We start from the raw sequence: 144179 nt of genomic DNA on the forward strand, positions 1-144179 counted from the left end.
GATGGGCACCACTGAGCAGAGCCTGCTCCATCCTCTGGCTCCTTCCTTCAGACCTCATGGGCCCTCAACTGCTCTCCTGTTGCACTGTCCCTGTCCTAGCAAAGCTGGTGGATCCCTGAGATCCCAGTGATGCTCTCCCCACACAGTGGCTGCTGTCAGAAACCCACTGAATGAGCCTGTGTTTGGTGGTCTAGAAAAAGGAGACAAGTTCACTGGTATCCTCAGCCCCAGCTTATTTAACTCTGGGAATTATGGGTTTATTTTTAAGAAGTTGTGGCTCTGAGGATGTGCTCCAAAGCTCTTTGGTAAACTGGTGCCATCTGTGTGAAACCCTGTCCTGAAACTGGAGAGATGCACTGCACTGGAGAAGGCTGAGCAGGGCTTTCTGTGTAGTTTTAAGCACCTCTTCTCCAGGCTCAAGAGGAAAAGGGATTTACATGTCAGGTCTATGCCACACCTCTCTAGTCTGTGTCTCTCAGCATGTGCAAAAGTACTCAGGCACACACTGTAGGCAGCAATGCAATCATTAGTTCAAAAATTTTTCAATTTTAGTAGCTTTTATTACTTCAGCAAAACAGAAGCCAGAACATCAGCACAAACTGGTGTGGGACAAAAACACCAAAAGAAAAAACAAATAATGTTGTAAATAATTCAAAGGCTGTTTGTTGATTGCAATTCCTTTGATTGGACCTCCAGGGAGAAGGATGACATTACTTTTACATTTTTCACCATCAGCATCCATTATATAATCTGCTCAGAGTTTGCCAGGATCCTGAGACATGACAGTGAAGCTGCTTGAAGATGATGAACTTGCTTGGAGTCCTCTAATTTCTCTTGATTTTCCCCAGCTGGCCCTATCTAACCAGAAAAGGCTGAGATGGGAAAGGAGCCAGGGTCTGGCAGGTAGGAGGAGCCCTGTGGCAGATGTGGAGGCACCAGGGGGTTCTGCAATATTGCCAGGAGCCCAACTTTGTTTTTAGGCAGCAGTACTGCAAACTGTGCCCTGCTTGTCACAACAGTGGCTTGCAGGGATTACAAAGTGACACCACCACAAACATTTGGGCAGCAAGAGGAGATTTGCCAGCATGGCCTCAGTATCTGAGTCCGAGGACAAAGGGCTGCCATACTGCCAGGAGACAGCCCCCATGTGCTCCACAGCAGCAATATTTACTGACCTGTGACTTGTGATGGTGCCTCTAATCAGAGCATGTCATTCCCTGGGTGCAAAGGCTGGCAGATGATCTTCTTTGTTTTACTCTTTTGAATGAGAGAAAACAAGAAGAACACCAAGAAGAAAAGAATGACCAGTGAAGGTGATAACCTACTTGAAATATTTTATATAGCATAGGATTTTTGCATGGTGCCATACCATGGTCTATGAACCAGCTACATCTGCTTGTGTAAGGGGTTCAAGCACAAGCAATGGTGGGACACCAGTGGCAAGGGCCATGGCAGTTACCAGCTTGGATTAACTACATAAATGAATAATCCTGCTCACTTTCCCTGAAAGAAGACCATTTGCTATAAACTACACTACTGGCACACTGTGGTTTCACTTGTGAACAATCACTCCTTCAGCAATAATAGATTCCCTTTCAAAGAAAGCAATTGAAAAAGGCAAATCCCAACAGATGCCAATATTCTGCTTGTTCCACGCAGCTCTGGAGTGTATGCAGTGTGGCAGGTGCTTCTGGATTTATCTTGTTCAAAAATCAGTTCTGCCCACTGCCTTACAGTGGCACACAGCTCAGGCTTGGGGTAGGACTGTCACCTTGGGCTTGCAGCTCTTCCTCCAGCCCCATCTTGCAGTCCTTGACCCACAGCTTGTATGCTCTTTCCAGGGTCTCTTCACTGGTGTCATTGAATATGTCTGGAAAATAAGAGTTGTAGTTAATAGGACATCCAGAGGAGCTTTTCCTGCCTGCACACACTGACTGTGGCTGTCACTCCAGTTGGTGGGAGCCTTTTGTCTCGTGTGTAGAGACTGAGCTTCATGGAATTGGTGTGAAAAGGAAAGAGATGGCAGAGATCACAATCTGGTACCATGCGTTGCTTCTGTGTTAGGGGTTGGCTGGCTTTTATTTTTAAATCTTATGAGTATTTCATCCCTGATATTGAACAGATATTACTTAATTTGCAAATATAATTTCTAGGCACAATAAAAAATTAAATTCCTTTTGCCAAGGATATTTAATAAATATTTGCAAGTATAGCAGAAGAATTGTTTTTGTCTTTTCCCCTTGCTGGTTTTTCTGCCAGAGCACTGCATTTCCCTTTGCAAAATGAATTGGTTAATCGTAATGCAATTAATTAGACTTCAGTCCCTAACAGAGTTCTGGGCTTGTACACAGGAGGGACCCTATCTCTCGATCGGTTTACCAAGATGCAAAAAAGAGTGCAAGAAATGCACGACTGCAAACCACGGAGCCATTTCCCAGGCTGTCAGTGCCCACCAAGTGTCCCCTCAGGGGCTCCCTGGGGTCCCTCAGGCCATACCTGCCATGCCAAGGCTGGTGGGCAGAGCAGTGCATTTCCCTTTGTAAAATGAATTGGTTAAGTGTCCCCTCGGGGTGCCAAGTGTCCCCTCAGGGACTCCCTGGAGTCCCTCAGGCCGTACCTGCCACGCTGAGGCCTGTGGGCAGAGCAGTGCATTTCCCTTTGTAAAATGAATTGTTTGTGTCCCCTCGGGGGGCTCCCCAGGACCCTCAGGCCATACCTGCCATGCCAAGGCTGTGGGCAGAGCAGTACATTTCCCTTTGTAAAATGAATTGGTTGTGTCCCCTCAGGAGCCAAGTGTCCCCTTGTGGGGCTCCCTAGTGTCCCTCAGAGGCCGGTGGGCAGAGCTTTGCATCTCCCTTTGCAAAATGAATGGGTTAAATGTCCCCTCAGGGGGCTCCCCGGGGTCCCTGAGGCCGTACCTGCCACACCGAGGCCTGTGGGCAGGGGCATCCTCAGCTGTCCCCCGCTGTGCTTGAGGCGCTCCCTCAGGGCTCTCTGGATGAGGGCCCAGCTGCAGCCGCTGTGCCAGACCGGCAGCTCCAGGCCCCGCATGCACTGCAGGATCTGCTCCTTGTCCTCGGCGGCCAGCAGCCCGCGCGCGTGGGCCACGTACGTCATGAAGGCCATGTCGATGTTCACGGCTTCCCCGTGCATCAGCGACGGCAGAACCCTCTGCAGAACAGCAAAGGTGGGTGGCACAACGGGTTTGGGGTGGCAAATAGGAAACAAGTGGGGTTTATTGCTAAAAGTGTCCCTGCAAATCGACATTTGACTCACTGCGGTTGCTGGATGTTGGCGTCTTGTGATTTATGGGTTGCTAGGATGATCCGTTTTGCACATGATTAATCGCAGCTAAAATCTTCCATAGGGATCTAGGATCTAATTCTCCTCCCATCTAAATCACTGATAGAGCACCATGAGATGGAGGGATGGGCTCTGGATATGGGATAAGATGTAGGTGTCCCCCCCTCATTCCTCAGTGGCAATTTCTCCCCAGCAATACGAGCTATGGCCTCCATGCCTTTCTGCTGCTACAGCTCATGTTGGTGATTTCCAGTGGCTTCACTGCAGTCTGGTTTTCTTTGAGCTTCAGTGAGTGCCTAGTAAGAAGCAGCAACTGGATCGAGGTCTGAATTGGAAATGGGTGGAGGTGTGGGAAATGGGGCAGGAGAAGGAGTCCCTTTGACACCAGGCCAGTGTGTTGGGTGACCTAGCATGTGCAAATCTGGAGTTTCAACTCCTTTTCACAAGGTTTTCATGAAGCCTATTGAATTTTTTTATTTTGTCTTTGAAGTGGATATTGCAATATAAAGTTTATCACTCACCATTTCCAGCTCTGGGCTAATGAGGTGGCCAAAATCAACCAGTCTGTCCAGGTCATCCTCCCAGAGGTTGGGAGCCAGCTCTTCCAGCATGGTTTCAATGGCAATCCTAGTAGTCTGCAGTGCAGCATCCCCATGGTGAGCAAAGCCGTTGCAGGACTGGAACTTGGTGTCCAGTAGGTATTTTCCATGGTTCTTGAGCAGGTCAAACAGCCCTTTGTGTTTCATGAGGGCCATCTGGGACAAAGAAGACATAATTAAGGATAATTGTCTGATACTTGTATTTGCTGTTGGAAACTTGAGTGTTTCAATAGATTGGACTGCAATAGCATGTTATACACTAGTTCCCCTGCTGCTGGGCAGCTCTGCCCATGCTGGGGGCTTGCTACATGCTCCCATAGCCCAGCAGCTGGTTTGTAATGAGCTTTGGTTATTTCTGTGCCTGGAAGAGAACTTGGGACTGGATGGTGGCCATCCCCAGGACAGGGACTGGGCAGTGGGGACCACCACCTTGGAGTTGCTCTTAGGGCAATGGAAGGAGGGAAAACACTGCAGTATAGAGAATATGAGGGCTTAGAAGTGATGTCCTTGTTAGAAGTGCATATTTTTTCCCTCTCTGACTCATGCATTAGCCCCACCCCTGCAGTGGGGAATGGTGACCTGAGGGTTTCCCAGTGCCTGCCAGAAACCTCCAGATATCCTGGGGATTTCTCACTGTGCAAGCACTGAAAATTGCTGTTGATGAACTCATCTCTAATACACTTTAATAGCTTGAACTCTGCTTTATCAAAAGTTTCCAAAGCTCTCCAGACATAAAGCCATTTACTGAGCACTTTCCAGGTAATTTTAGGAGTAGAATTTGCCTTGCAGGAGATTGATTGACCACACTTGACATACCCACTGAGGTAGGTGCAAATGATCTTGCAGATTATTAATCCCCAGCATAATGAGCGTCAGATTCTCTGCCAGGAGTTCATTACAGAGTGCTGTGGATCAGCCTCAATGGAGAGATGAGGCTTTTCTTCCCTGGTTTTGCTGTGTCTCCTGTGAGTGTTTGCTGTTTCTGGCTATGAGTTTTGGAGTTTCCTCTGCAGGGTTAGCGCTGGACACTGAGTGTAAGGCATGTTCTAACAAATTCAGCAGCTGTATAAAATATATATATAGACTCAATGAGAGTTAAAAGTCCTCATGCACCCTTGATGGCCCACCTTGATTCCTCTAAGTTGTTTATGGAATGCCATGGATGCTGCTAGACATTTTACTTTCCAATACTTAAAAGGGGCAAGAAAGATGAGGACAGACTTTTTAGTAGGGCCTGTTATGCTAGAACAGGGATAGTGGTTTAAACTGAAAGAAGATACATTCAGGCTAGTTGTGAGGAAGAAATTTTTTACCATGGGGATAGTGAAACCCTGGAAGGAGTTTTCCAGGGACTGGTAGATGTCCCGTTCCTGGAAATACTCAAGAAGATGTTGGATGGTGCTTTGAGCAACCTGACCGAGTGAAAGATATCCCTGCTCATCACAGGGGATCAGATTTGGTGACCTTCAAAGGTCCCTTCCAACCCAAACCATTGTATGACTTATCAGTTTTGAAAAACTGCACCTGCAAAAGTCCATACCTTTAAAATTTCCCCGAGGCCATTGGAGATGTGTCGCCGAGGGATGCTCTGGAGGAAGGACCTGTCCAGGAAACTCGCCACGGGTGGGGTGTAGCCCCCGAGCTTGTTCTTACACTGCAGAAAGTTCACCCCGTTCTTGGCCCCCACACTGGCATCCACGTAGGAAAGGAGGGTGGTGGGGACCCGAATGTAGGGGGTGCGTCTCCTGTAGAGCGACGCGGCAAGCCCCACGATGTCCAGGCACACGCCCCCGCCGATGGCGATGATGGGCTCCGTGCGCCGGTCCAGGCTGAAGCTCTGGACCTCGTGCAAGATGTTCAACACCAAGTCCATGGATTTTGTTTCCTCGGTGGTGGGCAGGGCGAGGATTTTGTGCTGGACGTTGTTCTCTTCAAAGTATTTTCTGACTTTGGAGCCGTAAAGTTTGTCGACGACTTCGTCTATGACGATGAAGCGCCGCAGTTTCCTCTTGCTGGCCGTGGCCGGCTCTGTTTGCTGGGGGTCAGTGATGTGGCCCCAGAGCAGAGTGGTATTAGAGGGCTCCAGGATGTTGTATGTTTCTACCACTTTGTAGCAAAAATAGATGGGAGCTTCAATGATCCAGGAAATCCCACCTTCGGAGATGCACTCACCTCTGGCAAGGATCAGAAAACATGGTTTGAAATCACTATATATTCCTAGCTTGATCTTTGCATGTCTGAGCTAATTATAGGATATTGCTGGGAGATAAAGAATGTAGAGTCTCTTGCCCATGCACTGCAGAAACATGGGGCTGTGAGGGTGGGACACCCCCATGGGTGTCAGGGCTCACCAATTTTGTTCCTGGAGAAGCTCTTTGAGGTCTAAGTGAAGAGTTAAATGCTTGAATTCGTACATAACATTAAAAAGATACAGTCCAGAAGGGCTGGGGCATGTTTTTCATGCTAGAAGTTGAAAACCCATATAGAATGAGCCAGCCCAATCATTTCTGCTTTCAGAAAGGGAGTGGGGAAGAGAAGAGGTTGCCAAAATTTTCCACATTCATTGAAGAAGCATCCTCTGATGGTGTATCTAGATGGTAGGAGTTAATTTATTCCTATCTATACACAGCCGCACATCACATCTCCATTCAGACCAGTGTTTCTACAATGCCTTAGTTGAACTAGCAGATCTCTACCTCAAAATAGGTGTGATAGAAATAGGAAGTGCTCCTGGAGAGGGAAAGAAAATGATCTGGGGGTTGGGAAACAATTCCACATTGGAGGTTTCAAGGGTAAATAAAAGCCAAAATTAGTTATCTATCTAAACTAATGAAAAACACAGCCCTACAACCCCTTCCTTCTGTGGGATGGGCAAACCAGGGAAAAAACAAGTTGGGAATCAGAAAAAAAGGCAGATGTATTTTATATAAGACTGTTATTTGAGCTGCATTTTGGTAAAAAATGAGTTTCTGTGATATTCATTGGATAATCAGATTTCCCTACATGCCCAATTACTTTTCACATGCCTGAACATTCACTTAGAGGTCAAAATAGATGCTTCTCTGCTTTCTTTACCAAATTATCTCTAAGTTTTAAACTCTTAAAGTCTCTAAGCCCTTAAACTCCAAAGCTGTTAAACAAAACCAGTGAGGATTTTCATCTTCCAGAAAATTTCTTCTGGGCTTCTCAAATATGGTATCAGAAAAAACATTGTGTACATTTCAATGCACCATCTTATAGCTGTACTTAACTCCATGTGCATTCATCTCTGGTGTGTGACCCTTCTAAGAGACAGGATGGTTTGGAATATTATTTGGTGGAATCAGCTTTGGGTACTGGATGGTACAACCAGTACCCATTGCAACCCCTCTGCTCTATGAAAATCATAGGGAATTTGGGGCCGAACATGCCCTTGTGGGAGCATATATCAGCTGAGGATTTTTCTGCATGTTCTTGGGCCTTAGGTTCATACTTCTATCGACTGAGGTCCATTAGGCTGGTTTTGGGTCTGCCAAAATCCTGCTCTACCTGCTGCAGCTCTGCCTGGGTGATGCTCGTGTGCGGTCACTGCAGGTGCTGGTGAAGGTCCCTCTGGCCTGGCTGAAAAAAGGGTTAGACTTGTGCCATTAGAATCTGAGAATGACAAGGGCTGGAAAACTTCTGACATGCAGAAAAGAACTGTATTAAAAAAGATCTGCATCATGAATGGAGCTCCATGTGCTTGTGAGGAGTATGCTGTAATTAAAAGATAATTAACTGGGGAGACATGCTATCAGCAAAGAGCTTTGTGTATCCCTGGGGGAAAGTTTTGTCTTTGCTCTATCTGAAACAGCATTAGGTGACTTCTGCAGTTTGAGGGATGTGTTAAGGGTTTTGCTCCTGTCAGTGACAGTTTATTTTTCCCACCTACCCATTTCATTTGTCTGCAACCACCTCTATAAACCCATCTGTCTCCCATGCCTCGGCGTGAGATTTTGCGCACACACAGATTGAATTTTCACAGAAATGGAGAAAATGAGCCCAAGTGCAGCACACAGATGTCCCTGCGTAAGCTTCTCAGAAGTTTAAAGAAAATTCCTGTCTACAAAAATGGAGGCTGTTGATAAAATTCCCTCTGTAACTCTGAGCTATGTCAAAGAGCACTGCAACCGCCCATGCTGCCATACTGCCCATGTTCCCAAGACATGTTTCCAGGTTTGTATGCATAGGTCAGGTTGGATGGGGGTTGGAACACCCTGGTCCAGTGGAAGGTGTCGCTGCCCATCTCAGGGGTTTGGATTAGGTGACCTTCAAAGATCCCTTGCAGCCTGAACTATTCTATAATTCTGTCATTCTGTCATTGCGGGTTGAAGCCGCCATGGCACCCAAGACGGTTTTTCCATCCCACCAAGAAGACTGCCCAGTTTGGCTGGCCAGAATAACACAGGCCCCTTCCTATACTCACATTGTCGCCTCAGAGAGAGTGACCTCGTCCTCACTGTTGTTGGAGAGGGTTTCTCCTTTCTTGATGCGGCTCCACGTGCTCTTGACTCTTACCAGCTGGAAATCTGTCTGCCGGGGCTCCTGGGCCATGGTGGCTCCTGGGACTGCTGCAGCACACACCTCCTCTGTCACCAGCATGCTTCCAGAAGGTGAAATCTCCCTACCCAGAGATCTCCCATCACTGGGTGCCTTTGAGGTGCTTTTTAAAGGCTCCAGGTTGACCAGGTATCAGGAGGGGAGGTCTCGTCTCCATGTGAGAGACTAATTACAAAACTGAGATTACCTAATCTGGGATGCATGTGAGGGGTGGCAGGGATGTTTGAAGACACGTGCGACTACCAGGATGGGGTTGTGTAATCAGCTGGTTTTATAATGCTTAAGATGTACAATAGAAGTGCATATATTAACTTCCAACATGATGCCCTACAGCAAACTTAAAGTTATGAAAGGCAGTTTGTGTGATTCTTCACATCATTCAGGAACCTCCTTTGCTGAGCAGAGCCTCTGATCTGGCTGCAGCTCTATGCTGCTCTTATGGGATGAGACAGGAGCAGAAGCGTGGGGATCAATACCAGCTGGTTAAAACCTCTTTTGAGTTCACATTCCCTGGGATTTTCTTGAATTAAGGAAAAAAACTATATATATAATAGATATTTTTGCTTTTATGGTGGGTTAAAAAAAATTATCAGAGAGCATTTATCTCCTGAAGGGCTGTTTGGGGCATGAGCTGGGTTTTGATCCCCACGTGACTGGGAGATGCACAATTCACTTTTCCATGTGATCTTCCAGCTGGGGCTTTTGGAGGGCCCCAGGCTCAGGTTGCCACACAAAGTATTCCCTTGGCATACAGCTCTGTGTGCTGAGCACAGGAAGATCTTCCTTTGATTTCACCAGCAGTGCCTGAAGGCACAAACCTGTCTTTGCCACCTTCTCAGCCGTGTTTCTGAAAGCTGTCCTTGTTCAGAAACAAAGATCAAGAAAACCAAAATCAGATGTAAAAGCAGAGGCAGGAAAAAATGAGTCTTAAAGAACCCTTTGGACAACACTGTGTCATTGCTTTGAAGGCTTAATTGCAGCCAAACTCACTTTGGAACCTTCATCTATCTCAAAACTAATATCGAGGAAAAGTTGCAAGAAAAACTTCCAAAGCCATGTAGCCCTGCTCCAAGAAGTGCCTGACTCCTGACTCCAGTCCTCACTGCTGGCTTCATCTCCAGATGGCAAAGTGCTTTTTAAAGAGGACAGGCTGTTAACCCCATTTTGTAGAAGAAGAAAATAGAATCTCAGAAGTGAAACAACTTTCCCAAAGTCACCTTAAAGCTAGTGCCGTTTAGATGGCACACTAAAGCTTGTAGCCTGTTTACCAAATACTTGTCTGAAATTTTAACTCCCAATCTAAATACAATTTTTATTGCTTTCTGCAGGAACTGCAATTCTAATGCAGTTTGTTGTTTACTAAATCATAAACTAGAACAATCTTAGGTATGCCAGGAGGTCTGTCTTTTTCATCTTGTTTATTTGTTTTAACTAATAACAACACAGTCAGCATTGAGTCTTCTTTTATTTGCTTTTCTTTTACTCTTTCATCATATGCATTTACTTATTTTCTATTTATACTTCCCTATTCTATTCTGGGGACACTGAAATATCTTCTGTTGCATTTGAGAAGTTGACAAATTTACATTGGTTACTCCAGTGTGTGGCTGTACAGGGCAGCGGTGACCTTGTGGCTAAGGACTCCTTGTAGATAATCTGAAGGGGGTTCAGAGTTCTGGGACATTTTTGGCCCCATACCTGGTGGTTTAGCTGGGGCATGTCTGTGATATGTAACTAGAAGGTTATGAAACTGCCAATTACTTTCTTGAGAGCCAGCAGCTTCCCAAGGTCAGGATGTGAACTTACGTAAAGCAAAGGCACTGAAAGTCGGCTCCTTTGTTGTGCCTTTCTCATGTCAGAGGCTGTTGGATCTCACCTGCTGCCTGTGCTCTGGGTGGGACAGGAAGGTGCAGCCCCAGCCTGGAGCCATCCTCCCCACACAGCCTCTCCCCAGGGCTGGGGCTCTGCCCTGGTGATTGAGGGAGGAGACTTTGTCCCCTCACCAGGCACCCAAGCACCGACCTCCTGCTCTGCAGAGGCAGCAAACCCACCACAGCATCCTCTGAGGCCAGGGGACAAGAGGGAACATGCACAGCCCTTCAGGTAAACTCCCTGTGCGGGGTGGGGACTCCAGGAGAGCGGTGTGACAGGAGGGGACACCGTGTGATGCCCTAGTCCTGGGTGCCCACCTTCCCCATGGAGAGGGTGCCTGCAGGCTCTGTGGCTTGGCAGCAAGGAGCAGAGGGTAGGTTTGTCAGGGAGAGGAGAGAGGCTCAGCACAAGAGATGGATTTGTAGGAGCCTGGAGCGGAGGGAGTGGGACAATCCCAGGAGAAAGGAATGGTGGGGTGGTGGATGCTTGCAATGTCAAGAGAGCTTTGGCTGTGACTAATTTCTGATGGATTGTCATGCTTTTTTCAGAAATAATTTATCTCTCTAATGGAGCACTGGGGAGATTCAGCTTTTCACCTTATTTTCCAGCAGTAGAGCCTGTAGAAAATGCATCAGCTAGTGTGTATTTTCCTTGCTTTCCCTTGAAGTTCAGTCAGGGTTTAGATCCCTGGTTCCTGCCATGAGTAGCAGCATCCTCTCTCTGGCTGCTTCCTCATGCACCCACTCCATCCCTAAGCTCCTACCTGTCCCAGGCCATCACTGCTGGCTTGCTGCAGGCTCTGGCACTGTGGATGCTGAGGCTAAGGCTGAGCAGGCTGAGCTCTGCTGGGACATGCCCCCTGCAATGTCTGATGGCCACTCTGGTTTTGGCCACACTGCCCACCCACCCCTGTCCCCACACAGGCCATGACAAGCCCTGTGCTGGGACATGTGTTTACACACTAAGGCAAAGAGGTGAGGGTTGGGATAAGCTGTTGTCAATGCCTGAGGTGCCCTGGTGAATATGATGGCTGGAGCTGTTGGGGATGGTTTTAGCAGACTGGATTTCCAGGTGCTTAGCACCGAGCAGCTCCTGCCAAAGTGCTTGGCACAGCAGCACCAAACAGTCTGGCAGCAAAGTGTTCAGGTGGATCAGGTTCAGTGCTCTGCCCTGGCTGAGAAGAGGGCTCTTTTGGAAGGCTTTTCTGGGGCTGCAGAACAGATCTAGAGCCTGGAAGGTAAAATAAGGATAACTCTAAAATGGGAACGATAGGTTTGGTCTCATGTCTTTGCTTTGTTTTTGCCAAATCCAGACTGTCTTTTATCTCTGTGCATCCTTTGGGGTGGCCCCTGCAAACAGTAAAGTGTTCTGCTCTTTTCTCCACCTAAAATGTGACATCTGAGCACAAACTGCAGAGTTTAATTGAGATTCTGGAGCAGCAGGTCCCTCCATGGCACTGCACTACCTGTCTGCCCAGGGGACACTGATGTCCCACACGTACAACCTTGCAATCCTAACTCCTGACTTTGGTGTGAATCAAATTTCCTGATTTCAGGCAGAGTAGAAGCTGCAATTTATTGTTCAGCTTAGCTGTAAAATAGGGTGGCTGTGCTCTCAGCACCTGCTCAGGAAGATGCTGGGAACCATTCTGCTGGCAAGAATGGTCCATTCTAAGAATTGCCACCTTGTCTTCCTTTATGAAGCTGCTGGAGACCTAAAGCAGCCCTTTCCTGCTCTTTCATGGTAGGGCTGTTTTCAGCATTTTCTTCCTCTGAGTGAGCTGTTTTTCTTTTCTCCCATTGATGATAATGCACAATTAGATGGGAAATGGAAAAAGATCTCTGTGCATACATAGATCCATAGGCACACAATCAGGAAATCTAATTTAGTGCTTAATATACTCCAGCAGTTTTTCTGGGATTGTGCAAAACTGTGCATTGAAATGAAGCACTTTTTCCTGGAATTACCTTAAAAAAAAAGTAGTTACATAAAGTTTAGCTCACCTTAGTGCTCAGAGCCTTGGGCTGGGCAGCCCGCCCGGAGCTCTGCTCTGACTTGTCTGGTGCTTGCATAAATGAGGGCAATTCTGACCTCTGCTGTTGGCCCAAAGCATCACCAAGCTGCAAAAAATGCAGCACTCCCTGCAAAGGTTGTGTAAGCTTGGATGGGGGGTTGCTCCTGGCATGCCCTGCCTGTGCCCTCTCCCTGCAGCACCTCTTGGCTCTCACGTTTGGTGTTGTAACACAGCTTACAAAACAGCTGAGGGTAAGTCTTGTTTCCTCCCCTTTGTGAGACAGGCAATCCCTGTCTGTTACTTATCCAGAAGCAGAACATGAAGATTACTAAAAGCTGACATGGATTATAAACATGTTTTTACCCCTAAATTAGCAGAAAGCCTCAGAGTGCTTGGCAGGGAGGATGAGCAGATCCCAACCTCCAGCACTCTCCAGATGAGCAGTGGGAGCCTGGGGTTGCTCCCTCATGTAATGGTGAAACTGCTGCAAGAGGAGTATGTGTCCTCTTCACTGGAAGTGTAGCTGGGCTGCGGCCAGCAAACCAGCATGGTTTGGGAAAGGGGTGGCTATTCCTGCAGCTACAATTAGTTATAAAACTGCTGGAGGAGATAAAAGCTTCCCCTGATGGTTAGAGATTGGGATGAGATATAAATCATGGCATTGTATCACAGAGTCACTGAATGGGCTGGTTTGACAAGATGTTAAAGCCCATCACATTCCATCCCCCTGCCATGGGGAGGGACACCTCCCCCTATCCCAGGTTGCTCCCAGCCCTGCCCAGCTTGGCCTTGGACACTTCCAGGGATCCAGGGGCAGCCACACCTTCTCTGGCCACCCTGTGCCAGGGTCTCATCACCCTCTCAGAATAGAATTTCTTCCTAATAGCTAATCTAAACCTACCCTCTTTCTGTCTGAAGCCATTCCCCCTTGTCCTGTCCCCACATGCCTTGTAAATGGTCTCTTTTCATCCTTGTAGGCTCCCTTCAGGCACTGGAAAGCCACAGAAGTAAAAGAGATGTCTTTTTTCACTCACTCCATGTAGTTCTCTGCAGCTTTTCTATCACAGGCAATAAAACCCTGCCAGGGGCAATCTGCTCCACCCCAGCCTCTTGGCCTGTGTCTCACAGGTGCTTTCATAACTCAGCACGTGCTCTCACACTTGAGGAGTGGGGGAGTTCCTCTGAACCTTGCCTCACCCTCTGGGGCCACAGCTTGCTGTGATCCATGGTGGATTGCTGCCAGAAAGGTTTTCTGGGATCTCAGGGCTGGTTCAGTGCCATGGGCAGCATTGATTTGGCTCTCAGAGCAAGGTGATCTGGATCTTGCAGATGTTTCCACAGCATTTGAAATGCTGTAATGTTGTGTGGTGCACAGCAGCCTCCCTGGCCCAGACACAGCTTGGGAAACCTTGTGCATCCCAGAGACACACAAATCCCCATTTTTACAAAGCTTCACCCACTGCCTGCATCTCCTGGCAAGAGCAGTTTTGGAAGCATTCTGTTTCCTCCAAGGAAAATTGGACCTGGAAGAGCAGGGTTTGTATGCAGTTCTTTGTTGTGTGATGTTTGTCTTGGAGCTTTAAAAGCAAAATTAATGTGTTTAAAACATTCTTATTCTTGATCAGCTCTGAGGGGAAAAAGGGAGAATGCATGCAGCAAAAATCTATTAGAAGTATATATTAGAAAAGGTTTTCATGATTGTTTTCATAGCCCTTCAAAACCCTGTGTTTTGTATTAAAAAAAAAAGCACACCTGTCTTTATGTTCTTTAAACTCCACTTCCACTGATTGAGCAGTTACAAAATCATTATTCTTCCTTTTAATTTCCATTTCAGAAACTCCGGCTGGGCTCATTGCTGAGAACCTTCTCAAAGCCAAAGAAATAGCCCTCAATGACCCTCATGTACCTGAACAGCTCAGGAATTACTTACAGAAAGCTCTTGATGTTGCTCTTGGACTAGACCCTTACCTGGATGCAATGGCAGCTTCCAAGAGGTACAGATTGTCCTTTGTAACCTGGTGCTTTTGTCTGTGATGGGATGAATATCTTGTTAGATTTTCTGTCCAGAACATGCCAGGAACGTGGGGGACAGCAGCAGGAAGTGGAATGAGGCTTAAGTGCACTCAAACATGTAGCAAAGTGTGCATGGATGTATGTGTGTGAGCCCACAGCCTGCAGGAAAGGAGGTGAGAACAAAAAGCTTTAAGTGTAAAATTTTGGAGATATTCTCCCAAGTGATTGTTGACTGTGGCAGTGTCTGAGTTGGAGCATTTCCTGGGGAACACCAACCTCCACACTGTGCTTGCTGGAAGGCTTGAAAAGTGAGCCCCTGGATCCAGCTGGGATAAATTAGGAGTGAAGAAAACCTGCACCTCTGGATCCACCCTCTAATAACAGCCTTTATATGTGGCTTTTATCTCCAAGCACTCAACAAACATTAATTAATCTGCTAACTAAATTACTCTGGTAACTAAACTAATTAATTAAACTAATTTAAGGTATCATTAATTCAGAAGTCCAACTGATACCCTCATTATTCTTTTTTGAGCTACAGTATATTACCCAGCCATGTGGGGTCTGCTAAACAATTCCCATTTATCAGTGTACATTTTGATATGTGGAAAAAGCCAGTTCTGTCTAAAATTGACAATGTGTAAACTGTTCCAGGCTGTGGATTATGGGAACGCTGAGCGTTCTCTCTGTTGCTGAAATAATAGCTGATAGTTGTTTGACTTACACTTGCTGTAGGATAATAGCTATACATTATCTTATTAAAGTTGTTAAAGCATTTGTGAGGGGCAGAAAAGAGGTTATATAAAATGTTCTACTCTTTAGGTCTTGGATTATCTGACTGTGGCTGACATGGGTTATGAATTCTTTCTCATTTTACTGAGGAGTGAAGGGGGGGAGCTGGAGGAATAAACCCACTGAAATGGCTCTAAACTCTGGCCCAGAGAATGATCACCATCCATTTCTGGTGGTTACTTTGTTCACACAGGGTAATCTAACCTGTCTGGAGGCTATGGACTTCTTCCAGTCCTCTATTGCCTTCCCCATGTAATAGGTAGCATCTCACTTCATCCAGAGACATTGTCACAGGCCTGACTCCTGTGAAATAGCATCTGCAGGCACCCTGCTTTTCTGAGCACTTTGTGAGAAAAAAACATTTCTTTTTCCTGCCTTGTAAGAAAAATTTAGATTTTATATCTTTCCCTCTATTCTGCAAAGAAACCTTATTTTTGGCTGGAATAAAACTAATTGTAGAACTGAACAAAACCTGGCCAGGATAACTGGAGTAATTCACTCCAAAGCAGCAGATAGAGAGAGATCTGTCTGGGACCAGCTGAAAATGGGAAAGGTTTGGGGTTGAACAGTGGGGAAATTCTTTCCTTTAGTCCCATGTTCCCTCCTTCCCAAGCCCCTATGGCTGGGGTGGCTGCCAGCACTGAGATGTGCTTATTGCCAAACTAGGTTCTCTTGGACTGGAATTTAGGATACTTGTGATGCTTCTGGGCTAATTTTTTACGGTCATGCACAGATGGAGCTTTTCCAGGAGTCCCCTCTTGGTTGTTGCTCTTTATGCTGGATGCTCAGATTTTGGTTGTTATCATAATACTGAAATATCTTTTTTTTTTTTTTTCCAGAAAAACTTCGCCTAAGCACATCCCAGGGGATGCTGAAGGAGTTGAAAGCAGTGTCAGGCTGCAGGAAACACATGCCTCTGGCTCTTTGAATGGCAAGTTGTTCAGCTAAGGGGGTAAAATGCACCAGATTGGTGTAAAGCTGTCACTGGAGTTAAAGAGAAGCTATCATCCTCTACTTTGTCTCGAGTAAGGGAAGGATGAATGCCATGGCAATGCTCAGAAAATGTAGGAAATTACTTATAAAGAAATACCTGAGCTTTCTGTGGGCTTGGAAAACTCTGGCACGACTTTTCCTGTACCCTGCCCTCCATGGCCTTGTATTCTCTCACATGTGCCCACACAAGAGTGCTTTAATTCCCAGTGCCAGCCCCAACCCTCAGTCAACAGCAAAGAGATCATCATCCTTCCTGGAAGGGAAAGGGATGGAAAAATGCTTCTGGTTTGGGTTTGGGATATCTGATAGGGGTTAATATGCTTTTTGTGGTGGAGGTGGCTGTGGCCAAGCACTGCACCTTTACAAGTAGAAATCCCCAGGCTTGTATCCTCTTATAAAGCCTATTACACTAAATCTATTCCCAGATTCATTCTTCCCAGATGTTCTCATCTTTGGAGTAATATATCATCCCAGTGAAGTACTCTTATAATCTATTACACTAATACATTGTTCGAAGGACACCACTGATGATAAATTTCTTAAATGATGGTGCTGTCTAGGGATAATGACTCTAAGAGCAAATGCAAGGTAATGTAGTGATTTTTTTTTTATGCTGGATTCCAGAAAGAATATGGAGCCATCTCAAAGCCATTTTCATATGGGGGGAATGTTAAAATATGCAATATTTCAAGCACTATTTAACAAGCACTTGAACAATAGCAGCATTGATGATAAAGGTTCTACATTTAAAATCAGTCCTTTTATTCTGTTGTCTTTTAGCTGCATTTTTAGATGAAATTTTGTCAGACTCTGTGGTTAAACCCTTATTTGAGAGTGTTTTAAGATTAGGGTTTTTTTAAATGATCACTTAAAAGGCTCATTTAATTTTCATTGTGAACAAAGTATAGTCTTTCTCATGGTTTTATTTTCAAATTTTCATTCTTGTCTTTCCACAGGCCAAATTTTTAGGATGTTTGTCCATATGATCAGAGCCAGGAAGATTTTATTAATTGGCAAGCTTAAAGGTTACAGTATCCTTGCTATTGCAGAGGAATTGCCAGACAATGGCAAAATCTTTGCCTGTGCAGAAGAGCCGTATCTTGGAGTGAACAGCCAGGAGGCATTTGATTATTCCTCAGATGGCAAAAAGATTAGCCTGCGAGTGGGACCAGTGGCAGACACCTTGGAGGTAAAATCAGCTGGAAAGGGGGTTTGGGAGTTCTTGTGAAGAGCACATTAAAGAATTTCAGGCAGGTCTTATTTCCTGCGCACACGATGCTGGGTGGTGGCTCTGGCTTGCTTGCAAATGTGCGAACACACTCTTGCACTTATTTCTTATTTTCAATGTATGATGGGGCAGCTCTGTCACACAAGACAGTTTTTCTCCCTTTTAACTAAAATCCTGCAGCTTTTTGATCAGAGGGATCACAGGCTCTCAATGTAGGTCGGTAGGCTTCAATGGCAGTTTAACTCAACAAGGGTTGGCTTTGTTTCGGGTCCCTAATTCCAAATATAACAAACAGGAAGAATGGATCTGTACCCTGCTGAGCCAACTTTTGAGAAGGACAGCTTGCTCCCAATGTTCACAAGAGCTGGGAAACTCCTGGAGAAGTTTCCAATTCTGCCAAACCTCTCACTATTTTTCCGCACAGCAAATTCTTAGATGAATTAGACCCCACTTTCTCACTTCCAGAGCAATGTGATTAGCCTCAGACAAATAACTACTGTACTTGTTTCATTCTGACTAGTCACTTTGTTCCAAGACAGAGAAATCTTATGATTGCTGGCAGCTCACATTTAATTCCAGTTTGTGGATCTCCAGGATGCTGCTGGGGGTCCAGCATGAGACAGGTGGTGCCCATACCAGGTTCATTAAAAAGCCTTTCTATTATTAATACAAATCAATTTGATCTGATTTCATTTTCAATCAGGATGTGTCAGTGTGAGCTTGATTGTAACTTTATTTGCATTAGCAGGCACCATATTTATTTCTAAAATGAAATGGCCAGGAGCTTTCTGACCTCTGGTTTTCATGACCTCCAAGTTTGATAAGAAAGAAACAAAGAGCTTTGCAAGTATACGAAAAAACGAAATGTTACAGATCACCTGCAATGTGCAGCATTTAAAATCCCAGCTCCCCGCAGTGAGTGTGAAATTAATTGAATTGCTGTTGCTCCCTAGTGCCCATTCTGTGCAACTGACTTACTGTGACTGTATTAAAATATCTAGAGGCAGGCAGAGTACATGCTGTGTAGAGATTAAAGAAGGGAGCAAAGACATGAAAATTAAATCCTTAAAACAGAATGTTGCAATTGATTTTATATCCTCCAATTGCAACATGAAGGCACATCCTGACCCCAGTTCTGCAGGTGCTCAGAACTTCAAATACCTCTTGGAGCTGTTGGGAACAGAGATGCTCGTGTTTGGCAGGAGAGCTCCCAGCATGGGGACACCTTTCTGTGCAGGATTTCTGCACTGGGCTCTGAACTTTTGCTATTCAGTGTGACAGGCGTTTTGTCATCAGTATCAGGACAGTCAGGATTGTCCTACAGCTTTAATCCACAATGGCTGTAAATGCTGAAGCAATGAATTTGGTGGCTTCTCTGGTGCATTTACATTTTGGGCTTCTTGAGGTTTGCCCAGCTGGAGTGTGGCAGCTGCATGGAATGCTTGGGTATGTGGAAGAGGCTCAGCCTGTGGACAGCATGCTGCCTTTCCCCTCCCAGATGACCAGCGTAGATTGGAGACTGAGCAGGCTTCCTTTGCTGCCTCATGGGCAGCTGAAAGGCAGGAGGACAAGGCAGGAGATGGGGGAGGGATGGCACAGCAGGGCTCTCACAGCTCAGCTTCACAGAGGAGGTGGAGAACATTTCAATCCCTCATGGTCTGCAGGGAGGCTGGTCTAGAGCAGAGCTGGCTAACATTTGCTGAGGAGCACAGTGAGGTTTAGAAGAGCTGGACTCTGGTGAGGATTGTCCTTGCTGCCTACAGAGTCTGCAGCCCTAGGTGTCATTCTAGTCCCTTTGTAGAAACTAGAGGGCAGAGCTGGTCACCCACCAATTGCTCTTTGGAGGTGTCTGATGCAGCTTCCTTGTTTGGTGATGATGGCTGAATCTTACTTCTAAGCTGAGTACAGCAAGGCAATATTTCTGCTTCTCTGCTGCTCCTCAAATTTTCGCAGTAATACAACTCCTGGAAGCAGGATTTGCCTCACTGCCCTGGCCCATTTAAAGCAGGAAAATGTCATCTGGTCTGTAGATTAACTACCTGTCAGGGAACTCCTTCTCTGCTGCATGAAGCTGTGATTCAGCATGTCCAAACTGTCAGAAGGAGTATGACCTCTCCTTTCTGGTGTAAAGGTAGGCTACCCAGGAGCTGCATCCCAGCCTCAGGTATCATCCAGGTGCTGCAGGATGTGTCCAGGGCTGCCCCCACAACTGCTTCTGCCCTTTACAAGGAAGCTGCCAGATCTTGCAGCAGTTGCCATAAGGATGCAGCAAATCTGTGCCAGTGCATCTTTGACAGTGGGGCCATTATGTCACCCCTGTGGCTTTGGCTCTTTCACCTAAATCCATGGCTCAGCAGGGCTGGGAGCAAGCAGAGAGCAGAGCAAAGGCAGCACAGCAGTCCATGGCAGCACCTTGGCCAGGCTCTCTGAAGCCTCTTGGTGCTCCCTTGCCTTATCACACAGCACTGGTGGGGTTGGCCTGTTTCCCTCCCTCTTGTCCCAGATCACAGCCAGCACAAAACATCAGGGATTTGCACCTGTAAATGCTAAGTATCAGACAGGAGCCAGAGAGCTCAAATGCATGGTAGGGTTCACTTGGTACCTGAGGGCATGGTGATAAATTCCACCTTCCCCATGCATGAGGGACAGACACTGCCAAGCTGGGTGAGGTCCCCAGCAGAGCACAGAGCTCACACAAACCACAACACAACCCTCTGTGCCCAAGGGCCTCAGGAATTCTACGTAATATTTTGAAATGTGGACTGAGGGGAAGCCTTTCTTCAGGTTCAGTCTCAGGTGCAGGTGTCTTTGGTGGGAATTAGCTACCTATTCAACATGTCCTGGGCCAGTGTTTAAAAACATTTCCTAACAAATCTTCCCTTAAGTCTGAACTCTGCTGAGCCATGCCTGGGTAATGTGCCCTGCCATGCATCTGCTGCCAGCAAGAGCCTGATCCTGCACAAAGAGCTTCCTTCAAATCCCAGTGGACTTTTGATGAACAATGGATGCAGGATTGAGTCTGGAGGGAATGCAAACTATCAGGAAATTATTCCCATCCATTATTTTGATATTTCCATTTTAAAATTGAAAATGCAACACAAAAATAACACGGTGTTTGCAGCCAATTCTGCTGATTGCAGGGCATTGTGGAAGCATGTCGGGGTTTGCTTTCTTCTTTTTTCCCTCCTGTTAGCAGACAGAATAGGTGAAGAGGTTGAGCTGCAGATCTCATTTCTCCTGTTTTGCTGCTTGTGAAGTCTGCCAACAGAATCCACCTTGACAAAGTCAAGGACTCTGCGTTTAATGTTGAACTGAGTGAATAAATTATGCATGAAATTGTGTCGGAGTCTCTAGTGTGCTCTAGAATTGCTCCTTTTGATATGAAAGGTTAATTCAGAAAGGAGTCCAAAATAGCTGGAAATTGTGGGGATAAGTGGATAGTATTCACTGTTGTGAGCTGTTATTACTAGAAATTGCATTCCCTCTCTGGCTTCCCTAGAGATTTCGCTTTGCTGGTGAATATAAACTGTACTCAATAGAATAGCATTTAGGAGTAACAAGAGTGTATGTCCACACACAGTAAAATATTCTAATGGTGTTTTAAAAGGAAACTGTACTTTTTCATGTATTCTGTGCACCCCAAGGATGGATTGCTATTACATTTAGGTCAAGAACAAGGCACAGGAAAGGTAATAAGTTTTGAGTACATCTTTATTACAAATATGCTGACTGTATGATCCATATCATAGGAACTGGGCAGTCATTTTTTTTCTGATTGAGTTTATATGTGCCTTATGAGAGTGTTGTCTCTGATCAGGACTCCAATCAGGTTTGCTCTGAGCTTTGGCAGAAGATTCATTCATGTTTTTATTCGGGATGTCCTCTCCCTGATCTTTTGCTGTATCCATCAGCAGTGCTGCTGTGCCCTTTCTCATGGTCACTTTTGGTACATCTCCTCAATGGAATGCAGTGTTACACCTTTTTTTTTTTTTTTTTTTTTAATCTGAAAGGAAGTTAATGACTCACTGTAAGCAAAAGCATTAATTTTAGCCAAGTTTGCTCTGAATTAAAACTCTTATTGCCATCTGTTACCATCTATGATGACTCTGTAGCAAGGAGCAGGGATTGCACTGTAAACACTCAGGAAATTAGTTTCAGCAGGATATTTTGCAGGCAGATTATTTCCTTCTGGATCTCAGCTTTCCTCACAGTTGGAGGCATTTGGGCTCTGCCTCTCCAGGCAAAGGACAATGGCATCTCCAGAGTGCTGTGAGATCCCAGGCAGGGCCCGGCCCAGTCTGTGCTGGGAGAGCCAGGGTGTCAATCCCTTATTTTATACTCCCTCATCCATACTGGACAGCATGGAGTTATCCTCTCCACCACTGTACCAATGTTTCCAGTGCTTGGCTCTGCAGTTAGAGCAGATTTTTAATTTTCTGCCTGTTTTTCTTCAGCAATGGGTGCTGGCAGTGAGGAAACCGTCTCCAGTGTGGTGCCCTGGCCATGGTGGCCACCTGCCTGGGTGACCTGTGTATTGCTAGCCAAGGGGCTCCAGGAAACAGGGACTTTCCTCTCCCTGTGGCTGTTATCCTGCTGTTTAGAGGCTGCTCTAATGGTAAGGCTGGTTTAAGGAATTTCATGGATTCCTCTTGTAGCCCTGGAGCTGTTTCTAGCTAAATACGGAAAACCCAGCAGCAATTATGAAGCTGTGGAAACAAGAAGCCGTTGGCAGGCCCCAGGACAAACTCAGGTTATTCCTTCCATGTGTCAGGTATCTGAATGCCCAAGTGACCTTTCTGGATGGCCATTCAGGACTCAGTGAAGTGGCAGAAGAGGAATGCCTTAGAAACCATGGCCTGGCACACCCAAGGACAAGCCTGGTGTGCAGTGGTTACACATCCAACCCAAGCACCCTCCTGGGATGGACACTGTGATGTTGAAAGGTGGTTTATCTCTATCAGAAGACAGATAAGAGACAGATAAGCTGTCAGCAGGTAGGCAGTACAGAAAGAGGGCTGAAATGAGAAGTCCAGCTAATATCCAGAGAGCTGCACAACTCCATATGGACCTAATGAAGTCAATGCATAAAAGTGAGATTCTTTTTCATTAGGGAGCCATCCCACAGAGCAGGAGTAACATATGTTCAGTGATGGCCACATCTGTTTCTGAATGTCTGCCCCCCACCTCCTCCACCCAGGAAGGTTACAAGTCAGAAAGTGGTGATAAGTCATGATAATTACTTGAATTTGGCTTTGGCTCTTCTCCCTGAGGAATGAGACCTCTACCTTCTCTTTGTGATGGGCTCCTGCACCCAGCTTTCATCCTCTGCCCCTTCCTGAAGTACCTACATTGGACAGACTGACTGAGGTGCAGCCTGACATAAGATACTCTTCCACAGTACCAAAAATGTTCCTGCTGCTTTCCACCAATGTGGCTCAAGAGGGAGCCAGGGCAAGATTTTCTTGTTGGTCACGAAATGAAAAGATGAATCCCAGGAATCCAGATGTCCCAGTTTCTACTACATTTTTAACAAACCAGCATATATTTGGCCTTGAGGTCTTCTTTCATTATGGTGTAATGTGTCCTAAATGTGGGCTCGTGAATGCTTTCAGCAGAGTTTCTCTGCTAACAAGCATCCACAGTTAAATGGGACTATCCAAGCTTAATTCCCCCACCACTAACCAGCTCACAATGACACCAGTTTGCACAACAAAAGAGTTCAGAGCTTCAGTGATCTGCTTTCCTCGATTTCCTTGTCTGATCCACACCCTCCTGCCTCAGAAAGGCTCCTGAAATCTCTCTTTGGGAGCCATTAACCTTACTTACTCCCAAAACCAAACCAGTTTTTCACATTCTGTTGCCTTTGTTGATGCTTTTGCTGGTGCATCCCAAGGGATGGCTCATCACAACGTCTCTAAACACAAAAGGGAAATCTGGATGCAAGAAACACCGTTAAAAGTCGTGGTAGAGACAGTGAGTTCTGGAAAACAGAACTGTTTCTCTTTTCCCTTGAAATGCAAAGACTTGAAAGCATTTCTGCTCGCCGAGATAGGTGGATGAGCTGTTGTTTCATTGCAACACACACAGATGCAGTTAAATAGTCCCAGATGGAATCTGAAATATTCCATAGCAGCCTCTTGGGCAGCGAGTGCATTAACTGCCACAGGAGAAGGCTGTAAAGGCTCCCATCTGGTCATCCATCAACACTTTTATACATTATCATCAGCAGCCTGCTTGGAGGGAAGGTGTGCCACATTTCTGAAAATCCAATTAGATGATAGCAGCCAGTTCTCTTTTATCCTCTCTGTTGCTGAGCCATCCAAAGCATTTTTTTAGATTAAAGAAACATCATTTTCCTTCACAGGGGCTGTGCTGCTTTATCTCTATCATGACCTGTTCTTTCATGTGCTTTATAATTCTATATTAATTAGGATTTCAACCTTTTTCCTGCTACTGAAGTGGGACACACTACTTTGCAATTCCCAGATCTGCTTTATGCCTCTTTTTTTCCCCAGACCGATATAATTGCCACTCTTCAATTTGTTGATAGTTGCTCTTTTGAGAAGAGAGAACTTCTTGCAGCACCTCAGTGTCAGGGTTTGATGTCAGTCTTACCCTGATGGATCAATTTACTTTGACTCAAGGTATGCAGGTGTTTCTGCTGTGACTCTCGTCCCATAAGCTGGGATGAGCCATCCTCTTTTATATTCTGATTTTCCTTGAGAAGTTCAGAGATTCATTGCTGAAGAATTGTTTGTAAAGCATGGAAAACTCCCAAGATCTCCAGAAGCATTTCTAGCGGTGTTACCTTAAAAGAACAAGTTTCTGTCTGGTTTGGGGTTTATATAAACAACAAATTAATGGCAACATGTTAAACTTTCAGGTAAATAATTAGTGTTTTCTCTAATATATTTTTTTTTCCAGGCATTACATGCTGAGGACGAGCACTTTGATGTAGTCTTTATTGATGCTGATCAAAGGAATGCTGTTCAGTACTACAGCTTTGTCATGGATAGCCTCTTGCTGAGCATGGATGCAGTGATCTGTGTAGAGAATACACTCATGAAAGGACAAGTCTACCTGGAGAATGTAACAGATGAAAATGTACTAGCTGTCAGAAAATTAAATGCAGTGATTAATTCAGATCCTCGTGTTGAGCAGGTTAGTGCAATGCCATTGGTTAAGGTGCCTGCAGTGCTGTATCTATGGATTTTGCAAAGTACTCTTTAAAATGCTTCTTTTGTTGGTGCCATTATCCAAAGGACCTAAAATGAACTCAGATTTTATTATAATTCACCTCACTTGAGCTCTAGGTATGAGTCTCTATATTCAGGAGTGGTCCCTGCTCTGTCTACATCTTATAGTGTGTTAAAGGCAAGATAAAAGGAGAGCACTTAAGAGTAAATAATCAGCTCTACAGCACAACTAAAGAATCACCACTCTGCTTTAAAGGCTCTGGGGGCTATAGGGCATCACCAGCACAACAGGAGTCAGCAAAGAGAATAAAAAGAAGAAGTAATAGGATGCACAAATATGTTGTGATTTTAGAAACTGGAGAGACAAGATTGCATTTTTTCCCCTAGAATTTGTGTAAGCAGTGAGTTTGGAAGAGGAATGGGAGTAAATACAAATGCCTGATATGTTTGTGTTGGAGGGAGCTTCAGCTAAAGAATAGGAGTAGGGGAAAACCTACTGTGGCCTGAGGATTATCCTTCATATCAGTGGAATTTGGGTGACAAAGCCAGGTACCAAGCAGATGAGAATTGTGTTCTATTTGCAGGTGATTTTGCCTGTGCAGAGTGGACTGAGCCTCATCCGAAGGAGCTCTGTGCCTCCAGCTGCAGTGACTGAGTCCAAGGTGGGTATTTCCTCTCTGTGAGCGTTTCTGGGAAAATTTTGACTCTGCCAAGGACAGGGACAAAACAATTTTCAGGAATTTGATGGCAAGAACCCAAACATGGGGTACTGTGATCATGGGTTTAGCAGCTTAGAGCTGGGCACCTTTTAGCATCTCCAGTCCAGGGTTGCACTAAAGCTGATAAATGCTGATTCCTTGCAAAGCCTTTCAGATCAGCTGGTCCTGTGATGAGTCTTTGGAAGGACTGGTGTACTGCCCACCAGGTTTCAGTGCCTGGTGCTCTCCCATCCTTCCCATGCAGAGGAATGTGGGAAGATGGAGCTTGGAGCTGAGGACCAGTAATGAACAAAAACATTTCCGAAATAGTTCATTTTTTTTGCTCAAAGGCAGCACAGGATGCCCTCATGTGCTCTCTGAGCTAGATGTTTTCATGGCCTTACATTTTGTTTGTCCTAAGGAAAAAATGGTGCTTTTATGTCTCTTTTTTATGTAGTGGGCCTCATCCAGCTGTAATGAAATTCCCATCTGGAATCATAATGGCCTACCTCAGTAAACCCAGACCCAAACATCCTGGTTGTTTTGCAGTTTCTGAGCACTCCCAAAGCTACGCCCACTGGTAATTCCTGGCATTTCAAACTCAATATTTTAAACATCTTGTATTTTGCATTTTGATTCCAGTTGGGGGGAAATGATGTATGGCAGCTGATCAGATGACAGCTTGGTTTAAGTTATTGGCTGATATCTTTATTTGTGCACCAGCCTTGTGAAGATATTTTGATTGCACTCTACTTGACCCAAATCCTGCCTTTGGAACCTTGTTTTTAGCCTCTTAGCTGAGCCTCAGGGCAAGATTGGGCCCTGGGGATGAAATAACTGGAAGGCTTAATCAGTCAACTTCTAAGACTTTGTACCCAAGCCAGGCTAGGAAATGCCATACGCTGTTCTCCTGAAAATTGAATGGTTGTAGCATCTCCCTAAAGCACAGCCCTTCTGCTCCATTGTCTGGCACCTTAGTGCTCTGTTTGAGCTTAATATCTGTATGGATAAGGGGGCTTTTTGGCTTGAATTAGCGATGCTTTTTGTATTAATCAATGGGCCAAGAAAACGTGGATCCCTGCTCATGCTCCCACCTCGTTCTCACCAGCAGAGTCCTTAACAGCTGTCAGTGAGCTCTGCCCCTCACTGTGCAGGGTGTTTGTGTTCTTGTTGCAGACACAAGTGGTGAAGGATGAGGTTTTCTGGGGCTGCAACCGGCGCCGCATCCTGGAGCGTCTGCGCTTGGACGGCAGGGTCGCCTATGTCACAGGAGGAGGGCAGGGAATTGGCAGGGCCTTTGCCCATGCCCTGGGGGAAGCTGGAGCTAAAGTGGCTGTGGTGGATCTGGTCCTTGCCAAGGCAGAAGCGGTGGCATGTGAGCTCAGCCTCAAAGGTAAGCACTGAGCGTGGTGGGCGCTGGAATGGGTGGCTTTCCTCCTTCAAACCTGACACTGCTCTGTAGAGCAATCCCCTCCCATCCAGCCCTGGGGGGGAAGTGGTTAGAGTAGAGGATTTTCAAGCCACAGGCACAAAGCTTCTCCTGCCCTGTCAGTGTTGTGCCAGCAGTCACTGATATCACATCATCTCCGAGAGTTATTTATCAATATAAACTCTTCTAGAGAGGCAAAGTGATCCAAACAAAATTCCTCACTAAAAATGTCCAAAGTGGTGAGCCATGGCTGACAAGAACAGAGAAGAGTCACCTTGTACAAGTGAGATCTGTATGACCAGCACTGAACAGACATGGTGCTGCTCAAAGTAAATCAGGCAGGCTTCAGTTTGGATGAATGAAAGATGCAGCCACAAATTCACCTACCCTCTCTTCCAGACCCTCTTCCTTACCACGAGCCAAAACCCCCAAACAGGGTAGTTGTATTGTCAGTCTGAATCTCTCACTGTGCTCTTTAAATTGAAGGCAAGTAATTTTTCAAGTCCTCCTTCAAACATGTGTGCAAGGTCAGATATGGGAACAAAATACTAATAGACATAATAAGTAAAATCCCAAATAAGAGGTAAAACCCCCCACAAGCCACTTCTGTTTTAGCAGTAAAAACAGAAAATGTAACATAAAATCAAATTTCCCCCTAGAGCTGTGCTAAACTGCAATTGTAAAGGGGAAAAAGAAAACTGGAAATATAATTTTAATGATAAAAGAAAGGAAGTATTACTCATTTTATAATTCTTCTGTGAGATTGCACCTGAGCCTTCTTCAAAGTTCAGTACTTCATTGTCTCTAAAGATGGACAATTATGCAGGATATTTTCACATTCCCACATGGATAAAGTCGCCAGTATTTGTTTCCACTCTGACTTCTGCAAAGGATTGGGTCATTAGAAACCATATTCTCCAGCAAAACCAGCCCCTGCAGATGTATTTATATCACCCAGTCTCAGGAAGAGACAAAGATTGGTGTCATTCTGGTTTGGATACCATCCTGAGGCTCCCCAGAGATCATTTAAGACAAAACACCCCTGTCTGCACAACCCAAGCTCTGCTAAGCAGGAGACACTTCACATGGCGTGTCAGTGCAATGGTTAAAGCTCTGATCCCAAATAATGACCTAGAAGAAAGTGTCCAGCTCTCATTACAAATTCTTTAGTCATCCAGTCCCTCCTTCCCTAAAGCTTTTCACTCTCTTATGCACCAGAGCCATATGGTTTTGGCACGAAGTGGCTCTGCCCTACACCTTAACTCTCCTTTTGGACATTTTTTCCCTGTGAGATCCTGCATATCAAGCAGAGCTATTCAGATAGAAATGGGCTACTTGATAGAGCCATGAGATTTTGGATGCCAACAGCCTATTGGAAAATGAACTTAACTCATCTCCAGGGCATTTTCAGTAGGAGTTTGATCATCTACCCTTCAATGGCTGCCCTACATCTCTGCTCCTTCAGCAGTGGGCTGCCAGTCTGGAGGAGGTGGGGGGTTGTTCCAAAATGCAGTCATAGAGGTCATGAGGCATAGCAAATACTATTGCAGTCTAAAGTAAAGAAAATCTCACTTCTCACTCTTTACACATCTTTATCCTTTGAGGTCAAATATTATCTATCAATTTGACCAGTGCAGCTGGTCAGGGCACATCTCTTCCATCTCATGATGGGTTTTGAGGTTTTGAATTTATTGTCGTTCCCTGTTGGAACAACCCCCAAACTTTGTAAAGCTTTTGTGAAAGGGAATTATATCCAAATGCCCGTTTTTGGAAAGGATCTGAAAAGGTCAGGTTTTCAATCTCTTTCTCTCCAGAGGTAACTAGAGATTCTAGCCTGGACCTCAGAAGCTTTCCCTTGAAAACTTTTTGTTGAAATCAATGTTTCCATGAAACATTTTGGCTTCAAAGAAGTATCATGCTCTGTTGGAAATAAATTTTGACAAAAAGGTTCAGCTAGCTTTACTCTCAAAATATTCACATGAGTAAATTGAAGCAATCATAACATTAATACCTATTTTTCCTGCTGTAATAAGGACAAAGGGGCTGTGATTTTTTTTCCCCCTCTATGGCTGTAGATCTCTAACTCAAAGTTGGAAGCTCAGTGCCCCAAGTCATTCCCATACTGATACTTTTTCAAAACATTTTGCTTAGCTTGCTTAGAGCTGCTCTGCTTCTTATATCAAGGAGCCCTTTCCTGCCTTTTGGGATGGTGCCATCATTTCATGATGAGTTTTAAACATCAGAACGCCTGTGATCTCAGTTTTAGCTTTGTTAGACAGCTCGGGTGTACGTCCCTTGGCTGCAGGGCTCTTTGTTTTTAGATCCTGTGTGAATACCTTTTTCAACAGTTACTAATGGATCCTGACTGAAGAACCAAAAATGATGAAACATAACCAAAAAATCCTAAGGGTTACCTTCCACTACACACACCTCTGTCTTCAGGGGGAATCACTGCCTGTACCCTAAGGGAAGAATTAGTCTGATGGGATTTTTAAAATGTGCATTTTCACTGTAAACTATGCAAATGCCTTGTGCAATGTCACTCCTGATCTTCTTGTCTATATGCAACATGTTACTTCCATTTATAGCGAGAGACCAGAGATGAAGCCTGTGGCAGGGGACGTGTGTGTGTCCCTGCAGAAGGACACCTCAGGCATATCCAGCACAGTGATTGCCTGCAGCACAGAGCCCCTGGGCTCCCCTCCTGCCCCCCTCATCACAAACCTGCCTCCGTGAGCCCCACAAAAGTGAGCTGAGCACTGTGGAGAGGCATCATCCTGTGCATCATCCTGTGCTGGGTGTCTTGCCTCTGATTGTGTCTATAGATTTAAGGCTATTTTCCCCATAGTTTGTTTTATTTGTTATTTTTAACAGGTGGTTTGAGGGGACAGTGGAGAGACAGAAAGTGATTTCCTCCCCCCTCTCAGAGTGCAGGAATATCAGATGAATTGATTAAGGTGGAGTATGGGACTCTGGTTTGAAGTGAGTGTGGTTTTACTGCTTCTTCACTAGACACTCACATGTGGCACCTTTTGTCTCATTTTTATAAACTGACCTGTAAGATGAAGCTTTAAATGGGGTGAGAGTTGGAGGGCAGGTGAAGAGTCTTTCTGTTACCATTAGTAACACACTTGCACCCATTTTATCTGTAAATTTAAAAAGGAAGATTGCAGCAACTCCCTGTGAATTACATGTCTTGATAACAATTAGGAGTAGCAACAGGGGCTGTCTGGCTATTCTTATTCTTTCAGCATGTTTAGCATAAAACCTGCCATAAAATAAGAAGTCTTGTTTTGTGGCAGAGCATTGCATCCATTTTTTAGTTGTCTGTGTTTTTTCTCTGCCATGGAAATCAAGAGAATGGTGTCATCAGTGAAAGGGGACAGGAGCTCCTGTGCCCTGGCACCCCAGAGTGGCATCACTTTGGGCTGTGCACTCTGACAGGCTCCTGGAGGCACTGGAGAGGAGGAGGAGCTTTTCCATGCAAAAGCCTCTTTCCTGCCACTTTTTCACACACCACTGGGCAATTCCTGCTTTGCCTTGCTTTCCTGGAAGCCTCTATCTCAGCTTCATTTTGGGAGAGTCTTCCTGGAAAAGGCTTATCCCTTCTTTTAAATGTTTCATCAGAATGATCTAAAAGAGGTATCAGTGTGGAACAAATTTGTCATTTATATAGAAGAAAAAGATCTTGCTTTAATAGCTGCAACTTCTTACCCAGACTGCTGATCATAGTCCAACCCCAGTGGGTGCCTCCTTCCTTCCTTAATTAAGACCCATTTCACCACAGCCCTTATTGGTGTAGCCTTGTTTGCTTTTGAGGATGGGTATAATCCCAGTGGCATCAGGTCTGGTATAATCCCCCTGGCCTCAGCAGACTTCTTATGCTGTTTAACAATAAGGTTATTTAAAGCTGATTTTTATAACAAATTAAATGAAGTTATTTACAGATCAGCCCTGGTGCAAAAGTCAATGGCTGGATTATTTTAGGAAAAAATGCAAAACTTCTTAATATTTTAAATTTGGCAAATCACTTCCAGATGGCTGCATTATTCTGGCAGTGTGATTTGCAGTAAATAAGTCACTATGACTGCCATACCTGTGCACCTGCAGGTATTCCCACTTAGCTCCCACTAAAATTGGTTTGGTTTTGTCTGAGTCTCCCATCTCTCTGCATGCTGTAGTTCACCCAGAGAGCAGTTTGGGACAAATTAATTTGATTTCTGTAGCATCTTTGGGGGGGACCTGGCAGAAGAAAAGGCTCTGTAGAGCGGCTGGGAGCTGGGGAAGCTGCAGTTGAGGGTTTGGACAGAAGATGGTGCAGTGTTCCACGCTTCGTCCTGCCCGAGTGGCAGCTGTGGCTCCCACACCTGGGCTCCAGGCTGCTCTCCAGCCAGCGAACCTCGCAGCAGTCAGCAACTTTATAATGGTATTGCAGTAACAAACACACCTTTTGCTATTATTGGTGGAGCAATGAATTAAGGTGGAATATATGCACACACACATGTATGTATAAAATACAGCTATATATAAAATATCTCTATATATGAATTAAAAAACAATCATAAAATCGAATTTTTTTTCCCCCCATGAATTCCTGTGCTGACTCCATCACTCTTATTTCTATGCAGGCGTTAAAAGCCTTGCCCTGGCAGCAGATGTAAGCAAGCCTGAGGATGTGCAAAGGATGGTGGATGCAATTGTGGCTCGCTGGGGCACAGTCCACATTGCATGCAACAATGCAGGAATCAATCTGAACTCTGCAAGTGAAGAGACTTCCCTGGAGGAATGGGACAAAACTTTTAATGTTAATTTACGAGGATTATTTTTGTGCTGCCAAGTAAGTGTGAAATACTGCACTGGTTAGTTTTGCAAATGGGTATTAATATTCTAAGTGTTTATCTCAAGGTATAATAGCACTTTATTAATAATTATCACAATAGAATTGGTCCTAGTTTTGGTGGAGTTTAGAAGAGATTTGCTTCATATTAGTTAGAGATTTTGGTCAATACATTCAAAAGCAGCTGGTACTTATTGGCAACCCGAGCCCAGGCATTAAAGAATAGCCAAAATTTTTTTGAAGGGTGGTTATTTGAAAAACCAGAAAGCTTGGAGGGGGGAATTCCCAACATTTGTGATTTTTTTGAAAAAATATTGCCAGCAGTGGAGAGGTGTGAAATGGCAATGGGATTTTTCCCTGCATCAGCCATTTTTATACCAAGTTTTTATATCAGGTACTTAAAAAAAATGTGTTAGCACATCAACTCTTCTGAAAAGACTAATTTATTATCATGTCATTATTAGCACAATCACAGAAAGGGTCACTGGTCTTTCCTTTAATTTCTGTCACAGGCTGCAGGCCGCATTATGCTGAATCAAGGATATGGGAAGATAATTAACACAGCATCTATGGCAAGTTTAATAGGTGAGTGATGAGAGCTAACAGTTGTGCTTCAGAATCCATATTTTAATTACTACCGATGCTATTTGAATCAATTAAACCTGTATTGGGAAGGAGTAAATCACTGACATTTCATATTAGAGGAAATGTACTACAAAATTTTTATTGATATCATTTTTCAACATTTATCTGTCCTCAGTGTTTTAGAGCACTTATTACTTTTTATAGAAAAGGTGGAGTCACCTTCTCTGACTCTGGAGCAGATACCACAGGAGAGGTGCTGTTCCCTCCAGGCTGTTCCAGGCAAACTCCTTGGCATGTGGGAAGCTGAGCCCACAAGATGCTTACAAGCCACCCAAAGGATTTTGTGCCAATATTTGCCCTGGTACCCATGGATTTTATAACATTCTCATTGCCAACAGGTGCCTGCACCAATGCTGCTGAATCAGCAGTGTCATCAAAAGGACCAATAAACCATTGTAACATATGGAATGAAATCCCTACTGCTGAGCTAATCTGGAAGGCTGCTGAGCTGAAGCCCATGTAACAAAAATTGATCAATTACACAAATTAAGCATAGCCCTTTAGGAATTTATTTTATTGGTCTGGACATCTGTTGCAGTATTGTCCAAATCCAAAAATCAAATGGTGCCTTGGGTTGCCAAGTTAGGCAAGAAAATCTAGTAGCTATAAAAGTACAACTGAAAACCCCTGTATTAATATCATGTCCATCTGCTGAATGTTACATAAATATGCAGTCTTTTTATTTTCCTTTGGAATAATGTTTATTTTTACTGTGCCCAGTTTGACATTCAATGTCATTCTACTCAGTTTATTGCACAGTAACTTTAAATGGTTCTTCAAAAATCCATTTATAATGTTGTTGTTAATATTTTTTCAAGTGTCTTTACCAGCTGTTTTACTTATGCTTAAACACAGGCACCACCCCTTCATCCCAACTTTGTAAAGTTACAAAAACTCCCCAAGAAAAGTAGTTCTGAAAAGATTGTGTTGCTTTAAATTTCAAATACCTCAGGCTTTCCTGCTCTGCTCTGAGCAGTCGGGCTCTGGTCTGTGCTTGGGCTGTCACCATCCACATCATTGTCACAAAGCAAAATTTCCTGGGATGTAGTCCATCCTGGAGAAAGGTAGGAAGCTCTGGGAATTGGCACAAACTGGGGATCTGCTGGTTTGGCACACAGCTCCCAGCCTTGCTGCAGCCCAGCAGTGGTCTGCTCTGCTTAAGCAGAGGCTTTTTCCAACTTTTCAGTCGGGGCTTGGCGCAGCTCTGCTGAGCTGGGTGGTGATGCCATTCCAACCCAGCATCCATCCCAGCCCCAGCTTGGAGCTGCACCTCCTGGGCTGGTGAGCCAAGCCCAGGGGATCACATCTGAAGGCAGTACCTGTCCTGGAACAGAAAGGAACATTGGAAAGCAGCCCTGAGAGCAACCTGGAAGGGTCATCCCAAGATGCATTTAAATGTCAGTGAAAGTTAATGCATGCTAGGCCAGAAGTTAAGAGATGGAGAGATGTGTTTACCTTCTGAACCTGTTTGAATCTTGGCATTGAGAAAATCTAGTAGTTATGAAACTACGACTGAAAACCACGATGTTCATATCATGTCCATCTGCTGAATGTTAAATAAATATGTTGGTTGGTTGGTTATTTAAGTACGTTGGCCAACTGGCATAGTATGAAATGTTTCTAGAAATAGTTAGGGGATATTTTTTTTGTTGTTGTTGTAGGTTGAGTCCTTCCTCAGAAATACAGGAAAATGAGGAGACACTTAGCAGGATAGGGAGGTTTTTGTTTGTGATTTTTCCAGATACACTGCTCAGAATCAGCTTTAATTAATAGAAGATAAGCTGCATACATTTTGCATATGTGCGTTTTGATTCTGGTGTTCCAATGGAATTATTCCAGGCGTCCGCTCCAGCAGCAGTGCCGTTATCACAGGTGTAACTCAGAGCTGTAATTTTTACAGTGAATATCTTCAGTGGGAAGTGGTCTGCTCTGCTCTGCGGGCACCTCTCATTAATATTGTGTGGCTGCTTCAAGGTCAGGCTGGGAGCCTGATGCACCAAACAAGGGGGCAGCAGCAGTGTCAGGTTGTTGTGGTATAACCCCACAGCCCTTCCCTCTCTCCCCCAAGGATGGGAGAGAGAATCTACTGGGAAAAAAACCCCAGCCAAAGTCAGAACAAAGGTGTTTAAAACATAATACAGCTAATGTTGGCAGAATTTTTATCTGCTTTCTCCTATCATCTGTTTTGAATAGGAGTGAGTGTCCTTCTCAGAAGCATTAGCAATGCAGATTTTTTGGTGACACTGCTGGAGGCATGGCTTTATTCACAAGCCCCATTTGGTATGAATTTGGAGGGTTACAGATTTGCTCTTCTCTCTGTAAAAGACCACCTTAGGTGAGGGAAGAGGAGGTGGCAGGGGATGCTTAGCTGCAGAAATCCCATCCAACGCCAGAGATTCACAGCACCTGTTGGCTTCTCCTTGAGTTCTTCCAGTTGAGAGGGGCTGAGTGTCTCAGCAGGGGAAAATTTCATGCTCCTAATTACCTTCTTCAGATATTCTTATAAAGACAAAAGTCCATGGAAAGACTTTTGATAGCTGTGTCTCATCACCCAAGTCAGAAGCTGATTCTCGTGGCTTGCAGCAACTTGTTCTCACCCACATGCACTGTAGGTGCGGAGCCAGTGCCAGAACTCCTCTCCTCTTAGCAAGTGACCACCAAAATGATTTATCACAGACAGACATGTTTGGAAAGTTTAGCAAAGAACTGCTTTTGGGAGGTTACAAGGTTAACTACCGAAGTTGTATGTAACTTGGAGCTGATGCATGGCAATTAATCAAGAAATTACGTTCCACATCTCTTTGAGAGCCCCCACGGCGCGCTGCGTCAGGGGGCAGCAGGCACACACTGAGGGCAAGGCAGTTCTGCTGGTCAAAATGCAAATTATTTCATATTGAACGAAAAAGAGCACAGAATAAATGCTGGCAGAGGAGGGCCATGGTAGGGAACACTCTTTTTAGCAAGGAAAAGGCCTCTGAATTCTGAGCAAACCTGCAGCATATGCAGAAAAAAAACCCTCTAATTGTTGCTGCCATCATGTGTGTGCTTTAAATCTATTCATAAACACCTCTGTTCAAGGCAAAGGTCCTTGTCCACATACTCAGTGATTTGCAGCAAGGCTTTTTGGCTTTTTCAGAGTTTGGGTAACTCAGTTATTGCCTTCTTTCCACCCTTTACATTGACATATTCAAACCCAAGAGTTTAAGTCAATAAAATCAGTAGTGGGCGTGTTGGGATGCCATGGGTGGGAGTGATATAGAACTGATGCATCAGCTTAATTTATTGAGACCAATTTAATGCCAGCTACCAGTGCTAGTGCTGCTTATGTGCTTTTATCAAAATGCTGGGAGTTGGGGTTTGGCTGCTGAACCCTGTGCAAATCCAGTGATTCCCTTTCTTCCAGGGTTCAGCATTATCCAACCCCACAGGCTGGAATTGCCTGTCTTTGTGACTACAGATATTTGCCCTGATTTCCTCCTCTCTCCCTCCATCAGAGTCAGCAGCTCAGTGAAGCTCTGTGCTGATACAGAGCTGATTATGGATGGGTTCTTTGCACTGGATTTCTATAATGAAGTCCTAATGGCAGGAGAGATACTTTGTGGGTGTGAATCCCAGCACCTGGACTGACTTGGATTGACTCCTGTGGGTTTAAGGCACTTTACACCCACTGGGGATTTGTCCTTAAGTAGCTTTCACTGAGCTGGAGAGGGGCAGAGCCACCCGAGCACACGGCACTAACAAGCTTGAACATTGTAATTAGCAAGCTGATCATTTTCTGTCTTTGACTGACATGTGACATCTCTGAAACATTTTCAAAAGCTTCAGATTTTGAAAGTGGTGGGTGTTCTGAATTTTTGGGATGCACCTGTGTTCACATCCACACAAACATTCATTAGATCATAAGATGTGTTTGCCTCAGACTATGGATAATTTAAAAATTAGGGAGAATAATTTGTTCCAAGAAGCTATATATAATATGTTATATAAAATCTCTTATGCACTTATATCATATTCTATCATATAATGTCATATCAAACAATTTACTGTTACATTCAGCTATCACATATTATCTACCACATATTATTATAAATAATATTAATATATTACATAACACAGAATATATATGTCAGACATTATATCATTGATTATATAATATTTTATAATTATATTATAATATATTTTATTAGTATTAAAGTGCACAAGTATATAAACATGCATATGTGTACAATATATGGATGTGCATGTGTGTGATTATTTATCTTTCTTCAGAGCAGTCAAGTATTGCATATATATGTTTAATACATCAGCTTTTTCTTTGCCCAAATATAGGATCTTTTAAATGTCTTTATTTTTATTTTCACCATTGTTTTCCAGCAGCCCATCTGCTGAGACAAAATTGTTAGATGGCAAAATACATATTTAGGGGTTTGTGTTGTAGGTGGCTGAATTCTTGCTGCTTCCTGCCTGGTACCTGGGAAAAGGGCAAATAGCTCATCTCAATGCAGGGAGTTGTCTGTGTAGTGCCTGAGCTATTTTAATTTGGGAAGAATAAATAATTTTCTTCTTCTGAATCCCTTGTAGTCCCTCACCCACAGAAGCAGTTGGCGTACAACGCCTCCAAAGCCGGGGTCGTAAAATTAACACAGACATTGGGAACCGAGTGGATTGACAGAGGAGTAAAAGTCAACTGCATTTCCCCGTAAGTAAAATGTAGTCTCATTTTGAAACTACAAAGGGAATGAAATGTTCTACAAAGCTCAAATGAACACTATCTCAGCAAATAAAGTTTCTAATTAGCAGGTGGATTGCAACCCTTTTTATGTTGTCTTTTCCTTAACAAAGGTTTAAATACTTAGAACCGAGCCTGCTCTGTTGCTGTGTATACTCAGGGATTTAAGCAGAGGTTTTAGCATTTGGTAATAGGTTTTCTAATAATGTGAAGGGTAGTTTTTAGCATTTCCCTTCCAGATGAAATATTTCCTTAGTCTGTCCAAGCCTTCTGTGGTTAAAGAAAGGGTTTTTGACACTTAACAGGCAATACTTCTTTTCCCTTTTTACTTGATACAAATACGTAGGCACATATTTGTATTTAAAAGCTACATTTTATTGCTGTTATTGAGCTACTGTTCAGCTCCAACAGACACAGGAGGCCTGGTGTAGTTTTGTAAATATATATGTATTTATTTATTACAAATTGCATTTTCCTTATTTTTGGAGATTTCAAGCTCTATGTTTTAGGGTATTTATTCACAAAGAAAAGTTTTCCTACCAGATCCACTTTGTCTCTCCCTGTTTCTCACACACATGCCCAACCAGTCATTTTATTAAACAATTAGCAGTGCATGATAGTGCTGAGCAGAAACCCAAGTGGATAGCGTTAATTGGAAGCGGTCAAATTCTGTAGACCATTGAAGTCAATCAGAGTAACTAAGAAGGGCAGGATTTTAACCCAGGAGTTAAATTGTAATAATGAAGATAATAATGTAGATCAAATTAGGGAAAACAAATTACATATTTTAATCCACAAAGTGGAGGGGGAGAAAAAAATCACAGAGCTTAATGGCAAGTGCTTCTGTTTTTACCGCTGGTCTGCTCTCCCCTTGCTTGTGCTAGCTGTCTTCCTTATGATTATTTATTACTAATTATACCAGAGACTCCAGCCGTCACTCTACGTGATCCACAGATTCTTTCAACAGCATCTTACTTCCTAATGGGATTTTCCCCATGCCCGTGCTAGCAGCACTGTAATGGTGTTCCTACAACTAGCACTAGTGAATTTACACTGGCTTTCGGGAGCTGGGGAGATGAAGGGAATTAGGGAAGCTCAGCAGGACCTGGCAGGAATTGTGTCTGAAAACATACGGGTAATCTGCACCAGCAGAGGTGGGATAGTTGTGCCACATTCACAGCAATTATGGATGAGAAGGCTCTTACAGGAGGAATTACCCATTTCCTAGGAGCTTACATAAATTTAAAAAATAGTTACCAAATGATCAAAACTCATTGTTTTGTACAGCTTGGAAGCAAGCACTCACTTCTAGAGAAGTTATATTTCTGGAGACAGTTGCCAGAGCACGGAGAAAAAATAGACAGCTTTTCTTTCTAATTTTTAAGGCAACACAGGGTTGCACTTTGATCATCTCTACCTGTCTTAAACTCTAGCTCTGAGCTCAAAATTCTACAACAAAAAGGGGGTGATGTATTGCCTTTTTGGAGGAATAGCCAGGAAGGACATATGGAGAACAAATATTTTGCTGTCTTTGAGGTGTCCTGTTGTGGACAGAACAGTTTTCCCTAATGCAGGTGGGAACCTGGATTGAGCTGCTTTGGAGACCAGCAGAACTTCCCTCACAGAGCCTCCAAGCTCTGGCTGAGTCCCTCATGATGGGATTGCCCAGGGACCCCTGGGCACGAGGAAGGAGCCTGCAGCAGTTCATGGAGCTCAGATCCCTCATCACGTGAACAAAACCCACTTCTGCTTCTGAGTGAATGACTATTCACATTTATAGTCCTGTCTGTGTGAGATGTGAACCTGCATTTCAGTGCACATTTGGACCCATCCCCAGACCTGTGGACCCCACTAGTGTCACTGTCTCTTGATGTGACTCACCAAGGACCAGGAACAGCTTTGACTCGCTTGATCTGAGTACCCAGCACCAGCAGGAGCCTCAGTGTCATCTTATAACAGGATGGGATTTTAAGGAGTCTGAGGAGAACAGATGTAGATATAAGGCATTATGGTACCCAAGATCTGGAAAAGTAAAATATCTGTGTCCTTAAGTACTTTGCCCCTCCCAGTCATGGTTGCATTAAAGCTTTAAGGCACTCCCAGTGTGCCTCTGTCTGAAGCTTCAAATGCTCCAGTCTGGCCTTAAACATTATTTCACCATGCAAACCTTTTGGCCTTTTCCCCCTCTTCCTATCTGGTCACTTTTTATCAACTTAATTTCTTAATGAGTGCATAAAACTTATGCAGAGCAATGCATAAAAGTTAGCAATGCATAAAATGTTATGACAGAGTCCTTAGGATGATTTATTACCTTTATAAAATTGAACATGCAGGCTTCTCTTGCTGGCCAGGCAAACCTGATGCCTAGGGAGAGAAGGTGGCTGAGATTCCCTGGATGCTTTGGCTGACTTATGCTGTTGCTGTCGTGGAACCTGTGCTCAGTGCTTGCACCACCCTCCAGTGCCATCACCTCATAGCCTGCTGCACAGCTGATGCCAAAAAATGAAGGTGGTCTTGGAGTCTTCCTGAAATGGATGTGGGGGTTGAACTGCAGAGAGTGTAATCAGGGAACTTTACAGAGCACTGACTGATGCCCAGCTGCCCATAGGATTTAGTCTCTTTGCTGGTTCCAGGACATGGAAGTGTGTTGGGTGTGATGGAAGAGGAAATTCTGAAAGGTGTCTGGTTTTTGGCATGTGCAGCATTGAACACGTCATTTTTGCAGCTATTACACTGAATCAATGTCCATTTTTTTGGCTAATTACTGCCTTCTTGATTAGCAAGACATGAAATGCCATTATGTGATGATCTTTGGGAAGGGCAGGTGGAAATTGATATTAAGGTCAACTCGCAGCCAGGCCTGCAGCCCTGGGGGATGAACCATGTTCCCTCCTGATGGGCTGCAGGGATTTGGGTTTGGGCTGCTGGGCAAAGAGCCTTTGTGTGCCCAGCATCCTGCCCTGCTCCTCTGAAGGCAGCCACACAGTGCTGCCCCAGGCTTGTAACCCCAGAAAGCAGGCAGAGCAGGATCACTGCAGGTTTGGGGAACACCCCATAAGGGGGAAGGAGAGGCAGAGCTGGCAGGTGAAGGAGCACCCCAGCATCACCTGAAGGCATCCCAATTAAGCAGCATTACTATCCCCATTAAGCAGCAGTCGTTGCTGGTAAGTATCTTTGGACTTAAATCTTAATTCCTTGGGAGATGTCCCAATTAAGTGGATCTTGTGATTAAACACTTCCTGATTAAGTGGAGTGTACTTAACTCATTCAAATTAATAACTCATCTGAAAGAAATCAAGTTACACACAGATGGAATCTTTTTTTGCTCTCATTTGGGGATTGAGTGCACGTAACAATTCCAGTTAAGTATCTGGTAAGTGATATTTTTCTTAATGTGTCTCTCGAAGTGGAAATGTTTCAGGCAATTGTTTTTTTCTCCTTTTTTTTTAGCAGTCTTTTTTTTTCCTTCATGTCCAAAATTGTCCTGTGTATCAATAATGAAATATTGATGCTCATATCTAACATTAAGAAACCAGCAGTTTGATATTACATTGACATGCAACAGAAAAGTACTGATAGGCTCAGCACTGAATACGAGATGAGGTAGGGAATTAATGCATTGGCAGTTGTCTTTGCTGGAACTGGTTAGGAGCCAACTAAAATCTGCCTAAAAGGGTTCGACAACATTAAATTGCCCAACTTGGCACCAAGCTTTCCCAGAAGATGTGTAGTATCAATGACATGCCTAATATTTATAGTGCCATCAGTATGTGTGTTTGCAACTTTTAAGTTTTGCGCTGTATTTTTTTCTCATTTCTATAACAAAAATTTGTAGTGAAGTTTGGTTTCACATCTAAATTTTTGCTACGTGGAGTGAACCTAAAGAAAGGTCCAGCAAGAGGCACAGCATGGTGATTCACAGACTGCAGTGATCAGACCAAAGATCATTTTTCATAACAGATTGAAAAACGTCCTCTTTTTAGCAAAATCTGTTGTGCTGGAGGACTGTGTGTTTTATTCCCTAATCTGCATTCCCTTGAGGTTAAAATGTATCTGTAAATGAAAAAAACAAGAAAATCATATGGATCTTATTCTGGTCTCTGCTAGTGTAAAGCCAGAATGATGATGACGATGGTGATGGTTTTGTAAGCTCAGTGAGAGGCACGTAAGGGAAAGGAGTTCAATATATTTCATGTCTGCTGCTCAGAGCACGTTTCTCTCTGAAGCAAACCAGTTCTTGAAGAGTTTAGAAAAGCAAAGGAGACTATGGGGCTCCGCTTGAAGGAAATAAGTAAAGCATTCACAGTCCTATACTGGAATGTGCTTGATTTTACTACATTGCCAGAACTTAAGTGAGCTGCGTCGCTCAGTGTTTCTGAACTGCTCTGCTCTTTATTGACAATTACAATAAAATATAAAGCTGATATTTAAATCCTGCCTGATTAGTGCGAACAGAAATGTTTGGGGGAAAATCTGAATTAGTTCCACTTCATAACAGAGTAAATAGTGGATTTCAGCCTTCATTTAAAACAAAAGGTAAATCTCATACCCAGAATCCAGTCTGTCTCAAAAAATTATTTCCTTGGAAGTCTAAATTGGGATGCCGATGAAGTTTCAGAACAAAACGGGTATTTTTATACTTTGTTCATTTCATATTTATCACTAGCTTGTTTGCTAATTTTCATTTGCAAGAGGCAATTCTTCCAGCTAACTGGCTGCCTCAATGGGCCACTGATTTCTTTGAAGTGACAGTCTGTAAATATGCATAAAAAAGAGATGCAATTAGCGTGTGTGTGGTTCAGTGCAGCCTGATTTCATTGGCAAGTTTACCCACAGTGTTGATAAGCTACATTATCTAGAAAATTGGCCGCTGAAAAACAGCACCTCTGATTGCCAGCAAAGGTTCCAGATAACAGGGTGCTGAAGAGAAATATAATTGAGGTTGAATATGTTAACCAAGGTGTCACATGCTCCTTAGAAGCGCTAATTTATCAGCATGTTGGAATTTTTATTAACATTTGGAATGCATTTCTACCACACTAATGAAGTGGAATTGGCAGTTCAGGTTTTAGTTATTGTCATTTCTGAGAAGTTAAATGTAATTTCTCGTTAGACACAGTTATGTAAATATATTTGTTCAGGGGCTGAAAAAATTATACATTTTGCAAAATACAAATATGTTGTTAAGGAGGAGTATGACAAATCAGTTGCAGTTAAAGTCATAAAAGCCAGCCAAATCTTTGCCCTGCATTGTGCTTCCTGCAGCATTTTAGGGCACCTGGAAAAAAACCAAACTTAGGAGAGTTTTAATAAATAGTGGAATCAGTCATTAATGTAAAAGAGGCATGACAAGTAAATCAGTGTGATTTGTCAGTTGTTGGTTTAAGGGGCATCACACTGGGTGTGTTGTGCTTATCTCTGCCCCTCCTTTTTTTGTGTGAAAAGGCTCTGGTGCCCAGAAGGGTGCTGGCTTTTGTTCCCCTTGTTGTTTAACATATGGGGAGTTGGCCTGTTTTCAGTTTCTGGGCTGTACACAAGCACACTGTATGACATTAGTTGTAGAGTGATGAGAAATTGGTGGAAGGACAACAGTTCCCAAGAGCCATGACAGACCCAATTCAAGGCACTTTCACTTCCAATGCTGTACTTGTTTTCTGGAAAAGAAATTTAAATTGGTGATTATGGGTAACCTGAAAGTACAGGGGTTGTGCTATTAGCTGAGAAGATCGTGTGAGTGTATGCATACTTGAAAGGAAACTCCTGAGCTGCCCATCAGCAGCGGAAGGCGATGATAGGAAAGGAGCGCTATGGAAGTTTGCACTGTGACTTTCAGCGAGGACAGAGCAGGCTGGATGTGCTCATCTCCTTTGTGCTGTTACCCTGCTTTCCTTCTGAATTAACATTCTGAATTAACATAAAACACCTCTAGGTGCTGCCTTTCCTTCTGGGCAGGACTCGTTGCTAAACCCTTGGTCGGTGTGCTCGCTGCAGGGGCATCGTCGACACGCCGCTGATCCGCTCGCAGGAGCTGCGGCCGCTGGTGCGGCGCTGGCTGGCTGACATTCCTGCTGGAAGGCTGGCCCAGCCCACAGACCTGCAGGCTGCTGTGGTCTACCTGGCCTCCGAAGCCTCTGACTACATGACAGGCCACAACCTGGTCATCGAGGGTGGCCAGAGCCTGTGGTGAGAGGCGTCCTGCAGTCTCCCTTCTCACGGGCCTTGGAAAGTGAGTATTAAAGTTAAGCTTAGCCCCAGCTTTGCCTTGTGTGACTACATAGCCAGCTAATATGAAATTATTGTTTTCTTCTTTCAGGTGTTAATTTGGAGACTTGTATAATGCACAGGAAGAATAAGGCAAAAAAAAAGGGCAATCTTTCAGTTTTCCAGCATTTTCGTGTTTTTCACTGCGCAGTCACGTTTCTGTTAAATTAGTATTTAATGATATAAAAGTACATTTACTGCAGTGAGATTTGGCTATTATTTAAGTTTAACAGGGGGCATTTTAAAAGCAATCAATATTAGCTGGTCTGTGTAGTTTATTGTTCTTAGGCAATTTTTTTGTATTCAAGTTGTTCCAGTGACATCTGTGAGTGGTGAAAAACAGTTGGATGTAGTGTTAAAAAAAATAAATTAGTTCATTACATTTGAACCTGAATGTTGCCATTTAATATTTACTGGTGTTCTTTAGTTTTTGACAGTGTTTTTATACAAACACCCACATAAATGCCCCTGAAAGAACAGTGCTGCACTTAATAGAGATTCATGGTTGGTAATTATAATGGCTCTAATCCAAACCTATTGAGGTAAGTAGGGACTGCTCATATACTTTAAGTTAAATGCGCGTTTAAGTGTTGATACAACTGGGTCTTTGTTTTCCATGATAGACAGAAGTAAGCAAAGGTCATCTTCCAAATAATTTCTTTTTCCACTTGTAAAATTCTGAAGACAACTCTTGGGTGCAAACCAAGGCCAGCTCAAGTGATATTGATACAGTTCTTTTGGCTGAAGAACTTGTTTTAGTGATAGCATTGGGTTCATTGCTTACAGGCAGTAAAATGTGGCACAATAACCCCATGATTCTGATATTGCTCTGGATAAAGACAGACTTCCATCCTGAGGGCCCTAAAGCATAACCTAAGGAGAATTTACGGGAAGAAATTCACTTGCAAATCCTCATGTCATTTGTTTTGCATTTGGCAGCTCTTTGTTACCATAACATAAATAATTGTGGATGGATGTCATTACTTTGATTAAGTGCTACAAGCCCATGCATTGGCTGGCCATTATTGTGGGGAATTGCTGTAATGGCTTCAGACTTGACATTCACTGCTACATTGTAAGGTATGCGCCTTGCTGACGTACTATCATCGTTATCGTGGATAAAGTGCAAGAAGATACTTGTCTTCATTAAATTTTCTATTAGACCATTGATAATTAATACATATCTCATGTTTCATCTAGAGTAGTTTTTCTGGGGAGTGCTGCTGTTAAGCGACTCAGGGCTAGAGATTTTTGGATGAAATCCTTGCCTTGTGTGTATGATCTAATTTATTGACAATGCTCTGCAAACTCACAGGCTTAAGCAGAGCTTGATTTTGGATAAATCTTCAAGAAAAACAATTAAGGATTTAAACGTTTTATTATTTTTCTGGGCTCACAAAACCTTTTCTCTCCTAGCTCCCACACTTGCATCATTTTGTGTCATGCTCTGGAGGGCTCGATGGAGTTCTCACATCCCTCTTGCTGGCTTTTCACCCAGAGGTTAATGTGCAAACATTGGTGAACTCATCAGGAGTTCTTCCAAGGGATCCTAGAGGGGCTTGTATACTATTGCTTGGACTGCTGGTGAACAGTTTGTTGCAGCTTCTACCTAAAGTGTAAAATAATGAACTTTAGTTAATTTGAAACATGAACTACAGTTGGCACTGGAACTATGAGCAGTGTTTTCACTTTCTCAGCAGAAAGACAAAAGACTGAATGGACTACTAAGGCTGAACTTCCATTCCTTGCCTGGAGACGGTTGAAGTTCAGCACCAAAAGGCACTGTCAGGGCACTTCAGGAAGCTGAACTTCACTGCCCTGGTTTCGGGAAGACTTTCAGCCAGCAAAGGTCATGCTGTGATTTTCACAAGTTTCAAGTTAAAAACAAAACCCAGACATAAAAAAAATCACCTAGACTTAAAAAAAAAATCCAAATTATCTCTTAACTAAGCAGCCTCCAGTGTTTGGACGAGAGCTTGTCTCGCCTGCTCTGTTTGCCCCCAGGCTCTGCCTTTGAAGGGCTGAGTGGGCAGAGCAGAGGAATGAGCTTACCTGCACAGGCTGGTGTGGGGCTTGGCTCCTGTCTGGGGGCATTGCTGTGTGCCCATGTGGGCCCTGGCCCTGCCCCATGTTGGCCCAGAGAGGCTGGTGGAAGGGGCTGTCTCTCCCTCCATGACACAGGACTAAGCAGCCCAAGGGGATGTGGCACTTGGTGCCAAGTCCCCAAGCTAATTGGCAAATACCCTCACAGTACTTTTGTTTTTCATGGCACCCTCGCTTTGGCCAAGGAAACATCCTGGAGGAGACCAGGTGTCAGAAGGGAAGTGTCTTTCTCTCTGTATGTATGAGCTGGTCTGTCTCTTCCTTAGCAAACACTTTCATCTCTCTCCTCCACAGGCCTGTTGAGTCATCAAATGGTTTGGTTTGGAAGGGATCTTAAAGATCTTCTAGTTCCAACCCCCCTGCCATGGACAGGGACACCTTGCCCAAGACCAGGTTGCTCAAAACTCCATCCAACCTGGCCTTGAACCCAGGGCTTCATCCATTTGGGAGCTCTGGCAATGGCAGTGTGGCTCCCCACCCTCTCCCACAGAATTTCCTGAGGAAAATGGCTGATTTCCACTCAAAGGCAGGGCTGTGACCATGCAGTGCTGCTTCTGTCTAGTAGCACCAAACTTGGCATTTGGGTTGGGAGCTGTGGGGTGGCTGCTCCTTGGGCATGGGGCTCCCCACACTCTGCCTTGTGCTGTGGGGGAGCCTCATTGCTACAGCCATGGGGTCTCTTCCTGGGATGCAGCCCTAAGGCCAAGTGGAAGCACCAATTTCCACTTTAAAGGGAAAAGCAAAGTTCAAGAAGTTCATGTCAATGTCTAGAAGTATCCAAAAGGAAGGAATTGAGAGGATAGTGGTGATGCCAAGTCAAAGGACAAAAGACAATGGGCACAAAATGATTCCCAGGAAGTTCCACCTGAACACAAGGAAGAACTTTGCTGTGCAGCGATGGAATATGGGAACAGACTACCTGGAGAGGATGTGGATTCTCCCTCATTGGGGATATTCCAGAACTATCTGGCTTCAACACTGTGTTATGTATTCTAGAATAACCCTGCTTGATCATGGAGGTGGGACCAGGAGACACACTGTGGTCCCTTCCGCAGAAGGGACTGCTCATATACTTTAAGTTAAATGCATGTTTAAGTGTTGATACAACTGGGTCTTTGTGTTCCATGATAGACAGAAGTAAGCAAAGGTCATCTTCCAAATAATTTCTTTTTCCACTTGTAAAATTCTGAAGACAACTCTTGGGTGCAAACCAAGGCCAGCTCAAGTGATATTGATACAGTTCTGTTGGCCGAAGAGCTCGCAGTGGTGATTCTGTGAAGAATGTGAGAAAAGCCTTCCTCCCCCAGCAGGGTGCAGGGGATGCGGTGTGGGGGCATGCAGAGCCGGGGGATGCAGTGCAGGGGGGATGCAGTGCAGGGGGGATGCAGTGCAGGGGGGATGCAGTGTGGGGGATGCTGTGCGGGGGATGCAGAGCGGGGGATGCGATGCTGTGCAGGCGGAGGCGCCGTTCCCGGCGGTACCTCTAGGAGGAAACCTCAACCTGTGTTGTGTCTGCGGGAGCCGGGCTTCCCAGCTCTGCTATTCAACTTTCATACTGCAGCTAAGTTAGTACTTTTGATATTTCTAAGTTTTTTTTTTTTTAAACATTTATGTAGAACACCACATAATTGCAGAAAAGATAATAGTCACATACCCTAGGGCTTGGTGTACACTTATGTTAAAAGTACAGCTTTTATTGGCAACTAAAGTAATAACCTTTCCATGTCAAATTGCTTTAAATTAAACTTAAAAAAAAATGCTGGCTGATACCCACACTTAGTAATTGTCAAACATTAGCATAATGTGGACTACTAAAGCTGCTTAAATCTTGGGTTTAAAAATAATTATTTACTTAGGTAAATTCTCTATTCAAAAGCATAATATTAGATTTTTTTTTTTTTTTTAAATACAGTCTCCTTAATGTATATGTTAAAATGCAGACCTGAGCTTGACGTGGAAGTGGGGCTGAATGTTACTGTGGTCTCTGTAAGAAAAAGGGGGATTTTGTACCTTTAGCTCGTCCATCCATCATTGCTCACATGGAAAGAAATGTTTTAAGGTTGTACCTCTGAAGGCAGAGGTGCTGTGGTGGGGGACATCTGGTGACCCAAGAACAGTGACCTGCAGTACCTGCTGATTGTGCCCCCTGCTGCAGCCCCAGAGTGCAACATCATGTTTCTGGTGCTGGACAACATCTGGGAGAAGGATGTCTCAAGGATGTGGGTGTGGAAGGCCAAGGGCAGCAGGTCAGTAAAGTGTTTCATCCAGGTGCGTTTCAAATTTCTGCTCTAGCACAGGACTGGAGCACATGTGGCGGGAACCATTCAAATTTCCAGTGTGAAGCAGGAGAGGGGACATTTCACTATGAGATGTGGCTCTCAGGGCTTGCTGCTGTGTGTGAAGAACACTGGACCTTCCAGGTGCTGTGAGGACACAAGTCCTCATGGTTTTCTGCTTTTGGGAGGCCCAGGCTCTGACACGCCCACCCTGTGGAGTCCATCTCCTTGCCAGCACTTCCCTGTGAAGTCCAGCACAGCACTGTGAGTCTACTGGTTCTTCCTCAGAAACATGCCAGTGTTTTACTGGAAGTTCAGCAAAACCTATTTTGGAACATTTTCTTAAAGAAATCAGCAATGCCCTTATTAGGGCAAAAGGTTTTTTGGCAAATCCCACACCTTTGACTAGCAAGTTAGAAAGGGATTGCCCTTCTCACTGCTTTAGGGAGCAGGAAGATCTGGGAGGCTCTTGCTGCCTTTCCAGCAACTTTTCAGAGGAACAAAATGGAGCAGTAGTACCCAGTTACAAGGAAGTTATGAACTTCAAGAGAGTTAAACAGTTGTTGGGAGGGGAAACACAAGGAGCTGAGGACTGAAAATTAGATAACTTTCCCAGCCTTGCCTAATATCATAAGTGTTTTACACTGTAATTATAAATCTGATTATATACTAATTTCCACACTGTTTCAATTCTGTAAAGCAGGGAAGGAAACGCTCTTCCTTGGAGAACCCTAATGCAGTCTTACAGCAGATGCCTTCTCATCACAATAGATTGGAATTCTTCTAAATTCCTGAATACCAGTGAGTGTTTGCTGCTAGATTCTCATCTACCTTGTGTCTTTTGTCCATTCATACCTGTTTCCTTGTTCTCTAGAGCTCTCCTTTCCCCACCTGCCCTACCTGACCTCTTTCCCCTGCTCTGCTGTCAGTGCTGCTGCTGCTGCTGCCCCATCACACCAGGGAAAAGAACACTGTAGAGGGGCCAAGCAGAATGCAGGTTGCCCAGAAATGCCTCTCAATGCCAAGGCCTGGATTTAATCTTCATTTACTTTCCCCCTAAACCACTCTATCATAATCCATGTTGTATCTGGTGACCGGGACTCCTGTGGTAGTAAAAGCAGGAAGGCTCTTTGTTGATGAGTGAGTGCAAATAACTCCCACTTCAGTTCCTTCCTATTTGAAAACATGAAGGTGCTGTTGAATATATGCTGGGTGTGGGGATGATATTCCCTCCCCTGGGAGATGTCCTCTGGGACACAACCCCACACTGCAGCTGCAAGTGCTCTCTGCCATGCTCTATTTGCTCCCCTCTCTCTCCGGCGTAGCAGGCTGTGTACAGACACACTTTGTGTCTTTAGGAAGCCTCATTAATTCACAAGATACATATTTTTTTTTCTCAACAGTTTGTAACAGCTTCTTAGATGTTTAAACTGGCATTTTCAGATTTGTATTAAAATATTGAAATAGATTTATGTTTCCATAGGCTACTTCTTATGTCCAGACAGACTTCTGACACTACCTTACACGTACAGTTGTTGCATAAATGATGTTAACGCATGAGAGAAGCCATTCACTTGAAACTGTTCAGAATGATTAAGGGCTTTAATTACAGCCCTGATTGAAACAAGGCTTTTGGTAAATAGCAAAATGGCAAAACTACACCGTTTCATTAAAAGCCTTCCTTTGATGCAGTGTGGTTTGTCTCTTACTCCTCTTATTGTCATTTCACTCATCCAATTCTGATGTTCAAATCCCTCTAAGAAATGGTAAGAGGCTCTACTTTAATGCTTACCTGTGAATAAGATGTTGGAAGTGTTGGTTTACTTTTGGCATGCTGCAAAGTGCCTATGCTGTAACAGGAATTAGATGTGGGGCTTGGTTCACCACTATATGTTACTTTTTCCAGACCTCAGGTAGATGTACTCATCATCTTGCATGAAACCACGTCAATGCCTTTAGCAGGAATTCTCAGGGCAGTGTGTTGATCATCTGGGAGACCACTTTTCTCCTCCTTTGCAGGGGACTGTTGCCTCTGGTGGCAGAAACTTTGGTTATATTTAGATCCTCCAAGCAGCACCACGCAGAACACAAGCTTCAATGAACTTCAGCATCTTTCTGTCCAAGCATTTCACATGCTCCTGAATCGTCTACATAGATTTTTTTTTTTCTAAATTTCTAATTTTAAACAGATCTTTCACTGCAGAAATGTTGGAAAGTCTCTTCTCAGTGCTAGAAATGGCTTGAGTGGGTCGCAGATGCTCGGGAGTCATCCTCCCTCCTTCTCTCCTCCGGTACTTTCTGGAGTTAGTCTAAGTAGTCCTGAATGAAGAAGCAAATCTTCTCTCTTCCGAAGCTCCTCATAAATGTGCTTGCAGTTAATATGAGTCCTTTTATATTCTCTCCCTTCAAGTTCTTTGGATTAAAACAAATACCGTCTGGTTCTTTTAGCTCTTTTGATTATATATTCAGAACTATTGTGTATCCTGGAAAAGGAATTCTTTTCAGTTTTCACTTTTCTTGACAACAAGCTGAAAAATTTCCCCAAATGAAAATTTCCTGCAAAAGTCTTGGTTTGTTCCAAGACCCATTTTTCAAATAAGTAACGTTTTGATGAAAAAATGCCAACCTGTTCTACTTAACAACTGTTCGTGGAACTGACGAGAGAAAAACAAGGAATTGGAGAAAAAAATTACCGAATCTTTTATGTAGAGTTAATCTTTGAATATTCCTGTTGTTTCAGTAACAGACAAGATGTTGGTACAAGTAGATGAATATTTAAACATTAGCGTTGACACTGACTTATCTTCTCGATAACATATTGATCGTGTTCTTTCTATAGAGATTATTCCGGACTTCCCATGGAGTCAGGGAGCAGCTTAATGAAGTCACAGGCTGGATGTTTATGTAGCTATTTCCTTAGAGGTTGGTTACACAATCTGTGCACAGAATAAACCCCCACAGATACACCTCAAATGCAAAATCAGTGCATGTTTCTGCCTTTTTATCACGGGTAGCATGTGTGATAAGGTGGAGATGTTGGTGTTGTGATGCAGTCTTGACTTAATATCTGTTATTCATTGCATTTAAAATGACCAATAGCTTTTCTTTTTACCAAGGCATCTGGAAACTGATTCAGGCTCCCCTTCCTATGGAAATGGATGTTTTTCAGGCATCAAAATGATGCCTGAGGAACAAAAAACACCTCAGCCCTTCCCGGAGTCACCTGTGAATCTGTGCCCGTGACTTTGGGAAGCCTCTGAAGGATGCTGTGCCCAGAAGGATGACCCAGTGCTGGAGCTGTCTCCAGGTAAGAGGGTGACTGCCAGGCAGCCATCACTGCTACAAAAGCTAATGGTGATAGAAGTATCCTGCTTGGATTAATACAGGATCTGTGTTGTATTAGCAGCACCAAATGAATTTTGTAGTGGATGGAGATGTATGGAAAGAGAGGTTCTAAAATGAAAAACATATTTATTTCAGTAGGATATATGTTAGTGTCTTTCAAGAGAACTTTTAAAAAAATGAACAGTGCTAGGAAGGAAAAACATAAGTACACAATAAATCATGACTCAGAGCAAAACTCTCATTGACTTTCAGAGGAAGGCAGGATTTAATTTTCACTGTAGTTATTAAGAAATGCCTCTTACTTATGTGAAGATCAGAGGCGGAGAACACTGATCTGTGGGACAGTGAAGAGTTGTTAATGCCATTAATATTTAAAGTGGGCAGTACGTTTGGGGTTCTTCTTATAAATAGCTGCTTTTTGCAAGCTTTGCAAAGTCATGCCCGTGCTCCAAGAGCCTAAAAATCTTCAAAGAATTATTAATCAGCCTTGCTGCTCTCAGCCTCCTTCTTGCAGTTCTTGATGTTGGGCTTCTTCCAAAGGGTGGACAGGGAAGTCGCAGTTTTGGGCTGTTGAAATGCTTTTCACATGGGAGGTGCTCCCAGTGAGGTTGGAGATGCCAATTCTTGGTGGGGCAGGTGTTTCCCCTCCCCATTACTGCTCTGGGGGACAAGCAGAGAAGTTTCTGAAGCTGGGGAGTGTGGCCTTCCTCTGCATGCAGAAATGCTGAATGCCATCTCAAAGTGGTAATGGAAATGACCCATTCCCCATGACATTTCTGTTCTTCTCTGAATGTCAGCATAGGGCAATAGGGGAGACTGTCACAGGATTGCTCTAAATATAGTTCATCAAATTGTCTTCTTATCCCAGGTTCCATACAGACGTATTTAGGTTTCGGTCCAATTAGGTTTACCCCTAATTTGAGATCCAGCCTTGAATGAACCCTATATTTGGAGCCAAACTTGAGATGTATGATACAATTTTTGATAATACAAGGATCTGGAATTTGGACAGTGCCAGAAAAAATGCATATATTGATCCAGGGTTGTTTTAAATTAAACTGGGTTCCCTTAAAATATTCATGAACTGGAAAGGGTCAGTTAAAAGCTTCAAGCTAAGAGATTTATAACAGACTTATCAAAGCAGATGCGTTTTGCATCATTTCTAACTTTTGACTGGTGAGAAGTTTAGATTTTTTTATAAATACATATACATTTTCTCTAGCAAATGTGTGTGTATATTTATATAGATATAATTTTTTTTCAAATACATCCCCATATGCACCCTCACTCTCAGAACATTTTGCTTTTACTCTCCCGGCGTTTCAGTTACTTTGCCTCAGCTGTGCGCCGTGTTGCCTTCCAAATGCAATGCATCATAAATTCATGATGGTTTGCCAAGTAAAAGAGGGCATTGAGCTTCTTTATGAAGAGGATATTTTTGCAAACTGGACCTCATCTCTATCCCAGTGGAATTTTCTGATGCTTCCCTATTACTCCCGTACAAAACTTTTAGGGAGTTATAGATCAGACATCAAAACCAGTAATTAAAGTCCAACTTACTCCACTTCAATATCTGTCTATCCTTTTCATTAGGGAGCAGAGACATTCCCTTCCTCTCCTATAACAGTCAGTTTAATGACCAACCATCAGCTCTTGTGCTTCTCAGATTTCTAAGCCTTCCAGGTTGAAGGATATTGCTTATGCTGTTGTGTGTCCCGTAAGGTGTGTGTGGTGTCAATCCCATACACAGAGCTGGGTATCCCAAAATATTGGCACACATAAAATTAAGTGCAAACCAGCAGTTACCAGTTGACCAGTTTGTTTTGTGCTTGGAGTCTGGATGGATCTGGGCATTGAAACAGAGCTGGTACCTGTTTGCTAGGAGCAGTCACAAGGGACTGGGAAATTCTGAAATATCTGAAGTAAGTCTGGTGTCTTTTAGAGACATTTTTTTTTTATTCAAGCATATTTTGAAACCTTCCAGAGTGAAATAAGCCTAAAGAGGCCTGTGTGTAGCACTGACCATCAAGCCAAGTTTGATGCTGGAGGTCATGCCATTGATGCAGTTTGTCCCAGTTTACCCTGCTCTCCACACACACCCTGCTCCCATGCAGTTTGCTCTCCTCTGCTCATACCACCCCAGATCACCATCTGAAACCCTACTGTAAACAATAAGCACAAGAACATAGCAAAATTTTCCTGGAAAACACATGTCCTTGGATTTTTGATTGGTGTTGTTTTGTTAGTTTGATTTTGAGCACTGGCCGAACTTCACTGCAATGTCTCCAGATAATTTTGAGTTAGAGGAAGTTTCCAAAAACCCTGGAGAGAGGAGAAACAGCCCATAGCAAGGGGTGGACCTTGTTCCTAGAACTGCTTCAGTGCCTTATGGAAGAAAAACAACCCTGGGAAAGCAATGCAGGTTTGGTAGACCTGACCTGACATGTAGGCAGGATTTAGCTGTGTAAAGGTCTAATGGACCTCTATAAACTCCTTTCAGCTTTGGGAATGGGGCTGAGAAAACCCTGTGCAAAGCAACACTACAGTGGTATCAGCACTGGTCTCAGAAGGAGGCACATGATGCTCTATGGAGATCCTGGGTCTCCCTGCTTCAGGACACAAGGGAGCTTTTAGCACTGGCAGATGAGAGCTCACACACAGCACAGCCGAGGAGTTTTCATTAGTCTGTGACCTCTGCTTTAATGACCTCTACTTTAATGTCCTGAGGAGCAGAGAAACTCATGAAGCTCTTGCTGGGATGATGGGCCTTTGCAGAGATCTGGCTCTTCACTGCTATTCAAGCCTTGGAGGGGTAATTATGCTACAAGTGATTCACAAGCAAGAGAAAGCTTGTAGGCTTTCAGCTGTCTTTAATTTTACATTAGACAAAAAGTGATAAAGAACTTGTTTTCTGTAATCTATGGGTTTAACTTTGAATAGCAGGTGGTAAATGTTCCAACAAATATGTATATATATCAAATCAGTGAGTGCCCAAATATTTACATCTTCAGCCAAACAAAGGCTGGAGACTCACGTTGCCTGAGGGGAAGATTGTTTTAGAGAAACAGGTTGAAAGGAAATCAAGAATGGGAATTACAAATCCTCTTTCAGAGATGAGGGGTTGTGGTAGAGAGGAATCATGTTCCTGATAGATCACTGGCTTAGGGAGATAAGCCGGCTTGCAGAAAGGGGTGTCCCGTTGTCTTTTGGGCTGCGGCCTTGTTTCTCTGAGTACTGTGCACATTTGAATCAAAGTCTGCACAAGGAGCACGCCAACAGTAGTCAAAGTTTGTACCAGGTTTCCCAGCATGGGCTGTCAATCTGGTTGTATGGCAAGGGGATGTGATCTGTAGCTGATGGATGGGTCTGAGTTGGATGGCAGGACTAGCAAGTCTATCAGTTCTCCACTGCTAGGGTGGCAATCTGTAGGGACATCAGTGGTTTTGTGGTGGTCCATGGGCCCCAGGAGTCTGGGACCTCTCACATTTGTGTTGTAAAGCTCAGCAATAGGGAGACTGATCTGCCATTTACAATTTTCACACTGATCTGCCATTTAAAATCAGAGAATGGCTAAAATGATGATGTTTTGTGTTTACCAGAGGGCTGCTAAGCAGAGCTAAAGCTTCTCTGGATAGTAAAATTTGTTAAGATGTCCAGTCTCTTCTTGAATCTCACAGGGTTGTAGGTTTCAAGAGCTTTCTGTTGCACTTGAAGGAATTGGGAAAATACAAGTAACCATCAGTTTTTAATTTCCCATTTTTATGTTCCTTTAATGTTTTGACTCAGGGAGACCAAAAGTCCTATCTGATCTCTATTACCTACTTCTCTTGTATGTCCTTTCCTTTTAGGTAAATAATTCAACTAATTTCTAGCTCTTCTCATAAAGATTTTTGCACAGGTTTGATCATTCTATCACTCACCTATAAATTACTTTTGAGTAATACCTCTGTGTTAGCCCATAGCACAGGTTCTGATCCATACACTGGAACGATTCATCAAATTTTGTGGTTTCTTATGGAAAAGTTGTGCATCATTTGCATATGCAAAACTTCAGTAGGACTTACAGAAGTTAATGGTATATTTTCCTACTGAAAAACTCCCTGATTTTTTTACAAAAGGCGTTGCATGTCTCTGTTGCCAGACTATCACTGTAGAGGATAAAATTTTGTACGTATCTGTGCACTAGTGAGAATTCTTAATCTTCAGGAAGCTTTTCTCAAGCATCAAGAAAAACACCATTAGTATAAGGCACAAGATTAAAGTCTGCTTTTGACCTTTGCTTGTGGGCTATTTACAAGAAGCTGGAACCAGACTGGCACTGCACTGCCTGAGCAGAGCAAAAATAAGGCAAGTACAGGATAAATGCCAGGATGAACAGGTACACTTTGCTAAGCTTTGGATGTGTTCAGTGACAGATGCTGCAGCCTGGAGGTTTTCATGGGTATGTGTCACCTGTCATGAGCTGCAGATAGATCCAGGCCCTTTTTAGAGTCAGGGAAATGCAGGCAGGCACAGTGCTCAAGGCAGAAGGAGGAAAACAGTGAATAAAGTCCTCTCTCCTCACCTCATGGCTGATGCAGCCTTTCCTGTACATCAACACAAGCTAAACCTCTCTTGTCCAGACTTCCATCACCTTTTTATTTCTTTTGTCGTTACCCCTTTTAGTGTTAGACACAAGCTGCTGCTCTTGCTATTCAAGGCTCTTCTCGGTCTCTCTTGACCTTGTGTTCATCAGTGGAATTCCACCATTCCACCAGTAAATAGCGATGGGGCTTTTTTTTCTGACTTACTACAATGGAACAGAGGCTTCCTTGTCTGTTGGTTAAACACTATAATAAGGTACAAGCCTCCTTTTCTTCCTCCAGCCCCTTCCCTTGCTTCCATGCTTGAAAAAATAGTTATGCCTGGAATAAATGGTTACCCACCCATTTCCAACCAGGAATAATTGACAGAACCCTTTACAAGACTGGTACCTGTTTCTTGACCTGGATAACTGAGGCAATAAGGAATGTTTTAGTCATCTAGACATAAAAGTAGGAGTTTGAATCATATAAAAAGTTTACTCGGATATCCTTTACTGGTCATGTCACATAGGGAGGATTCTGAATAGCTTGGTAGAAGAGAAAAACTAGATTGAAAAATGAAATGGTTAAAAAAAGAAATGATTAATTGTTGTACATCTCTGAAGCACAGCAAGTAGGAAAAAACCCTGTGAAGCTGAAGGGACATTGAATTTTTTTGGAATTAGATTTCAATGTATCTGTAACTTCATGAAAGGAAAGATAAAAACATTCTGGAATTCAGCTTTTCGGTTTGCTATATTTTACCATATGATTGAGTTTAAATGTATTGGTGTACTGGATATGTTTTTTCCATTCAAAAAGCTCTTGTAAATGAACTATTTATTTACATGAAAGAAAAGGATTTCCAGTGCAGCCCACAATACTTCTCCCTCCAAGCCTGCCTTGAAAGAAGGTTGCCTTTTCATATTTGGCTCCAGCTTTCAAAGTTCTCAAAATGAAAAAAATAGTATTCTTAAAACTAAATAAAACATATATATTAGTATTTCTGCCAGAATGAAAGAGCACTTCTCCTGAATAGACCTATTTGAATGGCTACTCAATGTTTTGTAAGAAAAGTATATTAAAAAGTTGAAAAAGCCTGCTGAATGAAGGTAAGGGAGAGAAACAAAATATAAAATGTGTCATATGAAAAAAAAAAAAAAGAGACCCTTTATCCAAGAAGATCTTGGTAAAACTTTAAATGGAAAAGTGACACTCATCAAACGATTTCTATATCATCTGCACTGAATAATTTACTTTTGGGTGAGATTCACTAACATCATTGCAGAGGAAGTGTAATTGAAAATTATGAAAGCTATATCTTTATTGTGTATTACAGCACATGCCTTTGATATGGCGTTATGTCTGCCACAGCGGGAAGTGTTTTTCAGAAAAAGTCAAATTTCTGGGACAGATTCTCAGTGGTGTAAATCAGTGTTACTGCACTGACAGCATCATATGTGAGAAAGCCTCTGCCTGCTTCTTACATGGGTAGAGCTAGGGAAGAGCTCTGCTATTTTGTTTATTATGGACAGCTCCAATGTGATCTTAAAATTTCGGGGTCTTCTGCTCAAAGTTTATATAAATATCTATTTTCTCCCAGTGCAGCTTAAGCCAGCCTCGTTAATGATCACTATCCAATGTCACAGGTCACTGTGGTACATCCTGGATCTAAGCAGCCTCTTATTTGAGGTCTTGACCGTGCACTGGCTTTGATAGCACAGACACTTCAGCTTCAAAAGGTGCTTCAGAAGTGGAGTCTGAGTAGGAGCTGGTCTGAATACAGAACTGGTGTCTAAATCGATGAAGATATGCTGGCTAAGGACTTGTAAATGTCTTTTACAAGGTACATGGCAAGTCCAATGTATTTTTTAATTCCTCCAAGAGTATCTGAATGGCTTAGGCCACATTCCCAGGTGATTTAGAGAAATTACCCCCCCTGCCAAGGGCTGGCAAAAAGGGGCAATGCTGGCTTAAGGCACTTAAGCAATGTTTGAGCAAAATGTTTTAGTCTGGCCACGGGTGCTGGGCTGAGTTCTGGCTGGGCAGAGCCCCAGTGCCCCAGGAGGATGGCCACCAGCTCCTCCAAGCTCAGCTGCTTCCCAAATGACTTGTGCTGGTGGAGAAAGTCTGCCCAAAGTAGAACACCATGAGTGACATTAGCATTCGGAGAGCATCTGTTCACCCATCCCCAGTTAGCGTATGACTGTCAAACTGAGACACACGTCTCTTCCCAATCCAACTCCTTAACCCCTGCTTTGCCTAACCCACTGCCACGTCTCCCAGGGCCCCTTCTCAAGGGAGAGGCAGGCCAGAGCTGTGCTCATCCCTAGGCACATCAATTAATGATGAAGGCCTGACTTCCTTATTAGCAAACATCCCTCCTGGCAGTGCAAGGAAAGTGCCTGACCCCACTGTGGGCAGCTCTCAGATGTACCTCATATCTGCCTCTCTTGGCCATATGCCCTACCCTGCTCGGGGACGTGGGTTTACTGTTCTGGAGGAGAGGTGGGAATTTTGGCAGCCTTGGCAGCTAGGAGGTGTTAACCATCATGAGTGAAAATCTGTGAGGGTGGTGTAGGGACCTGGACTCAATGAGGTGCAGATTTGTACTGACTTCTTCAGGTGATCCTTAGCTAAAGAAAGGCCAGTAACCCCTCTTGTAGTCCATGAGAAACAGTGCCAGAGAAAGCCCAGGAAGCAGAATTCCCCACCAGAATTTCCAGGAGTACATACTCACAAAGGGCAAGGGCACAAAACACTTTTTCTTTTAATGCAGGTTTCCATATCTCCTTAGTGCAACTTCCATTCAGTGCAATTTCTACCCATGGCTGACAGAAGCCCTAATCTGTCCTGCTCTCCTGAAGTGCATGTGAGTGTAGATGAGTAGAATCTGAGTGTTAATTAACATTTGAATAATACTTCAGAGCACCTTGTGTAGCAACTGCTTTTTTTTGAAAGAAAAGAAGGTATTTTTGTTACTTTTAAGTAGAGGTCTTTCTCTGTGTTGGAGATAACTCGAGAGCTGACACCATTAAACTGTCAGCATTTGCCAAGAGACATCAAGCAGTAACCACAGATTTTGCTGTGCTACCCACCATGGAGTGCTGGCTTCTCCAGGAGCTCAGAATCAGGACTTGTGGTATTGATCTAGAGAGGGTTTTGGCTTTCAATATCCTTTCAATGCCATTCATTGACAGTCCTGTGAGAAATGCATCACATGCTTCATCCCTTGTCCAGCAAGGGTGTTCAATTAGCAGCTGGCCTTGTGGTGGAATATTGGATTGAAACCCTCAGGGATGCAGGTTTCACTGTCCAAAGGGCTCCCTGTGTGACCTTGGGCAAACACCTTAATCCCTCTGCTCATGTGGCCATCTGCCCCCTGCCCAGATGTTTGGGGAGGTTCTGGCACTCTTGTGCCTTGATCTTGTTTTCAGCTCTTGCCGTGCAACTGTGATGTGAATATCAGTACTTAAAAGAGTGCATTTCTTGCTTTGCTTCTCTTTTCAAGAGATTTTGAACTTTCTATGAGTTAATTTATTTCCTAGCACAGAATGATTTTTAATCAAGTTTGCTGCTTAAAACTTTGGAAGCAGTTAAGGGGGTTTGCTCAACAATGGCAAATTATTGTTTTCCAAAACTAATGGAAAATGCCAGTGCACTTACATTCCAGTCCCTGAACTGTTAAAAAAACCATTCTCATAGGTGTTTTATATGTGATGCATTTTCAGATATCATTTATAAATGTCCAGTGGATAGAATTTTATTATTTTTTTTAATTTCCTTCATCTGATCTAGGTCTTTGATAAATACTACAGACAAACTGAGTGCTGTAGGATCAATCTTGACAGTTCTTCAATAAAAGGCTGTGTGGTTCTTCGTCAGTGTCTTCCTTTCAGTGACAGCTGCTTTGTTCTTTTTCAGTCAGATTTTCTAGTTAACACATCAAAAGTGTATCTGTGTACATGAAGTACTGAGAAAACAGTTCAAAGAGGCAGGAGATTCACTTTTAACTCTTCACTGCATCTCCCTGCACTTGTCACAGAAGATAGCTTATACTGAAAGCTTCAGAACAAGGTGAGTAGTTCACCAAGGAGCACTGTGAAGTACAGCACATGTGGATTAGTCTTAAAACACAAACTGGTCAGTCAATCCACTTACCATCCCAAATCAGCTTTCTTTTGAGCCAAGCCATTAAGTGATAAGAAGTTTTCAGATTTAGGCAGCAAAAGCTTCACATTGGACACAGATAAAGCCATGTGTTTGATCCAGCACTGAAGTTTTGTCTGATGGTTCTTGCTGTGGTGTCAATACCTTAAAACTAATTAAACTGAGTTCAGTGTTCAGTTTAAACTTATTTCTTTGGAGAGTTGCCATCAGCTTCTAAACCAAGGTAAATATTAAGGACAAGCAGCTGCTTTGCATATCGTTTATCTTATCTATTGCGACTGAAAACTTATTTCTGACTGCATTTTTAATTGCTCATGCTTCACCCACCAGTTCAGCAGTGTAGCACAAAACTTGGGATGCTCTCTCCTACTTCATGGCTATTAGGCACTGCTCAGGTAAGGAGTCAGATGAGCAGAGAATGTGCTAACTCAGGAGAGCATATTCCAGGCATCCTGTCCTAGTCTGAGCAAAGTTTCAAACCTGTGCTAAAATCTGGAAATGTTAAATCTTACAGGAAGTTCTGGTTTTGAGTGCCTGTTCTCATGAGCTGTCTCCTGAGTGAGACCAGAGAAAGCAGTTGGGATTAGCAGGGATGTAAGCTTCCTCCAGGATTTCTGTCAGCCCTGTGGCACTACAGTAGGCACAGTTGCAAACTCTTAATTGCTCCTATTTCTCTTGTTCACCCTTGTTTTTATTGTACAGCAGTTCAGAGCACCCTTGTGCCTCTGTACCTCAGAGCTACTCTTTGTACCTTAAGCAAGAGGATGTGTCACACGTTGGTGGGAAGGAAGAGGAGATGTCACTGTCCCAGCAGTGCCAGGAGGCAGGAGGGGAGCTGTGACCCCATCCTTGCCTCCCTCTGTTCTTCACCCAGAGCTGCTCTCATCCCCTGTGTGGTCTGTGGTGCAGGTAGGGGCTACAGCCTCTGCTGGGGAAATTTCCTGTCTTAGCCAGACCTTGCCTGTGAAGTGTAAGCTGTTAAAGGCACACAGGAGCTGTGTTTGTTCAGAGGCAGCTGTGTTCTCCCTAGCTCAGCACTCCCCAGCAGCTTGCTCTGACATGTCCTCTGTTTGACTCCTGCAGATAATGGAGACCAGAAACACGAATCTTCCTGGAATGAGCCCCACCAGACAAGCTCTCCTCAGGCTGCCCTTGCTGTACCCTCCTGTGGGACAAACAGCCTCAGACACGAGGCGACAGAGTGTGTGGGAAGACAACATCAAAGCCAGGGCTTGTTACAGACCCTTCCTCGAGTCCTGTCATCTCAGGAGTGGGCTGGACACCCCGGTGGCAAAACCACCGCATTTCCACAGGATGGGATTTATATGGTCTGGGGATTTGTGTAGCAGCTCTGGAAGAAACCATCAAAGGAAGGACAGCTGGTTACAGGAACAGATAAGGAGGTATGTACCACAGAATAAGGAAAACAAGGGGGAGCTGGTGATTTATGTGCAGTGGAAATCAGTCATCATTACACCAGATGGGTTGGAGGAATGAGAGGGTGGAGCCCTGGGAGGAGAGGAGTGAGTCCAGCAGACTCACTCATGTTGTGGGCTAGGCAGTATTTTGAATGATTTACTAAAGTTACCAATATTACATCCTCCAGGAGACACACAAAACTGTTCTGGGCTCCTCTTGGGTATAAAGCAAGCAGGAATATATGCAGGAGAGGTCCTCTGGACCTTAGATCCTTGGTGCATCCAACTGCTCTGCAAACATCAGTGAGTGAAGCACTTCTGCCTAGCAAGAGTCTTTATTCCAAATTCTGGTGGGACACAAAGCTGCAAATGAGGAGACAATGCTTAAATGACTGAAAGAGAAAGATGGCCCCATCTGAAATTTTATGTGGACATGTTTTGGTTACAAAGAAAGCATCAACACAGTGAAATTGGGTATAATTAAAAACAAGAGGTGGAGAGAACACTAATGAATGGTACAGAGGACATGTTTTAAATCAAATATATCATTTCAGGCTCAATGTTTTTGGAATATATTCTGGTATGTGACTAGTAATCATTATTTCTGGAAAAGAGGCTTCTCCCTCTCCTCTATTCTGTATTGTCAAATATGACATGAAATTTGCCTAAACCCAACAAAATAAATACTACTGCAGATATGATTTAGGATATAAAATTAGGCACTGAATGGATGATAGAATTGATTTTGATATTTAAAAATGCCCAACAGAAGACTCCCTTGGGTAGCTGGATGCGTGTTTAAATACATTTGTTTTGCACAAAGATGACTTTGCAGGTAGCTGAAGGAGATATCCAAGAAGCAGCTGAAGAAGACAGAGTACAGGGCAGCTGCCTTCCAGAGAAGACCCGTGGGTGCAAGAGGTGCTGGACCAACCAGGTCTGTCACTTTGTCCTCCCTTCATTGTTTCTCTGTGCTTACATTTCCCAAAAGCTGTATATTGTCCACCAAGTTTGCAACTCTTCGTTGGTTCCTTGAACCTCCACACCCATTTTGCTTCCACAAACAGGATTCTTTTCTCACTACATTGGCTGGGATATAAAATCTGCTGTGCTGGCCCCATTTTAACCAAATTCCTGAATCTTCTACCCACCCTGAAAAACATCAGTGGGAATAGCCTCATTAATTTCAGTGGTCCTCTGCCATCAGCTGGTGTTATTAACAGTAGTGAGTGAAGGATCTGGAAAAATGTTTTTTATACATTGTCAGCCAGGTAGAAAGGTGGCAAAAGGAGTGCATTAAAAATCAGCATTTATTTGTCAATACCAGAGTGTGCACTGTCAGTAACCTCTGGCTACACTGTTTTATCATGTCAATATTTCATAGCATCATAATGCTATTATACGGCTGACTAATGGGAATGGCTATTAGCAGTGTTGATGTAGTTTGAAAATAGCAATCCATATTTTATGGACCAGAAAGAGACCGAGCCTTTACCTTAGACCTTAGCAAGCATAAAAAGGGAGATAATGTAAATGAAATTTACCTTCTCATTTCCATCTTCCCCCAATTAGTTCATAATTCACATATTGTCCGTCTGCTTTCATGCTTTGAATGCACTTACACAAATTAAAATATCCTGAGGAGGTCTGTTGAAAACTCATCCTTTTCTAGGTTGAGGTAACACAGACAGCTCTGCTCTGCAGCCTTACTAAATCACAGCTGTCCTTTATGTTGTGGGCTAGGCAGTATTTTGAATGATTTACTAAAGTTACCAACTGAGGATATGGACCATCACTGCAGGGTGTCTTGGCAGGCAAGACATGGGGCTGTGACTCTCCAAGGTCTCAAATGATGGCCATAATACCTGGCCATAATACCACAGCCAGGCTTGGGGCAGATGGAATAGTTTAACTGGGAATGTGCAGATCTTACATATTGTGTGTTTCATTGGATATAGAGTCTTCTTTCAGGCACTGGCCATGTTCACCTGCCTGAGTATACAAAAATATGAAATGCTTTGGTGCCCAGCAGAGAAACAGACAGCTCTGTCCAAAATCCCAGTTCCTCCTACCTAAAAATGCAGCTCCCCCTCAGCTTGGAAGGCCAGGAGGAGACAGACACATGTCTGCTCTGAATCTGTGCAAATTTCTAATCCATCCTCTGGAAGGGCCAAGGAAAAAACCTATTAGGCTGTAATCGTCCATCTTCTGCACTAACCTGCACTAGACCTTCATGAAGTTAAATCTATGACATTAAAGAGAAGAGAAATGAACATTGCAAATGGCCTGTGAATAGCCTGACTCTGAGAAGCTGCCATAATGTGGTTTTACACAGGCCAACTAAATATACTTTAATAGTAACCTAATGGTGGAGCTAGAAATTAAATAGATTGTGTGTTAATTAGGTATTGGTTAATGCTATTATTTCACTTCATTATTCCATATTCCACTGCTGAAAACTGGAATCCACCCCGGTGCTGGGAGGCTGAAGTTGTCCCAGACAGGGCAGAGCTGCACAGGATTCCAGGCATGTAACTCTTACACCCACCTGAACCTTTTGGGGTGTGACACAAACGCATTTACTCAGTGAGAAAAGCTGGAATAACACATCTGAACTTTGCTACTTCAACAATTAACAGCCTATTATTAGTACATGATGAACTTCTTCCTAATGAAAAAAAATCTCCCCAAGCTAAAAGATCATTAGTAAAGTATTCAGAGAAGGTGATGGGACCGATTTCGTCAAGACATCCCATTAAAATATTTTACATTTTTTACCTTGGCCTTTATTGTCCCCATTACACAGTATGCATTATTTATTAAAATGCTGGCTACACAGTAGTGGGCAGCAAATTGCCCTTTAAGCCAAGTATTAATGAACAAGTGCTAAAACTTCCCAAAAAAGGGAGGATTTGGAAACACAGCCTGCTGTGTCCCAGAGAGAGAGAGAGATGAACTGTCAAAATTCATTTTACATGATGGCCACACTCATTGTGAATGGTGTGGGCGATCAGTGCTGAGATAAACTTGGTGGAAAGAGTGGTAATATAACTTAGTGAAACTGAATTTATCCCAAGGCTTCTTTAAACTCCTTTGTCATCAATGTTTCCCTTTGGAACTGTACGCAGCATTTTCTTTGGTACAGTCATTGGTCCAGTAATGGACAAGACTTACACTGCATTGTCACAGCAGTCAGTTCTACAAAGAAAAGGAGGGGAATGTAAAAGATAATGATGTTTTCCCAGAGGAAAAAAAAGTCTTACATATTTGAGTCAGCATTGTGGATGCTCAAATACTGAATAGTTTTCTAGTCAGATTTTGCAGAAGAAAATCCCTTATTTTCTTTTTTCCTCTTGAAATCAGGTGTTTTAATGACAAACACTAGTTTCTTTTTTCTCTTTTTTTCTTGGGTTTTTTTTTGGGGGTTTTTTTGGTAGTCGTGTCATGTTTAAAAGCCTACACTTTCAAAAACAATTGGCATGCCTTCACCTGTCCCTTGGGACATTTTATTAGCTCCTGATTCACAGTCAGCCCAAGCCTTTGCTCTCTGGCAATCAATTCTCTTGGGCAGCCACCCAAAAAGAACAACTAAACCCAGCAATCTCCTGAAATCCAGAGTGATGTGCTGTTTTTTGTACCATCAGCTGTGCTGGGGAGGATTTCAGCATTCCTCAGATGCCTGCCCAGAGGTGCTGTCTTCCCTTCTGAGCTGAAATGGGGGTCCAGCAGCAGAGGACAGGAGTCTAAGCTCAATGACATGATGTTTCAGCCCCTGGGATCTCACCCAACATGAACAATTGCAGCTGTTGATTTGCAGGATGGGACAATCAGATAATTTTCTTCCTTCACTTTTGTACTGTTAGCACCACTCCAGGATTTCATTCCATGCAATCCATGTGACTGCAGTCTGTATTCTTCCTAAATTTTATAAAAACATCATCTGCATACTTTAAACTTTTAGTGCTTTTAGAAAAGTTAATTTTCAGTCTTTTCTTTCTTTCTCCTGGTTCATCATTTCCCAGCTCCTGCCATGACACAGCTACAACTCCTCTGATGCAAAGCCTGCACCATCAGAGACCAACAGCCGCTTATCTGAGCAAGTAGGGAAGAACCTGCTCTTCAGTAATTAATGCAGGAACCATCAGATCATATGAGACCCCAGGCTATGGAGGCATAATTTTGTAGGTAAAAATGACCCATAAGAGCTGCCCTAGAGCTAAATGCAGTAATCTTTACAGTAGGTCAGAATGAAAGAGCAGGCCAAAGGAAATGCCTCCTCCTTGCTCGTGTTCTTTGCAGGCTGGTGCATGTCTTATATTTTAAGACATTTCAAGCCCTTTCTGCTCTAATTATGTAAAATGATCTCTTCTTTCCACTTCTTTATTTTTAAAAATTTGCAGAGGTCCTCCTTTCAAGAGGATCTTTCTGTTGGCAATGGGCTTTGTAAGCTGCTGACTGTGAAACCTTCCTGTTTTATCTATCCCAAACTAGCACTGCACTATTAAAACAACTCTATTGCTTTTCATGCTGCTCAACTAGCTGGGTTGGAGTGCTGCAGGAACAGTCCTGATCACAGAGTGAGCTTTAAAAGCATATGATTTAATCTAGGAAATTTGAATGGAAATATTTTAGGGCAATGTTTTCACTTCTTCTGGTAGTTAAAAGGCATTAGGAAATGTTAGCTTGGAGAACAGAGTGCAAATAAAGCATTTGTACAACACAGATAAATTATTATCACCCCATTTTACTGAAACAGAAATCATAAGGTTTTTTTTAAAGAAAATTGTGGATATGAATTTGTAATCCAATATTTATTGGCCTAGGTTTCTTCAAAATATATGGTTTCCAAATCTGAATTTAAATATTTATACTCTAGCACATATTCCTGATATAGCTAATATAAGTAATATATTTATCTTTCAAGGCAGCAATATTTTTTCACTCAACCTTGACTTTCAAGTTAAATATGCGGGTGGGAAGTGGTGCTATCTGGAGGTTGTTGTCACTTATTTCTGTGTAAAAATCAAGATAATTCCAACTACTCTTTTAAGAGGTAGCATTTTTTATTTCTGTGCTCCAGCTGATCAAGCAGATTATAATGGTTCATTGTTACTTTTCATTTTTCTGCCTTGAGTTAGACAGTTTTTTTGCATGCGCCTTCCAAAATGAGGAGGTGAGTTTTCACAGCCACTGTAACTGTTAGGAAAAAGTTTAATGATAAATTATGCTTTTCCCTGTAAAAATCCAGGATGAAATTTTCATGCACGTGAAGTCGGTCTTGCATCATTCTCACACTTTAAGGGGCATATGATGGGTGTATATTTAGAAGAGCATGAGAGGGATTTAGGGTAACTGAGACTCTTGTCCATATCTCTGAGTAGGTGGAAACATCTGTTTCTGTTGGAAATTTTTGATAGATTCCTGAAATATTCTTGTTTGGTATCAAATCCAGTGCATTTATAGCCATTTACTACTGCTGAGAAAGTGATCCCAAGACCCACCACTTCTTGAGTTTCCAATCCTCAGTTTCCCTTTGCACTGAATTTTCTTTTTATCAGACAGAATCCATAGATACAATAAATTTTACTTTATTATTCTGGTGCCTGAGGAGTAACTTTTCCCCCAGAGAGGCTTTTCCTCCATCATTTTTTCTTCCTTTCTTTTACATTTCACTCATCTGTACAGCACAAGCAGATGGCAATGGGATTTTTTTCCCCTCTGGGTAGGTTGCTTTTGCCTGCACTGGTATCTTGGTCAATGACTAAAGGACCCTGTGCTCACTGCCTGGGGAAATGATGTGTCCCTCTCAGCAGGTGACTGGCTGGGGAGGGGACATACTAAATGGCTTTCTGGTCCTGGAAAGCAGTTTTGTCCTCTTTTGGAAAGTGACAGTGCTGATTTCCTTCTCTCCTGCTGAGGAGGTTAGAGCCAGCTCTGGGAAACAGCCCAGAGGTGTGGCTCCAAAACTGATCCTTGTCCTTATTGTCCATAGCACAGGATGTATAAACTCCCATGTTCAGAGGTGCTGGTTTGTAGAGGGAGCTGACAATGGGTTTCACTGAATTTTAGTATGCATAAGTCCAAAAATAATTTAATGGGCTGAAGATTCTGCAGCTGCACCTCATATCACTGTGTCTTGAGCTCTTCATACAGGAGGACAGCAGTGAAAAGTCTCCCCTTCCCCCTTCCCAAAATGGAAAGTGTCTCATACAGCAGCTTTGCAAAAGAAGTATTATTCTGTCAATACAATGGCCCTTGGGATGTCAGTGGTAAAAGTTAAAAAACCCAAAGTCAAGAGAAAAGCCTAATACAGTTGCACTGACTTTGCATACACTTTGAATGAGCCATCACTATGTCAATCAAGTGTCTAACACAGAGCAATCTCACAGTGTCAGTGCAAGCTCTGTGCTAAAATCAATGGCAGAGTTCCTATTAATATTTGGAATTTCTATTTTCTTAGACTCTTAAAGCTATTTTCATATCTCTTGAATATTCAGTAATGCATGTGAGAAATATTGCTGCTCTTCAGCAGTCTTGTTTTCTGCATTAGAAGTTGTGTGACAGTAAAGGGTTTTTTTATAAGCCCACTTGCTGTCTCCTTTTTTACAAGGATGCCTTGAAAAGATCTCTGCTCAGCTCTGTGCACATATGCTAAAAGAAAAAAAATGTTCCCTATGTGGTGAAACACCCTGAGGACTCTAAAACTGCCATCACTGCCCCTTGACTAGAGTCCAAGCAACCTTAGAGAAGAATTTTTTGGTGAAGGCTTGAGTGTTGGTACAGAAAAGCTTCTTTCTGCCCCTCTACAGACAGCCCTGACCCAAATGCCTGCCAGAACCCACTGCACAAACCCAACCCCCTGGAATTATCTGACTCCTCCTGTAATTCTGTAAACTATAGACCGACTTATCAGTGCCTTTAAAATCATTACCCAATGCCCCATTAAATTTCCCTTCTGCTGAGTTATAAGGTGGGAAATAAGAGACAGCAAGCAGAGAATATCATTCCTCAGCATGGTACAGCCACCTACCCCACCAAGGGAGCAGAAGGAGAAGCAGCACTGAGCTTCTGGAGATAATGCTGGCACATCAGCATTAGGCAATAATGGGGAATGTATTCCTCATCCTTCTTCTCCCCCAGACAGCTAGAGGTGATATATCTTTTGGCACTGTCAGCCTAATCTAGGTCAGTCCTATTGTCAGGCTCCTCAAATAGTACCTGTCCACAGTTAAAATTTATGTTGGAAAAGCATTAATGCAAGCTTTTAATAAGATGAAGAATTTAACAGTATGCTGTTATCTGGAGATGATATATTTTATATACAGGAGACATATTTAATTAGCTCTCAAATAGGCAAAGGGGCTCGTGCAGAGCCATGGATCTACCTCCACTGCTTCCCTTCTGTAATTAGAGACAGCAAATGCAAAGCACACATTAACTTTTCTGGTGGCTGAGCTGCCTTGTGTGGACCTTCATACACACTGCTGCTCAAATATAAATTAGCCCTTGCAAAGTATGCTCAGTGGATAAATAAAAAGGAGAGAAAGGACTCCTTGAAGCTTCTCTGTTAGGTACCCACAGCAGGGGAGGAGCCAGGAGCTGCACGACCTGCAAGCTGATCAGGTCCTGCAGGGAGGAGGACAACCCAAAGAGGTGGGTGAGATGCTTCTGCTCCAAGGCCCTGCCTGCACTCAGAGCCATCTCTACAGCCAAACCCTTTCTCACAATCCTCTGGTGGGAATGCAGGGAGCTGGGCTGTTCCCATCCTTGTGAAACCCCTCATTTCCTCCTGTTCAGCCTGTTCCAGAGGAATGATGTTCAGACACCCATCAGAAGTGAAGTGGTGATCTCCCTCCTGCCTGGGGGATGCTCTGGAGCCAACAGTGTGGGTGAAGGCAGTGACACTGTGAGCTGGAGCTCTCACTGATGGTCCTGTGCAGCTCATTCCAAACACCACTCCAGCTGATCCCATTTCTCCCCCAGCCCTCCTCTCTTCCTCTCCATGTGCTGCACAACCAGGACATTTCAGACATGCTGAGCAGTAGCCAAGGGCATCTTTGAAACCCTTGTATGGCTGTATGTGATGAGCTTTTCTGCTCATCACATACAGCCCATGCCAAGGCTTTGCTCCAGACCACAGCCCACCTGTGCACCAAAATGAAATCCACGTGAGTCAGAAGGTTGCAGGAGTGAGTGTAGTGCTAAATGACCCCACACTGATTCTCCTCCCTTATCTTTTCTGCCCAGGAGATGGTAGATACCCTTCCCAGACAAGGTGATGTTTCTTTGAGCCACCTCCAGCCCGCTCAGCCCCGTGCACAGCCCAGAGCTTGAGGTGCTCTGTTCCACCATGGGTGGGGTCACATCTGGCAGCTGATGGCTGAGGGACTGCTTCCCTTCAACCCCATAGTGTGACAGCCAAGGTAAGCACTGCTTTGCTGTGATTTTTGTCTCTGGCTGTGACCTTGGTCTCTGAGGACATCTTAAATACTCTGTGAGGGACTTTTTTAATGCCAAAACACTTTGTATGGATTGGTGATAGCCAGCAAGTCTGTTTCAGAGGAGACACATTTATTAATGCACCACCATGTTATATCTGTATAGAGAAAAGTCAGGAAAAATACTTTAGTCCTCTCATAATGATGATATATATGAGGCTAAATAGACAAATATGTTTTATAAATATAGTCTTCCAGGCTATTAAGACTTTTCTCCTGGCTGAAAAGAGACAAGAAATCACCATAAACTAACTAAATTTAAATGGCTTCTGTTAAAAAAAAAAGCTCGCTATTAATAAATTGTTGAATAACAGGCATTTAAAGAAAGGCATAACTCTGATATTAAATAGATAAATGTAAAATAATCTGTGTGCATTTAAATGTGAAGATCACATTAGGAGTAGAAAATTACAAAAATTTAAATACTGTAGGAGGTTGTTATGTAGGTAGTCTATAAAAAACAGGCAATTTGGAATTCCTCTAAAGAACATAAACCCTAGATAGAGCTGCTAGTTCCTTTGATAAAGACAGGTCTCAAGCTGAAGGTTTGATGTATAAAACCCCCAAAAGGTGTCTGAGCTATCTTTTTCTAAGGGATTATATAAGATAAAAGCTTGCACTGTAAGTCCCTATTTTAAGAAACAGAGTTGCTAGGAAGTTGCTAATACGAAAAGGCTAATTGTGCATGCAATCAAAGTACTGCTCCATTCACAAAATAAAGTGCTAACGTTTTAATAAGGGCTGAAAATTGTCTGCTCAGGAGCTGCTGCAGGGCCGATGTCACTCGGGGGCTGCTCCTCATCCCCCTGGCACTGGGGCTGTTCCTGTCCAGTTCCAGCACCAGGATGTGCCATGGACACCATGGAAGTGCTGCTGTCACTTACAGCAGTACTGGGAGAATAAGAGGTAAATCCAGCTTTTGTACAGCTCAGTCTTCTCAATCTGTTCACATCTCAATTATCTACTATTTTATTCAGTTCATCATGTTTTCTTCCCCTTCCAGCTTCCAGAGTTCCAATCTTCCTGCATCAATTAGCTTGTTTGCCCTGAGATATTTTCTTTTTTGGATGTTGGGACATGGCTGTCCAAGACACAACATAGTTGCTCAGCACTTTTCTTGCTGTCAGAGAACTGAGGTTTTTATCCCTCAATTAATGTTTCATATCTTAAAATGGGCTGCACTCCCATCTGGTTGTGCCTCCCTCATTCTGTGGATTAGGAGTGCAGATCTGGATTGCTAATTTAATTGGTGCCATTAGTTGAATTTCTACAGCTTGTTGAACTTTGTGTAGGCCTCAGAGGCTGAACCCAAAGCTGGTGTGAAATGTCTTTCCTCCATTGGATTTGCTGATTCACGTAAGTTAGATCCAGGAGTGTTTTGTGGTGAGGCTCTGGCAGAGTTTGCCCAGAGAAGCTGTGGCCGCCCCATCCCTGAGAGTGTCCCAGGCCAGGTTGGACTGGACTTGGAGCAACCTGGGATAGTGAAAGCTGTCCCTGCCCATCATAGGGGAGTGGAATGAGATGATCATTAGGGTCTCTTCCGACCCAAAACATTCTGTGATTCTATAGTTTTAATACAGGATGTAGTTAAAAAAGAGTTGAGCCTAGTTGGGACAGCAGGAACCCTACACCCAGCACCACCACATTGGCCTCATGGTGGGCAGATCCCTCTCCTTTCATCTCCTCTTCCTGGGCTGATGAACACATCTGGGTCAGACCATGAGTTCTAACCCACAGCATTTTAAGGGCTCATTTTGATTATTGAGGTCTTTTATTCCTGGCAATGCAACAGGTTATGGCTGTGTATAAGAACTTGTATTAGAACTAGGGAACAGATTCTCAGCTGCAGTAAATTGTGTCACTTCATTAATGTGGCTACTCTGGTGCTATCAGTGTAGCTGGGTTGATGTACAACAGCTGAAAATCAGGCCCCAGAGCTTCCTTTTATTAAAACATTCTTGATCTGTTAAATAAAGTTGTGAATAAGACGCTGGTGACAGAAGGGGATAGCCTGCTTTGTAGTACCTTGTTCACTAACATTATAAGTGATATGGAAATTCAGTTGATGTTTTGCCTTTAAAATATTAGCTAAATCATTCTGTCAACACATATTTTTTAATACATATCCTCCCTGTCAGATTTTACACTTAATCTTGGATTCTGTAGACAGCTCAACAGCATCGCTTTCTTCAGCAACTCCTGCACCAAGGTCTCCTTTCCTGTTATATTCAGCTTGCATCTGTTTAAACACAAGATACGAGATAAATGATAGTGCCAGGCTTAAACATACATCATCAGGACTCTGATGTGAGGCTCTGGAAGTGGCAGGCCAGATGGTGTAACACAAAACTCAGACATCACAGTTTGTCATGCCGTGCTCCAGTCCACCGCACTAAAAATGGACTTTGCTGTGCACTTAGTCAATCATCTCTCTGGTGACCAGAAAGCAGGGGTCAAAACAAGAGGTGGCATCAAACAAAGGTTGTGGTCATGCTCTGCAGCTGTTCAGCCCTCCAAATCTGGCCATCGTCCTTGCTAGCTGCAGAGATGGAATTAATAGTGGGAGGAAATATTCCAGATAATATCAGTCGATCTGAACAACCACTCTAACTTTTTTATTGTTGACATAAAAGAAAACATGTTTATTAATTCTGCAGAACAGAGTCAAGAATATTAGAACACGTTTGGAATAATGCTGCATTAGGGAACTGTTTTTTTGGAGGACACAAGAGATCAACACATAAATAAGTTCCTCTGATGTTTGCTGTAAGGGAACCATGTAAATGCCATTCAAAGAAAAAAAAAGCTACTAACTTGCTAAATTTATGTGAAAAGCATTAATCAGAGAATAAGAGAGGAGAGGCAGAGCCAAAAGACACTAATTTGAATGAAAGTTGTTGGCATTAATTTAGATTTATGATATACAACCACATTTGAAATGTGGCCACACATTACAGTTTTTACATGCTGACCTCAGGACTATATTTAGAAGCCAATCTTGCTGCTGAGCAGGACTCAAGGTGGTATACAAGGAATTTCTAGGAACAAGTGTATTTCATGATCATTAATAACCGAACCACTTGTACTTGGAGGTTAATTCATCACTATGTTACTTCAGTTTTTGGTGCGTGCAATTTCAGTGACATTTGAGAGTTCAATACTTTTCAGATAACTTGAAAACCTCCAGTACAGGTGCTTTGCCCCAGTTGTGAATCAGTGCAAATCCTGGAATAATATGGCAGTGAACTGAGCTTGTGATGCTAAAGGGGAGGACACAGCAAAGGAGCCACAACTTGCATCAACAGAGCAAGCACCTTCCAACCCCACTGAATTTGAAATGCTGCTCCTAGTTATTAGAAGAAAATTTGTTATATTACACAGGGAAGATTTGTTTGGTAAACTCTGTCAGCTGGGGAAAAACACTGCATGGGAATTTGCTTTAATTTAGCAAGGTAAGTTACTCCTTGCACTGCTACACTTTGCAGTAGAAGAGGAGGTTTCCTTGCTCATAAAATGCTCATCTCTGTAAGATTTTGCTTTATGAAGCAACAACCTCAACATGTGTTTGAGGAGTGGAAAAGATTCAAATAAAACAAAGCCACATTTTAAAATATTTGCTTCAATCTACTATTCTTTCTAAATTTTCAAACTGCCCTGAGCATAGATAGGGCTGAGCAAGAGGTCAATGTACCTTTACAGCTTGTTTAGCAACATTTATCTATGCACTGTGAAATCCAGTTTAACCTGAAATGGGACTACATTTATAAAACTTAAATGCTTTTCCAGGTTCCTGCTATCCCCACAGAGGTTATACTTGCTTATCTGTGGATGTTCTTTGAGCCAGGTAAAGGTGGCACTGGAGGAGCAAAGATCTGTCCCATTTGGAAAAAAGGAAACCCAGATACAGAGTTATCCTTGAATACGAGTAGAATTGGTTTTAATTCTTTACTTTACAAGGAACAGACCATTATTTGTTGCCTAGAAAGAAATTTTGGAAGTGCCTGTTGCTGATGCAGTTAACCTTTTGGAAGAGGCCAGAAAAAGTAGAATCAGCCTGTTTTGAAAGTGTAGAGTTAAGCTGAATTGTATTTATGGGAGCAAACCACCAAGAGCCCATTGGTATTTTATAGAGATTTGATTTGATAGGTTATTGATTTTGGCTTCGGGGGATATAGCCCCTGTTGAGAAAGTATCAAACTCACACTGAGTAAAATTGTCAAAAGCCTTAAAACCAGTAGTGAGGGACTGGCTGGCTCTCACTGCAGCACTTCAAATGGAGTGGGGAAGATATGCCTTATTGCCTCCAGACCTCTGGAAGCAGTTATGTGTATTAAATACTGGAATAACTCGATATTTTAAAAGCTTATACGCTCATCCAAGTAAAATGGCTTTAGAAGACTGCTGGGAGTTTCATTATTTTATGGCTAAATCGATACCCAGATTTATGCCTTTTGGACATAGAAACTTGAATTTAATTGAGAAAATGGATCTAATGAGGATAGACATTTTTCATGCAGGTGCCCTTGTTTAAAAACACACATGCACACAGCTCTGTACCACATGAAAAAAAAAACCAACTTAGTTTTAAGAGCTGAATAGACCCACCAGAGAGAGTGACACACCCTGAAAACTAGGGAAACAGGCAAAGAAACAGTAATACTTCTGAACTCCTGAGAATCCAAAGAATTTGTTGTTGTTCCTGAATAAAAAATTCATTAGTTAACACAGAAAAGAAAATTATTTTCCAACATACCAGAAAAATTAATGGCCAGATGGCAGTAACCTGGCCATCAAAACCAGCACTACTACTGATTCAAAAGCAGCACCACTATTTCCTATTTGCCCACTCTCTGGCAAAAGTGTGATATTTATGGCACACTTTTCCTAATACAAGCTATTATCTATAGAGATGAAAATCAGAAGGAAGCTATATTCAATATATTTAGCTAAATTCTGCTCCCTGTATGGAATCAATTTTTAAAAAAAGCCCCAGACAAGAATGTATGCATGTGCTTAATTTTATTCCCGTCTCCAAGACCAACTTTAGACCACATGCTTTGCCAAATCGAAATCAAAATGCAGAGTAACCCCACTGACTTCAGTGAAATAACTTGTGATTCAGTCCCATATATTTGTCTCAGTATGTGTTTCATTGGCTATAATAAGCAGAAACTATTTATGACACAAATTTCCTGGACTTAAACAGGCACAATTAGCACTCTGAAGGGCAGAAGAAAATGCATAGGAAAAGCTAAAAAGTAAAGAAATGGAGATGGAGAAATCATTAACATTTCATTTCCTCTATACATGTGCTCACACACACACATACACACAAATGACTCTCCTCTGGGAATGTACACATCCTGAAAATCTAAATTACACACTGAGAATAGGTTTGTGTTGCAATGTACTGCAAGAAATTTTCAAGTTTGTAGTTGGCAAGAAATTAGCATTTACTATATAGAGAGACAACATGATGGAGTATATTTTGCTCTTTATGCTAAACTTCCATTGATTGCCATGGGAATATTCTATGTGTGGAAAGGCAGTAGGAGCTGTGCCTTTAACAGTAAACAACAGTGATAGTCAGAGATGTTTCTGTCTGCACTGAAATGAAGTGCTAATAAAAAAAATCTGTGTTCTTATTGTTTAAAACCCACAGTCGATAGATTTTTATTTTCCCTACTGACTTTAAGAGTAAACTTCTATAAACAAAATGTGACGTGCCTATCTTATTAAATGTAATTTAAATGAGCACTTGGTAAAAAACCCAAAGAAGCCTTCAGTGGAAAGACTCGAGAATGGGGCTTGGGAAGTCTCAGGTGACACTACTTTTCCTATGTAATTTCAGGTATGCTCCTTGAGTTTTCTTTTCCTTGCAGAAATATTGGGGAGCCAGGTTCATGTGAGGTGCTTGGGACAGTGAGGGGACAAGCTTAGAGGTGGGGCTCGGCACAGTGCCCACTGAGCTCTGTGGCTGTGGGTCCCCATGCTTTGGTGACCCATACCCAAACCAGATTTGACCTGCAGAAACATGGGAGTGGTGCCTCCTCCCTTCCCTTAACTCCCCTGCATGCCAACCAATGTCTGTTTTCCTTCCAACCAGCTGGGAATTTTAATGGCCATTAAGGGGATGGATGCTTAGGCTTCAAGGGTGATGCAGTCCATGGTGTACCCTCCACCCAGCTGAGTGGACTTTCCTTGGCAGCCAGACTTATCCCTGTGGTTACTGGCAGATTTGGGTACAAGTATGAGCCCACACAGAGCACAAGACCACAGCCTGCAGCAGCAAACCCCAGGGAGAGGTGCCAATGTGACTTGGTGGCCATCGGGACCACACTCCACCGTCCAGGCTGGCCTGAGCACCCACAAATGTGCAGCTGCAGCTACCTCTGTAAATAGCTCCCAATAAAAAAAAATTACAGAGTGAATAACTGCAGGCTGTGTGCTTTGTACCTATTACTGCTTGCTGCCCTGAGAGAAATTCCCCAGCAACTCTTTCCTGTTTTATTCAGGTGAGCAGGTTTCTATTGGAGTTAATGGCACGGCTGTCGTGTACACTGAGCTGGATTTGCACAGGGTTTTGCCCCAAGTAATTTTACAGGCAAGTGCATCCCATGATGGGCTGATCAGATGTCCTGCACAACTGTACAGCTTTGTCCCATGACTCCTGTGTGAAGCCTGGCTGTTGCTAACTAATTCTGCAAGTGCAGTGTGCTCAGGAGGAATTAGCTGGTTTTAAAAATAGATTACTTCCTGTCACATCCCAGTATTTTTACTGAGTGTTTTTCGCACTAATTTTCTGTGTCTCACTGATACTGACATTTCTGAAGTTTTTTTTTATATAAACAGCATACTATTAGAGGAAAAAAAAAAACAACTCTGGAAAAAAAAATCTGTAAGGATAGTGCCAAGGAGCTGTGAAGTACTGGAAGAATGAATGATTTTCTGCATTGATGCAGGTTCAAAATGGATCTAATTTTTCTGAAGTTTGTGTGAATCTGGAACACTTGGTGAAAGAAATCTTTGTTATGGTTATTAAAATCTTCCAGGCTGGTAGTGCAAGGACCAGTTCAGCATCTCTGTACCAGGGACAATTCTGGGGCAGAACAGCATTGCCCAGTGAAGGCTGACCTCTACACAGGGGATACAGAACCAGCCCAAATTCTAAACTTCTGCCATAACCTCACCCTAATGAACCCACTCACAGCAGTATTGGGGTGTAAACTAAACACTGGAAGACAAAGGATAAATTTTTGCCTGTTAGTGTCAGATTGTAATGGGATATTTGGAATGACTGTGACAGTCCCATCCTCTCTCCCCTACAAAGAACACCCAGGCAAGGGCTATTCATCTGGCCTCTCCTTAGAGAAGGAGGAGACTTTCAGCTTCATGATTAAATCTATCTAAACTGCTTAAAAAAGAGTCTGCATTTTCATGCTAGATCAATTTGCATTAGGTTTTTGCCAAGCAATTTTTTTCAGGCATGTTTTTTTGCTTTATTCTGTACATGAATAGCGTCCAGGTAAAATATTTTTAATTCATTTCAGGCTGGATTATTGGAAAAAAAGAGATTTTTTTCCTTGTTGTTACTTGATTTAATTAGTGCTCTGTTTTTAAAGTGGCAAGCCAAGCTTTGCCAAGTCTGGATCTCTGACTCATGCTAACAGGGTTTTATAGCCCCACCTGCATCTAAAGCAGCAAAAAAGCCCCAAAGCTTTATTTTTAACTCCATATACATACCTTGTCCATTCCATTAAAACACACAAATGTCAGCACCCTCTGCCTGCCCAGCGCTGGTCTGGAGGGAGGAGCTGGAGCCCACCAAAACCCACATTCCAGGGGATCTGTGGGATATCACTGCTGCAGGCAGGGATGGGGCAGGCAGGGAGCATCACTGATGTGCTGTGTTTGCTATGGACACTGTGTGAGTGAGCCTGAGGAGAGAGCTTCTGGTTTTTTCTGATTAGTTCTGTATTTTCTTCTTCTCTTGCAGGAACTTGCACCCCTCCAGAAGCAGAGGACCATGTGGGTGGAGCTGGGGCTGCCTGCAGTGGTGATCCAAAATCTCATTTACTTTCCCAACATCCATGTGAGAGCTGTGATTGAGAGAAGGTGCACCTGCAATTCCTTTTTCCTCCCTCTTCTTTTCCCTTTCCCAACCCAAATGCTCCTTTTCACTCCTGAACCGTGTCCAGATGCTGACTGAGGCTGTTGGGGTGTGGATGAAGTCCTTTTCCCACCTCACTGCCCCTAAGGCAGGTGTCCCTGCTTCACCAGGAATCTGGGTGACTAAACCTTGAATCCCATTGGAAAAATCTTGTATTTAACATTGCTGAGGCTTTTTGCAGGATGGGGCCTATTTTGATGATTTTCTTCAGCTTGAAAAGGTTTGTGGTAAAAAAAGCTTTTTAAAAATATGGAACCTGTCCATGTTTTGACTGGTAATTTTTTCATTTTGCTTTGAAATGGTCTTTAATTTCTTCTTAGGGTTAAAACCAGTAAAAATGCTTAAGCTAAAAAAAAAAAGAAGAAAATGTTTCAAAATGACCAAAATTAGTGATTTGTTTAACTCTGCTTTTTTTTCCCAGTGGTCAGCTCAGAAATAATTTTTTTTAACAATCCCTTCTTTCTTCATCCTGAGCAGGGAGAGAAAAAAAAAAACATGACTGTGAGGTCAAACCCTCTGACAAGGTGGCAGACCCCCAGCTTCCCTGGCTGTGCCCAGAGTCACCCCCCTGTGAAGGTGCTGGGGTCTGCTCCTCCAGAGGCCCCAGACCCCTGTGCTGGAGGGCAGGGGATGGGGAAGGGTGCTCCAGGAGCTGGCTGATTCCTTTCTCTTGCCTCTCTCAGGGCCAGGATACCCTGGCACAAGGTTTGCCTGCTCACCCTGTGCTCTGCCTCATCCCTTTGGCCTGCAAGGGCCCCAATCCTGCTCTTCCCAACGCCGCTGGCAACCTCCCCGCTGGCTTTGGCAGGAACAGGCCTTTTGCTGTTGATTTTTTTTCCCTGTCAATCAGTTACTTTGACATCTAAATGTCAAATGACACCACATGGCATTTTTTTCTTTTTTTTTCTTTTTTCTTTTTTTTTTCCTTTTTTTTTTTTCTTTTTGTGCTTGTAATTTAATTGCAAGTGCAAAATGGTGGGATCAGTGCGAAGGGTTTCGAGAGAATGTATCATTAGCAAATTCAATTAGCTGGCACTGGTGCCTGCTGGCATGGAGGGCTCTGAGAGTGCCAGGGAGGCTGGTGCTGCACAGAGGGGACCACGGCAGCTCTCCCAGCCTTCCTGGCTCACCTTTTCTCCCTACCCCCCAGGGACAGGAGAGCATCCCCTCCTAAACAGCTCAGGAGAAGAGGCTGCACAGTCAAAGTCTCCCTCTGCAATGATAATAACACAAGAGCCTGTCCTGCTTCCAGGAACTGTCTTACTGCACCAGCATTTCTTCAGTTGTAGCATCTTTCCTGGAAATAGTGTTACATGACATGCCCTCGCTGCCTGTCTCTGTGTGAATGAGAATACAGCAAAGCTCATGTTTTCCATTGTTGAGATATGAGCATAAATCTTTCACTAATGCACTGCTGTCTTTTATTGTAACAGTCACTGCAGCAGAGAAAGGTATGTCAAATTTCTCCTTGTTGGTACAGTCAGTTGTTGGCATTGCCCTGACACGTTGTTTCTTTCCTTAAAATGGCTTTGTAAAGGGACTAAAATGAGTTGCTCAGCCTCTGGCAGCACCTTTGCGTGTTTTGACAAATCTGAGCCTTCAATGTTGTAGGTATGAAGGTTCAAAACAGTGGGGAAACAGAGTTGGAATTATAGGTTTTGACAAAAGTCAGGCCCAAGTCAGAAGTGATTGTTCCTGGATCTCTTTATCAGGGCAAATCCTGTGCTGATACCTGCACGAGGTGAGGGATGAGGGCAGGACCTGGGAAGGGACAACCCTGTGGTTGTGGGATGGCTGAGACCATCCATCCCATGCCTTCAGGATGCTTGTCCATCCTCCATCCCCTGCTGATGTGGAGAACCAAATCCTCCCTGGCAGTCACCAGCAGGAACCCTCCCTGCAGCCTGAGGATGCCAGTTTGCAGGAGCTGAGGGTAATAGCTAGCTCAAAATCAGCTGTTCTCTGCAAAGGACAGATCTGGGCTCACCCATGAGGGTCTGAGGACCCCCCCAAAAGGCTGCAAAGCATTTGGCACATATGTGAGGGAGCAGAAAGTGTTTGGCAAAGCTCCTTGGCATTTTTTAGTTTTTTTCCTCCACGCTGCACAAGATATTTTACAGCCTTTGTGAGTCTGTAGAGAGGCTGGTTTCTGGCATGGGGTGTGCTGGAGGCTGCAGGCTGTGCTGGAGCCTCAAGAGTGCAGCTGGTCTTTAAAACCAGCTTTATAGGAAGGAAATTTTCTGGTCCCGCTGGACGGAGGTACGGTCTTGTGACACTTAGTGGAAATAGAGCAGGTTTAGTTTGGTCAAATGGGGAGTATTTCCAGGGAAACATAAGTTTTTTTACAGTGTCCCAAAGCTGAGGCAAGTCCAAAGTTTTCAGTCCAATTGTCTTGCTTTCCCAGGCTAATTTTATAAGGAGGCCCTAAAATGTGAATGAGGAGTGATCTTGTTCGGCCTGAAAAATAAAATTAGCGCCAGTATGAAAAGGGCTGAATCCCAGACAACCTCAAATTTTTTTTTTTTTTTTTTTTTTTTTAACAGAAGGATGCAAAGGCTCAGCTCAAAATGTAACTGTAGTCCTTTTGGAATAAAGTATTTCAGACTTGCCTATGGTTGCAAACCCTTTTTTATTGCAATAACAGAGAATATTCATGCTCTTTCTCTTCTCTCTCTTGTAGGACTTTCTATTCTATCCTGGGACATTTTCCCTCAAACCTGGTATTTGTCTCAGGTAGGAAACTTCATCCCTCCCAAGTCAGCCTGTCCTTCCTTTTCTTTCCATTTTGTGCTTGGCACCATTAGAGTTCTCAGGCAAATTTCAACAAAAATCTGTATCCCACTAGCCAGGAGGAAGCCTGGACTGTACCACCTCCCTCCTCATGACTGCTGGTCATGTTTCTTCTCTTCCTTGCCAGCAACTTTGGAGTTCATCTTGAATCTCTGCTCTTCTTGTTTGTGCCTTAAATGTACTTTGATCCCCCCTCTCTCTTTCCCACTCCAGCCTCACATGCCAGCTCTCCCTCTGGCTGCAGCCATTCCAGATACGTCACCCCTGGGGTTCCAGAGGGGTTGTTAAAGAGCAGTGATGACAAAACCTGGCTAACCTGGGTCGTGATGGCTGGTGGCAGTGGCTGCCAGCAGCAGCTGCTGTAGGTAAACCAGAACCCTGATATTTATACCATTTAAGTTGCCTCACTCCCCTGAATGAATCTCCACACAGTTGCTCTCCTAGGTGTGACTGTTTAGGGTGCAGTCCTCCCTGTAAGTTAGACATTCTCCCATAAAACAAATTTCAGCAACTTCATTCAACTTCTATATATAAAGTTTCCCTCAAACCTTTTTCAAACTAAGTCCTGTCTCCTCCCTAGGAAGCATCTGCTCCCCATTGCCAAATTCTTCCACGTTCCTGTCCCTTTGGTCGTGTTTTCTTTAAATCCTTTTAAAAAATGTGCATTTTGGCTGTGCGGTCATGCCAAGGAGTGTGAGAGTTTGCACATTTCAAGCAGGGATTGGCCCATCTCGAATTGGTGCATCCAGAGAACCTGTCACAAGTTCCTTGAAGCACTTCTGCCTTCTGTTGCGCTGGCACGGAGCTGACGGGCGCTCATTTTGCATGTCTCGGCTCCGCGCTTGGCTGGGGAGGATATTTGCAAGGCTGGATATTTCTGGTTCTACTCCACGGAAGCCTTAAATGGAGTATTTGCTGTGCCCTGCCTCACGAAAAGGAGCCTCATGGAAAAAAAAAAAAAACTTTGAAGGCTCCTCTTCAAAACCCTGATGTCAGACCCGCCTGGGTGGTGGTTTGTCTCTCTCCTGGTTGCTGAAGGAGTTTCGGAATTTTTTGGCTGTTGCCACACTCCTTTAGCTCCCCTGCAGCTCTGCTGGCTTTGCCTTACCAATGGCTTTTGTAGGGCTTTTAATGCCATTTCCTCTCATCCCGCTCAAGCCACTTTCTCCACATGGGTTCAAAGATCTGGAAGTGGCTCACAAGGTGGTTTGGGCTATTTTCCACTGTGCAGGGCTGCGCTGGTGCTGTTCCCTATGCTTTGAACCACCCCATTGAACTGACTGCTGAAAGTGCTTATGGTCTGAAATCCCAGACAGGTCCTTTTCCCTGAAACAATGTTTTTGGAACCTTAAGAGGTATATTTCTGCTCGTCCCCTTGGGACTTTTCCATCAGGCAGTGGCAGCAGGAGCCTGTGCTGAGCAATCAGCAAACACCAGCAGCTGTAGATCCTCATCGTGCAGCAGGAGCCACATCCCTTGAGGTTACCAAACTAGCAGTGATAGCATAGGGGTGCAGGTCTATCACCTGTCTCATCTGTCAGTGGTAACTTAATAACCTGGCACCTGGAATCCTCTCACTTACATGAGTAAGAGGCAGGAATGATTGATTTAAAGCCTCCTTTCTCCAAGTAGATGCCGATTTTGTGCTGCCAGATAATATTACTGGTGCCTTCTGACCTTAAGAGAGAGTAATCTAAGTTAAATATCAGGCATTTGGATCTTGGCAAAGTTCAGATTGCCAAAATGAAGAAATACAAATAGCTAGGAAGGCGACGCTGCGCCTTCCCTGGATGGCTGAACAAGTGCCATTAGCGCTTGAGTGTATTCCCAACTAGATATAAAAGGAATCGGGAGTGTTAAGGAAAAACAGAGTAAAGTGAATGCCTCTTACAGCTGTCGCAATGGGAAAGTTGCAACATTTGCTTGTAGGAAAAGATGCAGAAGCACACAGAGTACCTGTTAGCGCGAGCGGAGCCAGACTTGGGCAGCATTTCAAGTGTTACAGACACAATCCTGAAGGCTATATGCAGAGCAGCATGACTTTTCCATGATGCTGGTTAAGAAGACGTGCCATTGCAAATTTTTTTTTTTTTTTTTTTAAGGCTGCCTAAGTTTTCTTGGGCCTTTATAGAGCAGATGTAGCTTAGGAGTGTTGAGTGCTCTGGGGGACTGAGCTGAGGGAATGGCATCCTTGGCTGTGCTATACACACGGCCTGTCCCTTGGCTCCCCTCGCTGCAGATCAGGTTTCTAGCTGAGAAATAAAGTTCTCTGAGGGGAAAAAAAATCCGTCCTTGGTCCCTTTGTTCTGCTTTCCCATGGCAGCCTGTGCTGACTTGTATTGTTCCCTCTTTTGTCTATAAAGTTATGAGCTCTCTGGCTCAGATGTAGTTACTCCTATAAACAGGGGTTGTGACAGAGCTATTATGGGCAAAACCAGAGCAGTTTATTCCACCAGAGATTCTGAAGGTTGGGGAAAAATATTTGTTCAGATAGATTTTAGAAAATTAAAGATCTCATGCAGGAGGATTGTCAAAGAGAGCTTTTTCTGGAACAAAAAAGGAAGGTTTTTCTTCTAGTTATTATTTAATATTTTCATGAAACTGAACAGAAGGTTGACCTGAGTCTTCAGGACTTTCCAGGCTGACAGGAAAGGGCCTGGGTTATTCCTCTTTCTGTGGGGTGGCAAAGCCCTGTGGAACTCTCCAGGGAAATGAGCATTTCCCAACACCCATGGTGCTGCTTTAGTAAATGATCCCTCTGTCATGAACAACCCTTTCACTGGAAAATTTATCCTCAGGCTCAGCTGGGATGATTATACAGCTTCTGAGGGTATTAACAAATAGTGTTGGTTCTGGCTTTGTCTTAAGAAGGTTTCTATCACTATTAATCTTTGCCTACTCTCCATCCTTTCTTGTTTCTTGGAACATAGAGACCTTGCTATAAATATCTGTGAGTTTAAATATGGATTTCTACGTGCACATATAGACCCAAGTGCACAAATGGATATTTTATCATATCATACCATGCTGTGTCATATCATTTAATACAATATTGTGTGTCTGCAGTGAGAAGACACATTTTTCTGTCCTGGCTAGTCAAAGTGAAGCATCAAAGGTTAATTTCTTTCTGTCTGAAATTTGCACGAAGCAAGTTAGACACGACTTTACTGTGCCACGATAAACTTTGCATAGTATACCTTGTATAAAGGTAAAATACATTTTCCATGGCTTAAACCTTTGTGGATCCGTGCTATGCTAAGGGCAATTAGATTTAACATCCCTGGAAGCTCCAAAGGCATTTTAAAGGACTCGCTCTTTTGTTCCAACTCTAGCACTCAAAAAGACTGAGACATTTTTGGAATAGGTTTTGATGGACTTATATGAAAATTTATATGACTAAGAATTGGATTTGTTCCTCTGGAATATTATGGATTATTTTTATGTGGGAATTACATAAGTGTGCAGAGCTGCATGCAGTTGGCTTAATGTAGCTAAAAATATATATTCTGATTTCCATTTGGAAAGGTAGCTGGATTTTTCCACCTTCCCCTCTCAGTGATGACTTTATGGTGTGTACGGGTTATAGATTACAGGAAAAATTGAAATGCATAGTAAAATCAAGGGGTTTAAAATGGATTAATATTTGATTATATCTTTGAGAAGATGAATACTGATGTGTGTCCTTCTCCACTCCTGATTTAGAACTGTGGTGAAATCCCTTGCAAATAAAACTTATATCAGAGAGACCACCTGGATGTAAACAAGGACAGGAGTGGGCAGCACATGAGGAATCAGAAATCTTTGAGGCCTGGGGCAAAGGCTCATCCTGCTTTCATCCCATGGCTCATTTGCCTCCGGTGCAGCAGAAATCACAAGGATTAGCCTGACAAGAAAAAACTTCACAGAGCAATCAGAGAGCACAAGTGAGGAACAACTGCTCTCAGTTACATTACTCAGATACTCCATCTCTTCCTGCCTCTTCATCCTTTACCTCTCTCTTTCTCTCTCTCCATATACATATACAGGAGAATTTATTTTGACACAGTAGCCTCCAAAAAATGCTTCTTGGAGAGAGATTTTTTCCATCTGTATTTTTGATGAAAAGCCTCATGAAGTGGAGGCTGAACTCTCCTGTTACAAAAGAGAACACATTAGAAAACCTGATCCATTTATTTTAAACTACTGGTTGTCCCACTCAACACCAAAATTTGGTACATTTTGCTTCACCTTCCACGTGGAGCAACACCAGGTTACAATACCCCAAAAGATTTTAGGAAGTGGAATTGTGGTTCTGTGGGCAGCTTTGCTGTTCCATTGGAAGGGTTTGTGTGATGACTGTACCAGGTGTTACTCTCTGAAGGGAAGAATGATGCAAATACACTGCAAGAGAGATGAACAAAGGGTGTTCTTCTAAATTATCTGCACATTTGTGACTCACCTAGAACAAATACAGTATAAAATTGCCTAGCTGACAGGATGCTTCCATCAGGTTTTTAAATGTTGTGTGAGCTGGAACATGTTTTATGGCATAAAACCCAAATTCTGCTTTTGTTTTGCTTCTTCTGTATGTTTTCTAAAATGGACATGTCACTTTGGCTGTATAATCTTATCATATTTAGATTTGATTTAAATCCTGTCTTTTCTCAGCTGTGCTCGCTAATGGAATCATTCATGCTTTTTATACAGTTGATCTAATAATATTTTCCTCACTGCTCTCTGGCATTATTTTTTACTTTGTAGGAAGCATGGCAAAACTGGCAATATAAATTGAGTCTGCATTTTAATAACACTGATGGTGATTTTTTCATGCATTTGGATAAGGTGGGGATTTTTTTTTCTCTCTTTGTACCATGGTCATTCCAATATACTGTGGTGTGGGCATGTGAATGACTGATTGATTTGCAGGATTCTCTAATAAGGAAGAAGACTTTTCCAATATTACTTTGCTGCTTAAGCTGCTCTGTTCATGCAGGCCATCAATAGAACGTCCATGAGATATCTTCATTCTTCTCTCTTTATTTTATAAGCAATGTACTCCAGTGACCTATGAACTTCTCTGTTGGAAGTCCCTGATCCCTCTTCAATACCACTAAAATGGTGTCTCCTACTGGAAAGCACTAGGAGATGGTAAGTCAATGACTTTCAGAATTTCCTATAGGAAGATTTTTCAGATTTCAAATGAGGATTGGTGAACAAACACTTCTCATTTAGCGACAATATTTTTTTTTTCTGGATACACTTAGAGAACAAATTATGGACTGTAGCAATGACTGTCTCCTCTACATTTTATACCTGCACAACCCCCACGGTGACTTTAGTGATGGTGGGGGAAGAAGCACAAGTGTGGCCCTTCAGAGTGAGTTTTCTTCTTATTTCACAGAGGGTCCAAGATGCCAAGTGCTGCCTCAGGAGAGCAAAGCCCTTTACAGAGGCAGCAGATGCAGTTCAGCATTGCTCATTCTGTTGTGCTTCAACTCTGACCACGGAAGCGCGAGCTCTTGGGACAGAAAGTGCTCTGTTTACACTCAGACCTTGGCATTTTTCCTAAGGGTACCAATTATAATGGTGTTTTCTGTGATATGGGCACACATCCATTATGAATTGGCTTGCACCCACCAACTCATTTTGTACAGGCCATGGAACATCCATCAGATGGCAACGAATCCCATTCGTGTGCAATGTTAAGGAAATCTAGATCATTACCAGCAGAATAATGAATTCCCTAGAATTGTTCCATTGTGCAATTATATGAAGTATGCTAAGAGAAAGGGCACTTTCTCAATAAAGTACTCCTTTTTATTTTCCTAAACCACAGAAATGATAGATTATTAATCATGATTAATGCTCAGTTACAGTGAATTATAGTGGAGCAGTGCCTGGAAATCCCAGTCTGCTTGGTAAACTCATTTTCTTGCATAATAGGAAACTTACCTTGCATTTAAGAGAACCCAAACAGATGAAATGGAACCACCCATTTCATATAATTAAAAGAAAAATTTAATAGATACATACATTCTTAGTCTGACACTCTTGAACTTTCTTTGGTACTGTACAAGCAAAATTGGAGAAATACAATTGCAAACATCTTAATTGTTCCCATATTTTGCTTTCTTCCTGAGAACCAAAGTCTTCTAGAGCTCAGCTGTAGCACTCAGCCTGAATCCCTAAGCAGCACTGGAATTAAGGCAGAGTTGTGAATTTTCTGGACATTTGGAAGATGTTTGTTGTTCTAGTTGATGATTTCTTGAGAGAATATGAATGATCAAAGTGCTTTAGGAAGCTGAGGAAAGTCAAATGAAATAATGGAATATATTTCATCCCTATATTTGGGGATGTACATGGGATAATTTTTTCCAGCCCTACATATAGGGGACTCATTGTACATGGAGAGTAAGGCACCAGAACAACATTATGAAAGTGCTCATGGTCAGTCAGAGAACTTAATATCCTTTGAGACAACTGAACTTTAGATTTTTGGAACCCCCCAGAGGCTTTTCCAATATTATCAAACATCAATTCCCCTACAGTTTACATCCTAATCCGTATTGTGTTCTGAGAACAGAGTGAAAGGAGGTGAAAAGACATTTTTGTCTCAAGGATGAGACTGCTGGGTCATTTCCAAGAGGAGATCCTTAGAGAGCATCCCATGGTCCTTTCCTGTGGAAGGTAGCAGTGCAGCTCTCCGTTATTCTCTCTGTCTCTCTCTTCCCCCAGGCAATCTGTCAGTGCATTTCTGGTGCTGGGGAGAGGCGTCGTGTCGGAGCGCTGTTCCCGATTGCAAAACGGGAACTTCTATTTGTTGTTCTCAGGAGCTGGTTCCACGCGCTGACATCTCCCCGGGAGCACAGCTGAGTCCAACATGTTCCCAGCAGCCATCCACCCAAACGCCTCCTACTCCAGCACCCAGACCTTCCTTCCCAGTAAATAAAAAACACAGAGCCAGCCTCGAATTGTTCCAAGTGCTTCGGCTTCACTGGAATGTCTGCCCATGTTCAGATCTGATAAATGGGTGTTTTTCTGCACCAGAAGTCAGTTTAGTGTGGGAATAGGATGGCTTTTCAAAGAGTTTCTGGAATAGTTAATGGGAAAGTCTGACTGACTTTCTCTGGTGTCAATATGTTTAAGTGTTCCTACGTGTCATGAAAGTACAATATCGCAATTACCAGCTTTAAGACAGAAAACAAAGTTATCATAAGCTGCTGATTCTATTGTGTTGTATGAAAAAACATGTTTTTTCAAGGTTTCATTGCTCAAAAAGGTCTCAAAAAATCTTCTTCCTCAAAGCAGGAAACTGAGCAGTGTGCCTATGTACACTTCAGGCAAGGAGATATTGCTGCATTATTTAAAACACTACCAACAGCAGCTCTCAATATATCCCAGTGTGATTCCCATCATATTGCTGGGACATCCTGTCTAATCATGGCTATGGTAATTCTGTCTTTAACCTTATCTGTGCCCTGTAGTAGCCATGACCTCAGTATGCCAACCTATGGATTACAAAACCAAAAAAAAAAACCCCAAAACGTTTGAATAATGATTTCTAGGAAAAAAGTTGGAAAAAATTCCACATTTGTCCCAAAAGCCCCCAGTCCAGTTCCACAGCTGAATGAGACTTCACTTGCCATGAGTTACACTGGCGAGGTCAATGTGTTTTTTCTTGCAGACTCAGAACTGGAACAAGACATCCTGGCTTGAAAGGGAAAGTCCTCAATTCTGATTCCCTCAGTGACAACATTTTGGCGTATGCCACCCTCTGGTTTCCCCTCTTGGGCTCCGTCCAGCCATTGCACATGAAATCCCCCATTTTGGAGACTGGCATCAAGAGCAAGGACTGCCAAGGTACATCTTTACTGGTGCTTCTCTAGGAAATGGTATGTGGAACAAACTTCCCTCTTTTCTGACTCCTAAATGCCTTGGGTCAGAGTTTTTATTCATAAATACCCACATGATGCTTTGTCAAGGACAGCCTGTGGTACAAAGGATAGAATGATCCAAGCCTCTGTGGCCTGGTATGTAGAAGTGAGAGTTTAGCTTTAGTTTAACTTTGGAAGATTTAAGATGAAAATTCTGTGTGAGAATGCAAATTGAAGCATTAAAACTCAGCATTGCCCATCCTGGGGTGGGTCACCCAAACCAGTGCCTCCTGGATGGCAGTGGGTTGTGCTGTGGGGTCTGGGTCCAGACCCAGCCAGCAGGCTGGGACTGATGTGGTGATGAAGGACTAATTAGCTCCTTTAGGCGACTCCAGCTCACAATGGGGCAATGTAAGATAAGGAAATCTCTTCTATTCCCCACCAATGTCCTGGAAGGAGCAGAGAAATGAGGTGTTCTGGGCTGCTCGCTGCATTGCTGAGGTTTGTTGTCTTCTGGTCACCAGGCTTTGTAAGACACCTGGAAAAAGGTTGTTAGTGGTTCTGCTTCTGGCTTTCTGGTTTTTTTTTTTTTGAAAGCATGAGTTTTCCAGAAGGGGGATAAGGAAAGGATATACACATGATTTTTTTCCCCCATTGAATGTTTGTGCACCAGGACTACTCTGATTAATAAACAAGCAGCTTCAATGGTTTAAGAAAGGCTTAATATTCCAGCATCTTACCCAGGATCCTTGTTTGGGATTCCGCAGGCATTTCTGCACTGAGATCAGTGGGGTTTTTGGGAGAAATTTTAGTGCTTATACATAGCAAACACTGACTTTGGTGTTAGTCTATAAATGTCTAATGTGAGCAAGCAATTCTGTATTTTCCTCTGTGCTCAATACCTGTGTTCTGCACCCTCAGGCAGCTGAATTTACATGCTTTTGTTGTCATATGTGTAATGTGCAACATGCATTTCCTTTTTATTAATCAAACCTGCCATCAGAAAAGAGATAGAAGGAATTTGAAAGCACAACCAGGATGGATACTGTCATCTGTAATCTTTTGTGCACAGGTGGAGATGCCTGTTTGCACTGGAATAGGTGGGAATATTCTGTTTCTTGCAAAAGTCTTACAAATGAAAATCAAGCAAAGGAGTTACTGGCTATCTATGGGGTAATTCTCCTCTGGAAGTGTGCAGTCAATTCCCATTTAGGCTAATTACACTTGAGAAGCCCTTTCCTATAACTAATGAACAATAGGCATAACATGTTGTTACATAACCATGGGCCAGCACATTAATACACTGTCGAATTGCAGTACCCTGTGAAAATGCTTCCTCAACGAAATTCACTGGAGATTTTCAGTGACATTTGCTGTAATTACCAGTAGTATGGTTTCTAATTCATTTAATTTTTTTTTCTACCTATACTGGGCATATAAGAGTGTTTTAAGAGATTGAATAAATAAATTTTTAATTATAAAATGATGCTGTATCATAAATTATTAATAATAACCAACAATGTGTAATACATGTTTAGGTATGAATCCATTAGGAAGATGAACTAATATATATATCAGTCCTAAAATAATGTCCTAATTTGTTCTGTGTTTATGAATGGCGAAATCAGTGTTTAAAGCAATTAAAGGTTTATAAAAGCTTGGATTGACAGTGGGTAAAGCAGCGAGCACACTTGGCACTTAGGAATTCTGTTGTCATCTATGGCAGAGAAGACCCCTTTTTGTCCTTTATTGGTTTCAGCAGTTTGTGATATCATGCCAACACAGAGACCTCCAGGGAGGGAGCAACAAGATGCACATAGTCCTCATTGACAAAACCTCTGGTTATGATTAATATTCAGGAAAAAAAAAAATCTCCTTTGTAATCTGTCAGGTAGTTTTGAGGAACTTTGTCAATTTTTTTCCTATCAGCGATAGCAGACTTCTGAGATCTCCATGGCCAGCTCCAGGCACTCCCCGGTCTCGTGGCAGGACTCAAAGAGGCTGCAATCAATGTCACAGTCACAGTTGCAGTCGTTGCTGCCGTGGTCTTCGTCGGAGGTCTGGTAATATCTATTGGATGGACAACAGGTATCTGTCAGCCAATGTTCACAGGTATCAGGCAGCATTATAAGAAAGTCCCAAAACTGGCAGAACAAGCAGGCCAGGATAAGTGTGGCGCATTCATCTAAGAGAAAGGAAAAGCAGGGAGATGTAAGAACAAGTGTGAGATGGGATTGCCCGGGTTTAGGCCAGAAGTGAGGGGGTGGGCTAAAAACACATTGATGATAACTACTTCCATAGAGACAAGTGAAAAGTTTATTTTCTATTTTAATTGCTCTGGAAAAACAACAGCTGTATGAAAAGAATTTGAATGGAAATATTCTGTGGCAGTGAAATGCAGAAGAACAAGCTCTTTAAACCAAATTTTATCTTCTCATGCCCAGACAGCAAGGAGGCTGAAGAGGCACAAGAAGCTGGGAGGGGACACAGCCAGGACAGCTGACCCCAGCTGGCTAGAAGGATAGTCCAGACCATATAGCATCAATATAAATTAGGCAGAAAACAAGCAGGGGTTTCTGCTCAGATAACCAACTAGGCATCAGTTGGTGAGTGGTGAGCAATTGCAATGTAAATACCTTGTTTTGTATATTCCAATTTTTATTTATATATAATATATATTTTTTTTTTCTTCCTCCCACAATGTAAAACCACTACATTGTCCCATTACACTGTATTTATGTAATCTCATGAGTTTTCTTCCTTTTACCCTTCTGTTACCCCTATTCTGTAGTGGGGCAGTGAGTGAGGTGTTCTGTGGGGCTGAGGAAACCATGACACCAGCACAGGTGACACTGGAGTTTATTTTCATTTTCACAAGAGTTTGCACTAAAAATGTTTAAAGACTGCCAAGGACAGGGAGGGAGAGCAGGCCTGGAGAAGAGCATTGAGAGAGGGCAGTGTGGCTCAGCTCAGGGTCCTCCCAACTCCCCACCAAACAGGGTTCTCACCTTTTTGTTCACAAATGTCAGTTTTTCAAAGGAGACAAAAGTTTGGAAAATAGATTATGTAGGATGCGTGTCTGGAGCCAGTGAATATTCTTGAAAACTTGGTCACCATGACTAAAGCTCTGTGCTATGTTTGTGCCCTCCCAAAATCAACTAATTAACTCCAGCCTCCAGCATCTGGGGAGGCTGCTTGGGTGCAGCAGGTGTGAGATTCCAACTGTGTGAATCCACTTGGAGCACAGACCCAGACCTTTCCTTTTTTGTTTTTTTTTGTTCCTTCTTGTTTTTGGAAAGGAAAAATGCCTTCAACAATATGAATGTCTTTTCATTGCTTCTTTCAGGAAAGCATATGGTTATAACCACATTTCTTGCCCTAGGATGACTAACTGTGAACTCATTCAACTGCATTGGTTCTGTTGTGGCATTTTCTAGCTCACGTAACATGAAGTTCACTGCCAGGAAGTTTCCAGAATTATGCTATTTTTTTTAGAAAGCTTTCTTGATGAAAAAACAAAATTAAAAAAAAAAATCATTCCAGCTTCTTTATTAAAAAGACAAGGTAGCAAGAACAAATAGCATATGACTGAACTTCTTTCTAAATGGCATATCATCACCAATGTTATCAATTTTAATACTTATTTAAATATGTCAAGATCTATTTAGGTTCAGACAAGCACAACTAACTTCTAAGTCAGTTCTGTCAAATAAGAATGACTAGATTTTGGTAATACTCAGTAAGTTCATGCTTATATTTTTTCCTAGCTAAATGAACTGAAATAATTATAAAATTGAAACAGTTAATAAGGTGACACCACTGTATTTAATTGTATGAAATTTACACTGTAGAAAATGTAATCATTTTATCCAGTAGTTCTTGCTGTAATTAAGACTATTCTTTTTAGATCTCTTATGTTTATGAAATTTCTTTCCTATACATAGATGTGAGAGACAGAATTCAAAGTTATGTCTCAATTAAGGATTTGGCGATTTTTTTCTCCCTCTCCAAAGATCCATTTTTTAATAACAGTTTTTTTCCCCTGAATATGTTAACCATAATGGTGCTTATGTAATCTGGAGAGAATAGATATGATTCTTAGGGCTTCATCCAGGAAAGAGAGCACACAAAAAGCACAAGATTTTAATAATAAAGTAATGTTTCAGCACAGACTCTGTGATGTGCAGTAAAGATGCTTTTAAATTCCCATCAGAGCACACACCATGAACTGTGATAATGGATGTAACACATTTCAAAAAATCTGCATGTGTGAGGCTTTTTGGTCCTGTTTTAAGTGGGGTAATGTATATAAATAATAGATATTAGCAATTAGACATCCATTCCTATGCATTCATTTATATATTTGAAAATAAATTAGCCACAAACTGCATAAAAGAAGATGCAATCTCTTGTTTTCCCCTCTGTTTTCCCTGCTGTTTGCCAAACGGCTTTACTGCGTTTATCTCAGTGAGAACAGTGACCTCAGCTCTCCTTCTCTACATTACTAGATTAATTAGCACAAAAGAAGAATTTATAATAATTTTTCTAGCATGCCTCATCTCTAAGTTTTCCTGCTCTTGTTTGGTGGCATCTGCTCACACAGATGATGCTCTGAACAACCCTGGTCCAAAGATTGCTGAAGCCTTTCTGGTCATCCTTGGTGAGACCTATGAGTGTTGTATTTGCTCTTGTCTGAGCCCTGGGAACAAAATAGTCACCAATTTCCTCATCTATTGCTCTGCCTTCAGAGGTTCTCTGAGCAAACAGGATTTGGCCTTGTGTATGTGGAATAAGCAGTAAGTTGTCAGAGTGGAGTGAGCTGAGTATGCAATGACAACCACAAATCTGTCTTCCTTTGGTTTTCTTGGCTTCTATCCAGCCCTTAACATTATTAATTAAGCACAGATTGGGTTTTTTTGTTGTTGTTGTTAATTTCCTTCACATTTAGCTTTTTTAAGGAGAATGAAATCTGTTATTTGCATCATATGGTACACACCTGTGTGCCAGTAGTGGTTGTGAGAGACCTCAAACTTAAAAATAGGAAGTGTCAGGACAAGAGGACAAGTTCCCTAAATAAAATAAATACTTCAGATCCTTCTCTGAAATTAAGCATATTCCAATAGATGTATCATAGACATCCCTTTTTAAAGATCTGTGACACAATAGAGATGTTAATGATTCTTGGAGAACAGGGCACTTTATTGTGTTGATCTCTATTTAGATATGCTTAATTTAGGAATTGTCAAATGATATGCACGACAGATCCCAGCTCCATTGGATATAACACACTAATCCATTATTGCAAAAGGCACTCAAAAGAAACTTCTGAAATACTTCACAGAGCCTTTTTTTAACATCCACTGGAATTACCAGGAATAGATTTATCTGATACTGACACTGGTGCCTCTGTGCAAACTCTCATTGCTAAAGTACAAATGCTCTGTGGCACAATAAGCTCTAAGCTCCTCTTCTATGACTTTAGTATCACTGACAATTTAAGATCATCTTCTAGAAATTCTCATCTATCACACAAATGTCTGCAGGGCAACTTAACATTGCTTTTGGCGATGTTCTTGAACCTCCTGTTCAACATTTAATTTCGAGTTGGTTATACATAGTTCTTTTGCAGTGGGCATTATTTAGAAATCAGCTCAAATGTGATCTGTTTTATAAAACATACCGTCACTGTCTCTCTGATGTACTGATGCATCATCTTCAATGTAAGAGAATTCTCTGCATTTCTCCAGGGAAGCAATGGATGATCTGCTTGCATCTGACAATTTCTTCTCATTTTTGGTACCCTTTGATGAAGTGTCTGTGATGCTGAATTCTGCGACAGAACTCATAACAATACCTTTCATAGGCTTTTCATCTGTGTGTTTTTCATTTGTAAGCTGGTTATCTGGTGGGATTAGGAAAAAAAAGACTGTGATACCAAGGCAGAGATCTGAGAGAATAACATATGCAGAATTTTCAAACCTACAGTTGTTTACTTCCAAGGCCTAACCCTTCTCACCTAATGATTTCAGTCTCTTTACTGAGGTTTATTCATAGTAAAGATATTTGTGAACTTGCCTTCTAAGGTTTTCTCTTAAACCCAGAGGACTTAGAGGCTAAGTAATAATTCACTTCCAGTGGGTGGGATCAGGTTTGGAAAGAAAACAGAACTATTGCCTCAGTTGACGTCTATTTAGACTTTGATATCCTAACTTGAGTTTGTGACATAAAAGAAGGCAAAACAATTATCTTGTTATTTTTCAGCTGCATCTTTGTTTCCCTAAATTAACAGCCAACAATGTGCACGTGGGCGGTACCTGGATGCAGATGTGCCAGCTCACCGTGGTTTATAATCCTGTAGCAAAGACAGCCAGATGGTCTCTGTTTAGCATCCAGATTCCTTATTTCATAACTTCATCCCCACTTGCGTTGTTGGCCTGGAAGTCAACTAGGAGATGGGATACTTCTCATGCTGTCAGCGTGCCAGAGAGGCAGCTCAAAAACCAGAGGGAGAGCTTAATTTTAAGCCCCAACTAGGGGAAAGGTTAAGAAGAGTTCTGAGTTCAATTTATTCTTGAAGAACTCCTCAGGCACAGATAAACATGGGTTGATATATAGTTTCACTCGATCTCTGAAGTGATCAAGTGGCCAAGAAACACGGTCATTCTCTCCATGGCGGGGATGATAATACCTCATCAGTTCTTATCTACAGCTGATTAACTCCTGCACCTCACATCAAGCACAGCCTCACTTTTTATCTCACTTAAATCTTGTGATATGCTTGCTCTTGAGCTATATACAGAAAATCAATCTTTACAAACACCTCAGTTGTGCAAATGCTACTTTCTAAGAAGAACAGTAAGTGGTCTGAAGTGGTTCAACTGCACTTGCCTGCAAGGAGTCTGAAGAGAGGCCCTGCATATCTCTTGGTTTTTATGTACCTTTGACTTCTGACCCATGTTAAGGAAAAGCCAAGGAAAGGCTGACAGAGAGTGAAACCTTGATGAGACTGCAGCTGTTCCCCCAGTATCCTTGCAGAGAGAGGAGGAAATGTGGATGGGATGGATGGATTGCAGGGTGAGTGAAAAAACAGTGCAACCATAAGGCTTGAAGAGGGGAAGCAAGGATTTGAGAGATAAGTAGAATTGTTTTGTGAGTCCAAAAGACACAAGCCCTACCTGTTAGCCAATATCACAAATGGGTCCTGTTTGTTCACACTGAGAGCTACACCCAGGCTGAGCCTTTGGATACACACAGAGCAGATCAAAAGGCTTAGGCAAGAATAACTATTATTTTCCACTTTCAAAATCTGCCCAAAAATGTAAACTAGGTATGTTTTAATTCATGGTGTATTTGTTGAGTTCCCCAATTCTGCAGCAATACAATGGCCCACAGAATGCATTTAAGCATTCAAGAAGCGAGACTGAAAAAAAAGTCTGACAGAAGTAATCAGTAAATGCCAGACTGACATTTACTGTATCCACTGACTTCTACTATTCATACTTGGAGTCAATTTTTATTCTTGAAGTGCTGTTGAAGAGAAATCAAAACCAGAAATAGAAAGGCATAGACATAACCTGAATTTTTCAATACAGCACCATCAAACAAAAGGGTAACAAAAGCTGTCACTCAGGGACTCTTCTGTTTGTTAAAGCATACTACATCTTGGAAAATACAGTACATTTTAGTGTCAGACTCTTAGTTTGAAAAGCTCCCTTTCAGTAATGTTATACTTGTCTTGTACAGCTAGATCAAGTCTTCACGCAATCACTGTAACAAGCAACTTGCTATGACAAGCGAGATCCTTGCTTCCAGAAAACACTGCAGGAGAGGCTAAAGCATTGTACAATTATAGGTCTCCATTTCATTTTTATGCAATTACCTTCAGTTCAGCTGTGGGTCCATCTACGTTATGTCTTTTATCAATTTAATGTTTGCACAAAGTGTCTGAAGAAATAAAGATTGTGCTAGACCAGCAGAAAAAAAAAAGGTGGTTAGCACTTTTTTTTTTCCTATTATAGTTTTTGGTGGATGGAACAGTAGTAGGTTGAGAGTTTGGAACAAATAGATGTCGCCAAATAGGCTTTAAAAATACATTATATACCACTCATAGTATTTATGATTACTGTTAAATGAGAATATAAAAAATCCCAAATTACAATTAGAAATGGGATGAGGGTCAAACTTTGCAACTCTCTTTCAAGAGCCTGTGTTCAGCCTACGATGTCCACATATGTCTGTGTTTTTAACATATAGAAATCAACCGCTGAAGTGAACTTATAGGGAAAAATAAGTGTATCATGATGAAGAAATCTCAGATTATTCAGTGTTAGACTGTTAGGCAGAGGCTGCTAAAGGTACACCCCCACAATGTGCCATTTTTAAATAGTATGAAGTGGCAACTTTCTTCTTCACATGGGGAAGCTGGGACTCGCCTTGGCTGTTGCAGTAGAAGACTGGGATTGTTCACCCATGTTTGTATTAAAGATAGTCTCAATACTCACATGGAATTTCTTTTTTCTTTTTGGAGTTGGGCAATTCACATGGCTGACTACATTCATGAAAGCACAAAGTAAATCACTTACTTTCCACTGATGCCAGCCCCAGATCCCTCTGGTTAATGGGGAGGAGCAGTGATACCAAGACTGGCATTTGCAGTATGTCCCCTGACCTCTATTTCTCTTCACTGGCTTTAGGCGCAAACCAGCATCTTGCAGCCCTGGAGAAGAGGAGTCTGCAGTTTCCCTGCATGCTTCTGAAATTAGATTTAGTATAGAGGTGTACAAGGGCTCTAAGTCTATTTTTGATAAGGGACAGAGGGTTTAAGAGGTGCTCTGTTCTGCTGAACAGGGACTGCAGCAATGCAGGTAATCCAAAGCAGCTCTTGGAGCAGCTGTTTAGGAGGAGACTCCACTGAAGGAGAAGGGGAATTGATCTCTGACCCTCCTAGGGCTCATCCACATTTTACAAGCAAAGGATAAGGGAGCCTGTGGCTCTACTCAATGCTGGCTTTTATTCCAGAACCATCCTGGCAGTGGCCCTTTGTCTCACACCCCTGTATCAAGGAGTCCCAAGGGTTAATGCTAAACTGCATGGAAAACTGTAGCAGTTTAGGACCTGTAACTTTTTAATTTTCCCCTGAGGCATGTTGGTGTATGAGTGCAGCATTCATTATCCCGTGCCCTGCTGTCGCTACCTGTCTGTTTAATGTAGCACATGCTCATCACTGGAAGAGCTGTGTGCCATGTCCATTCTGCCCCCAGATGACACAGGCAGAGCTGCATCTGACCTGATGGATGAAAACTTGTACATATGAAGGCTTGATCTGAGCACACTTGGTTCTCATAGAACCATGGAACCCAAACCTCAGGGTTTGACAGCAGTCCTTCAAAAAGGCAAAAGCCAAAGAAAAACAAAACACTTTTTCTTGATCATTTAAGGGATATAATGGTCTGCCAGGGAGGGAGTATCTCTGCATGCATGGGGACATCAGCTTACCTGGATGGTCCTCACTGCTCGATGTCACTCCAGGGAGGGCCAGTAGAGGAAGGGAGCTGGTGCGACGGTCTTGGTGGAGAGAAGAAAACAAAATTGAAGAGGGATAAGTGTCAAATGAATGTGGTTTGTCACAGCTATCACCCTCAGCCACTTAGTGACAGTCATTGACTTCTGGAGTTGTTGGTTGGAGGTCAAACAGAAACAAATCTGTCAAACAGAAGCTTCATTGCTGAGGGAGGTTACATGGCATGGGGTGCTGTTTGTGTTATCCTCTGTCTCTTTTCAGGAAAGGAAGCAAAAAATAAACTGCCAAGACAGAAAGTTTCAAGAAGAGGTGAAGAGGATCACAGCAAACACAGCAATTCGGGTAGGTACAGAAAATTTGAGAGCTGGGAGGTCTGAGATGAAATGTGGGGCATCATCAATGCCCAAACACCTCAGAAACCTTAAATGAGGATCCCAAATCATGAGTAAAGGAGGAGGGAGGAAATTTAAGCCCAAACTCCAAGCTTCATGGCTTGTGAGTCTTGGTGAACAAGATGCCCAAGGTCCCTGCAGTGGCAAGCCCAGGTCCCCACCCGGAGCAATGCTGAGCTGCTCCACCTCAGATGCGCCTGCCAGGCTGTTCACTCCATGCCTAAGGCCTGGAGGCTTAAATCTCCTTTTCTTCTCTCTCCAAGTGTCAGGTAGGCAAAGTAGGAAGGGGTGTGGGACTATCCCAGCAGTGAGTGCAGCAGATGGAGCAAACTGCATGGCAACTGCTGTTGCCCACATGGAGAGGCCGGAGGGAGCGTGGGCGCCATGGCCCATCAGAAGGGAGCTGCTCCAGACCCATATATCACAGGGCCTTTCAGAGATTCGTGCCCATTACATTTTGCTGAGCTCAGGCAGAAGGATGCAGGGGATTTGGAGACTGTTTATTTTTGTCATGAGGAAACAGGAAATAGTACACAAGGCTATAAATATATCCCGGGCTTCAGATGACATCATGAACTCGTGCAAGTGCTTCACTACTGATTTACGATGATGGACTGGTAATTCACAGGAGCTTTGGGTTTACTTTATTTTGCTGTTGCAGTAACAAAGCTAATGGTGCAATCCCGGGAGGGGGTATTTTATCAATAGTGAATTTTTGACCTCATTGCATACATTGTAACTTCATGAATTAGTGACCCAGCTAACTGTAAAGCCTTCTATAGGCTTATTGTAAATCTATCACAGGACTGGCAAAAACTTTTGGCCCAGATCCTAAGCTCTGACAGGCATGTGTTGATGGACTGCATAGCAAGCACTTCCACTAATATTTCTCACTAATTATGCCATATATTAAGAAAAAATGAATGAAGCCAATGTTTATATGCCGCTTTAACTGCTTTTCATATAAGAAAGCAACACAATCCCTAATAAATTTTCACCTTCAACATTTCTATTCATTATAATTTTTACCATGATGAATGAAGTTAGAACTGGAGAGGGAGGGGGTTCATCTTGAAATCTGTTCAGTGAATGACTGAATTTACTTCCCTTCCCCAACTTGTGTCGAGGAAGGAGGGAACAGATGGACACAGGAAGAAGAGGGAGGCGAGTGCGGAACGAAGGAGATGGGTGAGGAACAGATGGAGTCAGGAGAAAGTGAAGAGGAGAGTCAGCAAGGATGGTAGAAAAGTTTTCCACTTGACCTTGAGTTGAAATGAAGATCTGCATGCAGCATGGGGCAGCTTTTTGGGTTGCATCCTTTTTTCTCTCCATGGCACTTAGCTATAAGGTCTTTTGGGCCATCCCAGCAGCTCAGTGCATCCCAGGAGACCTGCAGAGCCAGGAGCTGGACTTTCCCCAGGGGTCACCTGCTGCAGAAGGGCACCTGCACTGTGTTCAAGTCCTGTAATGGTAATGGCAGGGGAGGACTGTGTGCCAGCACAGGAACAAAAATGGGTTGGGATGTTGTAATTCTCCCAGGCATCCTAGCCAAGCCAGAAATTGGAGTTTATAATTTTGAAGAAGTGTACTACACCCAGTTTGTTAGGATCCAATAGCCAAAATATTCAGAGTAATTTATGGTTTTACCTGCTTGAAGCAAGACATTTGAGATGGCCTGATTTTCAGAATATGCTGAGCATCTGTGTTTTGATGTGTATTGAATTATATATCCCAAATCACTAGTAAGTCCTGGAAAATCTTGATTGTATTCTTAATTCAGTTAAATTGCCTGCATATACTCCACTGGTTCTGGCTTTGCTAGCTAAAGAATGGAAGAGGTGAAAGCTAAATATTGGCCATGTGTGTCATTCCCTTTGAAGAAAATGGGAGCCATGTGCACTCACCTAACAGCAATGTTTGGCCCCAACTATGATTTCACAGCTGGGCCCTAACTTCAGGAATGCCAAAGCACTAAATGACTCAATTGGAGTAATCTGATCAATGCTGTATTTTCGCTGTGGATTTAAATTGCACACACAGCAAGAGCAGAGTTGGTTTTCTTCTCTCTCAAAATCACTTTTCTCTGCAGACTTGATAGCATAAATATGAAGTATTGCTCTCATCACAGAAATAAGTGAAATGGCAGAAAACGTATGTCAAATAAAATGCACAACATTACGTCCTTTTTACTTTTTGGAGGCTGTTTAAGAAAACGGCTTCATTAATTTTGACTGAATAAAAGGTTCCTTTAAGGGATTTCAATAGGTGACATGAAAAATGTTAATACGAATGATCAAGACAATGGAGGTTAAAACTGTTTTGAAAATATGTTTCTTTTATAGATCTTGGCTGTTGGAAGAGTTACAGAATAAATATACGGTAGTGCTGACATTCAGTGCTGTTTCATCTTAGCAAAGAGTTTTTAATAAAGAAAATTCTTTTCAAGGAATGCTTTCTGCAGCCAGTCTTCAAAAAGAGGTTTTCCCCCCCTCCCAGTTTAATAAAATTAAAGTAATTTATGTCATATTGATATGTCGATATGTTTTTCAATAAACTTTTTCACAGAGATTTTTTTAAAATTCTCTTCACTTTAAAAATTATAATTATATGTCTTCCTCCCACTTTGAAAATGGCACAAGGTGCTCATTTGCAGAGCTCTACTGTTCAAATCTTCACTGAGAATAGAAATGTCATGACTCAGTTAACAATGCTTTATTATTCACATTGATCTTTTTTTATAGTGTTCTTTATCTCAAAAACATTGTAAATCAGATATCTTCCTCCCACTCTTTTGTTCATTTGCAAATTTTTATTATTCTAGTTTAAAAAAGCAATGGAGTGTCAAGAGTCAGTGTATATTGTTTATGTTCTTTTTTGCTTTAAAATTACTTTTAACTATAAAAAGTAAGATGTATAGCAGGAAAAAAAATCTGCATTTAAAGATGCTTAAAAAAGAATTGAAGGGATCAGTGTGAATTTTATGCTGTTCTCTTACACCTTGGAGTTGTAGCGACTTTGCAAGAAGGGGCACTGAGCAATTTATGAACAGGTTTTTATGTGCTGAGTCCAAAGTCCTTGTTGCATCAGACACCATCATCTGTGTTAAAGGCTGGACATAATTCATGCCCTAAGTGACCACAGCAGCAAAATTCCCCGTGTGTTCTCTGGCTGGTCCGCAGGGCCTGCCCAGAGCCCTTCCTGTCCATTGCTCCCTGTCGCAGCCTGGTGCGAGGTCCTCAGGAGCCCGCAGGTGATGAGCACCAAGATAAATCACTGAATTGTCACAGGAACCTCACAGCTTTGGAATCAGTGCTAACTGCAGCAGAAACACAACATTAATGGATCAACAGGCAAGGCAACCCCTGAAACCCATGGGGCTGGATGTGGGATACAGCTGAGCACCTTTCAGGAGAGCCTTATCGGAGCCCTCAGGACTTGTTTGTAGATCAGCTCTCCCAAATTTCCCTTCAGCCACTGTTTTCTTTCCCTGTCATGTTGTTCTTTAGGTCCATATTTCTGTCCTGGCAGTTGTGACTTTTTGAATGGCTTCCATGAGATAAATCTATTACAGGAATTGGGGATAGTCCAGGGAGCAGCAGGAACTCGTGGTATTTCACATGCTTCTTGCTGTTAGGTAATTTTTTTATCATCTTTTCCCTGTTTTGAATTTTATGATCAGAGCATCCTGGCACCCTGTTGTTATTCCAGCAGATCTTGAAAGAGATCATCCTCTCTGGGAGTCACTGAGATGGAGTGGCTATACCTGAAGTTGTATTTAAGCCCCAGACTGGATTTTTTTTTGGGGTCTTATTGAATTATAGAGTGGTTTGGGTTAGAAGGGACTGAAAGACCATCTAGTTCCAAGCACCCACCATGAGCAGGGACACTTTCCACTAGACCAGGTTGCTCCAAGCCCTGTGGAAAGTGGCCTTGAACACTCCAGGGATGGAGAGGACCTTGTAGGTATGTGGTGGCCCTATTGCATGAAACAGCCCTAAAAATTGTTGTAAATGAAGCTTAAGTCTGGTTTTTAAATTCTTTTATTTATTTCCTTTTGTTTGAAACTGCACTCTGCTGACACTTGCTAAAAGGGATAATTAAAAAACTCAGAACAAGTAACTCACAAACTGAACCTGAACTGAAAACACACAGCCCTGTCCTCCCCCCTCCAAGTGGAGGGCTTAGCAATGATTGTTTTTATTAATGCCAGTAGGTCACCCCAGTCACCATATGTCTGTGCCAGTCCCTGTCCTCTTTCCCAGGCTGGGATTTGGGATGCACAGCATCACACAGAGCCCCTGAGGCCACCCTCTGATGGGGCTGCCTGCACACCCCCAATGGACATCTTGTTGTTTTGCAGAGCTAACTCAAACCTCTCAAATTCTCTTTATTCCTCACTGCACAGAGTGAAACTGGAAGGTTTGATGTATTGTCTCATTTGAATTGACCTTAATGTTTTCAAAGCAGAGAAAAAACAAATTTTACAATTGTTATTGTTGTTGTTGTTGCCTTGATGTCACTGCTGCATTAATTCACTCTTCCTTCCTCTCATGGTTAATGACTCACCCCACAATGAGGTTAAGGCCAATATGACCAAATTTCAGAAACAAAATCCTAACCTGAGCTGAGTAGCCAGAAGTGGATGGGGCTTTATTTAGTACACTGGCACAGCAACTAAAGGTAGGTGTCACCCATGGACACCCTTGTGTAATTACTCACTTTTTAGCTGAGGAAATTTATAGGTAATATAAAACAGAAAATGCTGAGTTTATTACAAAAGATTTTTTTCCATGTAAAAATCTGTGTCATTAAATTTGGAAAGCACTTAAAATTCTCAGTTTTATTTTTGGTAATCACTATGTATTGAAAAGTGAAAATATCAGAGGGATCTCTAGGCAGAATTTGTGAACTTTCCAATGAAAAGACAGCACAGTGTCTTCCTTTCATGTCCCAAGGTCCTTGACAACTGTGCTGCTTTCTGAATGACACAGAAGTTGTGTGCCAAGACTTTATTCCCAAAGCAGGCATTACACACAGTTATGGTCACAAAGATATCCTTGCACAGCATTAATGCCAGAGCTGCTCTGAGACTGTCAGCATTTTCATTTGGTGGAAGGAAACACCAACAAACCCACATATATTAACACCATCAAACCCATATATATTCTTAAAATAAATCCAAACATTTTAAATGCTGTGAAATAGAGCTGCAAATCACAGAAGATGCAGCATTTTTCAGAGATAGTCCTGAGAGCTCTACTGGTGGTAAATTGACACATGATAATATATGACTACAACCCTCCACATCTTCTAACAAGGTATAAAAGTTTTCTTTGATTTGATCCCATTGGTGAGCGGCAATCTGTGGGAGTCTTATGTCTTCTATGAGACTTTTCCAGCAAACACTTCCATTTGTTTCCCTCTTGCCTGCATGCTGTGCTGGAACACAACTGGGAGCTGGACTTGCACACTGTAATAAACATTATTAATCTTATTGCCATCTGAGCACCTCCCCAGGTGTTGCAGAACAGGCTGTGCTGGACCATGCTGGAAAACTACTTATTTATCTTTGCAAGGGCTTGATCCTGTACCACCAGATGTCAAAGAAAACAGTTCCAGGCAGCTCAGATCAGGCTCCAAACCAGCCTCCAGTATGGTGGCCTTCTCTGGGTTTCCTTGCTCTTTTCCTCAGAAAAAGGCACAGACAAAGCAATTAGCAATATCTGAAGCAGAAGATGCATCATGCTGTGCATCTTTTCACAAATCCTTTTTCCCCCCTGCACCAAAGATGCAGAACATCTATTCTGGGGGCAGACAGATGACATCCACTGTTACTTATGTATGTAATAAGTACTCTTAAAACGGTGTCGTCTTGCCGGCTCTGGCAAAGGCAAACATGGTAAGTGTTCTGCTCACAGCACTAAACACACTTCTCTCACTGTGCAGTGGAAGAATATGTTTAAACTCGCAGTCTATCACTATTCCTGGATAGTGTAGGAGAGTCAGGAACACTCAAGATGTCTTTTCCTGTGTATATTAACTTGTTCTGAAGAAAATAGTGTTCTTAGAAAACACGACTCTTATGGCAGAAGAAAGTTTCCTTCGTGATTGTGCTACAAAGGTTTCCGAACAGCTGCTTGTTCCTTTGGGTGCATGAAATATGAGGTTCAGCCTGCTGAGAAGTGCAAACACGTAATTTCTTCTCACCGTGGCACCTTCGCTGCGGTCATTTCCACCTGGCTTTGTGATGCTGGCAAGTGCAGTAGTAGCACAATGTCTGCATTGTGTGAGCTCTTGGAGGAGAGCTGTAGAGCTCCACAGCCCCAGGGAAATGCCAGTCTCCCCAGATCTGTTTGTCCTGCTTCACCAAGAGCTGCATTCACAAGGAGTTTTGTTACTCTGATGTGGGCAGTGAACACCGGAGTTTCAGGTGTTGTGGGACACTAGCACAGCTCCCACCTGTCTGTGCACAAGGAGTGAAGGGTTGTTGGGCAACCTTCGGCAGGCTGGGTTTGCCAAGGCCACAGGAGTGGCAACCCTTGTCCATCCTCCTCAGGGACAGGTGGGAGCCCAATGTTCTCCCCAACACTCCCTGACATCAAAATCATCACTGAAGTTTTGCACAAGTCTCAGGTGTACAACCCCTTCCAAACAGGGAGGCCACAGCCCAGGCCCTGAGAGGAAGAAGTGGGTGTCAAAGAAATGGAAAAGGTGCCACTATTTTAACACAGATTAGGCAAAATCTAACCCCCATTAATCCTTCAGAGCAGGGCCACTGGTTTGTTCTTTTTCAATCTGTTCTGTATTCAAAGCAAGCACAGTTTTTTCTGTCGCTATACTGCTATTGTTAACAACTATAAATGTATTAAAAACACAGGGGCATTTTAGTATGTGTATTGTGCATAAGAAATATTGTTACATGACAAGCTCCAATTGGCAAGTGAAAAGAGGTTTTATTGAAGGAAATAGCAGTAGCAAACAGTGAACTATGCAGAATAATGGTAATTGTTCCTTTAACATTGGCAGCGCGCGTTCACTTAATATGACTGCTCCTCTGTCTCTGCCTCATCCAGACCCAGAGGACCTGTTAGACAAGCAGGCAGCCACCTCTCTCTGGGATCAAGCTGTCAATGCAAACTTGCTTTCTTTCTATTTCTCCGAGCTAAGCTATACCCCCAGAGCTTCCGAAGCTTTTCCTGAGTGAAAGCTTTAAAAAAGCTCCATTCTAAATTACATCACACGAGCTGTTCTCTTCAGACTGACAGAACAAAAGCAGGAGAGGGGGGGGGGAATGCCAAAAGTACCATCTGAATGACTTGAGTTGCACAGTATGATTTACCTCCTCATGCTTTATCAGAGCAGGCAAACATCTTGACCTTGCCCACCAAAGCCTCTGAGTAGCAAAGTTTGCATCATGTGTGTTTCCAGTACAAATAGAATCACAGAATGGTTTGGGTTGGAGGGGACCTTAAGGATCATACTATTCCAAGCCCCCTGCCATGGGCAGGGACACCTTCCAATGGATGAGGCTTCTCAGAGCTCCATCCAGCCTGGTCTTGAACATTTCCAGGGATGGGGCATCCACAACTTCTTGCTGTCATCACAGTAAAACATCTCTTCCTAATACCAAGTCTAAACCTACTCCTTTTCAGATCTAAGCCTTTCCCCCTTATCTACCACTTCATGCCTTTGTCAAAAGCCCCGTCCCAGCTCTCTTGTAGGTCCTCATGAGGTATTGAATCCATTCGGTGTAGGTTTTTGATTGCAACAATGGGGTCTTGAGTGTTCCTTCCTAATGGGACTGAGATGCTCTCTAAAATTTTTTGGATGATGTGGTTTCTAACACAGCCAGCTCATTGCTACTGGAAGAGCCCAGCCTGTGGGTGCTGCCCAGCTTGGTGTACTCATCCTTTAATCAGCAACACCCCAATTAATGGTCATGGTGAGCACTGCTGAGGGCCACTGCCAAAATCTGAAAGGTCTCTTGAGTTGGCTCCATCTGGGATGCTCCAAATGACATTTTCAGAAGTAATTGGAGCAGATAAGCATTACCCACTTCTGGAGTGGCTGGGTAGAAAGCAGATAAATTGGCATATCTCCCCATTCTAAAGGCTTTCAGATGGTGTTAATTGGTATGAGAAGCCTCAGTTAGGAAAACATCCTCAGCTGGGAGGGGAGGGGGCCACAGGCCTTGCTTCTCCTTTAGCAGATAAACAGAGGAAAGAGGGCAAACAACATCATGGCAGTTCTCCAGGTAATGTGCAAAATTAGTAGCCCTGCAGAGGAGGCAGCCTAAGGGTCGCCTGATACCGAAGTAATCAAGTGAGATCCTGCAAGTGGGAATAAGCAGTATTTTTGTGGCTCCTAAGCTGACCCTGTTGGGGTTCTCTCTCCATTTTCATAAGATAATGGTGGTGAGGTTATGAGCTCACTCTCATGCTCTACAGCTTTCAGGCTTAGCCCTCTGCACAGCATTTTTGTGTTTGTACTGCTGTTTTGAGTAAACTTAAAAGTGTTTCTTTAGCATTATTAACATGAAAATAATCTCAATTCAAAGATGGGCTGAAACAATGAAAAATATTAAGGAAAAGGTGTTGCTTCCAGCCCCCAATGGAATTAGACTAATTGAGCTAATTTTTTTCATGGAAGGTGCTACTTCAGTACCTGAAATGATGCCCTGCTCTAAGAGCTGAGAAAGCGAGGGGTTTACCTGAGTGTCTAAGGGGCTGCCCAGTTTGAGAAAACAAAGGGAAAAAAAAGTTTCACTAAGCAGGAGAAGCTCCTCAGTTGGTGATGTGCCTTTGTTATCCCACATGGGTGTTTTGTGAACACCTCAAAGCTGTATTGTCATCAGAGGAGAGAAAAGTCAAGTGATGTCCCCTAAGTGACTTCACGAATATGTTAAAAAATAATTCCTAATAGAAGCTGGGAGATACCTCTTCCCTTTAGTTAATGTCCTGTGGTCTCTCACTGAGATGATCTTGGATGTGTTTTCCAACCAAAGTGATTCTATAATTCTCTGTTTTCCCCAGGGAATACAGCAATTTTCAGGCAGTTGACACAATTTATCTTACCCAAAAGGGTGGAGACTCCTTGGGGATCCTGATTCACTGATGCAGCATTGAACCCTGAGTTTCTGAGTGAGTAAAGTTTGTCTTTTGCTGTCTTTTTTTGGTAGCCCAAGTCTGAGTTTTCTCTATGCACCTGACCAGTGAAATGAGTCTGCCTCAATCCATGAGGGACCATCCTAATGCCCATTAAAGGTGATGGAAATGTTTGGCTGCAGGGCAAACCATAGCAAGTGTTGTATCTGATACCTACACCAAAATGAACATCTTAATTATGCAAAACCTTCATTAAAATGATCACAGCTGAGGTAACCAGTGGTACTGAACTGTATGCTTTGTCTCATCTCTGCTGCTACCAATGGTACAGATAAAGATGCTGGACTTTTGATGGTTGTGGAACAAGTTATTAAACATAACCCTAGTCTAGTTTTCTGAACCATGGGTTTAGGATATTTTGAAAGTTCAAGTTTAGCTCACCCATCTTTATTTTTCTGTTTCAGCATAGCAATGCTTCCTATCTTTTTAGTTATTCTAGGCTTTTGCATTGCCTTTCACCACCATGACCTCTGAGAATCTCAAAATCTTTAACTGGCAAAGTTGAAAACTTGGTGATGTCTGTAGCACTGTGCCTTTCTCCTCTGTTTGGAGGGGAAGATGTAGTTCTCATCTAAATGACTGAATGCTTGGGAGGCACTGGGATCCTGATGGGTGTGGGATTTTGGGCCACGCAGAGGTCACAAAAATAATGTTTTGCAGTTTCTTTGGTAAATCTTGATCTGAATACAAATTGTGTCTCAATTTGTGCTTCTAATATTGCTAACCAGTAGCTTGCCTTGCTATAAAATGAGGAAAATGTTATCTGGAAATAACTTTCAGATAGCAGGCAGGGTGCCACATTCCCAGACTCAATTCCAGCAGAGCTGGACAGCAGGGAGGCTTCTTGTGGCCTTGTAGGCAAGGGCTTGTGAGTCTCTGACACTTTGCCTCAAGCAGGACATGGAGTCCCTGGGGAGCTGTGTGTCTGAGGAGGGATTAATTTGCTTATGCCACCGTGCAGACCACACTGCCCTCTGCTCCCTGCTTGATTCACAGCCTGGGCTGCTCTGTCTGGCTTCAGCCTTTGGGGGTGGACTGATGGAATGACTTATTCCCATCTGGATTGAGGTCCAGAAAATGTACTCGGAAATCTGTAGATATCATTTCTCTCTTTTATTCTCCAAGAATGTGTAAGACAAGCTTTATGTTGTCTTTGAGCTTGCTAAAAAGGGAACAGAAATTCATGCCTTTTTCCATGTGTTTATTTTGAGTCACGACTCTTCTGGGAAGGGTGATTTGTTTGTCTTTCCATGACAAATGACAATGGTTTAAGTTGCATCTCTGCCAACCTCTTTCTAAGTGGTTTCAAGTAGTTTACTTACAGGGATTATTTCATCTGCCACAGAACATGAGGCAGCTCTGAGGTAGTGTCTAACTTGCACTGAACAAAACCATGGAAAGTTAGCTTAAGGCAGGAAATTTAAGGTGTTCAGGAGACAGTAGGCTCACAGGAGCATGAAGTGATGGTTTCCAAGCGTTTTGCACTTGGAGAAAAAAGAAATTATTTGACTTTTCCTCTCCTGATAGCACCAGGAAGACCAGGGAAGTCTTGTAAGATTGGATATGCTGACTGCTTAAATTCTGACTGTCCTTCAATAAGAGCTTGTGCTATTTAACCCCCTGTAAAGTGGGAACATGCAGTACCTAAGCATACATGATTTGGTGCTGGAGTAATTGCTGTTAGCTAATATAGGCTTCGTAAATGTCATTGTCAATGTCCTGTGGTTGCCTTGCTGGGCTTCTGAAAGAGTCTGAAATTTCTATGCAGCAAATTTCTCCAGCTCTCACATCTTATGGTCACTCGTTATCTGCAGCAGGAGGGTCAGACTTAGGAGACTGCAGCTTCTTTCCAGCCTGCAGGTTTCCTCCCCCTTCAAGTCTGTTTTTTACTCTTGCCAGTACCCTGCCTTCTGTTTAAAAGCATTAGTAATACCAAATAAAGCTAAAGACGCTTGCTATAACAACTAAGTTGTTTCCTTTTTAATCAGAGCACATGCTTATGCCAGGTTTGGCATGAAGAATCTGTGGAAGTGTTTGGTTCAGGGCACAGTAAGCTGATCATTTGTTAGAAGTAGTGCATTACATATAATTTTGCTTTTAGCGGTACAATTTACTGGGAGGTTGGTACAAGCATTGGTAATATAATTTTTGCTTGGTTGGAGGTGGTTAAAACATAAAGACTAGGAAATAATTCTATTGCCATGTGTGTTGAATTGTGGTTTGGTCGCAGCAGTTGTCTGCAGCTAAGTGGCCATCAAAACCTTTCTTGGGGTGGCAATAAATTATAAAAAAAATCTTCTGAAAATATCAGTTTTCAAAGAGTAAAAGATGCAGCAATTATTGTGACACAGGTTTGCAGTCTGTTTCTGATTATCTTTTTGGCTGGAGAGTTGGGGTTTCTAATTGTAAGGTTAAGGAATCCTTTTTATCTATCTCTTGCCTCCTAATCCTATGCTAGACAGTATTGATTTCTGTGCCTTTTGTCTTCTGGGGAAGGAGACAATCTCTGGCTCATGCGAACATCTTGTTAGAGTCTGCTGAGGATTAGGGGGTGTGACAGTTTTCTTGCTGAGCCTTTTTATTGGGGATTTTTATGCCTGCTTTTCTGGGAGGTCTTTGAAATGTCTTTTATGTAGCAATCATTTCACTCTTGCTTTGTTGTCTCAAATGTTGAGGCTGTATTCTTCTCATCTGTTCCTGTTTATATTCCATACTAGCTGGTCATAACAGTTTAGCTTGAAACTATCATCACACCGTGTGCTTCTGAATCACAGGAGTGTTGCTAACAGCTCTAGGACGACTGCAAATTTGAGGGTTTTTTTAGGGCATCTGAAGATTTAGCATGGTAGTTTAGTATGAAATACTGATAAAGAGGTTCCAGATGAAAAACAGTCTAGGAATTGGATTTTTCAAGCATCCTCAGCCAGGTATAGGCCCTTAAAAATGCTCCTGCTCTAATGAGAAAGGTCCCCCTTAGGGTGGTGTTCATCATTCCAGCTCTACCTGATAGGTAGGATTGTTGTTCAGTCTTGCCTAAACCCCTACAGAAATCAATGGAAGACAAGCCCATCCTGCTGTAAGTCATCTCACCTTGACTGAAGAGATTAAGCCAGGGAAAAATTGCTTTTTTGAAAGTCTGGTTTTGTCCCTACTCTCATCCCTTCTCCCTGCAGTTGGTTATAGATAATTATTCAGACCAGAACCCAAACTTCTCTGAAGTCAGATGATTGACTAATCCTGGCCAAAGAAATGAAAGAAATTCAGCTTTTCATAAGGTTCTTCATCTCAGTTTCAGGAAGTAATGGGTTCAGTCAATGTACTGCAATACAGGTAAAGCAGTAGATTATGCTTCCTAAAATTTTTATTAAATCAATGCTTCTATATCTTGAGTAGCTATCTTAAAACATATGGACTTCTCATATCTTTTAAAATGAGATGATATTTCTGACACTATGTAAGTTCAGGTACCAGCTGGGCAGATCCCAGATTTAAGGTTGGGCAAGGAGCCAGGGTTATGTAACCTTGCTGATAATGAAGATATGAGAGACAGGTTTCTGAGACATTCGTAAGGGAAAACTGGTTGCATCACCTTCCCCTTAGATAAGATTGCAGTAAAAATTGTGGTATTGTGACTTCCCTACCCAAACTGAGGGACTGATGTGAGCGAGATGCTGTCTCCAAATATTAATCTAGCTAAACTCTTCTTTATTTTACTAAACTGTATCAGACCTTTGTGGAGGAAGAAGCTACCTCTATACATGCTTACTTTTGGCTGCAATAAATACTTTCCTGAAAGCTGGTTTCCTTTTTTCTCTCCCTACCAAAAATTTGCCCCATATAACAGCTCTTCCACCTCCCTTTGTGTACTGCCTCTCTAGCCTAATTTTTAGTGTCAAAAGCCATATTTAATACAGTTCAATTTCACACATAACCACAAACCCCATTCTTCCAGATATGGCCTCAGTTTATTTTATATCACACATCTTTTTGTTAAGGTATTTTATGCATAGCATAATATGCAATGATACGGCACTGATGTTTATCAAAATTGTTTTACACTGTACTTATTTCTATTCCTGTCTTTTGGATCAAGTACAATACAGCTGCAGATTAATACCACCTTTTAAAAATGGCTTAATGTGTTTATTTTCTTACCACATTCACTTCATCCACTAACTTGTTATATGGATTATATTTAATGGGAATCTTGTGGGACTATCAAAGGGCATTTATTTTCTATTGAAATAACAATTAAGATAACACTCAACTAATATAGTAATCAAATAAACCTGACAAATAACAAAAACTTTTTTAAAGCTGCAGAGGCATGCTAACAAATCTATTTGATCAATATATGGGATGTGAAAAAAGAGGAGACAAGATTGACTGATGAATAAAATGGAACTGACACAAATAGGCTGACAGCCAGTCGCAAGTCTCTTTAGGGCAAATGCAATTAACTTAGAATAATAGACTCAAATTTGATGGTTAGAAATGCATTTTTATTAACAATCACAGCCTGAATCATTATGCACTCTTATGAATAAAATTGTAGTTATACTGAAAGTCTGTGTATACATGTACGTACAAAAAAGCCTTGTGGAAGGAGAGCTTTATTTTTGTGACAGAATGGTTGTGTGGGATTTAAAATATAAAGCATACACAAGTATAAATCTAAATATTCAAACCAGTGATATAAAAATTACATATTTAGTGTGCTAGTATTAATGATAAAGGCAATAAGCGTTGGTCCCAGGACTGCTTGTTCTTTTGGGATGTGAAATTGCAATCAGGGATTTACAGATTTCATTCTGAGGCAAAGAAGTCATTACTAGAAACATAAGCTCATTCTCTTTACTTTAATAGCTATTTTAAATCATTCATTTAGAAAATACATTAACTATTTATTGTATAGGCAGTACGTTTCCACTGGCATTTCATTTTCATGCTTTTTTATAATCCTTTTTAGCAAATTATTTTATTAAAAGAAGATTAGAATTAGCAAAAGGATCCTACCAATTTTTGAAAATGCTACTCTTGAAGAAGAATATTTCCCATTATTAACAGGTATGCAGCATTAAAACTTTAAAGGAAGGGAAGAGATTCAATTGCTAATGTGTCCTTTTTCTTTTGACCTTCATTGCAGTGGCTGATTGCTATTTGTAAATTGCTTTCAAAATTATTAATCTCATTTAATTTCTGAATAAATACATAATCTTCTTTTTTTCCCTCCCAAAAATCCTCAGGCTTTAGATTGAATAGAGCTGCCCAAAGGTTATGTTGTAGTGCAGACATCTCTTATTTGTGGGAAAAGAGAAAAAACACCACTTAATGCAGACAAACACTACAAGGTGCTAGTAAAATATAACATGAATATGAAACCACAATACTTGCAATGCTTGGTGCTCAAATATCTTCAGAAAAAGGTAGAAGAGTAGGAATTAAAACTGCACTGGGAGTTGTTTTAATCCAGTGTTCTCCAGGTTCATGTTTGTGGTGGGCTTCTGGCTGGGCAGGGACAGGAGAGCTGCAAGACACAATGCCCTGGTTGCCCACAGCATGGAAAACCTCACCCTGGTTCTCAGCCAGCTCCTGGGGCTGCTGAGATGGATCCAAGCAACATCCACGCTTGGTTTTCTCCACCTTGAAGGTGATTTTAAGCCTTCCCAATTCTCCAAAGTGAGAAGTGCACAGACACACTGAGGAGGCAGAGCACCTCCTGTCTGGTAGGGGAGAGGCTCATGGAGACCATTGAGAACAGGGATGGTGTCTGGCTGGGAAAGAGATTTTTCTGGTAAACACCTGGTGTCTGGGGAATTTGTCTTTGATTTTCTGCCTCTAATTAGCCTTAAAGTCATTACTGTGAGGAAAAAACTTCTTGGGAACTCCAACAGCCGCTGGAGATATTCCAGCCATTTCTTTCTCTCATAATCTATTCTAGATAGTCACCACAGCACTTTGTGAGCTGGCTTCTTGAATAGCTGGCATTGCTTGTTCTTAGAGATGAGATGGATGGATTGCATGTTGTTCTAGCACCACCAAAGCTGGTGTGTGCCTAAAATGGCAAAAATCCAGTTGGTTCTGGCATAGTTGTTTTAGTTTTACCCAGAAATCATTGCAAAATATTCCAAGACTTGGCTTGCTGAAGGTGTCTCACAGATCTGCATTTAATGTAAAAAGGAGTCTGAGTAGCTCAACTTGTGTTATCTAATTAATGTCTCCTTTTTAGGCATGTTGCTGGAGACTGAGGGAGAAAAAAAGCTACCTTTTTGAATGTGCTGCTAGAAAAAGAATGTTCTTTGATCACGCTTACTTCACACTTTAAATGAGAAACAGGTCTTACTAAACTTTCCTAAGTTACTTTAGGTAAACAGACTAAAGATGAAAGACCAGATGCTCTCCTGATTTAGGTGGGGCAGCTTCTTTAGAGTCAGGGCACAACTGCTGTGTGGAACTGGGACTGTGGGCTCAGATCTGCCAACTTGCTGGTTTTAGGCTACTGAAATACTGACCAGCTTCACACAGTGTTCCCTGATGTATGGTGATGTAAGAGAATGGAGGCTCAGGCCCTGCATGATGATGGACTAATTCTCCACTGATGCAATCATCCAACCAGAACAGGAATGACTCATTCCACCCATAAATATCTTGAGGCCTTTGTGTGATCATTTAAACTCGTTCACACCAACCTCATCTCATTTGCTTGAATGGCCTTTCTCCTGAGTTAGGATGATACATGAAAGAGAAAATCCAGGCCCTTAAAAATAAAATCATAATTAGTTTCTCTTAATAGATGCTCTATTAAAAGAAGTCAGATCTTCAAAAAGTATATTAGCAAAAGGCAATGTATCTAAGTACATTGGGGTTATTTTTCCTAACTCAGCAGCCACAGGCTTGTTGCTGATGTTTCATACTTGCAATAGGTTTCTATTGGCATTTGTATTCCATATTTTTATATTGCCTTCTTAGAAGTTATTTTGTTCAAAGAAGATTAGAACTACCAAAATGTAACTACCATATCTTGAAAACACTTAACCTGAAAAAGATATTTCTCCCCAGCACCTGCCACTTTTGCTCCACTGTATCTTAAACCTGCTCTAGTTCTGAACTCTTATTTCAATGTTTCATGCTCCCAAAATATTAAAAGATTGCATTCCCCATCGGTTTACACATTCCTCAGTTTTTACCTCCTACAAATAAGGCTTGGCCAAAATGTTCTTGATGAAATAAAAATACTTTTGCTTTGCTTTCTGTTCACCTCATCCTCGAGCAGGTGCCAGGCAATCTGCGGCAGCTCTTCTGCTACCTGAGAAATATTCAGATATAGAAACACCAGGCCAGCCTCTGTTGTCACAGCATGGAAAGCCAAAAATAGATGACATGGGAACATATTTCTTCCAATGAAAATTTTTGCAGCTACGTGAGTTCTTCAGATAAGCAGGTTTTAGTGTTGGAAGAGAAGAGTGTTAGAATGAAGAATCTAGAATGTACATTTATCATATAAAAATAGTCTGTGTAATATAGGCTTAATTAGATAGGGATGGGCATATTTCAATATTCCTTCTTTCTGTGGTGAAGAATTGTGGCAACAGCTGCTCTTCCACGTCAGGTATATGTTTCCTCCTATTAATATGGTTGGAAAGCCACAAAATAAGTTAGTTTGTTCCTAAAGCCATATTTGCAACATATTTAGTTTGCCCTTCCCTGGCTTGCTGTGTGATTCAGGACTATTCTGAAGGTTGGGTTGCAGAGACATCATCTTCTGTTAGGGCCACTGGCATGGGGGAATAATGGAATATTTTAAAGCTGAGGAATAGCACCAAAAAGGATTACAGATCATGCAGATGCAAAGAATCTCAGTTCAGCTAGACCCAGTCTTCATGGCACGAAAATCCCTGTGGGCTAAACCCTTAAGGTGTTTTCCCTCTTATTTCTCCTTAAACATCATTAAGTGACAGTGTCTGAACCACTTCCTAGGGCAGAGCATTGCCTAATCATCCTTGCTTGGAAAATATTTCCCTAACATTCAAGCTGTGTTTCATTCTTTTCCCCAAATGAGCACAAGGGCAGGTGTCCCACTCTGAAAGTGGAAAGTTGTATAATGGGTCAGTAATTCCAAGTGGAGTAAAGAAGTCAGCACTGCCGATTCTTCAAAACTTGGTATTTCTGGAATAATTTGTTTCCTCCTGGTCTTGGTGGTGCTGCTTACTTGTGCTTTTCTTTGCAGTAAAGGGTCACATTTTGTTCCCTCATGTGGTTTTCTTTTAAATCAAATTACCCTTAAAGACACCCAAGGCAATTGCCATTTCAGTTAGGATCTAAGTATGTTTGATGGATATCTTATTTATAATAGGCAGTGTCAGTGGTGCTGGGACAAGGGGTTGATTCTGCTTTAGCTTTTATGACAATGCTAATAAAGTTCCCTGGTTCCCAGATAACATGTAACAGCCCTGTTACTGCAGTGCAAAATTATGGTTAAGACTCAGCTGGTGGTTATTGTCCTGTAAATGTTCAGCATATTTCAGTGGTGCATTAGCACAAAGTTGCTGTGAGGAGTGACTGGTGATTTCTGCCATGGCCAGAAATCTGTCACACTAAATGCTCAGTGCAGATACAGGTGAAACATTTCTGTCCCTGAGAACTTGAGGTCTACATAGGCAGCTGAACTGTGGTGATTTTACAGGTGATAAGCTGCAATGTGGACATGGATTTATTTTTCTGAAGAACACAAAAGCAGCTCAGGTAAAGTCAGGTACAAATCTGTGTTCATTTGAGTGCTAAATGGATAATGAAAAGTCTATTTTTTCTCCAGTTTTAAATAGTGTCAGCTATAGCCTTTATCCTCTCTATTGCTTAAAAATCCTTGCTTCATTTTCTGCTGTCATCAGGGAAAGAACTACGTTGATTCACCTTCTAGGTGGCTTTCCAGCTGTGTATGGTGTATATTTTTAATTCCTTTAGGTTCAGTTTGAATTGTTCATAGAACACTTACGTAATTTCAGTGAAGGTTCTAATGTTCTCCCAAGAGAAGGTGAATTTGTGAGGGCTGTCATTATGCTTCTTTTCAAACAGCCTTTCCCAAAATTTCAAGGAAGGAAAACCACAAAATTGCACTAAAATGGCAAAAAACACCTATATAAAATGTTGCTTTCTTGTGAAAATAAGCAAAAACACTGTGAGTACCTTGGAACTCAGAGTAGTCTGTGGAGCTCTGTGATTTTTGGGAACGGGCTAGCCCAGCACAATTATCCTCTCTGTCTGGAGCTCACAGAACCCCTGTCAGTAATTTTCCTTCCAGAGGGATTTATTCTTTGCTGCATTAGTGAATGCAGTCAAACCCCAACACATCAGCAGAGAGCCCTGTCTCTAAATCTAGGTGCTTGCTGCTCCCTGAAAGCCAAAGGGAGTTTTGCCATCCACTTTGATGAAAGTAGGAACAAGCCCTTTATTTGCAACTTAAAGCAAGTAGGTTAGAATTATGAAGAATGATTATTTAAAATAGCAATGATGTAATATCAGTGTCAATTCCATTATTTTAACAGATGTAAATTTGCTCTGCTCTTGAACTCTGGTGAATTTTAATGGCAATATTAAAGAGATACTATTAAGACTACTTAAAAGAACTATTTGTAAAAAGTGTCTCCAGTTAGGGGGGGAAAAAGTTTAAATTGCTTTTTTATTCAGTCTGCACAATTATTTATTGAAGGGTTTTGTATATTACAAATTAATATGCATTAGAAGCTGAAAAGATCACACAATAATTCCAGTAGTCATTGAATATGGGAGAGCTTGCACTGTTTAGACAAAGCAAATAGAATCTTTATCCAGCTGGAGTTCAGGCAGTCTTCACCATAGTGAAAATAAGGATTTTATAATGTACATTATGGGCAATGTAGATGAAGAAAGCAGTTTAAAATCAGCTGCTTAAATAACAGTAATGTAAATTTACATACATTCCAAGGCAAGAGCCATGCCAACAACTCCAGTGTTGTACCTGGCTAATGGTGGCTGCTGTCTCTGCCCTGGCAGTCCAAGGGAATCCAGGATTTGGAAGTAATTACAGGATTCAGATCTAATTTTTAATAAAACCTGCATTCCAGTGGGGACACTGATGGGAGAAGGAGGTCAGAGTGACCAGTCCTGGAGTGAGACTCTTAAAATTTATGTACAAAGCTGTGAGCATCTGCCTCAAAAATGTTTATTTTCGGGAGTGAAAGTTTAGTTTTACAACCAATTCTAGGGCTTCAGTTCAGAGCTGAAAAAATGAAATGTAATATTAATATATCAATAACCAGACTAGTATTGCACAAACAAGGTTATCACAGGCCAGAAACGTAGGTGTTGCCAATTTTTTTTTATTTTTTTTTTTTTTTTAAGAGTGATAAAGCAACAGAAGATGAGACTGAGAATCAGGGAAAGCCAGATTCCAACAATTCAGTACTGGCATTTTTATTAAGGGCCCATTTCTCTCATTAAAGTCAATGTCAGTCCTTTGTGATTTTTACTTCATCTACAGCTATTAATTTTGGGTGCTAAAATTATTTCTGTTTATTTCTTGGCTATATGCAGAGTTCATTAAGAGGTGCTGGGCACTGGAAACTGCAGTCAAGGGTCTCAGCTACTCATAAAGCTGGATATTTAGAATATCTAAGTATTACATATACCTAAAGCAATCACACTTTGAAGTAATTGCTTCACCTCCTCTCCTATTAATCACCTTCATGGAGCAAATAGGCTGCTTTAGTGGTTAAGTGCTGAAAAGGATTTGAGAACCTCAAGTGAAAAGTAAAAATTTGTCAGGGTTTTTTACCTCATAAGGGAAAACAAGGTGCCTGAGCAAAGCTGGACTTTGTGAATCATTTGACCTCACAACTGCTTCTTCTGAGTAAAGTCTGGGAATGCATTCTTGGAAGAATTCAGCTTTGATCCTAGAGGAAATATCTCTTTCCATTAGTTTTTATTTCCTTTTCTTGCTGCACACAAACTTGAATATTACAGAGGGCAAAGCCATCAAACTTTCTCTGATTTTCCTTTGGGAGGTGAATCAGACTTCATCTTCAAGTGCCAGTCTTTCAGTTGTGCAAAAAAATGTCTTTAATTCTGTAAAAGCCACCTAGCTGAGAACTCCAGGCTGACCTACTGGGGCAGGAGAGAAGGGTGGAGGGGGTATTTGACTGCAGCATCTGGTGTAAACTCACACACAGGCAGATTTAGACATCACTGCATGTAAACACAATCTCCAAGGGTAGAAAGAGCTGTTTTCTGTCAATGGAGGCACACCACGACTAACTTTTTTTTTTTTCATTTCTCTGCATATAACAAGGTTTTCTATATTATGCAACAAACCATGTTGATCAGCTGCTCAAGGTGCATCTCCTTGGCCAGGTCACCCTGGCTGTGACAGGACTGACCCAGGGCAGAGGGGCCAGTGCAGCCTGTTTGCATCACAGTTCACCCAAGCAGCTCCAGCTCAGCACAAAGTTTTAAAGCACAGCCCAACAAGCAAGGCTTGGAAGAGTTTCCCTGCCAGAACTCAAACCCTGTGCTGCCAGTTTGCTTGTAACTTATTGGTATGGTGTACACAGTGCTCTTGAGATTAATAAATATATAATCCCATATCCCATTACCACGCAGTGTTTGAAACATTTCCCATTAACAAAACACAGCACAAGCAGGTAAAAATATCAATGCATCTCATTAGTGGGGGGAGAATGGAAAATATGTATTATATAAATGCCAAGTTTTGGGCTCCTGGGAGAAGTTTAGGGGGGTGGGGTGGGGAATGTATTTCTCCAGGTGGTCTCAAGTGGAAGGATAGAGTTTCTTGACTACACCAACAATTAGAAACAGTGCAACACTATAGCCAAGATGTGGCCTCTAATCAAAACCAAGGCATTCTTCATCTTCTATCAGAAGCAGATTCAGCAACAGGCTTAACACAAGCCTAACTTCAGGCATATGAGTAATTCTGGTGACTCTGCTCTTGAAATCTTGGCCTAAAGAATCATATCTGATGTTTTCATTTTGTCAGCATGTGCATGGGTTGTTTTGGGTTGCACAGCAACCTGCAGTGTCCTGTGCTCTGATTTTCTTCAGCAGTAATAGAGAACTTAAGTGTGACAGGAATGAAGGTCGGGCTGAAGTATGAGGGGATTGAAACCTTGGGAAAAATAATACAGGAAAACTGTGTGTGATGAATCCATGCACTGCAGACCCACGGCCTGAGAACCAAACAGACCAAACCACTCAAATCTTTGAGTGGTAACATCTTTTCTCCCATTTTATAGGAATGCTGGGGACTGAAATCAGCACTGCAAAATACTGGGAGAGCAACACTGACATTATTAATTTCAGTGAGCAGCTTCTGTTCTCTAGGTCTTCACGGCTGATCCTCTGTTGAAACACCTAAGCCTGGGCATAGGAAAGCAGATGTTTGATTTGTGTTTTGGGTCTGGGAGGGACCTTGGTAGTTGCTGCACTCTGCCTGAAAGATGTGGTTCAGATGGACCAAAGTCTTTTTATCCTTGTAAGGTTAAGTCCATGGCAGGGGGGTGGGAACAAGATGGTCTTTTTTAGGTTGCTTCCATCCCAAAAGATTCTGTGTCTCTAAGTAGATCAGCAGTTCTTACCTGCTTTTTTTACTTTTTTAGGCTGAAACAATCAAACCCATAATTCAATGGGTGTTTTTTTTCAGGGAAGCAGCTCTACTTGGTGTAGATTTAAAGGATCTAATGCACCTCTTCTTGGATAAACACAAGCAGGTAGTAAATCCTAACAGGTTTCCTACCATGGTTTAGGATACCTTAGGCAAAACCTGGAGTACCAGTTTTTACCTGGGATCTTTCTAACTCACTCTTAATGCAGCGTTTCTGGAAAGTTCTTCATGGGGGAAAAAAAGAAAAACAGCCAAAGAAATTAGAAGCTTGGAATGGGAGGTCTGTTGGTTTTGTGCTCTCATAAATTGCCTGCAAAGCACACGTGGCTGTTGAAGGGCCGTGCTGGGGGAAGAATTCCCCTGGCAGAGCAGCACCACATGTTCCTGCTTGTCCATGTGCAGCTGGACAGTGGATCACATAACGCTGTCAGTGCCAGCTGGCCATCCCTGGGGGCCCCCAGAACTGTAAATAGAGTGGGCAAAAAAACCCCCCAGAGGCACAGCACTACCTGTGGGAGCAGGAATGCTTGAGCCAGCTGCCCAAGGCCACAAGACAGGTGGCCATGCCTGGCCCAGGGCTCTTAGTTTGTCCCAGGCTCATGGGACAAAGCCTGGATGTCTTGCAGGGTGGTTAAAAGGGTCACTGAGGGTGGTTTGGGGAGTGAGGGGAAGCTGGGGAAGTGCTGTGCCCTGCAGACCTAAGGGCAGGCTCTTTGTAAGGTGCTCAGCATAACTGGGGCTCTCAAATGCTCTTGCTGGCATTGCTTTGGAAAATCATTCTGTGAGCAGAATGGGAACATGGTGTGTGCACAGCTAAGATTCTACTGTTTTTTTGATCAACACTAGTTATTAGTTTATGAATTAACAGTTTTTTTTTAACTGAGAGAAGTCTGGACTGTATAATTAAGCTCTTGTACAATCCATGCCCAGTTTTCCAATACCTACCCTCTTACGTGGTGCTGTGCTCACCCTCCCCATGTGTGGTGTCCCATCCCACGGGGTGTCCTGAAGCTCCTGCTGTGTTTCCACCTCATCCATCTTCCTCCCTGTCCCTAGGTACCCCAGGCAATGCCTACCCAAGAGGATCCAATGAGAAATGGGGGCATTATAGAGCCAGCCAGCAGGGATGTCTGGCTGTGAGAGGTGTGACCTTGAGAGACCACCCCTGTAAGGTTCAGCAACAGGAGAACATGAGGAAGGAATTTTTGGCAGGCAGGATGAAAGTGAAGGGAAGATTAGGTTAGATGTGGCCCAAATGACACTGCCTAGACACATGCACCATTTGTTTTCCCAGAGCTGATGAAGATGCATATTTGCAGTCCAATCATCCATTGCTCGGCGTTCTGACAAGTTCTTGTTTTATGAAAATGTACAGAGATAAAAAAAACCCAACTTGGGAAAACTATGGCATTGTACATATAAATCTGTTTTATTCTGTGTGAAATTTAACTGTAATGATCTTAATGATTTATGTAAAGTGAAATATTGGGTTTTCCTTTTTCTTTCTCGTTTAGCCCTGGTCTCACACAGGCATATTAATGATTATTTGTCAAAGTCACACTGTTTGCTTACAAGGTACGAAGGCTTTTTAGACACTATAATGACAGCTTTTGATTCACTTGATAATATTTAGAATAAGCCATAAAAGCCAATCTCTGAACGAACAGACCGCTTTTATTGGCTTTTAGTGCTATTACTGCTATCATAAGTGGTAAATTGGCCTAATGCAAGTAATACTGCTGTGTCATACTGTAAAAACCACTGCTGAGATTTTATATTTTATTTATTTTTCATGAAAAAATTTCAAGGCATGGGGGCTGTACTATCCTTCTACAAGTATTGGTGATTCCCTCCAGGCCAGAGCTGGGGAAGCTTCCACTGCTGTTTGGGATTTCTTTGCTCAGTGATTCCCATTTCTGATGGAACAGGGCTGATCATAAAGCTGGGGACCAAGACTGTGACGTGAATATCTTTCTAAAGCTCATGGGCTATTTATTTATTTATTTAAATAATAAATAAACTAGGAAAAGAAAAAATGGCTGCTTAGCTGGAAGCTGAATTGGATATAGTTCAAATACTTTATGCTAGATTTTATGTGCCTTGTTTTATAATAGCAATAGTATTTTTTTTAATAGTAAGCACTTAAAATATCTGCTGACAATAAATTTGGTCACCACGTCATCTAGCCAGAATGACTACCAGGTGCCATAATTGCTTTTTCCTATGATTCTCTTGGCTTTCTTCCCCTAATCTCATCATCTCTTATATTGTTTTACCCACTCCTGGAGTAAGCATGGGCTTCAGAGCTTCAAAATTAACCTACAACTTCTTTTTCTTTTAATAAGGAAATTTGGGGGTTTTTTTAGTATTTATAGATGAGGAAAACTGTTGAGAAAGAGAAACTGAAGAGACTTGAATTGACTTTTGAGTTTTCATTCTTTTATCTTTCCTCTTCTTCCTCTTTGCTCATGAACTTTCATAGTAGATATTTTTCAATGGTTCTTGTTTGAGGGGGAAAAGTGTAGTGGGTTTTAAATTTAGTTAGAACTTGAATATTCTGAAGGCAAATAAAACTTCATCATGGTATACTGTGTGGTTATTAAAAAACTAGTCTAGTGACAGGGAAGTCTGAGTAATAATCAACAACTTAACTTGGATGCATGTTTGAAATAATTATTCATATTCAATATGCTGTAGGAACAGGAAGAATCATATTCCAATTTAAAGTCTGGCATCCAAGCATTTGTGGATACATGAAAGCATTTTGGCACAAGTTTTAGTTGCCATGGGCATGTAGCTAAACACAATTTTTGGTGCTGGAAGGGTTTAACTTCTGTTTAAGGCAACTATATTTACAAAGATTTACAAAGATCACAAAGCAGAAAGTTCTCTAAATCTGATGTCTGAGTTTTCTTCAGTTGGAAGATACTGATTTGACCTGTACCTTACTCTGAAGAACTCAAGTGGTCTTATTTACCCAAAATCTACACTTCCTTTGAATTGCAGGTGCAGTGACAAAAAGCAGAGAGTGTTCCTAGTTGCATCTCTGCTGCAGTAGCATCTCCTTTCACTTGAAGCTGTTTGTAGACATATTTCAGCAAGACGAACATAATCTGTCAGTAATCAGCTCTCTCATGTCTCAACAATATCATGGCAATGTTTGTTTTTCTGTAGAGCACAGCAGTGAATGGTGCATCTACTTCTCTGTATCTGGAGCCCACTGATGTATTCAGGGAGAAGTTTTTCTTCCTGGGCATATTTCTGTGCTGTGTGTATTCATTTATATGTGAGAGAAGACAACATTATCATGTTTAACTGCTGCAATCATAAGCACATTAACTAGACAGATAATAAACAATCCATCTGAATTTATGATTAAGTTAATTGTGTCTGTGTTTTTCTAATGTGTTTATTCAGATTAAAGACTGAAATTAGAATGAGACTATATAATCAAGAGACCCTAAGAGACTGTTTGACTCCTATAAAATAAAAATTAATTTAGTTTAGGAGGGTAACAAAGATCTCTGCAACACTGAAATATCACTTAGGGGGTTAAGAGGCCTTGTGCAATTCTCTTCAAAGAGATGAATCTCAGGAGCAGTAGGAATTATTAAGGAACTCAGCTGAAACTGGGGGCTTCAGCACCTCATTTTTGTGTGTGCCCTTCTGTCCAGCAGGCAGCAGACTCCCAGGTTCAACCTTCTGCACAGTGCATGCAGAGGGTCAGGCACCTGGGATTCAAAAGGTGAGGGGATAGGTGAGGAAACAAGGAATTAAAGTTGGATTGGATGTTGAATCTCAAAGATTTTCCACTTTTTACTGATAGCTGAATACTTTCCCTGACAGGATTAGAGCCCATCCCTTCACTCAGGTGCCCTTCCCTCTGTCTCTGGAGCAATGAGCTTTAAGTGGTCAGAGCAGACAGAGACACTTGGGAATCTTCAAACCATGATATTGCACAGAGTGTCTGATATCTGGGGGTGAGAGCCTTCTTCTGGAAGGAGTGAATCTGAGTACTCTCCTATGTCCATGTGCCCTGAGCCCAGACCTGAAGTCCCAGATCCAATCACCAAGCTGTTCTGAGGAAGGGTTTGTGTCCAGGATTTTATTACTGATCATTTAGAGCAGTCACTTTTAATGTCTCTTTCCATTTGCACATAGTTCTAAATACTCATTTAAAAAATAGATGGAAAACAATTCTGTTGAATCTCAGCTAACAAGAAACATTTAAACTAATTTCACTTCTGATCTTGTTCTCTGTAATATCTTTCAAACACAGTAGACCACCAGCCTGCCTAATATTTAGCCCATCCACACAGCACTTTGTCTTGAGTACTTAGAAGCAGTTGTATTTTAGAGAATGATTGAAAATCTTCAGTCAGATGAGGGGAGGCCTATTTTTTTTCATAATCTAATTATATTTAATGTGAATATTTCATTGAACTGTGCCAATAATAAGGATTTTGCTACACCTCTGTATGACTGTGACTGTCAGTTTGGCTCCACATACCAGTGTGTAATCTCCCAGGCCTATAAAACACTTCCTGAAAACTGGCTGTAAATAATCCATGATTATTCTGCCTTCTAACTCAAATCAGGCATGCACAGTTTTTGTTGTGATGGGCTTGCACTGCCTCAGATCTAGCAGTCCAGTTTGGCATTTGACCCTTCCCTCTATGAACTGAGGTGGTAAAATGAGCCCTGGCTTTGCTCCTCCTGCTGCAGTGATGCCCTGAGATGATTAGTGCTATCTATTCTTAAGCATATTGGGACAAATCAGATTTTTTGCAAGCCAGTGCAGCTCTGTTGCTTTAATGGAATTATTCATCTCTTTGACACTGACCCTTAGGCTAAGATTTTCCATGCACCAGTTTGCCATCTTAAGTAGGAAGTGCTATGGAGGCCCTTGGACATGTGGGTTCTGCTTTAATGTTTATGATGCTGAGATATTCAACAACTAAAGAGTGTCTTTAGTGTTACTTCATGTTTCGTTCTACTGATACAATGATGGGCAAAATTCTGAATATTTTGCCCAAGTACATCAAAGAATAGAGTTGGTCTGGAAAACTTCCAGTAGTGAATGAAACAATACATTCAGGTCTTCCCCAGCACTGGCAGTTGAATGAAAGAAACTTTTCCTTTGTAGAACAAATTTACTTCAGGCAATCAAACCTAGATAAACATTCTTGTGTATTTTTATAATAGATATCCAGGATATCCACACAGAGGAGTATGACTTTAAACCTTTAAAACTTTAACACTATCACCCAGAGAAATCCCCTTGTCTTTACTGTACATCCAAAGTCTTACATCTTCAGGGATCTTGCAGCTCAAAGGTCAAGGACCCCTCAGTTTATGACATTGTAATTAGGAGTGGTGAGCTGGGGCCATTGCAGATTTCATATACTCCCTCTCCATTGGAAGAGTCTTTAAATCTGCTGTTTTACAACTTAAAGGAAGGGTTGTCTTCATTAATTCATTTGGTCATAGTCCTGAAGCTGACAAGGCATCTTCCAGGAATTTGAGCCCCCTGGGATCCTTGTCATCAGTTTTTAAATGTGCTCTTTTTTTGTGTATGTGGTGTTCTTCTCTGGAACCCGTCTGCTTGGATTAGAACATTCATCTGAGAAGCATTTGGCATTTTCTGTTACATGAAACTGAGAAGTCTTTCTTTGCTATCAGTCTTCTATAAAGCTTTTCAATGCAATGACTTAATTCAGGCTGAAAGAAGAGAGTGAAAAAAGCTTCTGGACCCAAGTCAGCAAAATTCAGGAAACAAGTGTCCAAGCTTGTATGTAAAATTGCATTCAGTGACTTGTGAAATTTTAGGAAGAAATTCTAAAAATGTCATTTAACTCCCTAAATGAAGGGATGCAAGTCAGATCAAAACACTCTGCTGAGAATAGTCTCAGCAAAAGTAAAAACCTTGTACTTTTACTCCAGTCTGCCCAAACCAGGGATAAAGCTGGAAGGTTGTAAAAACTGGGAAATTCCCTGAGTGTCTCCAGGACAATTCTCCTTCTGCAACACCAGTCTTGTGGCATTGTGTCCTTCCCACTTTATTAATGCTTATAAAAGTCTCTTCAAGCCCCTGGGTAAATGGGAGAGAAGTATTCTTGGAAAAAGGCATTTTTGAGTGCTGCCATATAGAAAGGGTTTCCCCTTATCCCAGGACCAGGCTGTGGGAAGTTTTGGTGAAGTCAGGAATAGTCTGCTCCTGTGTTGGGATGTACCACAAAGAAATGTGGCCCAGTCTCACCCAATGGGACTACTACTGGAATAAGGTTTTATTTGAATAATGCCACTACAGCCAGGTCTATGATAGAAGTAAATCTCTCTTTTCATATGAAATGTAGTCCTTTTAAGGGGTGAAATATAATCCTGAACAGAGGCTCTATTTACCACTTAAGCCCTATTTTATGGTTTAAGTGCTGACCTTGCACTGACCCTCAGTACTGGGCTGAATTTCACCCTACAGCAAAAAATCTGCTGGCTGGAGCAGTGGATTAAAGAAATTGGGGCTAGACTTTTTACTATTTGCAAGACAATGAAAACAGGCTTATTTTAGACAAAAATGTTTCTGATTTATGAGAATTTTAGTGCAAAAAGGGGCTATTTTGGAGAAAGTCTTGAGATTAGACTTTCAGTTATATTTTTGGCAAGAGAGCAAGGAAGCCATTTCATTAACTTTTCACTGGAAGTTATATATGGAGGGCATTTGTGTACACAGCTGGGCAGCATAAAACAGGAGGGCTTTGTGTGAAAATATCCTGAAATGAAATTTCATTTCTGTGTGACTTGGATCTGCGTTCCTGGGCTGCCATGGCCAGTTTGGGATGAAACCATGGGAGGGCAGTGTGAGGCCCTCAAACATTTTTTTTTTCCCCCCCTTGTGTTTGCAGTGGATGCAGAAATAGTGAACAGACCGCTGTGGTCCCTGTGCAAAATCAGTGTCACCTTTTATAGCTTTGTGTCCGCCAGATAAGCTCCCGCCTGCTCCCACGTTTCCATATGGCTGCAATCACCGAGTGATACCAAGAGATTCGTTTGCAAGGAGCTCCAAAAGCCACATGCTGAGGCTGGTGTGAATTTAGCTCTGCTTTGACCTCCCTCCTTTCCCAGCAGATGGCTGCTAATCTGGCCCTAAATCACTGCCATGGTGCAAGGAGCCACTGGCCTGTGTGGAAAGGCAGGGCTGTGGCTGTGTTGGGCAAGGTGGGACCATCCCGGAGTCATTCCTGGCAGTGCTGCTCATCCTTGAGTGCTGCCTTTCTAAAGGCATGTCTGGTGTAGCTTCCAGATTTTACAGGACCCTCTAAAGGCCATGTTGGGTTAGGGGCCCAGAGATTTTTGTTGTTTGGGGTGTGAAGATCTGCTTGTTGCTCATCGAATCGCAGAATTATAGAATGGTTTGGGTTGGAAGGGACCTCTAAGGTCCAGTTCCATCCCCTGCCATGGGCAGGGATGCATTTCACTATCCCAGATTGCTCCAAGCTCCATAAAACCCAGCCTTGGACACTTCCAGGGAAGGGGCTGCCATAGCTGCTCTGGGCACCCTGAGCCAGGCCCTCACCACCCTCACAGGGAAGAATTTCTTCCTAACACCTGATTTAAATATCTCCTTTTTGTTTTATTTTATTTTTAAGTTTTAAAAAGCTCCCCACTTTTTCTGTCACTCTCTCTCCATGGAATCTTGTGAGTGCATGAAGCAGGTGGGGATGCAAGACCTTGCAGAGGACATTTCTCAAATATTATCTTCAAGTTTTATTGGCTGTTCTTTATTTATACGTGTCATATTCTAGGCACTGTCATTTATGTTATTTTGTGCATGTCAGGGCAAAATGTGCATAAGTGGGGACAGCACATGCATATTCCTGCTCCAGTTTTTCATGGCAGATAGATAACTTTCAAAGAACTTCTTTGCTAATGAACCCATGTTTCACTCTGCCCTGATGTTTTGTAGGCACTGACATGGGGATTTCTATATCTCCATCCAAAACCAACTCCCATCTCCAGCAAGTCCCCTTTTCTTCTCATGGAAGGGAAAAAAGCTCCAATAATAAGTCTCCTCTCCTACACAAAATAGGAGTCATTGTCTGGTTTTGCTGCTGTATCCCAGGCTTTCCTTGGGTTGGTTCACACCAGAGTTGAGGTCAGACAAGCAGAGCTGCCTTTTCTCTGTGCTCACTCGTACAGATTCTGCTTGATTTGCATGTGATGGTCTGATGCATACCCTCCAGATGCAGGGTTTCTCCTCTGTTGTGTGTTCTTTAGAAATAAATAGTCCTGAAGAATATTCCATACTATCAGAAAACATTTCTGGTGTATATATTCCTTACCCTTAGACGTCTTGGAATAGGACTGTAAACATTTCACCATCCTTGTTCTCACTTTCATCTCTGGGAGTCTTTCATGTTATCCACACCTAGAGTTCAATGCTAAATGCCTCAAGAGATAGAGATGTTGTGGGACTTTTAAAGTCTAAGCTAACCTAGAAAACACATTTAACACTCTTCTCCCCTGTTAAAATTTTGATTACTATTTAATTATGGTTCTACATTCTGCAGGTACTGTAGAGGACCCTTCACCAGTAAAAGGCTCGTAGTACAAGAAAAAAAAGAAAAGGAAAGGATAAATTTGTCATTGTCCTTAAAAAAAAATACAGACCAAGGCCATAATTATGATTTCCCAGACTGTGCTGACTTGTGCAACATTTTTGTCCCTATGCCATCTTTAACTGCCATCAGTTTCCTAGTGCACCCCTGACAGGGGTGTGAGGGCACATCACTGGGTAAAAATTACTTATTTAGAAGCAGAGCCATGAGCTGAACTGTTTGTACTCATCTTGCTGATAAGATACAAGCCTAGATGCCCAGCCTACTGTTTTTCTCTAATACTTCTGACGATGCTGGTTTGGTTTCTGTTTTGCTTTGGGAAAGTTCTCCCTCAGAACAAGGCTTTGATTTCTGCTCTTAGAGGGTTCATGACAGAAATAAATTATCTTGTTCCAAGAAAAAGTAGAAGATAAATAACTGGCAGCCAGATCAAAATCCCTCTGCCCTGATTAAACAGTTTCTAATGCTGAAAGACAACAAAAATGTATAGATACCTTATTTTGCTGTTGACCCACTGTACAACCAGCCCATGAGCTTTTACTTTGCAAAGCATTAGGAAAAACTGAAGTCTAGGAAAGACACTAAAACCACAGCCTAGTTGTTTATTTCTGATACTATGTGGTTCATGATTGTTTCTTTTAGAAGGAACAAATAATCAATACAAAACCATGAATAAAAATAACTTTTCTTTAACACTGGATGCTAAAAGAACATATAGTCTTCTTACTGTGCCTGATGGAAACAGTACAAGTCTGTTCTCCACAATTCTTTGTTTATTGGAATGCCTGAAATCTATACATGAGGTATTTTTAAAACATTTAAACATAGAAGTTAAGCTTCTGCTCCAGACAATTTGTTTCACCATATTCTAAAATCCCAGTGCATACCACAGAAGTGCTTAAAGCAAAGAAACAACAACAAATTTTTTTAAAAACAAACTTCAATTTAAGATAAAATAATTTCCATATTCTTATTTCAAGGAAAACTTGCTTTCCTCATGAGACACATTCAGTTATTGACTCAGCTGCTGTAGGAGATGTTCAAGGCCCAATTCTGCTCGGTGGCACTTTGGAAAGGAGAAGTGCCAATAGTCAACACTTGGCTCTTTCTGTGAGATTGCAGTTCCTCCAAGCACAGAACAATCAAAATGTTGCTAATGATCCTGAAAATCTGCATAGGGTCTCTCCATAGGAACTGGAGGAATCAAACCTTGTGAAGTAGCCTAGCTGAGTGGAACGAGCTCAGGTAGCATGCAGCTGTGGGGGATGCACCTGGCTCCTGGAGGAGGTCTGGACCAGAGCATAAATCACAACATGGGACTCTGAGGGCCCTGCCATCACTCTTACCCTGTTCAGAGACATGGCAAAATCCTTTGGACTTTTATATCCCTTTGTAGAGTCGCAGATCTCTTGTGTTTTACTCCATAGGGATGGAATAAATACTCAGTTCAGTTACATGTTTGCTGTTTGCTCACTCAACTCTATCTCTCCCTGGGACACTCAAACTGCAAAGTTTCTGCTTGCTGAGTTGTTGTTGTAGTTAACTGACCCCTGGCAAGCAGAGGACTTTGGGTGTCCAGTCAAGCCAAGTCTGCAGGTTGGTCAGTGAGCCCTGCTCCAGTGGGAGCTTTTCATTCTGTGCAAATGCTGCAAAAACATGGAAGGCTACAAGGCAGGGACATTAATTCGAGCCCGCTTTGCTCCAAACTCCTTTGCAATTAAAAGATCTAACGTACATCTAATGACATGAGCTGAAAATAGTGATGCACATCTTTCAGATGATAAAACAGTGGCTATAAATGTGCCTGTTGCCCAATACCCCCGTAGTTGGCGTTTTCAAAATATGAGGTCACTTGTTGAGTCTCCCCAAAATGATTTTTTTTAGGATTAGAATACAACTTTTCTCATTAAAAAGCATAATTTCCACCCAGCCATGGACATTTAATTTCTATCTTGTGCATCTTGAAAGCTTACTCTTGGAACTTCTATTTAATTCAAATCCCACTTGTCTGTAATAAATGCAATAAAGGGATTTCTGCTATGACCAACAACTTTGCATAAAGATGTAATAAGCTACGTTCTAACTTAGCAAATCAAATTTTTTCAGCAAGAAATATATCCTAAGAAGATTCCTTCATTATGGGTAGAAACAATAAGGAAATCTTTGCAATTTTTTCAATGTTAAGAAAAAAGCAGCTTAAAAAATAGAATGTAGTATTTGAAATAGTAGTATTTGTTGCAAATTAGCTACTTAACACCATTTCTTTTTCATCCTTTTAAACCTGAAAGGTCCTCCTGCTTGGCTTTTATGACTTGTCTACATTTGAGGGTCAAAGTTGCTGTACATCCAAAGCGCTGACAACTGATGTTATTTTATTCTAAGATAAGACACTCCCAAATCTGAAGATTCAGGCTTGATCTTTACTCGTGTTTGAGAAAATAATTATTAATAATATTAATCCAATTCAGTAGCTGTTTTAGTTGCTAAAAACTTTTCATCAAAAGTAAGATGATCATCCATACTTATTGCTCAGGTCAAATGAAACTTTCCCAGGAATGCAAGGACATTAGAAAAATGAGCTTTCAGGTTACTTTAAAATTTGATAATTTAGGCCTTTCTGTACCAAAAGAAATTGTATGTGCATATTGAGCAAAAGTCAAGCTATGGAATTTTTATGGTAGAAATTTCAGGCCCTATTCAAGCCTATAGGCTATTTTCTGCCTATTTTTTTTTAAGAAAAAGAGAAATGTCTGAACACAAACTAGTAACTAATAACTCAAAGTAACTTACCTTTTTTCAGCCAAGAAATATTTTGCTTTTCATGTTCAAAACTTTCAGCTGCTTTGATTTTTACCTTGTCTGTCTCGTCCTCTGACATCTGTGGGAGAGAAAAGAATTTGAGGATGTCAAGTTCTCGTAAAGAAAGTTTGACAGAGAAAGATGTTCTCTGTTTAGGTTCCTGCCATAATAAATTGTGCATACTTACACAGACACTTTTTCCCCCTGCAGATTATTGATACTACATAATATCTGAGCCGTTGAATTTATGTTCTGTCCCTAAATGCTTTATCAATATTACATGGTTGCTGTTTGCAGAGGGATGCTTTTGTAATGTAACTATAAATTACATTATGAAATAAATTATAAGCTCAAAGCATGGTGGTAATAGATAAACACATAACACATAGAATAGGTACAGTGAGGCTGGGGAGGAGGCACCCAGGCTGCCTGTTTATTGTGGCTCAAAGTTGCTGTAAAGCCTGCTGTCAGAGAGCTATTATTAAATAAACAGTAATAAATATTTATAAAGGCAACTTGAACAAAGTGTACCCCCCCCCCAAAAAAAAATCTTTACTGCCACTTGCACCAATTTATTTGCGGTAGAATCCCGAACAAGTCCCCGTACCTGAGGGCATTACGTGCACAGCCCCTGCACTGTGGCTTGTGCTAGGAATAAGATTAGGCAGCCTGGGCTTCTCCTAACTGCAGTCAGTGGAAATAGAAGGCAGTAATCTCGAGCATTTCTGGTTTTACCTGTATCTCCCACCCGGGCACAGAGCAGCAGGGTTCAGGCGCCGAGCAGAGGAGCCTTTGGCCGGATCCCTGGCTGGGTGTTGGTGTCCAGCATCCCCACACACAGCAAAACGAAAGGATGAGCAGTGCACTCCCTGCCTGCCTGCTGTGTGGTGCCAGATTTGTCTTGCTGCCAGCATCAGCCAACTTACTGCTGAGGGTTTGGGGCTTTTTCTCTTCCCCCCCCCTCGTTGTTGTTTGCATTCACTTCTAGAGCTGGGGAGGGAAGGAGGAGGGTAATGAGTATCCCAGCAGTATTGGAGTGATTTAAAGAAAAATATCAGAAGCTTCTCAAATAGAAAAAATTGGTTTGGAAATGTTATTACTGCAGTTCATAACCCAGTGAATCTGTGAGAGGAGGAAGAAAATAGAAAGGGAACCAGGAAATTAATAGCAACAAATCAGATAAATGTGCGATGGTTTGGGCTAAATATAAGTTAAGATACCGAAGGATATAGAAATTAGACACTAAATACCTATTTACAGCTGTCACTTTGGCAAGGGAATAGTCTCAGCCCGTGGGGGGATGAGTGTTGTGACCCTCCCCAGCTCAGCCCTTCCCTCCTGTGCCACGGGGCTCAGTGGCCCCTGCTGGGGACAGCACAAGGCTGAGTGGGCTTGGCAGCAGCACAAGGGACCACCTGGTTGGGCTGTGCCACACCTTGAAGTCACTACAAAGTTCAGTTTGTTAGTTGGTTTTAAAAATTCTCTTGCCACAGTTACCAGCAATATTTCTCTACTGGTAGTAGGAGTAAGATGAAGCCTAAAGAGAAGATTATTTTAGGGTGCTCAGGCATTTAATCTTTTCATATAGGACAAAAAAAGTCACTCTGCTTCCCAGAACTGAATTTTGAAAGGGTTGGTTGTGGAGTACATGCAGAATTACTCATTTATCATAGTTTTTAAGTGATATTTACAAAATTTCAAGCAACATTTGTCACCAGATACTATAATCCAGGATTCCAGTGCTTAAGTGTGGCCAATAAATAATAACATATTCCCTTTGTTATGACAATTATCTTCCTCTATTCTCCCATCACATGTCATTCTTGCTAGCAAAAAAATGTTTTCTTTCTTTTTTTTAAAATCTCCTGTGCCAGTCTGACTGAGATTCTTCTACCATCTTTAGCTAATTGTGACCTGCATGCTAAATGCCTACTTACCTCTCCAAATTGCAATGATTAGTCTTGCATGGTTTGAAAACCTATTTTAGCAGGGTACTTCAGAAACAATTGCAACAAGGTGGGGGGAAGCTCTAGGGGTAGTATTTTAAGATCTTTGTTCCATTCTCCTTGGATGCAGCTTTAAGAATTATGTATTTTCAATTGCAGTTCCTCATTCTCCCAGAAACACCTATTTTTCCATGTTGTTGCATCTGCAATGTTTTAAGTTTATCAGTGGTGCTGGCTCTTCAGCTGGATTTGCCAGGCTGTGGAGCTCCTGGTGGATCCTAATAAAATCACCTGGGCTCCACACAGAGCAGTCTGAACCTCTCTGATTGTAGCTTGGATCTGGTGCTACTCTGCATTTCAGAAGCCACTGTTTAAAATTAAGACATGGGTGGTTTCCAAACTAAACTAGAGTGAAAGTTCCCTAGTTCATCTGGCACATCCTCGCTGTTTTTCTAGAGGTTTTAACAAAATCCTAATGCCTTTCCCGAAGAAAGTAAAACAGATGAGGAGAAAGCCCTTGTAAAGCCACAGACCTGAAAACTGCTGTGGCTTGAGATAACAGCCCCTGCAGTCTTGTCCTTCAGGGCTTTTGTCACTTAAATTCCCTTTGAAGCCAGCAGCAGCCAGGACTGAGCCTGGGCTGAGCCTCCAGGAATGTGAGCAGCCAGTGGTGCTTGAAGACAGCTGAATGTATCCCCCAAACCTTGACAAATTCCAATTTGTCAACACCAGCCAAACACAGGCCTGACTTTCCATTGGGTTTTATACCTTTGTGTTTGAGCATTAACCAAGGTAATGCAGATTTGTGCTCTGGGATGCTCTCTTCACCTGCTGTCCTGAGATGCCCTGCAGGACCCCCAAGTGCTGGTAGCTTGTAAACCTACAGAAGTTACTGAACATGAAATAACCCACCAGTCACTTAGGAAAACATTAAATAACTTTCTTAGTCTTTGTACTCTCCATTACTGATATTCAATTAATGGTCCTGATGTTTTTCAGTCCAGGAATATTAAATGTAACCTTTCATGATCTTGATCAGCTCCAGTTTTCTACTGAGACATGTTCCTGTGCGCTATTTTTTGCTTCATTTAATTAAGTTATTTTGGATAAATGCATCAATATTTCTGTTTCCTAATCAATCTTAAAGTAGTTAGAGGAAAGGCAACCTTGCCATACATCCTCAGTAATGCCAGGTTTTGCAAAGGAAGAAAAAAACATTATGAGAGAAGGTTATTAAAATATTGAGTAAACTTGTTTCTGTTAAAGCTGTAATTGAATTTTTAAAGCCCTGGCCGATTTTAAACACCGAACTTTAGTTTATGGTTTGATAATTCATTTCACTTTCATTTTTATAGGTTTTATTTTATAGCTACTAAATATCTATGGGCCATCCCATGTTCATTTTCCTTCCTGGTTGTGAAATAGGGTATTTAAATGGAGGATTAAAAATAAAAATCATAATGCCAAAATAGATGTGGTATCAGTTTCCAGATAAATGTACTGTGTCAAGTGCTTGTTGAGATTCAAGAGTATATTTTTCTGGTCTGCTCAACTGGGTCTGCAGTCAAGTCTTTGAGGAGTTGGAGAATAGGAAACTTTAGTTGGTTGTAATAACCATCAAAGCAGAGGAAAAATCTCATTCTTGGTTCTAGCAAGCATCAAAACTGTTAAAGTTAAGATCAGGGTCCAGTACTGGATCCTGTCCAGTACTGTCCTGAGTACAAGGGAGGATGTGTGGCCATAGTGAGGAAAGTTTTTGGTTACATCTATGAGTACATAATTTAAAATATTTAATTTCACTACCTGAAATTACTTTTTACTGGAGAATATGAACTGTGTGCCTAAAAGTTGAATTTTCCAGCGTTAATTTTACACAGCTCAGCATTAAATTAAGCAGTTACTTCTTTCTTGCACAATCCAGGTAAAATATAGCCACTTGTCCACTGGCAAGTGGCGCTCTGTAGCTTTGGAATACCCCACACTGCAGTAAATGTGGTTTATTTAAAAAAAAAAAGGTATGATGAAACTATGTCTTTGCTCCCTTTCGCACCCTGGGGTGATCATTTCCAATAATAAAGTGAGTATAATGTGATGTGCCCTGTCAAAGTTAAGGAACCTCTTCTTGATCATGCATCTGTAGGTAGAATATTAAGTTGTGGGAACACGATATACAGCCAAATTATCCTGGTGATTTCATGTAAAATGCATGGTTTTTTAGCCGAACCATCATGTCCTGTGAGTGCTTCAAATGCAAAACAGGCTGTTTGGAGAGCCTACCTCAAACTGGCACTGACAAATGATCTATATGCTGCAGAGACCCAGAGCAGTACAAAGATAAGATTTTCCTCCTCATCACTCTGCCTTGTAGACACTCCAGATAATTTCTCAGTAATTCTGTGTCCTGCAAGAGGAGGCACAGGGCTTTATTTCACTTTTCCACTCGGTGCCACTGTAGGTCAGTGAAAGTCTGGGAATGAGTTCAGGCTGGAGGATGGAATAAAACCTTGAAAAGAGTTGCAAAGGCAGGTCTGTATAGAGGTCACTCATGACATGGAGAAAGCCCAAACAAGTGAAATTAAGAATGGTCCATATTTCCACTGAGCAATAAAGAAAAGAGAGAGAGATGCACATCTTTAATTGTCCAGGGGGGCAGGGAGGTTACTTGGTGTCTGTGTGAAAAAGTGACAAATGGGACACTGCTAGGAAAAGAGGATGAAGCTCCAGGGTGAAATAAACGTGAGGATGAGCGTGGTGCTGGGATGGGGAAGGCAGAGAGACCCAGGCTCTAGCCCTGGAGCCATGACAGCCCTGTCCCAGCTGGGAGAGGGTCTCTGAATGCAGTACCAGCCTGGGCCATTTCCTCTCCTACCAGCCAAAATTGAAGCCCAGAGTTTATACTGAGTTTGTAGTAACACACACGCTGTGTGTGCCTCTGCACATCCTGGCCTGCAGCAGGAAATCCTCCCATGCTGTGTTGTGTTTTGCCCATCATGGGCCACGTTCTCCACGACCTCTGTGTGTACTCTCTTAACAGATCCTTCTGCTTTGCCTTGCCATTTGGGTGGAAAGTGTCTTAAACCCAAGAGGTTTCCAGAACACGGGTGTATAGTGTGTTACAGGGTGATTTGACATTTTAGAGGCTCAGTTTGGTGCATTTGGAAAGGCAGGTGAAACAGGCCCCTGGTGTCCCTTGAACTGGAGGGATCCATCCCTGCTACAGGAGACTTCTGGAAAAAAAATTGAAAGCTTCTGGGGCATCATAGCAAAAACTGGGACAGACTTGTTATGATGAGATGGAAAGTAAGCAGAATAATTGCTGGTGTATCACAGTATGTACTGGTATAAGTGAGATGGGAATGTGACCATCTCAGGGAGGTGTAGCCTTTGGCAGATGGGTGCAACCAACAGTAGCTGCAGGACTTTTATGGGAGTGTACAGGTGAAAAATGAAGGTAATGTCTTCATTGAAACAATTCTTTACTGCTGTTTAGGAGCTGGATATCTTGGATTATTGCCACACCAGAAGCCGAATATTTTTACAATCACCTCCTTGTTTAGTTCAATGCAGGATTGTCCTGCCCATGCTCAGACAAGCTTTTCAATCCTGGTAACAAATACATAAACTTCTCATGATGTCTATCCTAACTCTTCCTTCACTGTAGATTTAACCCATGACTCTTATCCTTTCTGAAATGCTCATGCAAAGCTGACTTTCCTGTCCCTTTGCAGCAATCCTTACAGCAGATGAAGGAATGTCATCACACATTCCCTCAGCTTTTATCAATACCTATATTTAGATCTCATTCTTTAACCTGTGGTCATGACTTTTGCTGGTGCCACCTTTCTGGTAATGAGGTGTCCAGAAGTGGTGATGTTCCTCCTAAGGCCTTGCCCACATGGGACAGAGCAGTGAGATTATTGGTATATTTAACAGGCTTTCTTCCTGTTTGCACATCCCAGAGTGATATTTGGAAATTGTTGACTTCTGTTTGGTTCATAATCCATGCTGTTCCCCAGATTCTGTTCTGCAGCACAGCAATGTAACCAGTTGTTTTCCTTTTTAATAATACTGTTTTCACCTACCTAAGCAGAGGATTGTGCAGCAGTGCTTCCAGAATTTCACCTTAATCTTCTTCACATTGTTTTTTCTGGTTTTTGAAGGTCATTTTGAACTCTTATCCTGTCCTCTAACATGTTTGTTAGCCCACCTTGTTGTGGTCCCACCATCATCTGGTGGACATTTGCAGAATTTCTGTGGAAATCCCTTCCCTCTGCAATATAGGTGCTTGGAGTAGGTCAGAAATGAACCTCTGTGCTCTCCAAACCGCACATGTGCCCCCACAGTTTGTTCCCTTTCAGGAATCCATGAATATCTTTAATTTCTGACTCTTCATGGTCTGCTAAACTGCAGAGCCATCTTCTTGAGCATCAGAATGACCCATGTGGAGACACAGAGAAAAATCCCTCTTGTCTTCAGCAAGCGCATACTGAGAGCCCTGACAGACAGATCACACTGTCTTTAACATTATTTGTGAGCCAGGTAGGCACAAGAGTGATTTGTTACATCTTCCATCAAATGTAAAAAGCTGGTGGCAAGTATTTTCTAATGAAGAGGAACCTGAGCACTTACGGACTCCTTTGTTGACTGGCAAAGCTTGACAGCAGCTCCCTAAACAGCACTATCCCAGAAAAGATGTCAGTGAAATCACTGTGCTTTTTAAACAGAGAGAAAACTGACTCGAGTGTTTTCCCCTCATGCTTTTAAATAAGCTGCTTCCCAACAGTGGTTGAAATGTGGTCGCTTCTCGGAGGTGCTGAGTAGAGCTGAGAAGGAGGGGTTTTGTCTAAATTACTCTTACAAGAAAAAGACAAAATTAGATCTCTACATTATTTCAGGAAGGTGTCAAAGGAATTTGTAGTTGCCTTGAAGTCAGCACTATTATTTCTTAGCTAACCACTACTGAAATGAGATTTTTTGCATTTCTGCTGGGTTTGTTTGGCTTGTTTAAATCCTGATCAGGCCAGGAGCAGCAGTAAAAACAAATCAGCAACTTGGTGAACTCTTAGGTAGGCTCTCTCTGGGGTTAAGAAACCTCAGGTGAAACTCATGCATGATTGTTTCCTTCCAGATGGAGGGAAACAGGTCTGGCAGGAGAGATTAGAGATTGTCCTAAAGGGGAGAATAGGTTGGTGGTCAAGGGGGTTACCTGGAATCTTTCTCACTAATGCTTCTATGAGATTCTTTGTAAGATCTGTGAATTGGACCAATGAAAAGTTGGCCTGGAGGTGTTAAATTCTGGTTGGATGGGGTTCTGAGCAACCTGGTCTCCGGGAAGTTGTCCCTGGGCATGGAAGAGGGGTTGGAACCAGATGATCTTTAAGATTCCTTCTGACCCAAACCATCCTATGATTTTATGGAATGGTGAAAGTTGTGAAGTCTCAGAGTTTTGTTTAAGAGGAAGTGTGTTTCCTTCCTAAGCACATGAGATTGCAACTGAAGAAAACGTGAGCTCCAGGAGTTCAGAACCCTGAAAATAAGGCCTGATGTCTAAATGAAATTGAACTTCAAAAAGAAAAGCAGTTTTCTGGCCCTTTTGGAGCCAAAACAAAGACATATTTATTCTATTTGATCAGCTATTCACAAATGATGTCTTTGTATCTTTAAAATAACTACAAACCAAATTTAAAACTGGAAGCTCTCATCTTTGATGTTATCTGCAGATAAGATAGAGCTTTGAAGCACTAAGAGAGGCTAATTGGAACAGAATACCAATACAACCAAAAATTAATAGAAAACACAAGAACTGTTTGGAGCACTGTCATTCTAAACTGGGACCATTTCTTTTCAAATTTTAGAGGATTTCAGGAATAAAGTGCAGTCCTATGGACTGTAGTTAAAAGGGGAGAATTGTCTGATTCTATGTACCATGATACTTCAAACACAATCACTACATTAGTTATTTGTTTATTGTATTGTATTTATGTATTGTATTTTTAACTATCAAAATCTTTCCAATGTGTAGCAGGCTGAAATGAGGTGGAGGAAGGTAAGCCACAGGTGAAATAGTATCCAATTCATGTTTGCATTTGAAACAGGCTCTTTTTTCTCCTGTGTTGTTTTGAGGATGGCATTACTTTCCATCCTGAACTTGAAAACAATTTGTTAAAGTTGTTGGAGGTTTGGTTGGCTTCTGGTGAGAGAAACCATGGAAGGGCAGAGCAGAGTGGAAATGTGTTTTATTTTGGGGAACAACTTGCCTGGCTATGAGTTCAGGCAGCCCTTGGATTGGATTTAGTGCTGCTTTGCCTTGTGGACAACCTCAGACCCTAAACTGGGATGAGGCAGTGGAAATGAGATGTGTATGTTTGTATCCTCACTCCCAGCAGTGTGGATAGGCAATGTGCTCTCTAGACTCGTCCAAGAAACCCCCTTGGTAGTAAAAGGAAATTATTCCTGTTGCTTAGCCAAATACTCTGATATTAAGCAATTCCAGAGCTGAGGTTGCTCAGGCAACCTTATTTCTACTCCCTCATTCATTAACATAGGAGGTGATCATATGATTGAAGCTGCTAATTTTTATTTCATGCTGTATCTTGGGTTCAAACAAGGACTCCTGCAAGACATCTTGTCCTGCCATGCAAAGTCTGAGGACAAGATCTCAGAGTTTTTCAAATACTTCACCTCTTTTGCTGGAAGTGTGAGAAGCAAGCAGGGGGTCTGTGGCCATTCTGAAAAAAATCTGTCAAGTGTGAATAAAATCTCTGAGGAGAACTGTGCCTCTATGAGGTCCTGGCATGAAGACCCCCTGCCTTCTTGGGGACAGCTCTTCTGCTCTCTTACCCAAGGGTAGCACAGGCTGCCCAGCCTCTGTATCCATTTCTCTTAGCTGTGGTTCTCATATTAGGCAGCATCTTTCTGTCCAGACAGGTACCCATGGACTTCAGGGACCAGGCAGCTCTTTATCTCTTGTAAAGCACCAACCTATCCTTGCCAAAACTCCAATTGAAAATACTGTTGATGTCACTGCCTGCAGTGTTTCAAGCCATTCACCATGGCTGTTCTATTTTCACAACTGGTTTGCTACCAGTAGCCCTTAGCTAAACCGACAGAGACTCTATTTTCAAATATTACCTGGGTGGTAAAACATAGGATTTACATATTTTTGCAAAGGTCTCCTTCTGCTCTGCAATTTGGATGACAAGCATCCTAACACTTATTCAGCTATGCCTAGTCCTCTTCTTGAAAGCAGAAGATGTGTCTTCTCTGTAGAAGTGAAAAGTTGTACAGTATCAGCAGCTTTTGTATTAATGCCTACTGCTTTTCCTTCTTGAGAACTTGGAATTTTGCAATCCTGTAAAGTGCTTGTATTCTCCAATAAATATTCTGAGCTGTTGCTTTTTTTCAGTTGTTAGGTTTCTCAGGGGAAAAAGGCAGTAAAGAAAGAAAATGAATAAATAAACAGCTCAAAGCCTTGAGTGTCCAAAAATATTGCAGTATCTTGATTTGAATAATCGAAAATTGCGACACTCTATTTGGGTACATTTCATCACATTGAAAGCTTTGCATGCAAATCCAAGCCCTGCTATTCCCTCTAAATCCTTGGAATATTTTCATTGCCAATCTTTTTCTATTTTGTTGGTTAAAAAAAAAAAAAAAGAAGAAAAAAGAAAAAGTGCAAGGCTACTCTTTATTTACAAATAAAGTTAACTTGTATTTAATGCAAAAAAAAATGACCCACCAAATAGAATAGGAGGATTGTATTCCCACATGTTTGCAATTACTAAAAATCCCTCGATTTTCTTCCTTTATTTAACTGCAGAAGCACAAGCACAAGAGATGCCTAAATAGGATGCAGATCTATTTCAGAATATGTTAAGCTGTATTTCTATTAGTCTTAGCTGGAAATTCTGGAAATCTAAGTCAAAACAGCAACAAGACCCCTGCTCCAATACTTTACTGGGAAGCTGGACTTAGAGAGGACTTAATGCCATCATCCCAAATGAGAGCATTTTAGTGGACTTTTGTTTCTACTTAAATTCCAGAGAAAAGCCATGGATCAGCTTAGTCTGAGTTCTCTCGACATTTGAGTTTGCCAGAAGGGTTTGTTCAAATTACATCTTTGGTCCAAATCTGTTTCTTTCCATGTCTGATCACAAAAGCAAGGAAAATACCACAGAGAAATTTGAAGAATGAGGGGAAGTGGTTCATTCCTAGCACCTAGCCAGGCTTTGGTTCTTAACACAAGCTTCTCTCCATAGTCCCCCTCTGCCTCATCCTTTCTTTCACATCCCTTTTTCTTCAGTTTGTGCCATGATATAAAACCCTCTGACCCAAAGCACTCCGAAGAACCAGGGAGCACTTCTGAACATCCTCAGATGTGCCCAAATCCAGGGAAAAGAGCCCAAAAGACATTGGTTGGAGGGGGCAGTGGCACAGTGGAGCCTGACACATCCCTCAGAGATGGAATGAGTGACATGAGTACATTGGGGTGGGGAGCTCCAAAGGCTCTCATTGCCTGGCCCAGCTTGTTTGACAGTACTTAATTTTTAACCTGTGGAAATTTCTGAAATATGCGTCTTGAAATATCTGCTTAGCTTGCCTAGAAAGCTTTAATAATTGATGGAAATTCAGACTTGAGGTATAGTAATGATTTATATGGGGAGCTGTCTTTACACAATCTGCTCTCAAAGCTTTCTAGAGTATTACTCTTAGTGTCTAATTAACTTCCGAAGAGTGATACTGCTCCTTTCACTACACTGATTGATCAAGGGCTTAACTGCAAGTCATATTGTCCAAGTGATTCCCCAGTGTCTTCTCAGCTCTTATGAGCTCTTGCTGAGGAATAGAACTGTCTTGGACACCAAGAACTACTCTCAAGTTTTCAGATACTACATCTTTTACGTCGGGCTGTTCCTGTTGCTCTTTAGCCCCTGGAGCCATTGCATAGAAATTTCTAGTCCTTAGATATGGCTTTGAGTGATGTGATCTAAACATTTTTCTTCTCCCCAGTAGCAGTTCCTCATAGCATATTTTTGGGAGCATGTTCCTTTCACTGTTTTGAGACTTGTGATGATTATACTAAAGTAGACTAAAAACTCAAGTAGCTAATAATGATTTAGAGCTAATATGGGGTAGTGCAAGTCCCAGCTACCAGCTAAGGACCTTGAAAAGACAGAGTCACTCCCTTGTTTCACCATTTGCACACTGAGGGATCTGTGTAAACCACCTACAGAAACTTAGGATGATCACAATTAGTACCATGTATATTTTCAGCTGTTAAGTATTTAATTTGTTTAAATTAAAACTCTATGAGAATGAAAAGAAAAGCTGACAGGACAGTGAACAGGGAAGGTCTTATGAATTTCAGGGTCTGTTCTTCTGTCAGTAAATTTGCTGTCCCAAGTAATACAAACCCTTAGAGATCCATGGATATGGAAAACACAAACTGCAGAGAGCTCTTTTACGGACTCTCTTTTAAAGAAAAGATCAGGTCCTTTTGCAGAATAATTTTTAGGGTTACCAGAGGATGGTGGAGAAAAAAATGCACATTTTCTCAGTAGTTAATTATCTGTTTATGACCCTTTTGTCCCACTACTTCCCTGTTCCTTGCTCATGATCTCAATGAATGTCTCAGTTCTTGGCACAAGTTGTCTTGTTACCCACAACCAATGTGTTTTATAACTATTTTCCTACCCATATCTACACTGACATTTGATATTGGCAGCTCATGGTCAGCTGATGAAAACCTCAAGGAGGGGCAGTACTTTCTGGGCCACAGACAGGCTGCCCTGACCCCAGAAATCACACCCCTGAAACCTCTCTTCAAATATATTAAGTTCTGCAATGTGCTATTTTCTTAACCACTTTCCTCCCCATTTATGGTGATAGGTCTTGTCCAGTAAAAGCTGTCCTTACAGCAGTATTGTGTGTGCCATTTTTTCCCAGGATAAATTTTTTAAAAATATATTTTTGTTTCTTTTAAATTCTTTTCACAAAATCTGTCCCTTCACCTTGCACCTGAGGGCTGTGCAGCAATGGATCTGGCTTCAGAGACTGTGTGCTCAGGCTCATCTGTAACTGAGAGCCACCAGCCTGAGAGGATCTACATTCTTGAGATCCAAATATTCCTCTGAAAGGATTAATGGCCCCACCTTTTAAGAAATTAGCTATACCTCCATTTCCTCTTCCCATCCAAATAGCATTTCTGGTACTAATAACACTAGCCAGAGCAAAAGAGGAGATAAAAGCTCTGGTGGCAGAGTTCCATGTGTGAAGGAAGGTGTCATAAAGTCTTGGAGGGCTCATCCAAAGTTTGTACCAAAATGAATGACTGGCTTTGTCATTTAAATCACTCCAGAACCCCAAAGTATTTATTGGGAAATTTCATCAGGCAAAAGCAAGTTTGAGAGCCCTACATTGGAACTTCTTGGAGAATTTAATTTCTCTGGAGCTAGAATGAGGATACTTAGTGTCTCTTCATAAGTTACAAGCTGATAACTGGATTCAGGCACTTCATGGTATTTTTTACTCTTTCTTATATGGAATTATGCTCAGTTTTCAGCTCATTCTGTTCAGGTGTGAGTGAATTTTGGAGCTGCTTTGACAAATGCCTTATGCTAGAATTCCCCAAGGAGAGCTTCAAAGGGACAGATGAATGTTGTTGATCCAGCATTTCTTCCAAATGGAAGCATTAGGACTTGGTGAAAATTATATTAG

General features: G+C 42.2%; 3 protein-coding genes and 1 long non-coding RNA gene across 4 annotated transcripts; 2 read left to right on the top strand and 2 right to left on the bottom strand.

The window, feature by feature from the left end:
• Positions 1–601: 601 nt before the first annotated feature.
• On the bottom strand, positions 602–8522 carry LOC129125157 (2-epi-5-epi-valiolone synthase-like). The gene is made up of 5 exons (XM_054640458.2): positions 8347–8522; positions 5443–6076; positions 3825–4058; positions 2919–3171; positions 602–1870 (listed from the first exon to the last, which is right to left on the bottom strand). The coding sequence occupies exons 1-5, from the start codon at positions 8520–8522 to the stop codon at positions 1731–1733; spliced, it is 1437 nt and encodes a 478-aa protein (XP_054496433.2). The 3' UTR covers positions 602–1730.
• An 8604-nt stretch (positions 8523–17126) lies between these two features.
• On the top strand, positions 17127–43464 carry LOC129124766 (D-threitol dehydrogenase-like). The gene is made up of 9 exons (XM_077184750.1): positions 17127–17353; positions 24317–24553; positions 25173–25250; positions 26463–26679; positions 31344–31552; positions 32065–32137; positions 36779–36896; positions 42918–43152; positions 43240–43464. Exons 1-8 carry the CDS (start codon positions 17135–17137, stop codon positions 43111–43113), a joined length of 1347 nt encoding a protein of 448 aa, XP_077040865.1. The 5' UTR covers positions 17127–17134; the 3' UTR covers positions 43114–43152; positions 43240–43464.
• A 46299-nt stretch (positions 43465–89763) lies between these two features.
• Positions 89764–132631, bottom strand: MDFIC2 (MyoD family inhibitor domain containing 2). Its single transcript, XM_054640386.2, has 5 exons — positions 132253–132631; positions 131509–131596; positions 97868–97936; positions 94053–94274; positions 89764–90557 (listed from the first exon to the last, which is right to left on the bottom strand). Exons 1-5 carry the CDS (start codon positions 132493–132495, stop codon positions 90298–90300), a joined length of 882 nt encoding a protein of 293 aa, XP_054496361.2. The 5' UTR covers positions 132496–132631; the 3' UTR covers positions 89764–90297.
• LOC143695011 (uncharacterized) lies at positions 90357–101159 on the top strand. Its single transcript, XR_013183878.1, has 4 exons — positions 90357–90460; positions 90817–90978; positions 98154–98234; positions 99416–101159. It is a non-coding gene; the product is annotated as an uncharacterized LOC143695011 (long non-coding RNA).
• Positions 132632–144179: the final 11548 nt, after the last annotated feature.

The sequence above is a fragment of the Agelaius phoeniceus genome, chromosome 11 (genome assembly GCF_051311805.1).
Source record: "Agelaius phoeniceus isolate bAgePho1 chromosome 11, bAgePho1.hap1, whole genome shotgun sequence".
NCBI classification, from domain to species: Eukaryota; Metazoa; Chordata; class Aves; order Passeriformes; family Icteridae; genus Agelaius; species Agelaius phoeniceus.

Coding starts and splice junctions, on each gene's coding strand:
- LOC129125157 (XM_054640458.2), bottom strand. CDS start 8,522: ATGCTGGTGACAGAGGAGGTGTGTGCTGCAGCAGTCCCAGGAGCCACC. Junction 4,059..5,442: donor GCCTCGGGGAAATTTTAAAG/GTATGGACTTTT, acceptor TCTTTGTCCCAG/ATGGCCCTCATGAAACACAA. Junction 3,172..3,824: donor TTAGCCCAGAGCTGGAAATG/GTGAGTGATAAA, acceptor GCTGTTCTGCAG/AGGGTTCTGCCGTCGCTGAT.
- LOC129124766 (XM_077184750.1), top strand. CDS start 17,135: ATGTTTGTCCATATGATCAGAGCCAGGAAGATTTTATTAATTGGCAAG. Junction 25,251..26,462: donor CTGCAGTGACTGAGTCCAAG/GTGGGTATTTCC, acceptor TTCTTGTTGCAG/ACACAAGTGGTGAAGGATGA. Junction 32,138..36,778: donor ATCTATGGCAAGTTTAATAG/GTGAGTGATGAG, acceptor AATCCCTTGTAG/TCCCTCACCCACAGAAGCAG.
- MDFIC2 (XM_054640386.2), bottom strand. CDS start 132,495: ATGCAAACAACAACGAGGGGGGGGGAAGAGAAAAAGCCCCAAACCCTC. Junction 131,597..132,252: donor TGCCCGGGTGGGAGATACAG/GTAAAACCAGAA, acceptor TCTCTCCCACAG/ATGTCAGAGGACGAGACAGA. Junction 97,937..131,508: donor TATTTCTTGGCTGAAAAAAG/GTAAGTTACTTT, acceptor CTCTCCACCAAG/ACCGTCGCACCAGCTCCCTT.